This window comes from Nannobrachium achirus, assembly GCF_963921795.1.
Source record: "Nannobrachium achirus genome assembly, chromosome: 23".
In the NCBI taxonomy this organism is placed as follows: domain Eukaryota; kingdom Metazoa; phylum Chordata; class Actinopteri; order Myctophiformes; family Myctophidae; genus Nannobrachium; species Nannobrachium achirus.
Window position 1 is genome coordinate 22,242,412 of NC_137830.1, and position 142,772 is coordinate 22,385,183.

At 42.2% G+C, this 142,772-nt stretch overlaps 4 protein-coding genes across 6 annotated transcripts in view; 1 reads left to right on the forward strand and 3 right to left on the reverse strand.

Annotated features, from left to right (window-relative positions):
- Positions 1-3,070: 3,070 nt before the first annotated feature.
- On the forward strand, positions 3,071-3,871 carry LOC308308798 (C-C chemokine receptor type 4-like; the record flags this gene model as incomplete). The annotated part of the gene is made up of 1 exon (XM_080754250.1): positions 3,071-3,871. The coding sequence occupies one exon, from the start codon at positions 3,071-3,073 to the stop codon at positions 3,869-3,871; it is 801 nt and encodes a 266-aa protein (XP_080610376.1).
- A 26,344-nt stretch (positions 3,872-30,215) lies between these two features.
- LOC308308799 (C-C chemokine receptor type 4-like) lies at positions 30,216-31,316 on the reverse strand (the record flags this gene model as incomplete). Its single annotated transcript, XM_080754251.1, has 2 exons — positions 30,216-30,809; positions 30,918-31,316. 2 exons carry the CDS (start codon positions 31,314-31,316, stop codon positions 30,216-30,218), a joined length of 993 nt encoding a protein of 330 aa, XP_080610377.1.
- A 14,653-nt stretch (positions 31,317-45,969) lies between these two features.
- LOC308308801 (striatin-interacting protein 1 homolog) lies at positions 45,970-120,282 on the reverse strand (the record flags this gene model as incomplete). The annotated part of the gene is made up of 22 exons (XM_080754253.1): positions 45,970-46,223; positions 48,937-49,141; positions 49,815-49,919; positions 51,341-51,407; positions 52,503-52,603; positions 57,585-57,711; positions 60,299-60,396; positions 61,173-61,247; positions 61,979-62,050; positions 64,145-64,208; positions 64,865-64,930; positions 69,769-70,007; positions 74,331-74,381; positions 77,101-77,289; positions 78,418-78,545; positions 80,351-80,457; positions 82,316-82,384; positions 88,748-88,868; positions 91,136-91,270; positions 101,246-101,320; positions 107,418-107,487; positions 120,109-120,282. 22 exons carry the CDS (start codon positions 120,280-120,282, stop codon positions 45,970-45,972), a joined length of 2,592 nt encoding a protein of 863 aa, XP_080610379.1.
- Positions 120,283-125,359: 5,077 nt separating this feature from the next.
- Positions 125,360-142,772, reverse strand: part of LOC308309218 (putative adenosylhomocysteinase 3) — a gene marked incomplete at its 3' end in the record, with an annotated part of 91,570 nt that continues 74,157 nt past the window's right edge. For 2 of the 3 annotated variants that reach the window (XM_080754721.1, XM_080754719.1), the window contains exons 8-17: positions 142,669-142,772; positions 142,493-142,556; positions 140,643-140,731; positions 137,182-137,252; positions 136,086-136,180; positions 135,623-135,721; positions 132,542-132,610; positions 132,091-132,169; positions 130,135-130,255; positions 125,360-129,454 (exon numbers count right to left, since the gene is read on the reverse strand). The exon at positions 142,669-142,772 is cut by the window's right edge and continues 13 nt beyond it. In XM_080754721.1, coding sequence (XP_080610847.1) covers positions 129,448-129,454; positions 130,135-130,255; positions 132,091-132,169; positions 132,542-132,610; positions 135,623-135,721; positions 136,086-136,180; positions 137,182-137,252; positions 140,643-140,731; positions 142,493-142,556; positions 142,669-142,772 — 798 coding nt within the window. Of the gene's footprint in view, positions 129,455-130,130; positions 130,256-132,090; positions 132,170-132,541; positions 132,611-135,622; positions 135,722-136,085; positions 136,181-137,181; positions 137,253-140,642; positions 140,732-142,492; positions 142,557-142,668 lie in introns of those variants that run through there. The other variant, XM_080754720.1, reaches the window with a different exon arrangement.

Here is a 142,772-nt window from a genome sequence, read left to right on the forward strand (position 1 = left end):
ATTGCTCGCCAAACCCTGGATACATGATGATAATAACAAAAGTCTTCTCCCCCCAAAGTGCCCACTCTTCTCCCCCTAAGGGACCACTCTTCCAGGTGCCCACATATACCCAATGCCCACTATTCCAAGGTGCACAGTTCTCCCTATAGTGTCCAAAATGTTTTCATGCCCAACTTTCCTGTTCCTCTATGAGAGCCAGATGGACCAAATTATAGGAGCTTTCCACAGTGATTTTGAGTGCTGTGCGGTTAGGTGCAGCGCTGTGAAGAACCAAAAGTAGAATCAACACTAACTAGCAGGACGGCGCGGGGCAAACAAGGACATCCTCAGAAAAAAAGAGTCCAAGAACCATTGTCCATCTTTCCCGTAAATGCCATGTAATTTCCTGTGAACTTTTGCCTGCAGCTTACTGTGTTTACAATTAAACGCCCACTCCATCCTATCATTATCATCATATCAAGAAAGGATGGGAATTTAGGACAAGCTGAGACTTGAGCAAGGGCCTAGTAGGCGCCAACAATAATTGTTTTTGGAGGTTTTGTTTTTAGGCTGACGAGTGTGGGGTATGTAACTGCTCCCTCGGCCTCGATTGAACCCCCAGATTGCTGTAAGCACAGCTTCCTGCCAGATGCTTCTTATTTAACGGGCTGATCCTTCATTTGTGTATCTGAACGAGCTTTATGCTATGGTTGAGGGGAACTCTGGAAGTAGGCTGATATGGATTTTGCTGTATTGAACGGGTAAGACCGTCTTCTTGTCTTAAACGGTTGAGTTCTTTTGCAGTTGGACTACTGTTTTGTTATTTGGACTAGTAGAGCCTCAATGTAGGATATGGGGAAATTGCAGGTTGTTCAGAATAGAGTGGTACGTTGTGCTTTGAATTGCTCCCACAGAACGAATGTAAAAGACATGCATGACAGGCTGAGATGGTTGACTGTTAGTCAAAGTTCAATCTATTTCTTATTACATTTCATTAGAAGTATAAAATGTACACAGTCACCAACAATATTATATAAAACTTTATTAAAACTTAGTGCTATGAATATCAAACAAGACATGAAATAGAAAGTAGGTTTAACTTTCCAAAAGTGAAAAGCTCTGTTATACACAAAACTGTCATTTATAGATCTATTGTAAGGTGGAATGCATTGCCAGGTTATATTATTGAAGCTAATACTAAAGAGGGTTTTAAGAAGATGGTAAAACAGTGCATTACAATATTTATTCAGTTTGAGTGATCTGTTTTTGCATTGGCTGCTTTGTTTCTGGGCAACTTGTATTTTCCTTGTCTATAATTAGATATTATTATAAAAAAGTAAGAAGAATGGTAACCCTTTATCATGAAATGTACAATATTGTGAAATTAATTTACAAAAATGTACTTCTTAACTTCTGTCAGTGAACTATTGTCTGTCTGTAATATCTGTATGTTGTTGTGTATGATCTGTACTGTATGTGGTGTGACGGACAGCAGGATGAATAGCCATGCTTAGGCAAGTGCTAATGGAGATAATAAAGTAAAGTAAAGTTGTTAAATAAACAAACAACTGTTTTGTTTCAAATTTGCCGTTGCACAACATTAGTGGTTGCTCAAAACTTTTCATTTCGCGGACCCCATCATTCTCAGAGTTACAGACCTGTAAGGGACCATTTGAAACCCCCTCGAGGACCCCCGGTCTGGTGGTCCCCTGACCCCACTTTGAGAACCACTGACTGCCCTAGATCGGATCACAGTACATGCATTATGTATGTGTATGCATGTATGCATGCATGCCTGTCTGTATGTATGCATGTACAGTATTTACAATATGTATGTATGTATGTATGTACAGTATGTATGTATGTATGTATGTATGTATGTATGTATGTATGCATGTACAGTATGTACAGTATGTACAGTATGTGTATGTATGTATGTATGTATGTATGTATATATGTATATATATATATATATATATATATATATATATATATATATATACATTTGTATATGTGCATGCATGCACATGCATTCATGTAGTGGTTGAAGCACTGAGCATGAGATTCTATCCAAGTATCTTGGTGTCCACTTTGATAGACTAGTAAACTGGAATGGAAGATAAACCCAAATTCTGTGTTCAAGAAAGCTCATTCTCGACTCTTTCATTTGAGGAAGCTCAGATCTTTCGATGTCAGTAGGTCACTTCTTAATCATGTTTTTCTACCAAGGTATCCTTGCCAGTGTCCTCTTTTATGCTGTGCTCTGCTGGGGGGGCAGTATCACAGCCATGATTGACAAAAATCCAATCAATAAAATGACTGGCTCAGTGATTGGCCTTCCCCCTGATTCTTTGGAGATCACTATAACCAAATTGAACACTATTCTTTTCTTCTATGGCCATCCCCTGTATGTATGTAAGGCCCTGCGTACCTCGTTTAGTAACAGGTTTTTGATAATTAGTTGAGCGAATGAGGAGGTCCTTTATTCCTGCTGCTGTTAGAAATCGGGTCGCAGGGGTAACAGTTCCAACTGAGATTTCCAGATTTTCTTATCCCAAGCAACTTCCTCCACTCCCTCAGGGAGTATACCAATGCATTCCCAAGCCAGTTTGGAGATATAATCCTTTCATCTGGTCTTTGGTCTGCCACAGGGTCTCCTCCCAGTGGGACGTGCATCGAGGACCTTCCTAGGAAGGCGCTCGGGGGGCATCCGTACTAGATGCCCGAACCATCTAAGCCGACTGAAATGAACACATTTATGCAGAGATTCTTGAAGCACATTCCGTCATATGTTCTACACAGTTGTATATGTTGATAGATATGTTGTTTTCTTTCAAAAGATTACACAATATGCACATTATAAAACCTTGTCTTTTCCAATTACTCTCTTAGATCGTTTACCATGACAACCAATGAATCCTCTCCCGACTATGACTACAACAACTATGAAGAAGGCCTCTACGGTCCATGTGAATATAAAGATTATGGATCCTACTTTCTACCAGTGCTCTATTCTCTCTTCTTTGTCCTGGGATTTCTAGGGAATGTATTTGTCCTCTGGGTCAAAATATTTGGGGAGAGGATCCGTACCATGACTGATGTGGGCCTCGTCAACCTGGCCTTTGCTGACCTTCTCCTAGTGTGCTCCCTTCCCTTCCTAGCCCACCAAGCCCGGGACCAGTGGCTGTTTGGGGATGCTATGTGCAAGGTGGTCCTTGGTGCTTACCTTATAGGCTTTTACTGTGGGATCTTTTTCATCATCCTGATGAGCTTTGACTGGTACTTGGCTATAGTTCACAAATTGGATGCACCAGAAACACGAACATACTCTGTTGAAATGACTGTAGCTGCTGTTGTATGGTTTGCTGGATTTCTCTCCTCTTTTCCGGAACTGCTTTTTCTTCAGGTTCAGGAGTCCCCAAATTCAAACACAACTTTATTCTGTGCTCCCTTATACACTCCTGAGAATGGTACCACACCATACGAAAGGCATTTCTGGGCTATATTCGGCCTTTTCAAAATGAACATTCTAGGCTTACTGATTCCGATGGCCATCATGGGTTTTTGCTACACCAGGATCATTTGTGTGCTCCGATTGAACCAAACACCCATGAAACAAAAGGCAATCCGCTTGGTTATCATTGTTGTAGCTGTGTTTTTCTGCTGCTGGACGCCCTATAATGTTGCTTCCTTCTTCAAAGCCTTGGAGTTGCTTGATGTCTATACAGAATGTGAAAGCAGCAAGGCAATCAGATTGACTTTACAAATCACAGAGGCCATTGCTTACTCTCGCAGCTGTCTCAACCCCCTCCTGTATTTTTGTGTTGGTAGGAAGTTCAGGAGGAATGATAGACCAGTAGAGAATGTAGTTATGACCTCCCTTGTCCTATAAGGACAGCGTCACAGGGCCATGAAGGCCTGGGAAGTTGAAGCATTTATTTTTAAAGCCATGCTAAAATAGATAGATAGATAGATGAAGAAAGAAAACTGTAACCAGATGCTTGATGGAACACATTGAAGTCCATTTAGGCCACATTCTCATAATATAATTCGGTTTAGTCGTGCGAATGGGAGAGGTGAAGTTGCTACATTCTTGCATATTTAATTGATACGTTTGCGCTCGCACTGCACTTTGTCATCCGAAACAAGGAATCGCCCACGTCTGTCCATGGGACATCCAAGCTGCACAATAATGCCTCCTCCATCTCCCTGTGTTTATTAATTCTTCAAGTTCAACTCACAATGTAACCGCAGGACCCCCGCAACATTGCGGCACAGGCGTCGTTAGCCTATTTATCTGTGGTCGGAAAACGGGCAATCAAAAAATAAATCCAGCGGCGGCCAGAGGGACTCCCAAAATCTACCAGCAATAAACCAGACAACAAATACTTTAGCAAGATATGAATATCTACGAAGAGGAGAACGTCAACGTCTCTCCCCCTCTCTCTCTATCTCTCTGCCCCTCATCTTGCCCTCCCTGGCTCCCTCTCTCTGCGCTCCGTGCGTAAAGCGTCTCCATTTGGACATGATTTGGCACAGAGAACGAGAGAGAGAGAGCGCGCGAGCAAGGGCGAGAGACCCACACATCGGCCTATTAGGCCTATATTACTGTATATTAGGCCTGACTGTGAGCAACTCCTCACAAATAATACACTATGCACGATCGAGGGAGCGGTGATCAGAAATTAAAATCAATGAGGGGAGGGGGCGGCCAGCATGGACCTTAAGCTAATGGTCATACATATAATGAGAGCGGACGTCCTGGAGGGGGATTTAACTTTTTATATATAACTATAGATTTAACCCGCACATGGCTCTATAATCTACCACAATGTTTCATTGCCTGTATTTGAGACGGATGGATTCACACCAACAGTGAAGCGTTTGCAGTAGCGAAACGAAACCACTGTTTTTTTGTGGATTTGCATTTGTTTCTTTGATTCGAAAAAGAATACGGATGCGACTTCACACATGCCCAAACGTTGTGTATTTTCCGACAATACGTTACAGGATTAGTTTTAATCGCAATAAAACGTGCCTGTGTGAATGCCGCCTAACAGTCTGGCAATGGTGTGTAAACTGTGAAGTAACAAAGTACCTTTATGCAATTACTGTACTTAAGTAACATTTTGAGGTATTTGTACTTTACGTGATTATTTCCAATTTCCAATACTTTTATTTCTACTACACTACATCTCAGAGGCAAATATTGTACTTTTACTCCAATACAATTATTTGACAACTTTAGTTACTAGTTACATTGTAGATTTTGATTATTATAAAACATACATTAACCACTTCAGCTCTGCTGTGTATACATACATCGGCCATACATACGTGATGCAATGCATTGTGAGCTTGTAGATTAGGGGGGAAAAACTAGATAGAAAAGAACAATAAAAGCAAGTGTTGTTGTAACAAGGTAAGCTTAATTGTAAACAGATGGGTTTTCAGGGTGGTTTTGAAAGTAGGGAGGGAGGGGGCGTCTGATGCGTTTGGGGAGTTAATTCCAGAGGGTGGGGGCGGTCACAGAGAGGCTCTGTCACCCCAGGTTTGGCGCTTAGCCCTGGGGACGTCGAGGAGGCCAGCCTCACTGGACCTGAGGGAACGGATCGGGACATGTGGCTCGAGGAGGGTGGAGAGGTAGGGGGGAGCCAGGTTGTGCGTGCCAAAATCCGCCATTTTAAAAATACTTTTATACATTTAAAAACTTTCTGACATTCTGCATACCGGACACAAGTACTTTTACTTTTGGTACTTAAGTAGTACATTTTGACGCCAATACTTTTGTACTTTTACTCAAGTAAATTTTGAATGACTTATGACTGATTTACTTATAACAGAGTATTTCTACATTGCAGTAACTTAAGGCTAAATGTGAGTAGCCTACTTATTCCACATGCTGTTTGGCATGTCCAAAGATATGGTTTTCTGGGCTTTGTATATAACATATGTGTTTTCAGGCGTGCAGCTGTCTTCTGTGAATATACATTTCATCAGTAGGCCGTAGTAGGCAGTAGTTTCGTTTTTTTATTTTATTTTACTCATTATAAAAGGCCACTTTCATTTTCTCTTCTAATAGCCTACCTGGAACGGATAAGTTCCTTGAACATTTATCCTACCATCAGTGCAGTTTTGTTTTGAGACACTTTCATTTTCAGATTCTCCTTAAGCGAGATTCATGAGGTATTTTATGTTGTAATAATTAATTTAAGGTACTGTTGTATGTTTAAGTGATATTTCAACAGAGCGTCATTAACTGGGACCTCCCTGTCTGTCCAGCTCTTTATTAAACAGAAAATACATTTTCAGGTCAGGTCAGGATAACAATTTCATCCCATCAGGAGAGACGAAAGAGCTACAGACAGGGAGACCCCATGTGAACAAACCTCTAATAGCAATTCTAAACTACACTATACTAGGTATATTTTTCACAATAACCATTCCACATTAAAGGAGTAGTTTCCCCCCCCCCCAATTGATTTTTTTCCTATTGATTACTCCTGCCATGGAGACTTGAGTTCAATAATACTTTTTTGTATTTGTCACTTTCCTAAGACAAAAATGTGATTAGAGTAAATTTACCCACATTGATTCCGGATGGGGACCCAAATGCATGGCACTGGATGGGAAAACCATCAGGGTAAGTTTACTATAATATATTTTTTGTCTTAGGAATGCCACAAAAAACAAAACATGTTATTGAACTCAAGTCTCCATGGCGTGAGTAATCAATAGAAATAAAGTCATTTTGGTCGTGAACTACTCCTCTTTTTTCTTTCCTATCTTTTTTGTTTTTGTCTGGGCCCAACAGTGCCAAAATGATGTAGGCACAGGAATCAGACAAATATTTATCTGTGTGTATAACGTTTAATAAACACCACTTCCGAAAGTTCCGAAGACCTGTTGTTGCTTTCCAAAACATCCTTCCACTGAATCAGAATCTTCTTTATGGTCACATCACACACGTTTACAGGATGAAATTTGTTTTCAGTAGAGCAGCGGTCAGCAACCTTTTTGAAATGAAGTGCCATTTTGTTATTTTCTAGATAGTCAGTGTGCCATGTCAACATGACACCCCTATATCTCCGTGACTCCCTCCCCAGTCAAAATTCAGAATTTTAATGAATGTGGAATTATGTGCAGGATGTAATTTTCTGCAAATTAGATGACTTGATTTAATTGACCACGATTAAAACAAATATTTGATTCTAAAATAAAAATTCTCTCTCTCACACTTCTGCCAGTGTGCCAGTGATCACCCTTCCCCTGTGCCAATGTTGGCACCCGTGCCTATAAGGTTGCCTAGCCCTGAAGTAGAGGATTGGCAAAAAACAAATGCAAAATCAACACATAGCATAATCCAGCTAGTACAGTATTTCCTAAACTGGAGTAAAATTTTGAGGGTGAGATTTCCACGACTGGGGGTGAGATTTCCAAATTTCGAGGTCGGGATTTCCTAGACTGGAGGTCGATATTTCCCGGGTGGGTTTTCCGCGATTGAGGTCGACTTTGAATTAGGTCGACCTTTCCTGCTACCCAGTATGTAGGCCTACATGAGGTTAGACATAGCCTAAGGTGCAAAATTGTTAGACACAAAGTGGTGGCACTTCAGTAGGTCCACATAACAGCAGATAATCAGCCCAGATATGCATAGGAATGGACACACCGGACCTGAGTGAGTTCATATAGTGTTTGAATGACACAGCAACAGCACAACTTGTACTGACATAATAACCAGTGCTTGTACAGCACTCTGGTGCCACCTAGTGCTTTAACGCAGAAATGTGTCACTATAGCAACCATGACTGTTTGGGGAAGTAAAGAGCCATTGCTATGGTTCTTTTAATGCATGTGAGAAATAGAACTATAGAGATCAAACCTATCTAGTAGAACTGTCTTCAGGAAACTCTTTGCCTGTGGTTATATTAACAATGTAAAGTTCACATTCACAGTGATCATTTGCAGGGTGAGCTATTATAGCCTAGCTATCGTTCATCATTGTGTCCAAAATTGTTCACATCTTCAGTTCCATCTGATGAGTGGGTTTATCAAACCCTGAAAGGCGGTGGAACTATAGTTATTCAAGGATGCCAGGTGAGCTGTGGTGGTGATAAGCTTTCTTCATTCACTTATTTACATTTTTTGTTTCAATTTAAATGTTCAATCTGATGTGTCAAGTCAATACTTTCACTGTTGTCAACTTGTAGACAGACAGACAGACAGACAGACAGACAGACACTGACAGACAGACAGACAGACAGACAGACAGACAGACAGACAGACAGACAGACAGACAGACAGACAGACAGACTATAATGTATATTATTTACAGGCTATAAGGCTGGTATAGGTCTATACAGTAGGCTACACTGCCAATCAACCAGATGACAGCGATGAATTAAGATTATTATGTCTTATTCATTTATGTTTGCTTGTTTGTTTATTAGGGGAAGAATTACTGAAAGTATGTTATATTTTCCCAGATGGATCCAGATATGGTGAGTGATTGTAACTGCGTAAGAAATAAGGTTTTTGTTTAGTATTTAGTCATGTGACTCATGTCAATTATGAATGCCCTCTTGTCACTGCTGCCAACCCCTATATAGACTAATAATGATAATAAACTTTATTTATAAAGCGCTTTTAGAAAACAGTGTTACAAAGTGCTAGAAAGTAGAAACCAACTGTCCATAGGGATAAACAACAAAAGTCAACTAAACTTCATAGATAAAATAAAACCAAAACATACACATAAACGTAGCCTACATACACTATACAGTATATTGAAAACACAACTGAGGCAACCCAATTGGTTCACAATCACAAAGTGATAGATATGTCCTTCTCTTACCTGAAGCTTAATTTATGCTCCTTGCCCACAATATCAGTTCTTGTTGGCAAGTGACACCACTGTACTGTAGGCTAAGTATAATCTAAGTCCCAGACTAACTCTCGGGTTCCCAGACTGTTCAGCTAGTTTGTGCCCGGGACCAAACTTACAAAATACATGGCCTATTGTGAGGTCAAATCATATTGTTCTTATTATAATTCTTTCGTTTGTGTCCTGAGGAATATAGCCATGAAAATAGCAGAGCTCACAATATATATTTATATTTTATTGCAAAATATTGTAATTTAATTTGGGGGGCGGGGGAATGCATGATGTGTTATTTTATTTCTATAGGATAAATGGGTTGTGAGAGGCAACAAATAAAATCTGTGAATTGGTCCTCCTGACCCAATTATTTGGGAAGCAGCGATGTAACTGGTGCTGTGCAGGGGTGTCACACCAAATTCTGGGCCCTGGGTACAAGGATTCACTACGGGCCCCCCATGAATGTTCTCCATAGGGGGAGGGGCCCGGGTTTAACCCATTTAGACTGGGAACCCATTATTATGCATTATTTAGTGCTTTAACTATTGACAATTAGCAGATATACAAGCTCACAGCACGGCACTGAGTGCCGTACTGCGAGCTTGTAGATCTGCTACTTTTTTTTTTAATCGTGAAAAGTCTGTCAGTGGTGCTTTTCATGTCAAGGATGCCCAAAATGATATGTATTTGGCCACGGACCCCCATCTCAAATATTTCGTTCTAGGGTCCCCCCAGATGCAAAATTTGAGTTAGAAAAAAATACATATATTCAAAGATTTGCACACATTTTCACGACTTTTCAAAAATAGCAGATCTACATGCTCGCAGCACGGCACTCGGTGCCTCGCTGTGAGCTTGTATATCTCCTATTTTTCAATAGCTAAAGTATAAAATAATTCCAGGCCCCTTCACCCTAGTAACTCAGTCCCACTTTTCCCCCCCTTCTGACGCCCCTGTCTGTGTCCACTCCTCACAGAGGGTGAGTGTAGCATGTCCGAGTCAGGAATGGTGGTGAGGAGTGGATTGGGCCAGCAGATCTCAGCCAGTGGTGCCGTATACAACGGAGAGTGGCATGACGACAAGGTCGGTCCATTGACACCACTAGAGGGTCCATTTAGCCCAGTGGGCCCACATATCTGACCACTTAACTCCACAGCCAAATGATGGCCAGATGGGTGGGCCGGCTGGGCCAGCTGGGCCAGCTGGGCTGTGTGCATTTTTAGGGTAATAGGCTGAAGGTCTCTCCATACTTCGACCGAAATGTTCGGTAAGTTGTGTTTTCCGACGTGCAAATTTCCGAACTCTCGTTCGGTCCAATGCTTTTCAGAAGTCCCGAGGGATATAATTTTATGGTAGAAAAGGACCTTTTGACCGAAAGCGGCGGTTTCGGTCAAAGTATGGACAGGCCTTAAGTTCCTGTTTGTCAGTATCACAATGAAGACACATTTTTCAAGGTAAAATTATTAATTAATTAATTAATAATAATAATCCCACGACCATAATAGACAGCGAACCTCTTCAATTATTTTTAAGCATCCTGCGCGATAGAATCACATTTACACTGCATCTAAAGACTCCACCTTTTGCACAAAAATCGTGCATTTTTACCCCAATGTTCCTAGCAGCTTCTCCTGAAGCTATTGTATTTGCACGATGCACACTTTGTAGAAAAGTAATGTGTGGGTTTAGTATGCAAATCTTTCCCCAGAGGTACTGCCACGCAATTTTCGTCAGCAAAGTATCAGGTTACAGGGACCGAGAGAGAGAGACAGAGAGAGAGAGAGAGAGAGAGAGAGATGAGGGGAGGGAGGAGGGGGGAGCAGCTAGCTAACAGCGTGCAGCAACGGATGCGAGCGAGCGAGAGAAAGAGAGAGAGAGGAGGGGAGAGGGGAGCTGCTAACAGCGTGCCGTGGAGGGACGCGACCAGTGGCGAAACTAGCCCCCGGTGTGCCCCGATGCGAGATTTTCACCAAGTGCCCCACAACAACAACAACAACAACAACAACAACAACAACAACAACAACAACAACCACCACCTTTTTTCTACAGCGCAAATGCAGACAGCGCAAATGCGGGACACCAGGCTCCAACAGAAGACATCTACACACTCGCCATCTAATTCATGACAATATGTAGCCCAACCAAGTAGTGTCTCACTGTCTCCATCTCTCTCTGGTGCTAATGAACTCTTCCCTATGGCACTCCAACACAACAACTCTGACATTAGTCTTCACACTACAAACATCACCACGCCGTTTTTCCAAAACAGCATTATAAATATCATCCATTAAGACAACTAGGCCTACATTAATGACAGCACACAGTTTAATTGACAGTGATGCATCACTGCAAACCAGCATTATTTATATTAATTACTTAACTCACCTGCTAAAGTAAGGTGGATGACAACAACAAGACCAGTTGGGCACGTTTTGTTCCATATTCCACAGTGTCTTGGTTTTAGAGAGCATGGCAAATATTAACTGTTCCCCAAAGTCGTGTGTTGAAACTTTATATTCCATAATGCCCGAGAGTGTTGTTTTTACTTCAGAAGTTCAGAACGTCTCTTCAGCCTGTGTTCCGTCAGCAGCACTAAGGGGCCCTGTCATAGCTTCCTGTCATACCAGTGGACATTTCAAAACAAGAGTCATTGTATTGGATATTTGTAAAGTGATCATTCAACACATGTTTTATTTTGAAATGGTAGCAGCCTACTACAGGAAATGCAACAGATCAGGACAGAAGCGGCTCCGTCTGTATACATTGTTATTATTAGATTATTTATTTTTTCTCCTCCACCTGCGTGTGCCCCTGGACGTCCCGGGCCCTAATGCGCATGCGTCAGCTGCGTCAGCGGTAGTTACGCCCCTGGACGCGACAGAGAGAAGAGAGAGAGAAATGAGGGGAGGGGATGGAGCAGCTAAGCGTTAACACAGCAGACCTCTCTATGAGCAGTACAATATCTAGAACAATATCTTCATTGTTGGTGTCAAAACATGAGGAACACATGCGTTCAGGTACGTCCCCGAACACAGACCAACAAAAGTAACAAGTAAAAGTACTCCAGCCCAGCCTTCTTCACAATGATCAAAGAAAAAGTCGCCAATTCAACAAGTAAAAGTACTCCAGCCTTCTTCACAATGATCAATGGACAATGATCGCCAGCAATAAGGATTGGAAGAAGTGTTGTTTTCTACAGTCACAGCTGCCGTTGGATCCACTTTCATGAAGCAATGTTTTGGTGTGTTGACTCAAAGCCGTGAAAAGGAAACATGTCAGACAGACGCAAGGTTTATATGCTGTTGCACACGCACGCGTGCGTGCACACACAGCGCGTATGGTACGAGTCCATTTGGTACCAGAGTGAAGTTTTTCGCGGAATAGGACTGCACCATGCTAAAAAGTAAAAGATATCCCTGCCGTCTCTCTCTCTCTCCCTGTCTCTCTCTGTCGATGTCAAGCTGTGTTTGTGTGTGTGTGTGTGTGTGTGTGTGTGTGTGTGTGTGTGTGTGTGTGTGTGTGTGTGCGTGCGTGCGTGTGCGTGCGAACGTACTGGGCTGTTACACCGCAAATGTTGACCTATAGAATCTGGTGACAATGATTGCGTTCACTGCATATAATATAAACAGACGTTAATAAAGTATTGGTGAGGCGATGACGTGGTGTAGGCCTATACTGTTCTCTCCAACCCCCCTCCTCCCTCCCATCCTCCCTCCATCCTCCCCCCATCGGTAAAAAAAAAAAAATGTGTAGGAAAGATTTGAGTGACTGTGAAAGAACTTTCTCCCAATGTAAGATTAAGACATCATACTTTATATAAACCCTATTATATTAAGCCTAAACTAGAACTGTTTTTAACAGTTTTTTACTTTAAAAGTAGGACCCCCAAAGGAGGACCATACAGATGTATTTAGATGTATTTCCTTTTGATTTTAAATCACATTTCATTTGTACATTTCCTTCATAAATACAGGGAAATACATATACATTTCACCCCTTTAAGACAGTTTTTCAGTTGCTTGATTCAGATTTAGATATTTGATATTAATTGTATTAGACACACCCCTTACAACACATTGTTACTTCAAACAACTTCACACTTTGGAAACAAATGCCTATTTAACATTGATGGCAACAACATTGGTTACCTGTCCACTGGACCTGTATTCGTCGGCATGGATTACATTGCATATATATATATATACAGTGTGTATATATATACATTTGTTTAAATCTCTGTGGCAAAAAATAGCGGTCGACAGAGATCTCCATATATGGACAAATCAATTTGATTGCTGGTATACGGCGAGGGCCCCCAGAGGGGGCCCGAGCTCTAGATTTGAGGGCCCCCGAAGGGGGCCCGAAATTCTAGTAATTATTATTATTACCCTTATTACACCTAGTAAGACGCCTCAGGGCGACAAGCTCTTGGCCATCTGGCCAGTGATGTATCGGACCAGTTACCCATATATGGAGACCCCTGGTACCCATATATGGAGATCCATGGAGATATGCTGTGAGACCCCAAACATGCTTACTCAGTTATTCGTTATGTTGTGATGTCATGGGAACCACTCTAACAGAATCCCTTTATGCCCATATATGGAGATCCCTAATGTCATTTATATTAAGCCCATATCTAACAGGACTTCATATGGGAAAGCCCATATGGAGGAAGACAGCCCATATCTATGTGGCTGGTTCAGACAGGGATCTCCATGTATGGGCATAAAAGGGATTCTGTTAGAGTGGTTCCCATGACATCAACATACAATCAACATACAATCCCTTTTATGCCCATACATGGAGATCACTATCTGAACCAGCCACACAGATATGGGCCATGTCTTGGCCATCTGGCCAGTGATGTATATCGATGACATCAGGGATCTCCATATATGGGCATAAAAGGGATTCTGGGGAATACCCATACTGTATATGGATGTGTCACGTGATGTCACCTGTGATATCACCTGTGATGTCACAGTGATGTGTCAGGGGAACCACAGTGTCAGGCGTGACAGAGATATGGACAAGATGTGACGGTTTTCATAGTTAACAAAGGCAGGGCTCTTAGCCAATGAGGTGCAATTGAGGTGTGGAAAATCTGGGAGTGGTGTTAGCTGGAAAATTGGTTGAGCTTCACATGACAGTTAGCACACTGCAGAATATAGTCACGAGCGAGCCCACACTGTTTCGTAGGAACAGTATTTCTAGCTGTAGTTAGTGTTTTGCCAATTATTTGGGGGCCCTCTTACATTATCCAGCCCACAGGTTGAGAACCACTGATTGAACCAGTTGAAATGTGGCGTCCATGTCTGTCCCAGATGAACGGCAAGGGGACCCAGAAACACCCCTCTGGAGGGGCCTACGAGGGGGACTTCAAGGACAACATGTACCACGGTACGGGGACCTACACCTTCCCTGATGGCTCCAAGTACACGGGCCAGTTCAGCAAGAACAGGTGAGGGGAAACACAGACAGATTGACATTATTTCCCCATGAGTTTCATATGGTTTCTGGGGACGATCAGATTACATATCGTTGGGATCATTTAAATATTATCTCATGTCTTCAACGGTTGTGGTGCTGGTGCGCTGGGTGCAGCCAGGAGAGATACTTTCAGAGATGCTGGTCATCCCCCCAAAAAAAAGTACAGAGCTGACCCCTGTACGGAGGGTTTAAGTAAATGTGCTTAAAGTTATATTTTCTTTTAAAATGAGTGCTTAACAGTTCTACTGCCAGATTTATTATTTATTTATTGGGGCTAGTGCCAGCAAAAAGCAGCTTACCTTTGCGATGTTATCGAAAAAGATCTATTGATTATTTCCAAACTATTTTTTTTTTCATTGGACCTATTATATGTGTACTGTTTTTAGGGAGCACTAGTTTTTTATTGAAGGGCTTTATAGGAGCAAATGTATAAGCCCTGATATAAAATGCCATGACCATCCCTCTTAATTGGGGGGAAAATCAATGACCCTCCCCAGGCATTAAAAAAAAAGATTGACCCTCCCCTAACAACATGACATTTACCACAGTAAAACTATGCCTAAAACCTTAACTTATAGTTAGGGCTGTCGCGGTTAGGAATTTCTGGAGACGATTAATCGTCATACGAATATATTGTTTTTCCCCCCTTCATTAGGCTATATGTAATGTATACCACTATGATAGTATGAGCTTTGATAATCCACATACTGTACTGCTAATGAAGAAAATGATCAATTTAATTGCTTTTTGAACATCAAGAAAGATTAAAATGTTAGAGGGACAAAGAGATCAACCCAGTTGCGTTCGGGTGTTTAAAATAGCAGATCTACAAGCTCAGAACGTGTCGCAACTGCTGTTGGACTGTCTACTGCTGTTTTATTTCCCAGTTCGGCGTATTGTTGTGGGCGGTGGATCTGTAGATTTGTTGTATCTGCGACTCAGGCCGTTGCCTGCTGCTGCTACGTGTGCGTGCGGCTGTGTGCCAGGGACGTGCAGAGAATGTTAGAGAGGCAGGGTCTGACATTTCTAAAAGAGGGCAATTCTTTCAACCTAAGATGCTGTATTCAAGTTCAGGAGCTGCGTTGAGGTATGGCACGGAAAAGGGCGTTTGCATTTCTTTCACCATTGTAAAAACTGCATTCATGGTCTGGAGAGGGGCACTTTTTACATAAGGATAAAAGGGCAGGGGCTCAAGCCCCCTTTGATGTCTATGTGCGCACATGTATTGTAGTGTGAATGGGTCTCTCGCAGGTCTCTCGCACAGCGGGACACACAACACAACCCAATAATCTTCAAGACTGAGGATTGTGCAGTGTAAATGCTCATACGATCCGATTAAATAATCATGAAATCTGGTCGTGCACAAACTCTTGTCTTCTGTAGAGGCCAGAGGGTCTCTCCGCTCCGTGCTCATTCAAGCACTGACCACTCCTGAAGTTCCGCACTTCTGTGAAGCACGTCAGCGGTAGCTCGGCTGTACCATTGAAGAGAAAGCAGAGTATCATTGACTACTGTATTTTACTACTGCGTTTCTTAATTAAATAATAGTATTATTGAAAGGAACGCTGTAGTAAAATATATATAGGCCTATAAAAACCCGGACTATTTTGAATTCAAAATCGCATGACCCTCCCTGAGACTAAAATTAAAATAGCATCACCCTCCCTGAGACTAAAATCAAAATAGCATCACCCTCCCCTAAAATTCTCCTAGGGGGCCCCTCCCCCTATTAACGATACGTCCCTTACTGAACACGGCGGCGCGAACAGTTATCAGCTTACAGTCATCAAAAGTAAGTAAAGAACGAGCGTTCGTATTGGCAACGAGCTAGGGTCAAAATTGGGGCGAACGGGAACGTCCGAAGCAGTAAGTTATTCTATTAAGCTCACAGAAATCTTATTGGCTATTGCCAAAAGATGTATTGTATAGCAATGAAATGGAAATTGGAACTTCCACTGCCAATTGGATTGTGGCTTACAGTTTTATAGGATATTGCAACCCTTTCTCACTTACCTCGATATTAGTGATGCACCGATAAAGAAATTCTTGGCCGATACCGATACCGATGTTTAAAATAACAATTTAGCCGATAGCCGATATCGATACCGATGTTTGTTTATTTTGTTTTAAGTGTTATAATTTTCCCCTTTTGTGCAAGAGAAACAAATACATCTTCGTTATAAGAAATAACTGTTCAGAAATACAGCTTGGTATGCTGCAAATAACCAACACACCAACATAACCAGCATAAAATGTGTGCTTATCAACAACAGATAAATATCGGCCACTGCCATCGGTTAATGTTAGCTTTATTTGCCGATACCGATATTGACCGATATGGCAAATATCGTCCGATGGGGTGGCCGATACATCTGTGCATCCCTACTCGATATATATATATATATATATATCCTACTCGATATATATATATATATATATATATATATATATATATATATATATATATATATATATATATACAGTATACTTTTAGTTTCTGTTTCCCTCATTTTAAGTTTCTACTGTATGTATAGGTGTACAATGAGTGTATCGTATAGTTTGTTGTCCTTTGTGTTTGTTTGTTTAGTGCTTAATAGTACTATAATGTCGGGATAGCAATTTCATCCAATCAGGAGAGAGAACGCATATAGGACAGAGATAAACAAAACCAAACAAAAAACGACTGTTGATTAACAATCTTTGTGGTGTTCTTTCTCCTGAATGTAATTTCAGTATATTAAAGAGCTGGAGAGACGGGTACAGTAACGTATAGGGCTTCCCAGTTGGGGGGGACATATTTGTACCAGCCCATGTTAGGGACAACGTGCATGCACGCTTCAAATTCGGTTGTGTCCAGGTCTGTTCTGGTGTGTGTAACAATGAGTTATAGCATGCAGCGCAGCACGACACGCACACTACACACACATACATACTACCAGGACAGTGTTCTATTTCACCAACAGCGTGTGTTGGGTTTTACAGTAGAAGAGCCTTGTTATATGCAACACAGCAGCAGCAGCTATAGACTTCAATGACACATGCATACATTTTAAAACACCATAAAGGTCCAATTAAGCCTCAGTTACAAACATCCCGTTTTCACAACACTAATAGAATACAAATATACAAAGACAAATAAATTGCACATGGACGTGGAATGGATAATATGCTTTGCACGGCCAGCGATCTATAGCAACTTTTTTTCCTTTTACTTAAGTAATCCTGTGCTAGTTTTCTAAAGGCCCAGATAAAAAATCTCTTTCTCTAGATAAAAAAATCTCTTCCTCCATTCAAGTGGATGGTAAGATAGTGGGGGAGCCAATCAAGTGATTCTGCTGGTTGTAATTTTGGAATGATAATTGTTGGAGACATGTATATCTTCATTCTTGGGGTTCTCACAATGCCAAAAAAACATGTCTTCAAATTTTCTTTTTGGGTTTAGCATGTGTAATTAGCATAATTAGCCAATTAATTGCCAAAAACGGGAAATGGCAATAACTTTGCTTCTAGGTAACTTATAAAGGTGATCTAAGAGTCTAAGTCCATGTTTGTGAGGTCCAGAAATTCATAATGTTACCATTGTGAAGTCATACAACCTTTCATAATTAGCATAATCAGCTTAAATTATACAAAAACGAGTTGAACATCAGGAAATCACTTCATTTTTCACATTTAGCTGACTTTGGAGAGATAATCTGAGACTCTTATTGACTAATTGAGTATGTTTACATGTCCAGAAATTCCTATCCTCATGTAAGTAAATCATGCAACCTTTTGTCATTAGTACAATCTGCATACATGATGTATTAATTAGTCTGAAAGTAGGAAATTACCTGTTTCCTTTTCTGTTAGTATATCAAACATATAATTTTCGGAATGTCTGTCTGAGTGAGTGTCTGTCTGTCTGTCTGTCTGTCTGTCTGTCTGTCTGTCTGTCTGTCTGTCTGTCTGTCTGTCTGTCTGTCTGAGTGTCTGTCTGTCTGAGTGTCTGTCACAGCGTTTCTCCTCAGTGGCTGGAGCAATTGATCTGAAATCGCATCACCATTAGCATATGAACACACCTGACATAACTGTGAAGCCCGTTTGTCACTTTCACAAATCATATGCTGTATATTAGCATTTTTATGGTGTAACTACTATCTATTCTGCATCTAGCATGAGGCATATCTATTCTGCATCTAGCATGGGGCAACATGTTTAACCAGCTCTGTGTGTGCGTGTGTGTGTGTGTGTGTGTGTGTGTGTGTGTGTGTGTGTGTGTGTGTGTGTGTGTGTGTGTGTGTGTGTGTGTGTGTGTGTGTGTGTGTGTGTGCGTGCGTGTGTGTGTGTGTGGGCGGGGGGGGGGGGGGGTGTTGGCTGGCCCTCTTTCAGATCGGTACACAGTATCTCTGTAGCCTTTAAACGAAACGGGTATTTCTTACATTGATGCTCCTACATATTATCATGCAAGCACCAGAAAGTTACTTTCCATCCCTCATATACTGTGTGCACAGTGCACACCCCATAACCCACACACTGCACATCATTTCGGAGCTCATATCTGAACGGGTAAGGACTAGTCCATAGATTAATTCTTGTCATAATGAGTCAAGCAACTGTGCTTCAGCTGTGAGGGATCACAGGCCCGGTTGGTTCCAGTCTACCTAGCAGAAATGAAGGCCCTGCAGACCACAGATCACACAAACAGCTACACAAAAGGAGCACCATGACGTGTCCATTGCTGTCTGGACAAGGCAGGAAAAGAATGTACTTCGATTGAAGCATGTGATCAAGTCATCTTTGAATCCTCTAACATATGATGGCAAAGACCTACCCAATATCATTACAAAAGTTGTGATGCCACCCTACGTGGAGAAAGATGTATGCAGCCAAGACGAAATTGGCCAGCAGAACTATGTTGCTTTTGTGAAAGCTCGCAATAACAAAAATGAAGTCAGTGTCTGGGCCAGAATGAAAAAGGTTCAACTGAAGATGTGGAAGAGTGCAGGAAAAGTTGTGAAACACAAGCTCGCTGACCAGGTGGTGGAATTGGTCATTGTTTGCTCGAATGCTGATTGTTGCTCGATCACGGTCAGAGATCAACCTCAAAGAAGCCATTGGCCAGCACGAGTTCACTGCCAAACCATGTGCTCTCTTCACAGTGACTGGTGAGCTTCGGCCCTGCACAGACAAGAGCAAGCTTATGACCATTCTCGAGGAGCTGCAGAATGAGAAGAGGACTGGTGACATTGGTGTTGATCAGCAACCACAGAGTGCTGCCACTGACAGTTGTCCCCTGCCATCTAAGAGTGTAACTGTCATAGATGGAATGGCATTGGTACAGGCAATGGGAAAGCCATCATGGATCAAGATATGTTCCCAGTGGGCTTACCACTTCATAGCCATACTGGACAGGAAGACCAAAGAACATAGTGAGACCCATGTAGTATTTGACCGCTATGATATTGCATCTTCACTGAAGGAGGCCACGCGTAAGCGACGCCAGGGTGGCAAGCCCCCTACCACTTATCATGTGGAAGACAACACACTGATAGGGAAGGTGTCTGAAAAACAGTCCTTGTCAGGTATCCACACCAGATACAACCTCCTGTGGAGGTGGTATCTGCATTTGCTACTCTAGGTACTTCAAAAAAGCTCAGTTCTGACACAGAAAAAAAGATTGAAGCATTTGTTTGCCAGCTGTACGAGCCCGGTACAAATCTTGTGGATGTTGGTGAACTCAGGTGGAGGTTATTCACAAAGAAACAATTAGAAGCAGAGAAGCTGCCACCTACACAAGGAGCATTACATCAAGCCATTGCCCGTGCCCATTACCAGGCAATGGTATGGTATCAGGACCACGTACCTAACCCACAGATGCCACCAGCAACTGAATATGGATGGGAGGCTGAGGGAGATCATCTGGTGCCAGTCACAACACGGGATCCCCCAGCTCCAGCCACCATTACTCAACTGATCAAATGTGTCTGCAAGAAATCCCAGTGCATGTCACATTGTTCTTGTCGATCTCAAAATTTGAACTACTCTGAGATGTGCATATGTGGGGCAGATGAATAGGTGTGTTGTAATGTAAGCAAGGCGCAACTATTGGGGATTGACGATGACGACGACGAAGATGGAGACCCTTCTATTTAAATGTGTTTACAGAACTTTCTCTACATATTAGTATAAACGATCTGATAATTCTGTGACCATTTCTCATATTGTTCTTTATTTTATATGAGGGATATATAAAGAAATATAGCTATTTCTGGTTTCGATGTGATTATTACATAATTATTACACAGACAAAAGGTTGCATGATTCATGCATAGGATAATAATAATTCCTGGACTTGTAAACATACATCTTAGAGTCTGTGAGAAGCTTTCAAAGTTGACTAAAACAAAGAAATGCAGCAATTTGCTTATTTCCACCTAGTTTTTGCGTAATTTATGTTAATTATGCTAATTAGGAAAGGTTGCATGACTTCACAATGGTAACAGATGAGTTTCTGGACCTCACAAACATGGACTTAGACTCTTAGATCACCTTTATAAGTTACCCAGAAGCAAAGTTATTGCCATTTACTGTTTTTGGCAATTAATTGGCTAATTATGCTAATTACACATGCTAAACACAAAAAGAAAAATTGAAGACATGTTTTTTTGGCATTGTGAGAACCACAAGAATGAAGATATACATGTCTCCAAAAATTATCATTCCAAAATTACAAAAATCCTCTACTAATAGATAAAAAAAGATATCTGTCACAGATATTGTTTTTATCTGTGATAGATATTTTTTTTATCTGTATTGTTTTTTTCACACCGTCAGAAGTTTGTTTACTCACCTGCTGGCTGCTCCACGGTTACACCCCGCCATTCCGAAACACCGCTATTCCGAACGTTGACTTCTAACCCTAACCCTACCCCTACCCCTACCCCTAACCCTTACCCTAACCCTAACCCTAACCCTAACTAACCCTAACCCTACCCCTAACCCTACCCCTACCCCTAACCCTAACCCTAAACCTAACCCTAACCCTGCTTCGGAATAGCGGTGTTTCGGAATGGCGGACTGTTGCCCTGCTCCACTGCCACTGTGAGCTTTTCCCACCGGACTGTCAACCTCACCCCGGCCGGATACACCTGGACACCCTTCCATCGGTCCTGGCGCGGCTACCAGACCTCAGACTCGTTGACAAACGCCAGGTCGCCTCCCGGGCGATTCCTTGTCCTGGTTAGCCGGCGGCTTCAGAGCTAGCCGGCAGCAAGCCTTATAGTTCCCTGCTGACAGCATAGACATAAAAAGGTAGACGCCTCCTCCGGCTCTGGGGCGTTGGTAAACGAGGACTGGCAAGCTTCCGGAATTCGGAAGGACGCTTCAGACACCGGCCACTGCCTAGGCAGCTAGCAGCTAAAGCCAACAACAACAACACGTAGTCCGCTGCCTGCCTGTCCCATAGCATTTCCACAGACCATTGTTTCTTCACCACACCAACTGGCAGGCTGTGCAATCATGCAATGATGACCTTGTTCACACCGGTACGCGGCCATCTTGGATCACTTGACCACATGGGGTGGCAACGCAGCCAATCAGAAGCTGTTGCTTAAAGGGCCGGTTCACCTCTGGGACAACCAGATCTTATTTTATTGTTGTTTGGAACAAAATCAACACAATCCTTTATGTTATTTTTTGTGTTCAATCTGTGTTTTGAGATATTTTAGTATTTCAGCAAGATAGCGCCGCCCATGGCTGCTGTGGTGACTACGTGTGTTGCGTTCTGTCAGTGTTGTTTTTGTGTTTGTTTGTTTTTGTTTTTGTTTGTTATATGTGAAAATTTTGATTTGAATGCAAAAATTTAGTATGCCAAAGCAAATTCCTATGTGTATTACACTGGTTAATAAAGTAATCTGAATCTGAATGATGCATTTTGCATCATATGAGTCATCATGCTGCAAAATGCATCATCATTCATGCTGAAATACTAAAATATCTCAAAACACAGATTGAACACAAAAAATAACTCAGGATTGTATTGATCTTGTCCCAAACAACAATAAAATAAGATCTGGTTGTCCCAGAGGTGAACTGGCCCTTTAAGGCAATGCCGGCACGCGGAAGCGTCTGATTGTCTGCGTTGCCACCCCATGTGAACATGTGATCCAAGGCCACGGTGTGAATAAGGTCATATTTGAAGCGGTCGACCCTACTGGCCAAAGCTGGAACTGCAGGCGGGGTGAACTACATGCACGAGCATAAGAGCGCGCTGCTGGGGTCTGCCATGGGGTTCAATGGACGCCGTTCAACGTTCGTGACATAATTACGTCTCGACGTAACAAAAATTGGCACACAAGGAGCCAATTCCCCCACAATGCACCTGGATTCACCTACTTCTGCATGCTTCAAAATGCCACTGAGCAACTTGCATTGAAATGCATAGCTGGGGGCAGGGCTGTCCATCCTCTATTTTCATATGTATCCTCTCCAGGTCCTGCGCAGCCTGCCGCATATGTATCCTCTCCAGGTCCTGCGCAGCCTGCCGCGTGGTCCTAGTGCTATTTTTTCCCGTGGACTCGCGGCCCAAATGGTGGTTTGCGGCCCACGGGGAAAAGACCCCCGTCACCCCCGTGGTTCTTACGTCCATGGACGGGTAAACACCTGTTACATGGACAAAACAAGCTACAGCAATGATTGCACCCAGAAGACATGTAACCTTTTTAGTTTTTACATTTACTTAACATGTTAAGTGGTCAGACAGGTGGGCTGTGTGCATTTTCAGAGCAATTAATTTAATGATCAATCAGCCTGATTGTGTTCTGGCTTGGATCAATTGGAACCAACATCCTTTTTAAACATATCACTGTTGTCAGGTGGAAACCTTGTATGTCCAAAACCATTTTTATTCATCATTCATCAAAAAACTATTTAAAATTGTTCAAATAGCCGATCTACAATTAAGCACACAACACCTTGCATAGATCAACACGGAGCTAGAAAGGAACGCCCATAAACGTCACATCCAATGCACTTTCCCCCATGTAGTTATACAGTGTACACAGTACAATATCGTTTTAATCGCGTTCATAGCTATTTTTTGGACGATAGAAACATTGACAGCCAAGAAAAAACCATCAGAAGGACATCTGGAACACAATCGTTCACTCGCCGTCGGAAAGTTCACTTATTAAGATAACAAGCCTATTATGAATGGCTGGCTAGCGCTAGCTGCAGGGAGCTACCTTGCCACCTCATCTAGCCTATCCTGCCTCTTCAAAACCTCTGGAATAAAACGGGACCCAACTTTGCTCTTTACTTTGACCACGTATTCAGTCTACACTACACCAAATCTATTTTTGCCAATCTATGCAGTGCCAAAAATCTACAAGCTCGCAATTGGGTTATGTTCCCCCTGGCATGAATGATAGGATATAGAAGTCCGAGTTCAAGTGGTTTGTAATCAGAGTCAGATTAATGTCCTTATATATTCACGGCAAATTACACAAGCACTGACTGAGATGAGACTGATGAGATCGGAGATCTGTTTTTCTCTCTCTCCATCTACTCAGTGTTACAAAAAACATGTTTGCATATATGCACGTGTTCAATCCTGTAGAGACACTAATATTATGAGATATGATCAATTAAACGTGCCACAATATAAAACCAACAGCCATTAAGTCATCAATATTTGAAACGTGGATAAGGGTTTGCCAGTGCTATTTGTAAATCCATTCCCTAATACACTTCCAAACTATGGTGTCCTCCTCGTGTCTCCTTGGGATTCACTAAAACGTGTTCCATAAACATCATTGATGAATTAATGGCCTTTGTTTTTTGATATTGTTTAATTGATCATGTTCATGTCAATAGAAAATGTTAAAGTGTGTCTCTTACCAGGTGATGTCAGATAACCATGGCATTGATCCGACCAGTCCTATAAGGACAATAATTAATCCCGATGCTAATGCATAGTTTTTTTGTCCATTGGCAACCAAGGAATCAAATGGTTTAATTAAATGGTTTATAATCAGACTCAGATTATCCCCCATGCATGCGTCAAAGTTGCACAATAAGCACCAGTGGTCCCCCTCTTCCCTCTTACAAAACCTGTTTACATTATGTCTTTAATGACCTGGTAGAGACACAATTACAAGATATGATCAATTAAACTTACTATGATATCAAAAACCAACAGTCGTTAAGTCGTCAATGATGTTTATAGAACACGTCATGGTGAATTCAAGTAGTTTTAATAGAGACCTGATCTTTGAATATATGGCAGGATCGACGCCAGTTTGGCAAAATGCCTAGTTAATTAACATGCAGGATTTACACACTAGGCCTACTTTACCTCCGTATTCATTGCCATGTTTTAAAAGTATTTTCTGCAGGTTTTAAACTATGTGTGTTTTGTGTTTTGTTGTGTCGTGTCAGTAAATCCTTGCATGATATTGCTGTTAATGGCTGTAGTCTACTGGAATTCAATTAATGTGCTCTATAACCATCATTGATTAATTAATACTTTTCGTGTTTTTATATGATAAGTTTAATTTATCAAATAGAAAATGGAATAGTCTCTCTTACCAGATGGATATATCAGATAACCCATGGTCTTTGATGATGCGACCAGTAATATAAGACAATATTTATTCCTGATGCTGTTTAATTTTCTAATGCATGATTTTTTTGTCCATTGGCAACCAAGGAATCAATGTAAGACATTGCAATTAATTAAAACATCGCTATAGCCTACCATTAAAAAATCTGATTTGAAAAACACTGAAAAACACAGAAATCCCCATTCTAACCTGTGGGGATAGGTGTAATGTTTTCCCCCACGCTTGACTCCGCCCCCAGCTATGACGCGCTGATGACTGAACGCCGTGTTGATCTATCGCGAGGAGCTGCTTTTGTGCCATATAGTCGGGGGCCTTGGGGAGATAAAATGGTAATTTTGTGCTAATCAGTCTAAAAGTGCCAAATTTTGCACAGATGTAGCCCAGGGCATGCTCTAATGATTTAGCTAGGGCGCCCAAGTCAGCTACCTTCGGGGTCGGGCTCCCATTGACTTTCTATACAGGAAGAAAATACCCAGAAAGAAAATCTTCTTAAGTAGCATCTGAGGGGTCTAACTAGGGGTTTGTCATGATTCTGAATCCATTACAAGCATTTGTTTTGCACAAAAGACTTTCCTTGGGCTAAAAACTGCAAAATTTGAGGCTTTGAGGCCCCCCACTAATACTCTTATATGATGAAGTAGCAGGGCTTTAATTTAAAAGAAAAAAGAAAAAAAAAAACATTTGAAACTTATAAGATTTCTGCCCAACAGTGACGATATATTAATGTTACATTCAAGCATGTGCACACATAGACATCAGAAGGGGCTTCAGCCCCTGCCCTTTTATCCGTCTGTAAAAAGTGCCCTCTCCATACTATGAATGCAGTTTTTACTATGGTGAAAGAAATGCAAATGCCCTCTTTCCATGCCATACCTGAAGGCAGCATTCAAGAGAATTGCCTTGTCCAAACTCTCCTGAACTTGAATGCAGCATCTTATGTTGAAAGAATTAGCCAGTAGCTATGCCCCTCCCCTAAAAGCTTTTGTCCAATGCTAGCTTAGCAAACGGCAGCTTGCCAAGGCTGTTGCCAAGGCAAACCTTGGCAAGCAGGAGGTTATTCTAAGCTAGCATTGGACAAAAGCTTTTTGGGAGGGGCATAGCTACTGGCTAATTGCCCTCTCTGGGTAAAAATCCATGCTGTTACGCCACATCTCCAGTATTGCCTTTTTATGCTTACTTTACTGTGGTAAAGTACTGAAAATAGCCGACCTCCAAGCTCACAACGCGTCACGCTGCGACGCGTTGTAAGCTTGGAGGTCGGCTATTTTCAATATTTTCACCAAAAGGCCTTTAAGAAATGTCAGCCCCTGCCTCGCTAACATTCTCTGCACGTCCCTGGTTACATTTCAGCTTGGAAGGACATGGAGTGTTCACCGACACACAGGGACTGGTCTGGATGGGAGAGTTCCACGGCAAAGCAGCACTTGGCCTCAGGCTGCAGCACAACATGGAGTGATGGAGCACAGGGGTGTCGCACCAAATTCTGGGCCCTGGGTACTTTAACCATTGGAAAATAGCAGATATACAAGCTCACAGCTTGTATATCTGCTATTTTTGAAAAATCTTGAACATTTGGGCAAGCCTTTGAATTTTTCAAAATGTTTTTTTTTTTTTTTTTTTAACCTTCTATGTCAGTGGTGCTCAAACGTTTTCATGTGAAGGACCCCCAAAATGACATGTATTTAGCGACGGACCCCCCATCTCAAAATAGTTCGTTCCAGGGACCCCCAGAAGCAAAACTTTAGTTACAAATGTTCGCTTAAAAAAATTTGAATGTATTCAAAGATTTGCACACATTTTCACGACTTTAAAAAAATAGCAGATCTACAAGCTCGCAGCGCTACACTCGGTGCCGCGCTGTGAGCTTGTATATCTGCTATTTTTCAATAGCTAAAGTAAAATAATTCCAGGCCCATCCACCTTGGGCCCTATTAACTCAGTACCACTTCCCCACTTTTTTGTCAATAAAACATCAATACAAACAGTATTTTTCTTTTTTTTTTATGTATGTATTTTTACCCAAGAAACCTACAGTATGCACATTGAGAAGCAATTGCACTTGTAGATGTTTGGCTTGTGAAGTTACCTTGCCATGATATTCAATAGTTGCTCCATTGATTAAACATTGGTAATCCAAAATAACCTCCTCATTGACTACACTGAATCATGGTCTAATTCTAAAAGTCTCTCTTTTAGCACAAAAGTAGACTGTGCTAATGTGTCACATACGGACACGGTAACTAATTTTCAATTTCCTGTTTACTTTACTATTTGAAGATCCGAAACTGGATCTGCGTAGTCTATATCTTCTTCCTAATTCAAATAGTAAAATCAATGGCAAGTTTACCTTTTTTTTCTTTTTTAAATGCAGGGTCAGGTTTTGTCATGTTATGAGATATACAAGATACCTTTTGTCTACATATTATATAACAGCAATAACAACTGTATTTCCTGTATTTTTGGAATATAGCAGTGGCGACAACATTCAACTGTACAACAGCATACGTTTGTGTTCGTTACATACTAAAAGAGTTACTTCGAAGCCTGTTTCACCATGCAATGCAGCCAATAGAATATTTGAATATCAATTTCTAACTAGAGATACTGTTCCTACGAAACAGTGTAGGCTCGCTTGTAAAAAAAAGTTATTTTTAAAAGAAATAAAATAGAAATACAAAATTGTAATTAAATAAATTGTCGGTTACGTTTGAACATTGTGTAACCTTTTAAATGGAAACGGTCACTAATAAATGATCCTTGTAGATGAGTTTCTGTAAGACATAATACATCTGCTAAACATAGCTCATGATGATATCTTATATTATCGATATGAGGTGCTAGTCCATGTTATGAGGGATTATGGTTAGTGTGTCATGACCGTTGAGAGTTTGTGTCCTCTGAGCAATTGGCATTATGTTTTCAAAGCTAACTTGTGTCATCTTATTAAGGGCTTTAGTGACTTCAGGATTTGAGTGGATTGTATTCTCATCCATATCAAAATATGTAATCCACTGAGAGAGCTAACTCTACTGAGGGTAGCCCTCAGTAGAGTTAGCTCTCTCAGTGGATTACATATTTTAGTGATATTACTTCAGTTGAGGTTGTCATACCCTGAACCTTGTGTATTGTACATGCAAATGCAAGCCTTATGGGAAACTGTCTGCGTATTATTCCTTGTTTCAAACTATCTTCTACTCTCTCTATGTAGACAACATTATCCAGTCCTCCTGAAATATTAGGAATATGTGGCATAAATATACGGCAGAACTCATTATATATTTCTCCCCAAAGGTGACGTGTTAATTGTCATGTAAAGCTCAACCAATACCCCAGCTAACCACTCCCAGATTTTCCACACCTCAATTACACCGCTACGGGCCCTGCATTTATACTGTCTGCGACGGAACTCAAATACAATCATGCCACCTCATTGGCTAGTGGCTCCACAGACATAGAAAGGTAGACGCCTCTTCCGGCTGGGGGGTGCTGGCACAGACATAGAAAGGTAGACGCCTCTTCCGGCTGGGGGGTGCTGGTCCAAGACCGCTGGCAAGCCTCCCAATAACTCTACGCAAGCCTCCAGAATTCTGAGGCGGGGCTCTTGGGAATTCTGAAGGAGGCTTCCTTGTGCGTCACAGAATGGGAAGCCCGGTAGTCCAATCAGATGCAGGACTGGCAGAGTGCCTTCCGCAGTTCCACAGTTATGCACTTCCGCCAGAGGTGTTTGACCAGTCGCGCTAATGAACTGCAGCGGCGGAGGAGGTATCTAGCTTTTTATATCTGTGGGTGCTGGTCCAAGACTCCTGGCAAAAAAAATAAAAAGAATTACGGAATTCTTCCCTATGCGTCACAGAAGCGGAAATTCGGTCGGCCAATCAGAGGCAGATGGGGCGGGTTTTCTCATACGCAACGCTGAGCCGCGCAACATCAGGAACTGGATGAAAACAAAACTGGAGCTGTCACCAAACACTCAGAGATTTGTGAAATAAGTTCCCAGAGAGAAACATGGTCGTTTCATGTACAGCTCCGGGTTGTACAAACAGATGCACATTGGAAAATAGAACGCTGGGAATCACTTTCCACAGGTAAGTAACATGATTCATTAATCTGTCTAATGAATGTAGATGGGAATGTGACCAAATCCTGGATCCAACTCCACGTCTGGTATTGACACTTGCTTTGTAAACGTGCCAATAAAGCTCCTTTGAATTGAATGGGAAAGTCCCGGAAAAGACGCGCTGTGATTGGCCAGCAGATTTTTTGAGTGACAGTATGTCTTCCACACTCCGCCATTTCTGCCAGGACTCCTTGACCAGGCGCGCCAATGAACTGCAGCGGCGGGGGAGGTATCTAGCTTTTTATATCTGTGAGTGGCTCTGCCTTTCTACTGTCTGCGGCGGAAAATGCCAACTGTCTGCGGCGGAAATATGTGTCGGAACTCACTCTATAAATAATGAGGATAACAAATATTTGTAGTACATTATGGCTACACAATCCGAATCACTTCCACATGTAATTTAGCTTTATACAAAATGGTTAGAATTCCCCCCTTATGCCATAGGCGTAGTTTGACATTTGCCCTAGGGTGGGCAGCTTGTGCAGCAACATGTCAACAACATGTCAACTTATCACACAGTCCATGACCACGTTAGTGTACCAAATAAAAAGTACATACACAAGTATCATTTTACAAATTGTGTTCATTATTATTGGTATCACAGTTGCAGCATGAAATATGGTACGAGAGATATTTGTTTAAGAAGTGCCAATAAGAATAAAATAAACCATTTGATAATCTCTGCTATAATTTCTAAATGGCTACAAAACATGTTGTTTGATGCAGGACAACAAATATTTAAATTTTATATTAAGTAATGAACAATAAGGGAATATCAGTGAATAATAATACTTAAAATGTTTTTTACATTTTACACTTTCAAGCCTAATATGTGTAATCTTTGAGTACAGTTCGGATATTGCAGGTATGTTCAGGTATATTCATAGCCAGACAACCAGAGATAGAGACAAGAGAGAGAGAAAGCTGATCACTTAACATTCGAATCAATAAACTCAATTGTCGCCAGCTGGTCTCTGTGTGAGGGGGAGAAACCTAGACTCCAGTGAGCATTAGTTGGTTAATTCTTTAAAAAAATCATAACTCTTGACAGGAATGAGCTAGAGACTTTTTTTTTCTCTAAATGCTCAGAAATGCCAGGGGGGGCAGTGCACCCCCCTGCCCTCCCATAAACTCCGCCCATGCCTTATGCTGTGATTTCAAAGCCTTCATCCACACAGGGGGTTTGTTGTGGATTATCAGACTCTTTGACTCTGTCCTGAGGGATATGGGCGGTCATAACCTGACACAGCTTACATGGAGTACTGTTCATCAACTTAAGGAGGTTTCTCCTGAACCTCCCCCCTACACAAAAATACAGGAGAGGGTTGAGACAGCTGTGAGAGTAAGCAATGACCTCTGTGATTTGTAAAGTCAATCTGATTGCCTTGCTGCTTTCACATTCTGTATAGACATCAAGCAACTCCAATGCTTTGAAGAAGGAAGCAACATTATAGGGCGTCCAGCAGAAGATAAATGCAGCTACAACAATGATAACCAAGCGGATTGCATTTTGTTTAATGGGTGTTTGGTTCAATCGGAGCACACTAATGATCCTGGTGTAGCAAAAACCCATGATGGCCATCGGAATCAGCAAGCCTAAAATGTTCATTTTGAAAAGGCTGAAGATAATCCAGAAGTGCCTTTTGTATGGTGTGGTACCATTCTCATAGCTACCATTCTCAAGTGTGTAGAAAGGAGCACAGAATACATTTTTGCTCCAATTTGGGGACTCCTGTACCTGAAGAAAAAGCAGTTCTGGAAAAGAGGATAACAATCCAGCAAACCATATAACAGCAGCTATAGTCATTCCAACAGAGCCTTTTCTTGTTTCTGGTGCAGAAAATACATGCACTATAGCCAGGTACCAGTCAACGGTCATCATGATGATGAAAAAGATCCCGCTGTAAAAGCCAATACGGTAAGCACCGAGGACCACCTTGCACATAGCATCCCCAAACGGCCACTGGTCCCGGGCTTGGTGGGCTAGGAAGGGAAGGGAGCACACTAGGAGAAGGTCAGCAAAGGCCAGGTTGAGGAGGCCCACATCAGTCATGGTACGAATCCTCTCCCCAAATAGTTTGACCCAGAGGACAAACACATTCCCTAGAAATCCCAGGACAAAGAAGAGAGAATAGAGCACTGGTAGAAAGTAGGATCCATAATCATCATATTCACACGGGCTGGAGTCATAAGTGCCAGTGCCATTATAGTCAGGATAGTCAGTAGAGGATTCACTGGTAGCCATGGTAGGTGTTCTAAAGGAAAAGAGTAGGTATAAGGTGCATTTTATGATGAAAGGCTTCAGCATATTGGGTAATCATACACAATCCCATACAGCAGGGGTCGGCAACCTTTTTAACATGAAGTGCCATATTTTCATTTACTTGATAGTCATCAAAATGTCATATTTCCAATTGATTTGGACAGGACATAAATAATGACCTTTATTTTGGTTCTTCTTTTGAAGATATATAGATATTCTTTTACATTAGGATGTAGACCTAACGATCATTAGACTGCAATAAGAAGCACTAACCCACTTATCTCCCAGACTCTCTCCCCAGTCAAAGGTATCAGTTTGAATGAATGTAGAATTATATGCAGTATGTAAATTGCATATAAGATATGAGTGCACTCTCTCACACTTCTGCCAGTGTGCCAGTGATCACCCACGCCTGTGCCAATGTTGGCACCCCGCCATCCATTTTATTAGGTTTTAGAAGAAAGCGTACTTGCTCTGAAATCGAACTACCGTATATCCATCTCTCAGTCCCTCCTAATTCCTCCAAAAATCGGAAACCTCTGCCTATGACCCAATGCAGTGGTCCTCGAGATTAAAGGAGTAATCCCAAAGGAGTTCAATCCCAAAATGACTTTTTTTCCTATTAATTACTCACGCCATGGAGACTTGAGTTCAATAATATCTTTTGGTTTTGTCGCATTCCTAAAACAATAATTTAAAGGTAATCAATAGAAGAAGAAAAAAACTACTACTCCTTGAACTACTCTTTTAACCGTAGCTTTCTGCGCGCTGCGAGGCGTTGTGAGCTTGTAGAGCTGCTATTTTTGGCTAAAGTTCTCAGAATATGGACGTTAGGGTTCAAGTGGTTAATATAAAAAAGGAGAAAATAAGTTTCTATCAAACAACATTTTTAAGGACCCCCTGTAGTAACTCTGAGGACCCCTAGGGGTCCCGGACCCCCTGTTGAAGACCCCTGCTTTCATTAAAACATTAAAGCACTGGTCACTGACAGTGAATTGAACTCTTAATTTCAAACAAAATGTTATTGCAAGTTGTAGGCCTATGCCTGCATTATAACATAAAGAAAATCTTAAAGAGAAAAAAAAGACTCCATTCTAACCTAAGTCTCACCTAATGCCACAAACAAACACACTGATGGTATATTTAGAACAGAATTCTCAGCTAAATTCATCAGAAGACATTAACCACAAAGGCAAATTAGACACAAGACACATTTTTCGTTAATTTAACAAGAAGACGGACGGACTTACTCGTTAAAATGCATCTTACTTCCCAAAGCGCGTCCAGAGATACACAAACGGAGGGAGAACAAGCTTCAACCACCAAAATAAATAAAACCACACCCTGCAGCTCGCATCCGGCCTGTTTATTCTGGCCTGAAACGATGGAGGTTTTAAGCTGTGGCATATTAATGGTATTCAGAAAATAATGGACCTCTATGAAGACGGAGTTATGTCCTCATTTGAACACTTATGTCGGAGATATCAAATTCCTAATGAACATTTTTTTCAATATTTACAGTTAAGAAGCTTTATGTCAACAAAATGTGACAACGTGATGTGTATTCCACCCCTTTCAATACTTGAGAAAACATTAAGTATAGAAGGGAGTGGTTCCATATCTGTATATTATAATCTGCTAGTTGAAAATCAAACATATAATTTTCCAAATGTCTGTCTGTCTGTCTGTCTGTCTGAGTGTCTGTCACAGCGTTTCTCCTCAGTGGCTGGAGCAATTGATCTGAAATCGCATCACCATTAGCATATGAACACACCTAACATAACTGTGAAGCCCGTTTGTCACTTTCACAAATCGTATGCTGTATATTAGCATTTTTATGGTGTATCTACTATCTATTCTGCATCTAGCATGAGGCTTATCTATTCTGCATCTAGCATGAGGCAACATGTTTAACCAGCTGTGTGTATGTGTGTGTGTGTGTGGTGTGGTGTGGTGTGGTGTGGTGTGGTGTGGTGTGGTGTGGGTGTGTGTGTGTGTGTGTGGGGGGGGGGGGGGGCCTGTTACAGATGTTGTCCAAAAATCATGCAGATCGGTACACAGTATCTCTGTAGCCATTAAACGAAACGGGTATTTCTTAGATTGATGCTCCTACATATTATCATGTAAGCACCAGTTAAAGTTACTTTCCATCCCTCATATACTGTGTGCACAGTGCACACCCCATAACCCACACACTGCACACCATTTCAGAGCTCATATCTTTGAACGGGTAAGGGCTAGTAGTACTGATTTCGGCAACAGATAAATTAAATGCATGGAAATTGGACATTCTGGAAGATATTGATGACGCAGGGTGGAAACAGGCATGTGTAAAAGCACAAAAACAGACAATTAATACAAGGTTTAAATTACTCCAATATAAATGGTTAATGAGAACATACATAACTCCTGTCAAACTCCACCATATGTCCTCCAACATTCCAGATATCTGTACCAAGTGCTCAATTGAGAAAGGTAACTTATTTCACTGTATGTGGGAGTGTCCTCCTAAGATGCAAATATTTTGGAGTGTATGTCAGGAATCTTTAAAATTACCATCCCACTAAGTGCCAAGCTCTGTATACTTGGAATTCACCCAAGGAACTTTATACATCCAGCAAAGCAAATTAAAATGTTTGAGTCTTCTTCAAGCTAGAAGTGCTGTGGCATTATGTTGGAAAAGTGTGGAATCCCCAACATTGAGGATGTGGCACCGAGAACTCATGAATTCCATCGGGCTGGAGAGGTTGACATATATAGTTAGGGGTAGACGGAGTGATTTCGAACAGCTTTTGGGGGATGTATGTGGGTGCCATGGAGACAGCTACGTAAATGTACTGTAATAACAAAATATGGTTAAGAAAGGAAAAAAATGGAAGAAAAAAAGTGATCTATTTTTATGAATGTGAATGTGAGTGAATGTATGTGAGTATATGTATTGTATTGTATGTTTATTGTATGTAAAAAAAAATCAATAAAAAAGTTTAAAAAAAAAACACACCCTGCAGCTCGCATCATTCCCAGCTAGGAGTGCAGGATAACGAACAGTAAAAAATAAATAAAGTACAAATTTACCAGTCACCAAACTCTAAGTATCAGCATGGTACAGAGCCATTCCCCACATATTTTGAACCAGATGAAAACACATTCCCCAGAAATGGTGGGAATAAACCTCTGCCCTGGATGAAGAAGTGCCATCCAAGCTGCAGGACCTGGGCCGGAATGCATCTTCGTGTGACTGGATCCTTACATGATTTCCAAGCGGTTTGGTTTGTTAAAAATATCTTACATTTAGATACATTGATACAGGGAATTGCTGGCTTTTTGTTTACAGCAATAGGCCTACTGTCTGTGAAGTCTGTTGTGAAGATGCCCGATTCTTTTTTACTGCCTATGGCTGCTCCAATGAAAGGAGTATCCAAATGAGAACCTGTGGGATCACCTTCCACAAGTAAGATATGACAATATTATATTATAATTAGGATAATCATTATGTACAATACAAGTTCTGCTGCACAGGAACAACAGGGCTATGAGATAATAAAATTGCAAGAGTGTTGTTGACCCTGGCTTTTAGAAATATTTCTACCACCTGTTTACACAATCCTTGAATCTTTTAGTGTGGTTGTCTTATTCTCAAAGTTTGCATAGGCATGCATGCATGCATGCATGCATGTACATACATACTGTACATACATACTGTACATGCTTAACCTTAATGTTAAAGGAAAGAAGGGGTATCTGGGTACCTTTTCTCTCATTTCTTCTTTTAAAGGTTTCCCAAAAGCCTAGAGAGCAGGAGACAGTGGGAACTTGCCCTAAGAAGGGATGGTTTTGTTGCAAATGACAGGACACTGCTCTGCAGAGAGCACTTCAGAAGTGAAGACTTTAGGGGGCATGGTGGCGCAGTCAGTAGTGCTGTCGCCTCACAGCTAGAAGGTCCTGGGTTCGATTCCCGCCGGGGGACACTGTGGGTGCTGGGGGCGTGTTCCCTCCTCCGCGTCATCAGTGCCCACACCCTAGGTGGGGTTGGCAAAAGGGCCTTTCTGTGTGGAGTTTGCATGTTCTCCCCGTGTCTCCTAGGGTAGATACCCTCACAAAAACATGCAGTAATCCTGGTCTCTATAAAGCCTCCCCCTGGCCAGCCGGGGCGCCTGATGGAGGGGAGTGGAACTGGTTGGAATAACGTGTTCCTTCCACGCGCTACGTCCAACCGGGGAAGCTCCCCCTGTCAGGTGATAAGAAGCGGCCTGCTCACTCCTCATGCATTGAAGGAAGCATGAGCTCAGTTCGGGGCCCGAAAAAAAAAAAAAAAAAAAAAAACAGGACTGGGCAGACTGTCCGGCTTAAAGCTGGTGTTGTGCCCACCATCTTCAACTTCCCTGCTCATCTTCAAAGGGTAGACCTACAGTATGTGTATCATTGGCCAACAACAATTCAAGGTGTATTAGATTGATGCATGATACATGATAGTAAAAAAAGTAAGTCTCCATGCTTATTAAGTATTATAATAATCTGTCTACTGCTAATTTCAGGATTTGTTGTGTGACGCACTTTGAAGAAGCTGTCCTGTGATGTCTGCCAGGCCAGCCTTGTGACCGATGCTGAATCTGCCTGTAAGGACAAGAGCTACCACCTGCTGACCCTGAAAAACAATTGGAGGTCTGGTGATACCATCTGAAGGCACGGTGAAGGCTGCAGAGTGGGTCGTTCGCCAGGCATCTGCAGATTCCAGATGAAAACAGTCCATAGAATTGGAGGATAGGTTCAGAGGATGTGTTTTTGCTCGGGCATTGACAGTCACCAACATACACTGTTGAAGTTAGTTGTGTCCCTGTTTTTTAAGCTGAGGCTGCACCATATTGCTAAAATGACTGCTTAGCTTACAGAAAGACAACGTGAGACAGAAGCTCACCAAAACGGTCCTTTTCAAAGGCCATTAGCTCAAACTCTGTGTGCACATACAGAAGCCAAGGTAATTTTGGCTTCGAGCCAATGTTCCTCAGTGGTTTTCAACCCTTTTCACATCAAGGTCTATTATTTATTCAGCATTTGAGTCACTGAACCACCATTAGGACCATTAGCCTAATATATATTTGGAAACATTTCATCCACAATTCCATGCTGTATTGATCTGGTACCATAGGAGACATAACAGGCAAACAATGATCAAATAAAACATTCTTCTACATTCTATAATTGTGTAGTCTTCTTGTAAAGTAAGTAATGCAGATGTTAAATAATGGGTACATTTTTCCCCAATGGATGTATTTGAGTCTGGTTTACCTCCTTTCAGGCTTTACATTTAAAGTTTACTCCAAGCAAGAAAGTATGAGCCCATGAGTAGTGCACTGAATGCCATCTGAGAAAAGGAACCCACTGTGATTTTGCTATTCAGTTCTAATACTACAGGTTGATATACTTGATGGTAAATCCTATGTCTCTCTACACTGCCACGCCACCGCCCTCTCAACAGCCCCCCAAAGTTCCAGTCTTACCCACAACCTCATTGATCATTGTTGAGCTGTTCAATATAATATTGGTCCATTGAACATTCAAATAGGTGTACTGCATGTTGCCTACTTCAATATCAAGGGCCACCAAAAGCTACCTGTGCAGCATGGGGTTTAAAAAAAGTTTATTATATATCATGATTATTGCTGTTATGACTATAGTTGGTATATATTATGTTTGTACTCATCTAGCTGTTGGTGGTCTGATCTCAGAGGGAGGGGAGGATTGGTCATGTTACTGATTGGGAAATGACTTGCAGTTGCAGTGCTGAAATAAACATAACTACATTTCTTAGGTTTATAACAAACCAATCCGTTTTAAAATAGTTTGAAAATTGAGCAAGCTCTGGTCATTTAAAGGAGCTATAGTCAACTTTTTCTTGAAAAACGGATGCTAAAATAAACATAATGTTTCGAAAATATTTTATAAAAAAATAAGCTTCATATATGGGTTTCTATTCAAAAATGACCACACAAAGCGTAAAATAATGATAAAATAATCATTTTGGCCATTGTCGGACAGACACTTTGTTTACATTCTAGTCTAGACTAGGATGTAAACAAAGTGTCGGTACTTGACATATTTTTCCATCCACCCCAACTCTCTTCACCAAAAATAGCAGATATACAGTACAAGCTCTTTTACGTTCCCCCTAGAATAGGGACACTGGGGTTCAAGTGGTTAAATTTAAACATCAAGTATAACGTTATTTCCAGTCTGTTCTAATGGAAACGGATATTCCTTCGTGACATACTGTATGTTAGGGGTAAAGATTTGCATATTGACGTATAGCGCAACATGTTAATTAACAATGTAATTCAGGGGTGCTGGGATGAAAAAGTTAATTACAGGGGTGCCCTGAGTCAGACATGTTTGAGAGCCTCTGCTGTACACCCAGGGGCGTCACACCAAATTCTGGGCCCTGGGTACAAGGATTCACTGCGGGCCCCCCATGAATGTTAACTATTGAAAAATAGCAGATATACAAGCTCACAGCGCGGCACCGAGTGCCGCGCTGCGAGCTTGTAGATCTGCTATTTTTGAAAAATCGTGAAAATGTGTGCCAAGAAACCTATGTTTTCATGTCAGTGATGCTCAAACTTTTTCATGTGAAGGACCCCCCATCTCAAAATATTTAGTTCCAGGGACCCCCCAGAAGCAAAATTTGAGTTACAAATGTTCACTTAAAAAATACATATTCAAACAAAGATTTGCACACATTTTCACAACTTTTCAAAAATAGCAGATCTACAAGCTCGCAGCGCGGCACTCGGTGCCACGCTGTGAGCTTGTATATCTGCTATTTTTCAATAGCTAAAGTTACTAAGGCCCCTCCACCTTGGGCCCTGGTAACTCAGTCTCACTTTCCTACCCCTTGTGACGCCCCTGTGTACACCTATGACCGCGTGGTGACACAGACATCAAACCACGCTGTGAAGTTTGCTGACAACAACACGCCAGTGAGTGGGACAGACTGATGTGATGGTGCATTTTGATTGACTGAGAGATTTGACTGATCTCTAAGCAGTGACGACTCGGCCTAGAGGGAGGAGGTGGCCACCTTGGAGCAGTGGTGTATGGATGTAGCCTGGTTAATAAACCAGACTGCACAACACCACCCCCAAGTGTGTGATAGAGTCTGACGCTTGCAGTCAGGCTAGTATGGATGAGCACCTCTCCCTGAACGTCAGCAAGACCAAGGAGATTGTTGTGGATCGTTGTACCATCAATGGCTCAGTGGTGGAGAGGTTTAGAGCAGTGGTTCTCAACCTTTTCAAGCCGCGACCCCCAAAATAATCATATTTGAACTGGGGATCCCGCCGCCCTGACAAGCACTGGAGTTGGAGGAGTTGAGGCATTACATTTTGTTTAACACCAGTAAGACTCCCTAATCGCAATCGGGAGATAATCGACCGTCACGTCGCACACACAAACTTTAGAAGGCAATCATAGCCAATCAGGAGGGAATATGGGAAATGAGACAGATCAATGTAGATGACATGACTTTAGAGATACTGTGTATCGCTTTGCGTGATTTTAGGCCAAAATCTGTAGGAGCAGCGTCCAAAAATGTGTATTGCAAAAATCTGCCTGATGCTGGCGCTAGAAGGGGGCTATGTTAGAAATCAGGGCTGGAGGTTGTGATTTGCCATCCAAAGAGTGTGTGTAAAAGGTTTGGCATTGATAGGACCAACGGTGCCAGAGATAGAGTAGGGGAAAAAGTGTGACGTGACAGACAGACGGAAAGACAGACAGCCGGTGGAGCTTTTCATAGTAACTTGCGACCTGCCGGTCACAACTATTCTATTCTGAAAATAGCAGATCTACATGCTCACAATGCGCGTTGCGAGCGTGTAGATGTGCTATTTAATTAGTTTTTTCAGAGGTACAGGTAAGACTCCCTAATCGGGAGATAAGAGACTGCCAGGTCACCCTTGTCACTGGGGGGCCAAGTTACGGCCTTTTAAAGTCCTTCAATATTATTGTCACTTTAGAAATGTACATAATAACCCTATACACGTAAACATTATTATGTTGGTTTATTTACTGTTGAGTGAGAAAACAGTGTTGCACATTAAGTTAATCATCTGGGGACCCGCCCAAAATAATTTGGGGACCCCCTGGGGGTCCCAACCCACAGGTTGAGAACCACTGATTTAGATCACTAGTTCCCAACTTTTTTCTCTTTTTTTTCAGTAATTTCACCAAGAAATAAAAGAAAAATCTAAGAAATTCCATACATTAGAAAACAAATGTTTAAAAAGTAGTGAAAATAGCCCGATCTACAAGCTTGTGAGCTTGTAGATCTGCTATTTGGGTCATGAGCTAATAAACATTTTGTAACCCATTGGTTTAGATATCTTCAAATACCTGGGGGCGAATATTCAGAAGGACCCGACTTGGGACTGCCAGGTCACTGCGGTCGTCAAAAAGGCACCCAAAAGCGCCTGTATGGTCTAGGTGGACCGAGACCCCACAGCATCAGGGACTTCTACAGAGGGAACAGCAGAGAGCATGCTGAGAGGCAGCTCCACACCCAGAGAATGTTAGAGAGGCAGGGGCTGACATTTCTAATGGGGCCTTTTGGTGAAAACATCGAAAATAGCAGACCTCCTGAGCTTGAAAGTCCGCTATTTTCGGTGGTTCGTTGCTTGAGAGTAAGCCTCTCATTCCGTAGGCCAGGGGTCTTCAACGTTTTCAGGCCAAGGATCCCTTATTTGAGAGAGATGAAGCAGGGAGGGACCCCCACAACCTGTTCATAGATTCCATATAGTTTCATTGTTTGACAGCACAATCATCAGTGTATTTTGGATTCATGTCAATTTGTGTTTTCAGATATTTAACCACTTGAACTGTCAATACTTAAACTTGACCTTTCACTCTGTACTTAGTCTGCTCTTTTCCCCACTACAACAAAGCTCCCAAAAATAGCAAAGCTTGTAGATCGGCTATTTTTGGCTAAAGTTCTCAGAATATGGACGCTAGGGTTCAAGTGGTTAATATAAAAAAGGAGAAAAAAAAGTTTCTATCACTCAAAGATTTGGACGACCCCCTGTAGTAACTCTGGGGACCCACTAGGGGTCCCGGACCCCCTGTTGAAGACCCCTGCCATAGGCTGCATAATTGACAATTGATACTTCAAACAATTAAACATAATACAACCCAAAGTCCAAATGTTTTCATATGGTTTATTAAGCAACTCTAATATCCTAATGTGTCACTCTATTGAATAATGCCTCTATGGATCTGTAATTGCACGTATCCCCCCCAAACTCCTTCAACAAGTATTCACCTAGATGTGAAGCACACATACAGTAGTACTAACATCCATACAACACTAAACATGTCTGGTCTACTACCAGATGAATGACAACATAATATACATGTTCCTGCACAGTATAAATTAATGTTTTGTATTGCAAAAAGTCGTACGCTGACCAGAGAATAACATATGACCATGGCCATGGCCCCCAACGAGGCAACGATGAAGAAATTGAATTAAATAGCAAAATCATGGCACTCAACTTTGGCACAAAATGCAATGAAACAAATGTCTGAAACATGACATAATACAACTTCATATTCAGCCATTATTCACCGACTGCATGAATGCAATACTCCTACAGTAGTCTACACAGTAAATGTTCAGTGCGTCAGTTATTTTATAGGTTAAGATTGTGACGACAATTTGTGTATTATTCACACATACAAGTAGTGAGCTAGACATTATAGCAAGGAGACTTCTTTAAAACTTTCACAATATATCATCATCATAAACCTGAGAATCTAGAAGAACGTAACACAATATTCATTTTCAAAGAACTGACCCTCCAGAAAACAGCTTATTCAATGAACAAACGTGGAATAAAATCCAACGTTACTTAGGTAAAAAAAAAAAAAAAAAACTGCACAGCTTTAAGTGTGCCGGAAACATTGCTCGGCATCATGAAGGAGAACCAATCCAAATATTTAAAAAATGCAGCTTTTTGGACAGAAGAATCACTCGATAGATTGTCTTTATAAAGATCTGTCTCGGTCTGTTCGAAGATGATGCACCGAAACTCAACCTTGTTTTCCTTAAGCCGGGGAGATCAAACTACTGATAGTGTTGGCTCTCTTCACCTACAAAACCCTTCCAATCCAGAACCTTGGATGGTCTGATGAAGAGCCGTGAGGCTCAAAACGTCACGTCTATGGTGCCAAAAAAGGAACCAAAAATAAGATTTAAACCTTTGGAGCATGATCCAGTGTGGACCTTGTTTTTCGTATTAATCCAGAACCCTCCAGAAACAGAAACTTTTCAGAAGTAGGCCTACTATAACCGTTTTGCGGGCAGACCTCCATTCAGAAACACCCCCACTTAGAAACATCCCCATTCAGAAATACCCCCACTGAGGTGGAGGTTGCAGTCGAAAAGAGCCAATTGACCCCTCTGGCTTAAGCCAAGCTTCGGGACCAAAACAGTTGTTCGGTAACAACTGCAAAACCAAACCAAAGGATATGGGGGAGAAACATGCACTGTGCTTTTCTGTGTGCTTTAGAGCATTCCAGGATATTTAGGATGATGCGTAGGATTAGTAGTGATGCGTGGGTCTGTTTTATTTTAATATATTTCTGTTTTCTTTTGAGAGGTCTAACCCTACCCAACCTGAAAAAAATATCTGTTCATAGATTACCGCCAAACCATACATTTTTGTTGGGGGCAGGGCTGACCCACCCACCTGCACCCACAACAACTGCATCTGAAGCATATCAGAACCCGCGGGCTATTGCGTTTTTTTTAGCAGACCCGCGCATCACTACTTAGAAGACCAACATATGCTTTGTCACATAACCACGAAGCCCGATGAAAACGACTAATCTTTGAACGATAAACGCGTCGATAAAAACATGCGACCGAGTGTACTGCAAATTAGGCTTCAAAGATCAACCTCGAGGAACTCTGGCGTAGGTAGTTTGGGGTGAGCAAATGACTCGAGGTGCCGAGAGACAGGAAGGAGGAGGAAAATAAACGAAAGCACCTTTTTTTTTTTTTTTGTGCGTGTGTGACGACTCTGTTCTTCACCGGCGAGAGTGGCAGAATGCTCGCCAAGGCCACGTGGAAGCTCAGTGTTTTTATTGTGCCGTTGTCAGGCCGGACGGAAGCGCGAAGCGGGCGAGGGCAGGGACCAAGCTGAGAGCAGCGCTGCTGCCATCTTCTTCCTTCACAGCCAGGGGTGTCGGACCAAATTCTGGGCCCTGGGTACTTTAACTATTGAAAAATAGCAGATATACAAGCTCACAGCGCGGCACCGAGTGCCGCGCTGCGATCTTGTAGATCTGCTATTTTTTAAGAATCGTGAACATTTTTGCAAGTCTTTGAATGCTTCAAATCCTTCAAAGGTTTTTTTGAAAAACCTATGTTTCTATGTCAGTGGTGCTCAAACCTTTTCATGTGAAGGACACCCAACATTATATGTATTTGGCTGTGGACCCCCATCTCAAAATATTTAGTTCCAGGGACCCCCCAGAAGCAAAATTTGAAAAAAGTTTGAATATACGTATATTTCAAGCAAACATTTGCACTTTTCAAAAATAGAAGATCTACATCAAGTGCCGCGCTGTGAGCTTGTATATCTGCTATTTTTCAATAGCTAAAGTATAAAATAATTCCAGGCCCCTCCACCTTGGGCCCTAGTAACTCAGTCCCACTTTCCAACCCCCCTTGTGACGCCCCTGTTCACAGCCGTCATTTGAACTGGTGGTTCTCACAATGGGGACCCCCGGGGGTCCTTGGGGGGGGGGGGGGGTCTGTAACCACGAAAGTGTACAAATGGAAGCCAAATGGACCATTTTGGTTCCATGTACACTGTTATATGGTGTGGGGGTCCGTGGCCTAATGTACTGTATACCAGACTGTCCTGGAAATAAAAGACGTTTTGAGTTTGAGAACCACTGATTTTAACAATCTCGTGGCTATCCCCGGTTAGGATTACCAATCGAACAAAGTCTCTCAGGATGGCATCACAGATAAAGAGTCTCGAGGCTCTGGGTCAAAGCAAGTGCCATCAATCCCCACAGCCCCCCCATTTCAAGCAAACTTCTACTGGTCTTTCCAAGAACCATCACAACGTCCTCACATACACAATCACACGCAACTCGTCACCTATCGCTGGATATTAGGTTTTTGGTGCTACACGCATCATTCACTACCACATTCTAAGGAATTGTCCCCCTGCCCATTAGTATGAACATTATCAAAATTACCCTGGTTTTATTCTCAATCTCAATCAATTGTTTTTTCTTACATACACAAAAAAGAAGAAAAAAAAAGCGGACACTGGCAGATTTACACAAAATAAAGCACAATGTTTGCAATAAAAACGAAAAGACCCCTATCCTCAAACCCCACAAAAAAAAGAAAAAAGAAATTCGATTTTGAACCAAAACTATTAATTTAATATGTCTTTCTCTTTATAAAACAGACATAAAACCGCGTACAAAGACATACATGTTCATCAGTAGATAGGACGCCAACGTAATGGAGCACTTAACCTATTTCCAACCGTGTCTTCATATCATTTGTGCTCACTAATGATCATTATAAGATGGCACAATTTCCATCTACTCACTCCTCGTCTCAGAGGGTCGGCACTCGGCTATGGACTGTTCAAAAACCTGCCTATGCCAGGGGTCTTCCCTGTTTTCAGGCCAAGGACCCCTTAGTTGAGAGAGAGATGTAGCAGGGACCCCCACAACCTGTTAATAGATTCCATATAGTTTCATCTTTTGACAGCACAATTATCAGCGTATTTTGGATTCATGTCAATTTGTGTTTTCAGATATTTAACCACTTGAACCATCAATACTTAATAAACTTGACCTTTCACTCTGTACTTAATGTGCTCTTTTTCCCCCCCTCTACACCAAACCTCTTTGCCGGGAAAAAAAATAGCCGATCTACAAGCTCACAACGCCTCGCAGCGCGAGGCGTTGTGAGCTTGTAGATCTGCTATTTTTGGCTAAAGTTCTTAGAATGTGGACACTGGGTTCACGTGGCTAATATAAAAAAGGGAAAAAAAAGTTTCTATCACACAAAGGATTTGGAGGCCAACCTGTAATAACTCTGGGGACCCCCTGTTGAAGACCTCTGAACTAACCCACAACGGCGCCCGCTGCTCCGCTGTTCTAATTATAGGCGCTGCCGCGCGGTGAAAATGTTTTTCCCCACCAGCCAGGGGATTTTTTTTTTTTTACGTTGGTTTTACGGCACATCATGCGCGTCGATACTGCGACGCTACGCTGCGCAGCCGCCCGCAGCCGGTGTGTGTCCCCCTTTAGTGAGGAGGACCAATAATATGAAGACAGGGTTGAAAATAAAAGTGGTCCTTTGATAATAAAAGGGGCAAAAACACCCTTGTTTGTTTTGCAACAAGGGGTGTGGGTGTTGCTTCTGGATCAGCTCGTCGGGTACATGTAGGCTCACAGTAGTCATAGGCACGTTTGTGTCGTGTTCAGAGGGTGCGTGTGTGTGGCATCTACGTTTGTGCGCGTGGTTGTTTGTGATGCAATGTTCTATCCTCAACCTCGGTCCTTTAACCCCCTCAAGGTCTGGGCGATATGGATGAACGATACTTGTGTCCGGATACCTCAATATCAGTATTGTGACGATAATATAAAAACTGTGACGATAAAATCGCTATTGTGACATTATAATGTCTTCTTTTCTTTTGCATTTGATCTGATAAATAAATACAAAAAAAGAACGACATTTAATTTTCACATTTTCTTAAAACATTCGACAAGTATAAAAGTAGGGCTGACGTGAACACTTAATGTCATGTCACCATATTACGATTTCCAAAATCCAGGGCTCCATCTGCTGTAGCGATAGAGCATCCATAAACTATTGCCCAGGTCTGAATCCATCCATCCATCCCTCCCTCCCTCCCTCAAATCTGCAGCAGCCTCTCAGGGGTGTCACCACCAAATTCTGGGCGACAGAATTTGACACCCAATTTGACCCGCAGTGAATCCTAGATTCACTGCGGGCCCCCCGTTAATGTTCTTCATAGGGGGAGGGGGTTTAACCCATTTAGACTGGGAACGAATTATTATGCATTATTTTGTGCTTTAACTATTGAGAAATAGCAGAAATACAAGCTCATGGCGTGACACCGAGTGCCACGCTGCGAGCTTGTAGATCTGCTATTTTTGAAAAATCATGAACATTTCTGCAAGTCTTTGAATATTTCAAATCCTTCTATGTTTCTATGTCAGTGGTGCTCAAACCTTTTTACGTGAAGAATCCCCAAAATTATGTATTTGGCCGCGGACCCCCATCTCAAAATATCTTGTTCCAGGGACCCCCCCCCCCCCCCAAGAAGCAAATTCTGAGTTACAAATGTTCGCTTAAAAATACATATATTCAAAGATTTGCACACATTGTGAGACTTTTCAAAAATAGCAGATCTACAAGCTCACAGCGCGCCACTCTGTGCAGCGCTGTGAGCTTGTAGATCTGCTACTAACCCTTCAATAGCTAAAGTATAAAATAATTCCAGGCCCCTCCTCCACCTTGGGCCCTAGTAACTTAGTCCCACTTTTCCCCCCCTTGTGACGCCCCTGCCCTCTCCCATCATCAGTGGTCCTGCAGCAGGCCGTCCCACTGGATGGGCTGGGAGAACACCTCCCGCTCCAGCCACATCTCGTAGCTGTAGTGGAAGTCGTCGGGCAGCTCCACGCGCTGGCCCAGCACGCTCTGCAGGCAGTTGTCCACGGGCGCAAACTCGCCGCCATTGCGGTTCTGGTCGTAGCGGCGGCTGTTGAACTTCTCGATGCTCTCCCGCAGCGCGCACTCCTCCGCCTGGAAGTCCCACGGCCGAGCGTCGATGTCTTGGTGGGGGGGGGGGGGGGGGGGGGAATAGTGGAAGAGATAGAGAGAGATTATGTAAGGTCACACGGGCAGTTCTCTAGGGCATACGAGCAGAGCGAGAAGAAATCCCGCTCCCCGCTACAGAGGGCTCATGTCCCGCTGCGCTCACTAATCGCTCTGGTCGGCCACCGGGCTGCTCCGTCGCTCAACCTGATTTGCGCATCTCTCGCTCCGCGCTCCGCTCAGTTCATCGATCACAGGCAAAACAGAAAAATAAATAAAAGCAGGCCTATTTTGCTGCGTGTCTCCTTTGCCACAAGCGTTCCCAATCCCGACACAAAGAGCCCACTGCCAGTGCCTACGGTTAACGTGAGCCACGAGCCTCAGCTCAATGGACAGCTATCCTTCCTATGTGACAAAAGACGCCATCTTTAGATGCCAAGTTAACGCCGCTCCGCTCCCAGCGCGCTCCACTCCCCGCTCGCTCCGCACCGCTTGTATGCCCTCTCTGAGGCAGTGGCTCCCAACCACTACCTCACACAACTGCGAGATCGAAGTAAACAGAGTGAATAAACAAGTTAAATAATCACAACGTAGAGTGCAGAGAGAACAATGTAGTGCCTCATAGGACACCAGGTAAACAATGAACCTAGCATATGTCTAAAACAACATGCTGACATCTAAAGCTGTCTTTTAACTGCACCGATTTTTGGACGACGTCGGCGGCGGAAGGCGGCAGAAAGCGTCTGTTGCCGACCGGGAGCCATCGGCAGCTTGTCGGCAAGAGGCGCTTGCTGTCGAGTGTCGATAGGGCTGGCGGAACCCATCGATGGAAAACCGAGCCTGCTCAGTCTTTTTCAATTGGTCGGTAGACTTGATACTCCTGTAGAGTGGACATTTAGTTTGCTCCCGTAGCACATTTTAAAGGACAACTTTGTTTTTTTACTTTTTTGTTTTTACACTTAAAGGAGTAGTTCACCCCCAAAATGACTTTTTTTCTATTGATTACTCACGCCATGGAGAATAGAGTTCAATAATATTTTTTGTTTTTTGTCACATTCCTAAGACAAAAATGTGATAACAATAAATTTACCCCCATTCATTCCGGATGGTGACCCGTTTCGAAACGGGTCACCATCCGGAATCAATGGGGGTAAATTTACTCTAATTACATTTTTGTCTTAGGAATGTGACAAAAACCAAAAAATATTATTGAACTCTACTCTCCATGGCGTGAGTAATCAATAGAAAAAAAGTCATTTTGGGGGTGAACTACTCCTTTAAGAAACAAGCCCCCAAAAAAAGCAACCCGCGACTAGAGACTTTACAGGAAAGTTAGACCAAAGTCGCTTATAATGAGCAAACCTGGCAACACCCCAGTTTAGCACTGCAGGCTCATGTGTGTCTCGTCTGAATGCAGTCTTCCGTCGTCCGACCTTTAAATGCGAAGTTTGCCACTAAATGTCACCGACTGTCATGTCAGTCTGCCAGGAGTTGGAAAGAGTTTCTTGTCGGCTGTTTGGTGTGGAGACACCTTTTATGACATTCTGTAAAGTTGAAACTAGTAGCTGTTTAAAAAACAAGCTATCTAAATACAATTCTGTACATTTTGACACTATTGCATACCAGCTAGAGCTAGACAATGAACCTAGCATCTGTCTAAACAACATGCTGATATCTAAATGACATTCTGTACATTTGAAACTATCGGATACCAGGTACACAATGAAACTAGCTTATGTCTAAATAGCGTATCTAACTCACATTCTTAACCTTTGTGGTGGAGGAAAAAGAGATCACAAAATAATCAAAAGACATGAGAAGAACCAGTGACCAAGATATACCTGCATGGAAGACATCTTGTACAGTGTCTAGTAGGGCGGTCACAATTATTACATAATCGTCTAATCGCAATTATTTGACATAATCAGTGATTATTTGACATAATCAGTGATTATTTTTCATAATCGTCATAATCGTTTCCATGTTGAAAAATGTTTATATGTATATTTTTTTAAGTCAAAACTAGTGGAAATAGCAGATCTACAAGCTAGATCGGCTATTTCCACTATCAATGTTCTATAAAGTTGTCAAATATGTCTGTAATTTCTTTGTATATTTAGGTTATGTGTCATATCTACCGTGTGCAACTTCAAAGCCTAAAAGCCAAACAGAAATGTAATTGTCAACGACAAAAACACAATTAAATCGTTAATCGCAATTATTTGAGTGACAATTAATCGTCATGTAAAATGTCATATCGTGACAGCCCTAGTGTCTAGCATCAATCGAAAGAGGTTGTCAACAGTCAAGGTCTCTCTCTCTCTCTGCCCTGTTACCATGGAAACACACTCTGCTCCGTTCACCAGCTGTTGAACAGGCCTTGCATTTATCCAGGCCTTGCACTCGGTGCCGTGCTATGAGCTCGTAGATCTGCATTTTTTTTTAAAAACATGGACATTTGTGCAAATCTTTGAATATATATTATTTTTAAAGCGAAGCATTTTTAACTCCAAACTTTGCTTCTGGTGGGTCGCTGCCGCTGGAACAACATATTTTGAGATGGGGGTCCGCGATCAAAATACATATAATTCTAGGGGTCCTTGACATTAAAAACTTTGAGCACCACAGATTTTTTCAGAAAACCATTGGGATTTAGAAGATATTTTTAAGGAAATGTTCAGGTCATAACACATTGGATGCCATTATTTTGTTAATTATTTGGTTCCTCACCGTTGCCGTAGGCCCAGTCGTCGTTGAGGCGGTGTCGGACCTTCTGGTAGATGGCCGACATGGTCTTCATGTTGCTCTTGCGCCACTGGCGGCCCAGGTACTTGGTCTGGATCTTCAGCAGCTTGAGCACGTACAGCTGCATCATGGCCTGCTTCACCTTCAGCGCCCTCTTCAGGATGGGGGCCGACTTGAACACTACCAGCATCTGACGGGAGAGGACAGCTGATGTTACTATGAAAACCTCCACCGGCTGTCCGTCCCCCCGTCAGTCTGTCCGTCACGTCACACTTTTGCCCCTATTCTTATCTCCGCCACCGTTGCCCCTATCCATGCCAAACTTTGCACACACACACTCCTTGGGCTGGCAAACCACAGATATAAAGAGCTAGATGCCTCGTTCGCCTCTGCAGTTAATTGGAGCGATGTGCAAAAGTTCTAGTCCGGACTTCCTGGAAAAACTAAGGGAACGCTGTCAGTCAAAGTGACTACTGGCCAATCACAGCGTGTCTTTTCCGGGACTTATCCAAGGACTACAATTCAATTCAACAGAGCCAGTTTCGATGTTGCGCTGCTCAGCTGTTCTTACAGGCTGCATACGTAAAGACCAGCCCCCACCTGCCTCTGATTGGCTTACCGACTTCCGTATGTGTGACGCACGCGGAAGCAATGAACACGGAAGCGATGAAGATTCCCTTAGTTGCTCAATGCATACGCCCCCTAGCCAAAGGAGGCGTCTACCTTTCTATGTCTATGTGGCAAACCACAACCTCCAGCCTCTGATTTCTCACATGGCCCTCTTCTAGCGCCGATTTTTGCAAAACATTTTTGGTGTGTGTGTGTGTGTGCGTGCGTGCGTGTGCGTGCATGTGTGCGTTTACCATGGTCCTGGAGTGCTTCCATTTGGTCAGTTTGTTGAGAATCCTCAGCAGATTGATACAGGAAAACAGATTCCTCCAACAGAACTGATTACAGTCGCCTGCTTCCTGGAAATGCACATACACACGCAGCACACGACAGGTTAAATGGACACTATCACAGCTGTCAACATTATCTCTGTGGCTGTGTGTAGGGGTGTCACACCAAATTCTGGGCCCTGGGTACTTCAACTATTGAAAAATATCAGATATACAAGCTCACAGGGCAGCACAGAGTGCCACGCTGTGAGCTTGTAGATCTTCTGAAAAATCGTGAAAAACAGTCTCTGAATATTTCAAATCCTTCTAAGATTTTTTGAAAAAACTATGTTTCTATGTCAGTAGTACTCAAACTTTTTCATGTCAAGGACCCCCCCCCCCCCCCCCCCCCCCAAATGATATGTATTTGGCCACGGACCCCCATATCAAAATATTTAGTTCCAGGGACCCCCAGAAGCAACATTTGAGTTACAAATGTTCGCTTTAAAGGGTTCATATTATAGATAGTCATTAGAGAAAAGAAAAGTTGACAGTTACAATGTTTTCATTTACTTCTTTCTATCGTTTCAGTGATTTTAACGGTTTTGATTTGCATGCAATGCCCCCAGGTTGGGGGCAGAAATTCCCAGCTTATTGTGTCTAAAAAGACATATTTAGCCACTTGTAAATAAAAACACTAAAATTACTAAAACAATAGAAAGCAATAAATGAAAACATTTTAACACTCATCTTTTAATTTCTTTAATTACAATCTAAAATATGAACCCTTGTTGTGAAAAACTAAAGTTGTCCTTTAAAAATACATATATTCGTGCCTTTTCAAAAATAGCAGATCTACAAGCTTACAGCACAGCACTCGGTGCCGCGCTGTGAGCTTGTATATCTGCTATTTTTAGCTAAAATATAAAATAATTTCAGGCCTAAATGGGTTAAATGGACACTATCACAACTGTCAACGTTAATCTCTATGGCTGTGTTCAGCAAACCGGTTCTGACACCTAATACTTGGCAGTGAAAACATGAGTCTTAATTTGACTTAATGGGTCCATCAGGGTTCCCACACATTTTAACCAATGAATTTCCAAAACTTTTCCAGAATATTTAACCCAATTTCCAGCTCTATGTAACAACCATTCAGCGCAATAACGAGTCTCTTACTCCTACGTGCAATTCCCAAAGACAGGTGGTGTAGCACAAATAAAGCATAGAATGGTGATAAAATGAGCTTGTAGATCTGGTTTTGTCACATACAGTACATTTAGGCAGCAATCATTACCGTTCTGCAAAAAAATACTTGTTACATATCTTGTGCAAAGTTCTACTTTTACATGTTTTAGATTTTCTTTTTAAAACAATATCAATAGCCCAAATCAATGCACAGCTTTACTGAAAAAAGAAGAAAAAAACACATCTAATTTCTAAATATTTCTGGGAATTTCATGGCCGTGGGGACAGGGTCCATTAATTACAGCACACAGATGTGGGCTCACCAGGCTCTCTGCGGTCAGCTCGGGCATCTCATGGACCACACAGTGAGGGAAGTCCAACACACATATACTGCAAAGACAGCACACACACACACACACACACACACACACACACACACACACACACACACACACACACACACACACACACACACACACACACACACACACACACACACACACACACACACACACACACACACACACACACACACACACACACACACACACGACGGTTTACAAAAAGCAACATTTTAAGTTCATACTCAACCCCAGGATAATCAGTCACTGGATGGGGATGTAAGGCTGTTGTTCTCAACCTGTGGGTCAGGACCCCCAGGGGGGTCCCCAAATTATTTTGGGGGGGTCCCCAGATGATTAACCTAATGTGCAACATTGTTTTTCTCACTCAACAGTAAACAAACCAACACAAAGTTTAAGTGTCTGTATAGGGGGTATATGCACATTTCTAAAGTGACAATTGAAGGACTTTTTAATACTTCTAAAATGACAAATTAAACATTGGCCAAATTGTCAAATATTAAAGGCAGACATTTCGACAATAGAACTGTGATATACAAAATGTAATGCCTCAACTCTTAGTACTCGTCAGGGTGGGGGTGTCCCCAGTTAAAAAATGATTATTTTGGGGGTCGCTGCCTGAAAAGGTTGAGAACCACAAGTGGGGGATTTAAAGGACCGCCCTAAATCACTTCTAGGCTCATTTTCCTACTTGTATTGATCCAAAAAGACTGTCCATTGGGTCTATTTGGCAGAAATCCAAGAAATGATACCCTGTGATTGGCCAGTGCAGTCACTTTGATTGGCACTTGTGCCGAATGATCACCCCAAAACATTATTTATGAGATTGTGGTGGCTTGTGTGGGACAACCAAGGCATGGATGTGTTTGTAATGACAACTAGTACCACATTCATGAAAAAGAAAATCACTTTTGAACACAACAAATAGTGTAAAAGCGATAGGCTTATAGGCTCCACTCTAAGCTATGACAGCTGCTACGTTCTGAAGGGGAAACTGGACAACAAGGGCATTTCTGCCTAATAGACCCCATGGACAGTCTTTGTGGATCAATACAAGTAGGAAAATTAGCCCAGAAGTGATTTAGGGCGGAGTTGTCCTTTAAGTATTCAGAGTCTCCTTTACCTGTTTTTGGCACTAATGTAGGACATGATGTTCTGGTTGAAGAACTTGAGGATGAGTGGGATGCAGTTGGCAAACACCAGGTGCTGGGAGACGATCTCAAACTGCAGGAGCAGAGGAACAAGAGGAAGGTTAATCTATGTGTGCATCGGCGTTAGAGGTGCGCGGATGGCGGTTTTAGCCGCGGTTAACCGCCGGTTGGGCGGATTTGGGTCAATCAAATATAATTATTAATTAATATTGGATAACCGCGGATGAAATGTGTATCGTAACGTCCTTTTTCATGAGGCAATGTCCATGATTAAACTTACAGCAGTGTCCACTTAAAGCCATCAGCCTGCCTTGCGCTGGTTGCACATTGCCAAACCGTGCTAAAAAGTTAAACCGGTAAGAGTTAACTTCTCACTAGCAAGCTGTGTGTGTCCATTTCTCTTTTTCTCTCGCTCTCTCTGCCTCGTGGCACTGTCTCTATCTCTGTGTATGTGTGTGTGCGTGCGTGTGTGTGTGCGTGCGTGCGTGCGTGCGTGCGTGCGTGCGTGCGCGTGCCTGCCTGTGCGCGCCTGCCTTCCACCTCCCGTCGGTGTGAGAAGTTGAACTCATTCATTCATATAATAAAAATGGTTACAGTACAAGTAGCCTATGCTTAGTTGACAACTAGTGTTTACTGCTGCTTATAGAATGCTATTGCATAGGTTAGGACCGGTTCATTCGTTTGTATGTATTAGAGCAACCTCCATATGTTCAACAAAAGTCTAGGTCCTAGACTTTTCCTAGACCGGCTATGCCATTCCTATACCACGCTTTTCACACACATTATCACATGATATTTCATTTACAATGATATTTTTGAATGCTTCAGACTGATTTATACTCTTACTGTAACATTAACATTATTATTTTACTAACTTGTAGCTGCACTTACAACTATTATTGGAAATAGTATTCATTCCTAGATTCTAGGAATGAATTGGCTCATTTGGGCCACGGCAAGAGCCTTTTCTGGTGGTTCTGGAAAACCGCCTATCCGAACGACTCGGCGCTGGTCACTGCACTCCTTCGGGTGGTCTGCGACACGAGTGACGAATTCGAATCCGGTTGGTTAAACGGTTCGCGAGTTACATGTATTACAGACGTACGCATGTTTGTACAGAGATTTGGTGCATTTATTCTAAGACAGGGGTCTTCAACAGGGGGTCCGGGACCCCTAGGGGGTCCTCAGAGTTACTACAGGGGGTCCTCCAAATCTTTGAATGATAGGAACTTTTTTTTTCCTTCTTTTTTATATTAACCATGTGAACCCTAGTGTTCATATTCTGAGAACTTTAGCCAAAAATAGCTATAAGCTCACAAGCTTGTAGATCTGCTATTTTTGGCAACAAGGTTTGGTGTAGAGGGGAAAGTACAGAGTGAAAGGTCAAGTTTGTTGACGGTTCAAGTGGTTAAATATCTGAAAATTTGTCATGAATCCAAAATACACTGATGATTGGGCTGTCAAACAATGAAACGATGGAATCTATGAAAAGGTTGTGGTGGTCCCTGCTTCATCTCTCTCTCAGCTAAGCTGTCCTTGGCCTGAAAACGTTGAAGACCCCTGTTCTAAGATGTGTTAACATTTGTCCCACTCCTTTTCTGCCAGCAGAGGGCACTCCGCTGCTGCCATACTCTCAGGTCATACAGTCCCTGGCACCCAAGGACAGTGGTGTAAAGTAACTAAGTACACAATGTGTACTACACATACAATTCTTTGGTATTTGATACTTTACTGGAGTATTTCCAATACTTTTACTTCTACTCAACTACAGCTCAGATCCAAATATTTTACTTTTACTCCACAACATTTACTTGAAAACTTTAATTACTAGTTAATTTGTAGATTGATTGTTATTACAAAACATACACGAACAACTTCAGCCATATATACATTCCGGCAGTTTGAAAATAGCCGATCTACAAGCTCACAATGCGTCGCAATGCGACACATTGTGAGCTTGTAGATCTGCTATTTTCAAATGATTTCTAAAGATTTGAAAACTTGTGAAATGGGACATTCTGCACAATGAGTACTTTACATTTTGATGCCAATACTTTTGTACTTTTACTCAAGTCAATTTTGAATTCCAGACTTTCACTTGTAACAGAGTACTTCTACATTGCAGTATTGATACTTACAAATGTAAGTACTTTTTCCACCACTGCCCAAGCCATGTTCTGTAAAGAAGGTAAGGCCATGTTCTACGCCATAACATGCGATATATACTGGCAGGACACTGCTGGGAAACAACTGGAAGTTCAATGGAATGCTACTGAAGTCAATGACAGCCGGGTGGACCACAGGGACGCGTGATTATGGATCCCACTGGGAAAGATGGATAACCACGCCCCGGACTCATTTTTGAAGCTTGTGATTGGCTGAACCGGACGTAGGGAGCGCTCCGTTGTAGTCACTTGGACCGCGCGAGGTGCACCAAAACCCAATTATCATGGCGTTTATCGTGCGCTTGCCCAGGCCGTTGCATTCACCACGGCTTCGTAACTCGCGCGGCCGGCCCTGGCCCGCTCTTCGCGGGCACTCGCGCCTGCGGCGCTCGGGCGCGAAGAGCAGGACCAAGGTCCGCTGGCCTTCGCGCCGCTTGCAATGTCGTGGACAATAACTGAAAACGAGCGCTCTATGCCGTTTCCATCCATCTTTCCCAGTGGGATCCATAATCACGCCACAGGGACGTGCTGGCCATTGGGAAAAGTGGGACAACTCCCGAACGGCCGGTTCATTCCCGGCCGGTCCAGGCTGGCCATTAGGAAAAAAATAATAATAAAATGTCGGCTTCGTTCCTTTTGGGGGCTGGGCAACCAACAAAATAAATCGTCATTGTCCTATCTCCAAGTTTCAAATTTGTAAATTTTTTCGCAAAGCAAAGCCCTGCTTCATCATACAAGGCCGTCGCACAAAAGTAGTGAAGACAGCAGATCTACAAGCACACAACGCCTCGCACCGCGAGGCGTTGTGTGCTTGTAGATCTGCTGTTTTCACTAGTATAAATAATTTTTAAAATTATAAATACAAAACAAACGGTTTTTGGACATACAAGGTTTCCACCCGACAACAACGAAATATAACTCATGTAATTGGTCCCACTGGCTTGTCACTTGTCATGATCTGAAATGGCAAATCTTTGAGTAGCAGCAGTGCTATAGAGAGAGATCTCTCTCTATAGTGCGCAATGAGGGCCTCTACAACTCTTTTTCCCGGGCCGAATCAGGGGCCCAGCACGTCCCTGGTGGACCAGCTGGTGAATAAACTATGAATAAACTATATATATTTACTATATATATTTACTAACTGCTACAGTACATAGATTGCCTTGGTCAGGTAATCTATTCAGGAAAATAAAATAAGACTTCTACCACTTTTTGTGGTCACATGTTCAGATACTGGATTCTGATAGGCTTAAAACAGTGGTAAATCAGTCAACAACCTTGAGTTGGCACATGGACCCCGCCCATTGTTGTGTTGCAGTTGTAACATTTGATTGTAACTAAATAACCTTGCAAGTTACAACTGTGTTTTCTTTCATTTATATGGTAGAAGTGTTAGAAAAGCAATTTACCATTCGAGGGTCGTGGGTTGCTGGCTGATTTACCACTGTTTCAGGGTTGTTTGGCACTCGGCTTCGCCTTGTGCCACAACCCTGAAACAGTGGTAAATCAGCCAACAACCCACTCCCTCTCATGGTAAATGGCTTACATACCAGACGCTGCTTTTGGATCTCTTGTTTTTCGATGTGCAATAATACTATACTATCATTTTATTCATTGAGGTATCTATAAAGAGCAATAAGTGCCTGACTGGGCAGTATGGGCTGTCGCTGCGAGAATTGGTTGGCAGGCCACCACAAATTGACAGTCTCACGATGACAGCCCATACTTACGGCACGTTTATGTCCTTTCCTTATTTACAAAGCCTTGTTGGGACCCAGGGAGAAAAGCAACAACGATGTGCCCCAATGCTGCATGTGCGGGCTAACGTGTTGGCTTACGTGTGACTTAGGGATATCCGGTGTATACTGAACGAGTGTAGTTCAACTGATTCTTTTGTGTGTGTCTCTGTGTGTGTGAGAGAGCGAGAGAGAGAGAGAGAGAGAGAGAGAGCGAGCATGGTCGAGGAAAAAGAAATTCCAACAAGAGCAGAATTGTAACAGCATGTCAACTGCTTGAACCATGACAACCGATTTTGGAATGGATGCTCTGTGTACCTCATCTCTCTTTCTCTCTCTCTCTGTCTCTCTCTTTGTCTCTCTCTTTCTCTCTCTCTCTCTCTCTCTAGAGAACTGAGCCAGGGTTTCTGACAGCGGCAGTGAGCCGAGCGCCTATCAGTGTAAAGCAGGACGATTGGGGGATTAAGAGAGGGGGGGGGGGGGGGGGGGTTCCTGAGGAACCTGGTAAGAGCACACAGTAGGTGGAGGATGGCTGAGGTGAACCTGATGGGGGCAGGGAGACATGGGAGAGCAGAATGAAGGAGAGAGAGAGGGGGGGAGGGTAAGGCGTATAGAGAAGACGCCGTTCTCCCTACGACATCGTTGATGTCGGGCATAAACCTTGTATATCCAGATTTCAACTTTTTAGTTTATTTTTGCATAAATGAATACCTTACTCCGAATGCCGTCATCATAGAAGAGTGTCGCACAAAAGTAGTAAAAATAGCCAATCTACAAGCTTACAACGTGACACGCCGTGAGCTTGCGGATCAGCTATTCTCCAATTCTTGTTATACAGGGGCACAGGGGCGTCTCAAGGGGGGGAAAAGTGGGATTGAGTTACTAGGGTTCAAGGTGGAGGGGCGTTAATTATATTGAAAAATAGCAGATCTACAAGCTCGCAGCGCGGCACTCGGTGCCGCGCTGTGAGCTTGTATATCTGCTATTTTTCAATAGTTAAAGCACAAAATGATACATAATAATGCGTTCCCAGTCTAAATGGGTTAAACCCCCTCCCCCTATGAAGAACATTCATGGGGGGCCCACAGTGAATCCTTGTACTCAGGGCCCAGAATGTGGTGCGACACCCCTGTGCGCGCATGTGTGTGTTTACCTGGTATATGTGGTTGAGTTTGAGGTGTTTGAGCAGCAGCAGCAGCAGAGCAGAGATGGCCTTCACGATGATCTCCTTGTGTCTGTTCACGTCAATGCCCAGCTTCATGCTCTGGAGCACCGTGATGCTGCGCACACACACACACACATGCGTGCACACACACACACACACACACACACACGCACACACACACACGCACACACACGCGCGCACACACACACACACACACACACACACACACACACACACACAAGCCATTTAGACCTGTTACACCTATACGTTGTTATTAGGGATGGGACGATAAGCGATATTATCGTTTATCGTGATAAAAAAAACACTCACGATAATCGTATCGTGGAGATTTAATTTATCGTGATATCGTCCTCCGTCAAGCACCGGGTTAAATTCACCTTTTACTCTCCAAGCTGCATATCCGGTACCACTTAAAGGACAACTTTGTTTTTTTACAAAAAGAGTTCATATTTTAGATAAGTCATTAGAGAAAAGAAAAGATGAGTGTTAAAATGTTTTCATTTACTTCTTTCTATTGTTTTAGTGATTTTAAAGATTTTGATTTGCATGCATGCCCCCAGGTTGGGGCATGCATGCAAGTGGCTAAATATGTATTTTTAGACACAATAAGCCTATTCCCAAGATGCACCCCAATGCATCACATCTGTCCATCACATCATGGACAGATGTGACTTATGGGGGCTGGTGTAAATAGTAACAAAGAAATTGCTGGCTTATTGTGTCTAAAAAGACATATTTAGCCACTTGTGGCATGCCCCCAACCACTGACATCAAAATACTAAAATCGCTAAAACAATAGAAAGCAATAAATTAAAACATTTTAACACTCATCTTTTCTTTTCTATAATTACAATCTAAATATGAACCCTTGTTGTAAAAAAACAAAGTTGTCCATTAAACCCTCTATAATTGGTAAAAGGTACTTGTAATATACATACTTGATACAGTCTTTTTGTCACTATCAAATGTCTTTGCCAAAAATAGCCGCTCTACAAGCCGCGTTGCGACGCGTTGTGAGCTTGTAGAGCTGCTATTTTTTGGAAAAATGTTCCGCCCCAGGATATTGGATTTTGATTATTGCGATAATATCATAAATCGCGGTTTCTTTCGTCACAATAATCGTGATGTGACATTTTTATATCGTCCCATCCCTAGTTGTTACACCTTTCAAGCTGGGAACACCTCTGTGTCATTTTAGTTGTTGCTATATATCGCTGTTGTCGGGCAGAAACCTCTTATCTTCATATTCAAACCGTTTGTGTTTTTTCTTTCGTAAATTAACGCCCTACTTGATCATACAAAAGTGTCACACAAAAGCATCAAAAGTGGCAGATATAAGCTCGAAACATTTGTAGATCTGCTATTTATTTTGAGAGGTTTTGTTATCCATCCGACAGGAGACGATACTGTATATATAGCAAAATAAATAGTTTTTCTTTGGACGTTATTTCTTTTTTTTTCTTCTTTTCGAAAATGATTATGTTAGGATTGAAAAGGCCTCATGTCTTAACTCAGTCGGTGCCATATTTAAAGTGGGATGACCTCTTATATTGCCGGTTCGCCAACAAAGGGTTAAAAAAATAGTGTGCACGCTGGTGCACACATTCGTGCACAGATCATGCACTATGCATGTGCATGCTTTTCACAGCTTTCAAACAAAAAAATCCGCTTGGAAATCCGTTCAGGCATTCAGGAGAAAGGAGCCCTTATGTTTTCTTCAAATGTAAACAAACATGGCTGCCATGTTTGAAAGATGGGGTTGGTATGGGGGTTAAACATGCAATTTCGCGATCGCGATCATGCCTAGTACACTGTTGGAGGTACAAAAAAAAAAAATTCAAAATTTTTTTTTTCAATTTTTTTTTTTTTTTTTTTTTTTAATTAAAAAAAAAAAAAAAGACGTTCAGAAGACGTCTGGCAGGGAGGTCCATAGTGAAAAAGACGTTTTAAAGACGTTTTTATCGTAGAAACATATTTTTTGGCAGGGTATGAGTTAATGGGAGGGAAACGTTTAGAATAATTGTGATATTGTATACTTTACTATACTATACTATGCCCTGATGAAGAACAGTAGGTCGAAACATGTTGGCTTTTTAATTTTTCTAATGCATAAAGTACTTCGCCCTCTCTTCTTTTAACTTTTTTGAGTGCTCGGATCGCTCCTCCTCTTTCACGTTTTAGTCTCATAGATCCTAGAAGCACCAAACTTATGATTTTAACTCAACTAACACCTCCTCTGAGCACCTGGTTGTTCTCTTTTTTAATTGTGATGTTGATTTGAAGTCATATCGCCCTAATGCAATATCTGGTCCATTCTCCTTAGTTCAGGGGTCCGGCACCCCTAGGGGGGTTACTACAGGGGGTCCTCCAAATCTTTGAGTGACAGAAACCTTTTTTTCTCCTTTTTTATATTAACCACTTGAACCCTAGCGTCCATATTCTGAGAACTTTAGCCAAAAATAGACGATCTACAAGCTCACAATGCCTCGCGCTGCGAGGCGTTGTGCTGTCAAAACATTGTGATTGTGCTGTCAAACAATGAAACTATATGGAATCTATGAACAGTTTGTGGGGGTCCCTGCTTCATCTCTCTCTCAACTAAGGGGTCCTTGGCCTGATAACGTTGAAGACCCCTGCCTTAGTTTATTTCCCCCCGTCTGAGGACAGTTCTCTGTACTCACGGCATCTCCTCAGGCAGGACGTCAGCCAGGATGTTGATGGAGTCCGTCTTGGCCTTGGAGGTGGGGGCGGCGGCCAGCAGCAGCTTCAGCAGGGCAATCTGACGGCAGAGCATATCGGACATCAGGGTCAACACGTAGGGCTGTCACGATATGACATTTTACATGACGATTAATTGTCACTCAAATAATTGGCGATTAACGATTTAATTGTGTTTTTGTCGTTGATAATTACATTTCTGTTTGGCTTTTAGGCTTTGAAGTTGTACATGGTAGATATGACACATAACCTAAATATTCAAAGAAATTACTGACATATTTGACAACTTACTACTTAAAAAATAACTTTGATAGTGGAAATAGCAGATCTGCTATTTCCACTATTTCTGACATTTTTCAACATTCATGATTATGACGATTATGACAAAATAATTGCGATAATGTCAAATAATCACGATTAGACGGTTATGTAATAATTGTGACAGCCCTATCAACACGCCTGTGACCATCGTTACAGAACCTTCCTGATCGGTGCCTGGGATCAGAAGGCGTGAGCTCTACCGACTGAGCTACCCGGACACACAGGTCTTTCAGAAAAGTATTAGGTAGTTTTTCTTTTTTATTATTTGGACATTTCTCTTTAAAGTGAAAATAATTTTAATCATTTTGATTTTCTTTTAACACAAATCTGCTCCTCTGGGGGTCCCAGGCACACGATATTTTCAGATGGAGGTCCCTGTGACACACTAGCGTCATGTCCAGGGGGTGTACGCGTACGTCAAGCTGCCTCACGCTACAGAATCAGTCATACTGATGACATCGGGGTACTCCATATATGGGGGAGTTATAGAGTGAAGGGTGTTCCGGAGCTACTCACCACATACTGGGAGAGGTTGGGGAGCATGCCCAGATATAACATCTCTGTTGGGGTGTCTTCCACCTCCTCCTGACCCTGTGTGTGACACACACACACACACACACACACACACACACACACACACACACACACACACACACACACACACACACACACACACACACACACACACACACACACACACACACACACACACACACACACACACACACACACACACACACACACACACACACACACACACACACACACACACACACACACACACACACAACTATTTTTCAAGGTTCACATACTACAGTAGTTCTCAACCTTTTCATGCCGCGACCCCCAAAATAATTATATTTTAACTGGAGACCCTTCCACCCTGACGAGCACTAATTGTTGAGGCATTATATTTTGTATAACACGGTTCTATTGTGAAAATAGCAGATCTACATGCTCACAACGCCTCGCGTTGCAAGGCATTGTGAGCATGTAGATCGGCTATTTTCACAATGTCTGCCTCTAATATTTGACAATTTGGCCAATGTTTAATTTGCCATTTTAGAGGTATTACAAAGTCCTTAAATTGTCACTTTAGAAATGTGCAGATACCCTCTATACACTTGAACTTATGTTGGTTTGTTTACTGTTGTGTGAGAAAACAATGTTGCACATTAAGCTAATCATATGTGAGGACCCCCCCTGGGGGTCCTGACCCACAGGTTGAGAACCACTGTCATACTACTGTATATTGAATGGAAATAGTATTTTTCTTTTGCAGGACATTTGTATACAAAATGTATTGGGGGTTGAGAACTGACCAAAGTCATTGGACACTGCTGTAGCTCCTGTTCCCTCTTGATCTGCACCTCTGCGATGGACACGTATTTGTGCTGGAGGGGGGGGCAAAGGTCAAATACACATCACATCCCAAAAACACAAGAGAGCTGCAAGTTGTCATTTCATGAGAAGAATGTTGTCACCCGGAGGATGAGACAAAACTCAAGACAGCTGTGGTCAAATTGTGAAAATCATTGATTGGACTGATGGCGACGTGATGGGACTTTGTGCACTCTGACTGCACTCGGTTTCTGCTTGCAAAGAGGGTTAGGGTGATGAGAGAGGAGATGACCCTGTCGCACTGCGCAGAGTGCAGTTTTGTGTTCAAATAAGTGTTAAATAGCTCTATATTCTGTATCATTGCTACAGTAGTAGTAGGGCATTCCTCTGTGTAAACCGTACGTGTGAGTCGGTTAAATTGCAAGCAAAGCTATGGATTTCTAAAAGGGGTTGCAGCGGTGCCACCCCGGTCGAACTCGGCAGTGACGGGGCATCGATTTTAAGTCACGCACTCGGCCGTAATGAGCCAGAGCTCAGCTCTATAGAGAGAAAGAAGGGAACAGCAACTAAGGAGGAACCGATGTGGCCGATACCAATAATCGATCTCAACATTGCTGTCATGGACGATAACAACATTTGACATCGACATCGGTAAATATTTTATATTTACCGATGTCGAATATTTAAATTTTTACCCCAAAAATACATATGTATACTGTAATATAAACACAGAATTTGAAAAAGCAATGCCTCTTTATTCCAAAACTAGGGATGCACCATTACTGAAATGTTGGCCCATATCCCAACATAAACACAGCTTGAATGTATTTATTTTTATTTAAAGCTTCCCCACAAAACACTGACTGTATCTGCAGAACAGACCATCATCATTCAGCTTCACAACATTCAAACCTAATTATTATAAAATAAAATATCGGCCAAGACCGAAGAAGTTATTTTGATATCTGTTCGTTACCAATATTGCATTTTAAGGCCGACATCGGCCAATTCTGATATGATGACCGATTAATTGTCCATCCCTAACAGAAATATTCCATTCTATTCTATTATTTTCTATTGTTTTTTTTTATGATTAGTATTTTTATTAACTTTTTCAGATTTTTTACACAAAACATACAAATACAAACACAGTACATGAAAATGATAATAAAAATAAAAACAGACAACAACAAGAAATTAAAACAATAATACACGTTTCAAGCACACAGAGGTAGTTGGAGTACCACAGCTAAACCAACACATTATTAAAATTGTATACCAGTAGGTATGTCTCGCCCACAAGCGTAGAACGCTTCAGAGTCCCGAAATATGAAGATGGTAGTGACCCCATTTCAGTTCGTAAAAGTCCATCCTGTCATGTAGTCTATACGACAGTCTCTCGTATGAGGATAGTTGGCCTACTGCATTGACCCAATGAGACAATGCTGGAAGAGATGAAGCTTTCCAGTCCTTGATCAGCAGCCTCCTTCCTGCCATTAAGACAGTTTGTATCCATTCTGCTAAAGGGGGGGCAATGTTTTTCAGAATCTTGGGGTCTCCCAGTATAAACAAACTAGAGGTGAATGAGATCGTAACTCCTGTTATTTCCCTAATTTTCTCACGTATAGCCTGCCAGTAGGCCTGAGCCTGCGGGCAGGACCAGAGCATATGTACTAGAGTTCCATCCTTATCCTGACACCTCCAGCACTCGGAATTCTCCGTGAGACCCACCCTGTGCAGTCTAGATGGAGTCCAGTATATCCTATTAATGATTTTGAATTGGATCAGTCTTGTACGCAATTCCCTTGACATTTTTCTACAGTTCTCAAGAATTTTGACCCAGTCTCTATCAGTAATGGTCATTTCCAGATCCCTTTCCCATGGTATCTTAGCCGCTAACATATTTGAGTCAGAGACTTCCAGTAACATGACATAATATATAGAGGCCTCGTGACCCAACCCCTATTATTTTCTATTGTGTGTGTGTGTGTGTGTGTGTGTGTGTGTGTGTGTGTGTGTACGTCCATGTTGGGGAGGTCTCATGATTTGTCAGACGCGACGCGTTGTGGGCGTGTTGGCCGGCTATTTTTGGGGTGTTTTTTACGTGGAAAAAGTATGGACGGGTCTTTGGGTCTTTCTCCACTCACCTGTTTGAGGGTTTTGACGCTCTCGTGGATGGGCCGGGGCAAGCCTACCAGCGTCTCAGTGTCACTGTGGAAACAAGCAACGATGTTTGTAGAAAACACACGAAACTGACTCACAGCTCGCCTACCCTATACAGTATGTACAGTAAGTAAAAGGTTCCAGGAAACCATACGGCAGTGGTGTGGGAAAGGTACTCACGTTGTTTACTTAAGTACAAGTATCAATACTGCAAAACAGAAATACTCCGTTACAAGAAGTCTTGTAGATCGGATATTTTCAAATGGGCGAAATGTATATAGGACTGAAGTGGCTAATGTATGGGTTGTAATAATAATAATCAAAATCTACAAAGTAACTAAAGTTTTCAAATAAATGTAGTGGAGTAGAAGAACAATATTTGGATCCGATATGTAGTGGAGTAGAAGTAAAAGCATTAGAAATTGGAATGGATATACTCAAGTACAAATAACTCAAAAAATTTACTTACAGTAAGTACTGTACAGTACTTAAGTAAACGTTACTTTTCATCAATTGCCATACAGCTGCTCAAAGCGATTTATTTCTTTACGATTAACAGTACCTATTTTGGTACATGTCATTATAGGAACATTTGTTTTAAATGTTTTCTTTATCGGCTATTTTCACATGACACCCCATCGTATGACAAAGTATAAAATATGGCTTAAAATGTGACAAGAGCATGTTTCAGCTCAAACACCCACTTTCCCAGCGTGAAGCCGATGAACTTGTTCCTGCTGGTCTCCAGGAAGTGCTCGATGTCTTTCTCCCTGCGCACAGACCGAAAGAAAGACAGGACAACACGACAGACATAAATACAGACAGACAGACAGCCATAAATACAGACAGACAGGACAACAAGACAGACGTGCAGGAAGACAATCAGTCAGAGAGTTATAGGACTTGAAAGCTCTCCTGACAGTAATACCCTTTATTTGTACGACAGTGTCCAATCTAGTCACAAATAATGTGCTTTTCAGAGAACAAGACAAATAACAAAAGAAAGATTAAGTAATAATAAATCTCTCTCTGGTCCCTCTCTGCTGTACTCTTCTTTGAGACACATGGGTATTTGGCAGGGCAACCGTAATTACCTTGGGAGGTGCGAACGACACAGGTAATCATTCAGCGCTGAGTTTGTGAGATGGATCGTTTGCAGCGACAGATTTTTAAGTCCTAGTGCAATTATGATAACGAGTACCGGCCGCACAGTAGTTAGAGTGCAGGGACCTGCGACATGAAACATGAATTATTAATTTCTTTCAAACTCCTGATGAACAAAAAAGGAGCCTTTGTTTGCACCTGACCTCTGACACTTTTCCCTTCTTATATTCGTACATAGTTAGTTAGTTACTGTACCTACTTCCTCCCGCGAGGGAAATTCAGTATTTACAGCCCAACCCAGCTGATTTGCTACCCACAAGGAGCGCAAGAGCAATTAGGGGTTAAGAGTATTTTCTTACGGACACACATCGACATTGCTACCCTGGCCTGGAATCGAACCAGGGACAACCAGGGGCTCTGGTTCCCCAGGCGGGATCCCTAACCATTCAGCTATCCCATACTATGGCACTGTTTCCCAAACACATTTTTATGGGCCCCTTTGTTTTTGGTTTCCTACATTTTGTTTTTGAATTATTATTATTATTGAACATATTTTCAAAAGATATTCCCCAAAAAGCTAATATTTTCAAGTTTAAAAAAAGAAAAAAAAAATGTTTCCTGAAGATATCAAAGAAAAATCTATGAAATTCGATGAATTAGAGCATAAATGTTTAAGAAGTAGTGAAAATAGCTGATCTACAAGCTCACATTATGATCTACAAGTTTCCCGCCGCGAGTTTGTAGATCAGCTGTTTTCACTAGTTTGGGTCCCGGGGAAAATGTCTAATCTCTCTTTTGTGTCATGAGCTAAAAAGTTTGGGAACCAATATGCTATTGGTGTGTCGTCACTTGTAGCTGAAAGTGTTATCCGTTGTGTTGCACTGTCTGCTATTACATTCCGCTCTACGATCCCTCTCTGCTTCACCATTATCTGTCTGAAAGAACAACACTATACTCCACTCTCCTCTCCCCGGGAGAAAACTCTCTCTGATGAGTACAGCTGCAGCTAGCAAACCTTTAAAGTCCCATTCAAAGGCCGACTCTCTCTCTCTCACACATGCGCGCGCACACGCACACGCACACACACACACACACACACACACACACACACACAAAACACTCGCGCCTAGAGTCAGCCCTTCAAATCACAGTGTGTTGCCTCGTTCCCTTTGCCAGAGCCAAGCTGAATGGCAGAGGACTGTATGTGAGGGTGAGTGTGTGTCTGTCTGTTTGTGTGTGTGTGTGTGTGTGTGTGTGTGTGTGTGTGTGTGTGTGTGTGTGTGTGTGTGTGTGTGTGTGTGTGTGTGTGTGTGTGTGTGTGTGTGTGTGTGTGTGTGTTATTAGAATCTGATCAGCACTAGATCACAACTAACATTCAAGGACACATACCTCAGCAACACACAAACACACACACGTATCGTCTCTGTCGGGAGGAAAGCTCATATGTCCAAATCTGTTCGTTTTCAGAGTTCAAATCTACAAGCTCAAGTAGATCTGCTACTTTTGATACTTGTGTGTGACGCTGTAGTATGATCAAGTAGGGCGTTGATTTACAAAACAAAAACAAACAAACAAACAAGATAAAAAATGGTATCAAATGGTGGTCTGGGCCTAATTAATGCATATTAAAGTGAGAGTCATTGTGTTAGGGCCCTTCACTAGTGAGACACCAATTTCCAAACATTTCTCCTCTCATGTCACATTCTGGCACTGCTACCTGCATTATTCATTCCTCCAAAGCACACATGCACACACGGAGAGACAGATAGGACACTCTCTCTCTTATATACAGAGCGAGCAGTAGTGAGAGAGAGAGAGAGAGAGAGAGAGAGAGAGAGATGGTGAGAATTGAGGGGGGGGGGGGGGGGGGGGGGGGGGGTTAGATAACCAAATATTATTCTGAAGTAGTAAGTATATACTGTACAAAAAAAAAAAAAAAATGCAGCAGAGTGAAGTGGCAGAACACATTGAACAATGGGATGGCCAACTCAATATTAGGCCTGTAATCACCTGATCGCAACCATTGGAGATCCCCGCTATTATTTTTGGCATGATCAACTGAATCATTAACATGCATCTGCATTTAACCCATTCAAGACCTGAGGGACGATTCCAGAAATGCCTTCAAAATCAGTACGTATTCATGCCAAGGACCCCCAAATGATGATCGCGACTTGTAGATGTGCCATTTTTGAGCAGCCAACGCTAAAAGCTAACAGATGCTGACACGGATGCTTGACCGGTTTTAATGGGTTAAATGATGAATGGAATATCATGGTATGAATCTTTTGAAAAACTTTCACACATTTTCAAATTATGAACGCGTGCAACGTGTTATAAAGTTATTAACTCATATGCTGCCATTTAACAATACCTTCGTACTCTTTAACTGCCATTCGTCTCCATAGACTTCCATGTAATTCATAGTGCACGGATCATGCACACCCATGCCTAGATAATGCACCACGTGTGTCCACATTGCTCACAGCTTTCAAACAAAAAAATCCGAATGGAAATCCGTTCAGGCATTCATGAGATAGCAGCCATTATGTTTTACACTGTTGTGAGCTTGGAGGTCTGCTACCTGAGTTGTATGGGGGTTGTATGGGGGTTAAACAAGCAATTTCGCGATCGCTATCATGCCTACTAACGTTTTTGGGGTCCCAAAACATTTTTTGAAAAAAAAAATTTTTGAAAAAAAAATTTTTTTGAAAAAAAAGTTTTTTTTTTTTCAAAATGGCGGAAATTCTCGGGTTCCTCGGGCGTGGCAGGGAGGGACATCGCGAAATTCTCGGGTTCCTCGGGTTTGGCAGGGTATGAGTTAAGTTATTAGTATAAAATTAATACATCATTTGATTATTGGTACCGTCATTATTAGTCATTTCTTTGTATATTTCAATCATTTGTCATATCTGCCCCGCCGTGCCTTTGATGTTTACAGAGTGTAAAAGGCAAAACTAAAATATAATGTGTATAATTATGATGTAGTCAGGGAAAATTTGCAGAATACCTGTCAAATCTGGGAATAAATTCCTTACCAAATAATTTCTTCACCAATGTGTTCGTAAATGTGTCTAGTAACATATCTAACAAAGATTGAAATTCAACATCCCTAGCAAAATGTTTGACAGCTAGGGTAATTCTGGGTCTCATTCACTTACTATACACTGTACTATAAGGGATAATAATCACTCCCAAAAATATGCTTTAAGTGGGATGTGAGGGGTCTAACTAGGTGTTTTTAATACTTCTGAATCCATTGCAATCATTTGTTTTGCACGAAAAACATTCCTTGGGCCAAAAATGGACCCCATACACCTTGTGAAAAGTGATGACTCATCACTAAACCTTTGTTTTTTTGCGTCTGATTTTGGCCCAATGAATGTTTTTTGTGCAAAACAAATGCTTAGTGTCAATTAAAGCAATGTGTACGGTATAGGTATAGGAGCTGGATTCTAAATGCATTCATCTCTAGACTATAACTAACCCCAAAACACGTTTGCCCCTGATCAAGTCCAGTGACCTTGGAACGGTCGCCACTACAGTAGGTATTCCTAAACTTAACTCATATGCTGCCATTTAACAATACCTTCGTACTCTTTAACTGCCATTCGTCTCCATAGACTTCCATGTAATTCATAGTGCACGGATCATGCACACCCATGCCTAGATAATGCACCACGTGTGTCCACATTGCTCACAGCTTTCAAACAAAAAAATCCGAATGGAAATCCGTTCAGGCATTCATGAGATAGCAGCCATTATGTTTTACACTGTTGTGAGCTTGGAGGTCTGCTACCTGAGTTGTATGGGGGTTGTATGGGGGTTAAACAAGCAATTTCGCGATCGCTATCATGCCTACTAACGTTTTTGGGGTCCAAAAATAATTTTTTGAAAAAAAAAAATTAAATTTTTTTTTTTTTTTTTTTTTTTTTATTCACGGGATTCACGGGCGTGGCAGGGTGGTACAACGGGATTTTTAAGGGATTCACGTTTTTGGCAGTTAATGAGTTAACCTCAGTAAAACTGTGCCTAAACCTAACCTTATTCCTAAACTTAACCTCAGTAAAACTATGCCTAAATCTAACCTCTCAGTAAAACTATGCCTAAACCCTGGCCTTAAGGCCCTTTCCCACTGGGCGCGATAACGATAAAGATAGCGATTAAAAATATTGTTTTCAATTGAAGTGGATGGCAGCGTTCACACCACAACGATAAATCCGTCATAATTGATGTGAACGCCGACATATTGTTATCTTTATCGCGTCCGGTGAGAATGAAGCTTTATTCCTAAACGTAACCTCAGTAAAACTATACCTAAACCTAACCTTATTCCTAACCTCGGTAAAACTATGTCTAAACCTAACCTTATTCCTAATTTAACCTCAGTAAAACTATGCCTAAACCTAACCTTATTCCTAAACGTAACCTCAGTAAAACTATGGCTAATCGTAAACCTATTCCTAACCTCAGTAAAAAGTGGTCCGCGAAAAAAGGGTCTGACCTGACTTTGGGGGCCCAGGGCAGGCCCTTGGGGAGGTTGAGCCTGGTCTCGGTGGGGGGTCGGAGGGGCGGGGGAGGGGGCGGGGGCTGGGGGTCCAGGGGGTCCAGGACCTCGCCGCCGTCCATGCCCACGCCGTCCGGGTCCTCGGGGTCGTCGTCGTCGTCGCCGCCACGCGACTCGTCGTTCTTGAAGGGGTCGCGCTCGTTGTACGTGTCCAGGCTGTCCTGCTTCACCAGCGGCTGAGAGGACAGACAGACAGGACATACAGTCAGACAGATAGACAGACAGACAGGATAGACAGACAAACAGTTAAATGTCCAAAACCGCTCGTTTTTTATTTATCGTTTTAAACATGACTTAAACTAGTGAAAATAGCCAATCTACAAGCACACGACGCCCTGCATCGCGAGGCGGTGTGTGCTCGTAGATCTGTTATTTTCACCAGTTTTGTGCGACAGTCTTGTATGATGAAGCAGGGCTTTACTTTACGGGAAAAAAAAAACATCCACATTTGAAACTTGGAGATACAAGGTTTCTGTCCGACAGTGACAATATCTTACAAGCTCTGCTATTTTCACTGCCTCTTAACTCTTCTTTTTACGAATATTTCTTTTTTCTTTCATTCATGAAATACTTTAATTGATGAAATCTTTTATTTTATTTTATGTATGGTTCTCAATGACAGGTCTGGGGACCACCAGCGGTCCAAATGGACCCCTGGCCTGCGTGTGTGTAACTATATGGGCCGTGTACAAATGGAAACTATTTGTACACTCTCGGAGTCAAATGAGCACTGAGGATTGGACCAGATTAGGGGCTTTAGTATGTTTGGTTCCGTGATCCTCAACCCTATTCATTTCAAGGACCCCCAGTTTGATGTGGATTATTAGGCCACGGACCCCCAATTGATACCTCTACTCCAGAGGTCTTCAATGTTGTCATCCCCCAGGGGCCCCTTAGTGGAGAGAGAGATGAAGCAGGGACCCCCAAAACCTGTTCATAGATTCCATATAGTTTGCGATTAGGCGATTAATAATAATTGTAAAAATAATATCCGTACAATAATTGTGACAGGCCTATTCACGTTATTCCTGGCCCCGCCCCCGGATTCCTGTTCATATCCTGAAAGAGGCGGAGGCTGAAAAAGCTGGCCTGAAAAACATAATTTGGTTTCCTGTTGTCCTTGCATTAAACTGTCAGTAGTTGGCGTTCTGGGCTCTGGATGTACCTGGGTTGCCATGTCTGCTTATAATAAGCAATTAGTGTCTTTTAAAAAAAATAGTATAGTTGCTTATTGGGATTACTTTCTAATACTTTTTTAAACCAGTGGTTCCCAAATCTTTTCATATCAAGGACCCCAGATTAACATATTTGTCCACAGTCGCAGAACCCTATCTGAAAATATGTGGTGCCAGGGACCGCCACACAGATTTATGTTAAAATGTTTCAAAAATATTCAAAATATATTTTTCCCCTCAATAGTTTTTAAATAGCAAATATACAAGCTGACACATTGTGAGCTTGCTGATCTGCTATTTTCAAATGTAAATGTAAAGTAGTATAGCCTAGTTGCTTCTGTTGGGCTTATTTCTTTGGCAAAATCTGGCAACAGACAATTCCGTGTCACTTCCTTACTTGGGAGGAAGTGAAAAGATGTTTTGCCCTCTGTAAAAGAAAATGGCAGCCTCCATAGAGAGGGCCAGGAATAACGTGAATAGTTGTATTGCTCCGTGTCTGAAGAGTCCTTTATCGGTCCATTTGGACCCCTGGTGGGCCCCGGAACCCATGTTGAGAACCAGGGGAGTAAAGCAATTGGACGTGATTGCCATTTTTCACAGCAGACATTTTCACATGATACGCAGGTCGGCTGTTACCAACGACACAAATGATTAAGGCTGTATTTCATTCAGGTCCAGTCAGGGTGTTGCTGTTGTTTTTTGTTTCTTTTTTTTTTGGGGGGGGGGGGGGCTTTCATGCCTTTATGGTTAGCAGTGTAGATTGACAGGAAATGGGGAGAGAGATGGCATGCGGCCAAAGGTCATCCGGATCGGGAATCGAACCGGCGGCGCCGGTATGCGCCTTGACCAGTAGGCCACCGGACGCCCCTGGGTGTTGCTGTTGTACACGTTGGCTCACTGAAAACTCTGCTACGTTGAATGGAACAGAGCCTTATCATCACTGACAGCTGTGCCTACCCTGCTATGTCTGCCATGAAAATGGTTTATCTTTGTTTTATTACCACTCACCCCACTATCACTATCACCGCATTGTCTATGATTGAAATACGTTGTGTAACAGGAGGGTCTGAAATAATTCTGCTAATATATATATATATATATATATATATATATATATATATATTCACTTTTTTAGGTTTTCTTTAAGAAATATAAAGTGAGAAAAGAAATTAGCGATTAACAGAATGTACAATTTCGATTCCACTTACCACTGATCTGCATTCCAAACTATACAGGTACCAAAAAAAAGGCAGTCTTTGGAGCAACAGCACTCCACAACACTTTATATTTGTGTTCTGACAATGTAATTTCAGTTCAAGGGAAAACACCCACGCACAAATATACGCACACACACACACACACACACACACACACACACACACACACACACACACACACACACACACACACACACACACACACACACACACACACACACACACACACACACACACACACACACACACACACACACACACACACACACACACACACACACACACACACACACACACACACACACAGTTCAAACAGACTCTAAAAGCTTAATGAATGACCGTGAAGTGCAAGCATCAGGCATGAGCTACAGCATTGTTGGCATTATAGTTGAGCAGTCCACTAGTGCAGTCAATGCATGGTGGTTCAGAAGGTATACTAACAAACGTTAACATTAGTAGTCGAAGCAAGAGATACGGACGATTTATACTTCGTCGAATGACCGCTGGTTTGTACCACAAACACGGCTTATTTCCAGGTTTTTTTTTTCAGCTGAAAACACTTTATTTTTCATTTTGCCATTCAGTGTGATCGTTCAACGAATTATAAATGACAGTGAGTGTATGGTGGGACAGAGGGAGAGGTGAGACTGCATCGTGAGCCATTCTCTGCTACACAGCTTAGCTGGGCTTGTTCCATCGTTTGGTGCCCTGAAAATGTTCAGGGCACCAAACTGTATGCTGTACGCTCTTATAAAAAAGCTTACAAAATAATTTCACGTATCAACGGGACCAACGCGTAAAAAATAGTCTACGCGTGATGCGACTGTTTTTGGTATGCTTCACCGTCGTACGACAAAGCATAAATCAGGCTTGGGTCCACAGTGAGTGAATGAGTGTTTCGCCGAACCTGCTAGCATGATGCGATGACCGCTAAAAGGGAGAGGGGGGTAGTGTTAAGCCCGATTCATACTTTATCGCGCAACGCCGTCTCACCGCAGAGAATAGCCGACCTACGACAGGACAGCTTGTAGATCGGCTATTCTCTGCCGTTCTCGGCACGCGCGCCACCAACGAGCAACAGAGCATAAATTAGGCTTTTAACCCTCCCCACCCCTCTGGGCACTCATTGACAAACAGCCAGCCAAGTCAGCCGTGTACCTCCATCACACAACCCACCCTGAGCAGGCCACTGTGGGGGGTGGGGGGGAGAATAAAGGGAAGAAGGTGAGAGGTAGAGGAGGAGGAGGAGAGGGAAGATGAGGTAGGGGAATGAGGAGGGTGGGAGAAGGAGCGAGTGGAACAGGATGAGATGAGAAAGAGGGGGAGAGCGACATGAGGACGAGGGAGAGAAGAGGACGAGCAGTAGTTAGGAGGAGCAAGGAATGAGAGAAAAAATAAATAAGTAAAATAAATGGCATTAAACAAAGGTTTATGGCGTTTTGTTCGAGATGAAATCTCCCCAAATGTTTCAAATGTTCTGAAGCAACTGGGGGCTTGCATCTGGACGGTCCGCACCCAGGCGTTGAGCTGTATGCGACCGAATGCCGTTTCAACAGCAATGATTAGCCTATGTGATAAACAAACAGACGGGGCCGTCCCTAAACTGGACAGTGACAGATGGTGACGAGTAGAATCTCTTGCGAAGCAACACATTGGCCTGGACTGGCCTTAAGAACCAACTATAGGAGTTGACAGTGACATGGGGACTAGAATACACAGGGAATCTGTGCACTGGCGGGCGTAACAACTAAACTGGGAGAAGAAAAAGGAAAAAATGACACCATCTTAACAAGATAATTCATGTTCTGCCTAATCCGGGAAAAGAGAATATGGTGAAAGAAAATGTATTGTAAGTCTGATGAGAGGAGAGAAGGGTGGAGGGTAAGAAATGACAGAGGAAAGGGACAGTCAGGGGGGGGGGGGGGGGGGGGGGGGAGAGAGAAGGGGAGAGAAGGGGAGAAGAGAGGGGGGAAACTGAATGGAGAGGAACAGGAGTAAAGGAGGTTGCAGGGGGGAGTGCAATAAGCTCAAGGCAAGAGAGAAGATGCAGAACGGAAATAAATGAAACAAAGTGGTTAAAAAAAGGAGGGAATTTATGGGTAAAGACCTGCTTCTTGGGGAAAGGACTGTCTCCTTCCAAGCTATCAACAAAGGCACTCTGTAGGGACACAAGGGAGAGGGGCAATGAGCAAACCAGAGGGCAGTGGTGTAAAGTAACTAAGTGCAAGTACTGTGCTTAAGTACAATTTTAAGGTGTTTGTACTTTACTTGAGTATTTCCAGTTTCCTATACTTTCACTTCTACTCCACTACATCTCGGATCCAAATATTGTACTTTAACTCCACTACATTTATATGAATATTTTAGTTACTAATTACTTTGCAGATATACATTATAATATTATAAAACACACATAAACCACTTAAGCCCTATAGGCTATTTTATATCAAGGCTATTTGAAAATAGTCCATCGACAAGCTCACAACACATCATGAGCTTTTAGATCTGCTATTTTCAAACATGTTAAACTTTTACTTTTGGTACTTTAAGTGCATTTTGATGCCAACACTTTCATACTTTTACTCAAGTACATTTTGAATTCCGGACTTTTACTTTTACAGAATATTTCTATATTGCAGTATTGATACTTTTACTTAAGTCAAATATGGTAGTACTTTTCCCACCACTGCCAAAGGGTCAACAGATAGAGAGAAAGAATAGAAAAGGAAAAGCGAGAGATCGAGAGAACCCTGACGTGTGTTAATCTAACTCTGCAAGTCTAAAAATGAACCCAATGGACTGAGAGAGTAAGATCAAGACACAGCATTTGACTGTGTAGTGGGGAAAATACGTTTTGAATAATTTATTACAAATATTTGATGCTTTTGGGACAACCAAAACCACCACAACAGCCACATTAGATGTTAGATGATTAAGATGGATGATTATGGAAGAAAATTATTACTTTGTAAGATTTGGGCCGGAAAAAGCCCCTCTCCAAGAAAGATCAAAACTAAAAGTATTGTTAGAGGAATCGATGGCTCCGGGTTAACTGTAAAGAATTCCAGAATGTCACAGGACTACATTTGTTGATAAGAAGTTTGTTATCCACATCCGTGAATGCAGCAGTGGAGTGTACAAAACCACTGTAGCCAGGCTAGTAGCTAAGAAGAGTCAGAGATTAGAAAAGGTAACCGCTACTAGTTAGGAAAACTGCTACGGAGCTGCGTGTTAGAGCACAGGGCAAACAGCTAGCGACCACAGCAACGGCTTATGTGTGTGTTTAGTTGTTGTGTAGATCACATCATGTGTGATATGTATGTTTTTTCCCCATCTGAAAACGTGTGGCTTGCACGTGTACAGAAAATATCATCTGTCAGGTGGAAACCTCACATGACCAAAACTGTTGCTTTTCAGGATTGAAATTCTAAAATTAAAGTAGCAAATCCACATGCTCAAAAAGCATGATCAAGTAGGGCAGTGGTAATCCTGCTCTCTATACTGCCTCCCCCTGGCCGGCCGGGGACACCTGATGGAGGGGAAAGTATCTGGTTGGAATAACGTGTTCCTTCAACGCTCTACGTCCAACCGGGGAAACTCCCCCCTGTCAGGTGAAAAGAAGCAACTTGGACTCCTCATGCATAGAAGGAAGCATGAGGTCAGTCCGTCCTCTCCCCAGGTTGGCAGAGGGAGTATAGCGCCCAGGATTACATTAGATAATTGAAACTGAGTGAAAAATGGGTTACAAAATCGTGGGATAAAGACAAAAAAAAAAGTAGGGCAGTGGTTCTCAAACTTTTTGCGTTTCAGTATCAGTACCCCCTTTTCCTCATTGCTGAATCTAAGTACCCCCTTTAAATCGACAACAACATTTTGATTAAAAATACTGACAAAAAAAGTCCAGTTTTTATGTCAATATGTTGAAAATAAATTCAGTAACAGTTGTGCTAGTCAAAATTCTTACTTAATTTGGTTTAACGCTTTACAGAGCAGCACGTTCACATCCATTCGTCAACGTCTTATCATTAAACATAACAGTATAATAAATGTTTCCATTTTCTCTCAAGTACCCCCTGTAGTACCTCTGCGTATCACCATTTGAGAAACACTGAAGTAGGGCATTCATTTACAAAAAAACGGAAAAATAAATGAACATGGAGATAAGAGGTTTCTGCCCGACAGACATGAAAACAATTGACCTTTATATTTATCGGTTTATGTGGGCAGGAAACCACACGCGTGCATGCCGACATCTACAGATCTACACGTTGTTTAGGTATGCGTGTGTGCATGTGTGTGTGCGTGCGTGCGTGTGTGTGTGTGTGTGTGCGTGTGTGTGTTTGTGTGTGTGTGTGTGTGTGTGTGTGTGTGTGTGTGTGCAGGGGCGTCACAAGGGGGGGGAAAGTGGGACTGAGTTACTGGGGCCCAAGGTGGAGGGGCCTGGAATTATTTTATACATTAACTATTGAAAAATAGCAGACATACAAGCTCAAAGTGCGGCACCGAATGCCGCGCTGTAGATCTGCTATTTTTGAAAAGTCGTGAAAATGTGTGCAAATCTTTGAATATATGTATTTTTTAAGCGAAGATTTGTAACTCAAATTTAGCTTCTGGGGGGTCCCTAGAATTAAATATTTTGAGATGGGGGTCCGTGGCCAAATACATATCATTTTGGGGGTCCTTCACATGAAAAGGTTTGAGCACCACTGACATAGAAACAAAGGTTTTTTTTTCAAATATTCAAATACTTTTTCACGACTTTTCAAAAATAGCAGATCTATATCTGACATTTTTCAATAGTTAAGTACCCAGGGCCCAGAATTTGCTGTGACACCCCTGTGTGTGTGTGCGTGCCCGCGTGTACGTCGCTGCGTTACCCTGCGGCTGCGGCGTCCGCGCTTCTGCTGCTGCTGCTGCTCTATGAGCTCCATGGCGGAGGCCGGGGGGGAGGCGGCCCGCATGGCCCGGACCACCTTGATGCTGTCCTCGGGCAGGGGGGGCAGGTTGAGACGCTCCCTGCCCCGCACCTTCAGCTCCTGGAGCTCCTCGAAGCCCCCCAGGGTGAACTGTAGGATGGAGCCAGGGAACGGGACAGAGTAAACCAAGATTAAAAACCCAGTTTGAAGTGAGCGGTGCATTTGAGCAGTTGATTTCATTAAGGCAAGCTTTTCATGGGTTGCATTTAAACGGCCATGTTGAGGACCAATGCAGGTGTTTCAATTTGTCTGATTGGCGTAGAACTAATGTTCTACGCCAATCAGAATACCTGAGTTGGTCCTCAACATGGCCGGTGAAGGATTCCAATTGCAACCCATACCCTGTGTGTGTGTGTGTGTGTGTGTGTGTGTGCAAAAGGAATGTGTGTGTGTGTGTGTGTGTGTGTGTGTGTGTGTGTGTGTGTGTGTGTACGTCGGCTGCTCAACAGCGCCACTTGGTCACCCAGGCCTGCCACTGGTCACCCAGCGGTATTGCATCTCATGCTCATACATAGTTACTACAGTACATTTACATATTTACACACTCAGTCAAGCCGTAATAGAAGCTGGCATTTCCGTTCATGAAAATATATTTTAAAGTGTCATTACTGATGAGCAGCAAGCTAATATGCTTTGAAGATTTTTATTTATATTAGGATAAATATGCGCGATGTTAAAAGCAAAACAAAAGGGGGGAGGAGGCTTCACTTCCGCTTTAACCAGATACTCATCGTTCTTCTTACGTTACCCCAGACTGTATGACGGGAGCATTTCCAAATCACGGGAGTCAACAGTCTGGCCACGAGAGACTACTCAACCATTAACAAGGATTATTTCTATATATGTAAGGGGGATGTGCGTGGCAAATGTATTGCTTAGGTAGGGCCAGAGAAAGTGGGGCTACTTGATTCAGTCTTTTTTTTCCAACTCACTATCAAATACCTTTGCCAAATAATAGCAGATCAACAAGCTCAAGCGCAAAATGTTCCGCCCCAGGATAATGGATTTTGATTATCGCGATAATATCGTAAATCGTGATTTCTTTTGTCACAATAATCGTGATGTGAAATTTTCATATCGTCCCATCCCTAGTGTGTGTGTGTGTGTGTGTGTGTGTGTGTGTGTGTGTGTGTGTGTGTGTGTGTGTGTGTGTGTGTGTGTGTGTGTGTGTGTGTGTGCGTGCGTGCGTGCGTGCGTGCGTGCGTGTGTCACACCTACCAGCACAGTCTTCCAGAGCAGCAGGAGGACCTTCTTCATGGGGAAGTGAGGGGCGTTCATGCTGCAGAACTTGGTCACCATGGTGAAGAGAAGCAGGGCCAGAGGCTCTCCGTTGTACACGGGAGACGCTGACAGGTCAGAGGTAGGGATGGGACCATACAGTTCACATCACGATTATTGTGACAAAAGAAGAAATCGTGATTTACGATATTATCGCGATAATCAAAATCCATTATCCTGGGGCGGAACATTTGCCAAAAAATAGCAGATCTACCAGCTCACAACGTGTTAACTCATCCAGTGCCAAAACCGAACATGTTCGGTTTTTTAAAACGTATTACATATGCCAAAACCGAACATGTTCGGTTTTTGAAAAAAAAAAAAAAAAAAAAATTGAATTTAAAAAAATATATATATATTTTTTGGACCCCATCAAATCTAGTGAACATGATTTCAATCGCGATTTTGCATGTTCCACCCCCATACAACCCCATCTAACATACAGGGCAGCCATGTTTGTTTACATAACATGTAAAACATAATGGCGATTATCTCAAGAATGCCTGAACGGATTTCCAATCGGATTTTTTTGTTTGAAAGCTGTGAACAAACTGCACAAATCCACTCCAATGCAATCCAGGATTGCATTGGATTTTTTAGAGCTCATTCTTCTCTGTTTTTTTCCCATGCATGAGGTGTGCAAGGTTTAATCATGGCTAAGTTCACGAAAATAAGGCTTCTAAAATGCTTGGTAGCCAATAGCTAACTTCAAGCTAACTTCATCCTCTTCCTGTACATGCACAAAGGAAAGTGTTCAGGCAAGTCATGGCTGCAGGGCTTCTGCATATACCAGCATATCTCTATGGGATTTTCTATGGCACCTGGGGCGCCCTCTAGTGGTGAACGGGTGGCACTAAAAGAGTTAACTTATCAGCAGTTTTTTGGCAAAGACATTTGATAGATCAAAGTGTATCAAGTACGTATATTATAATGACCTTTTACCAATTATAGAGGGTTTAAAGGAGTAGTTCACCCCCAAAACCCACACCACGGAGACTTTCATTCAATAATACATTTAGTTTTTTGTCGCATTCTTAAGACAAAAATGTGATTATAGTAAATTTACCCTGACGGTTTCCCCATCCAGTGCCATGCATTTGGGTCCCCATTCAGGGACATGCATTCGGGTCCCCATCCGGAATCAATGGGAGTAAATTTGCTATAATCACATTTTTGTCTTAGGAATGCGACAAATACAAAAAAAAAAATATATTATTGAACTCAAGTCTCTATGGCATGAGTAATCAATAGAAAGAAAGTCATTGTGGCGGTGAACTACCTTTAAGTGGTACCGGATATGCAGCTCGGCAAATAAAAGGTGAATTGATACCAGTGCATGATGGAGGACGATATCACGACAAATTAACTCTCCACGATACGATTATCAGTGTTTTATTAGTGTTTTTTTGTCACGATAATATCGCTTATCGTATACCATCCCTAGTCAGATGTCAAACAGGGTGGTTACGGTTTGGACTAAAACCCGAGAAATGATGAAACACTGGAATTCTAAAAACATTCTAGTCGACTTAAATAATACAAAAAACTACTGTATGACAAACTGAAACTTTATTGTGCGTTTACTAAGCTAACTGAAACTAACTAGATTCACAGAGAAAATCCAAGATTTTCTGGAAAAAAAAACAGTGAAAATAGCAGCTCTTTAACAACAACGTGAGCTTGTAGATCTGCTAATTTCAAAAACATTCTCAGCTCTTGCCCCTGACTAGTATATATTTAGAAAAACTACAAAAAACATTAAAACAAATGAGAACTAAACTAGTTTTAAGATAAAAACTAAACTAAACCCACTTTAAAAAAGAATTAAAGCTAAATTAAGTCAAAATGAAATAAAAACGATGTGCACACACACCTAGTTCATTCTTGAAGGTCTCTCTGGTTACTCTCCATTCTGGTCTGTCATCTTCTGTCTGGACGCGGATGGTCTCCACCATGAGATACATGATGCTCAGTAACACCCTGCACACACACACACACACACACACACACACACACACACACACACACACACACACACACACACACACACACACACACACACACACACACACACACACACACACACACACACACACACACACACACACACACACACACACACACACAGTAACTTTCCAAAAGTGGGAAAATAGCCTGTTTTCCAATGTATCCAACGTAGTTATTATTTAGTCACTAAATATTTTGAATATTTTTCAACAGGGGGTCCTCAGAGTTACAGGGGGTCATCCAAATCTTTGTGATAGAAACTTCTTTTTTCAATTTTTGTCTCCACCAGCCGAAGGCTGAGGGAGAGTATGTTTTCCCCTCCGTCCGTCCGTCTGTCCGTGCGTCCGTGCGTCCGTGCGTGCGTCCTCGCAGTTTGTGAACAGCTAATCTCAGTCACCGTTGGCCCGATCGCTGCCAAACTGAGCACACACACTCCCTGGATGCCAATCTAGAACCTCTGCCCCACATTTTTCAAATCAGCCTCATGGTGGCGCTATAACAGGCCGATTTGTGTGGCCTGGTTGTTACCAGCTAATCTCCGGCGCCGTTGGCCCGATCGCTGCCAAACTGAGCACACACACTCCCTGGATGCTAATTCAGAACCTCTGCCCCACATTTTTTAAATCAGCCTCATGGTGGCGCTATAACAGGCCGATTTGTGTGGCCTGGTGGAGACCTGTGCTCGGAAGAGCACTGCTTCTAGTTTTATATGAACCACTTGAACCCTATAGCATCCATATTCTGAGAAGTTTAGCCAATAGCAGATCTACAGTAGATCGTTATTTTCAGTAAAGAGGTTTAGTGTAGAGGAGAAAAAGAGCAGACCAAGCACAGAGTGAAAGGTCGAGTTTATTAAGTATTGATGCGGTTCAAGTGGTTAAATATCTGAAAACAAAAATTGACAAGAATCCAAAATACGCTGATGATTGTGCTGTCAAACAAAACTATCTGTTGTGGGGGTCCCTGCTTTATCTCTCTCTCGACTAAGGGGTGCTTGGCCTGAAAACGTTGAAGACCTCTGATGTAGATTGTAGAGAGAGGTATTCTATACTGTCTCTGTTGTTGGCTGAAAACCTCCAAAGCCCAAAACTGTGGCTTTTCAAAAACAGCAAAAGTAGCAGATCTACAAGCTTGAAACCCAGCTTTGGATGCTTTTATGCGCCACTATAAAATGATCAAGTTGGGCGTTAACACTTAGACTGCCATAGTTTTGCTATAACTCATGTAGATTAACTGCCAAGTGAATGGCCGAACAGAAGTGGCTTTCGCGAAAGGAAATTGAAGCAATAAGCCACGCGAGGCATGTGGTTACCTGGTATTTTATAACGGCTGAGAGGGTGGTGAGACACGAGGCGCAGCCAAGTGTCTCCAACCCTCTCAGCCGTTATAAAATACAGGTAACCACATGCCTCGCGTGGCTTATTGCTTTTCTAAAACGGTTACAAAAATCATAGACATGTACCAATTAAAACGGTTCTATTTCACTAAAAATTCACTACAAGTTCCCAGCTACAAGAAAGTAGTTCCCAGCTTTTTTGCCAACAACACAGGTGCAGATAATTGGTGCACTGTGGAACACTGTGGAAAGAAATAACGCACCTGGGTTTATAGGGTTATAGTCTCATATACCACAGCAATTAAGGGAAACCAGCCAATCAGAATCAAGGAATGGAACTAGATGTTTTAGAATGAGGTTTTTCGTTTACCCCCACTCGCAGGAGCGCGGGGGCTGTTGGTTACCATGGTAACTAGCTAAGACGTCATGGACATAAGCGGTTTCTGCCCGACAGCAACAATATGTTGTACTGTACATGTGGTGTTAGCCACTTACCGGAGTTCTGTGCTGTCAGCCAATGAGATGGCTGGTTTCCTCACTGCACTGCTACACGCCTGGTTGTTACTGCACCAGCACACGCACACGCACACACACACACACACACACACACACACACACAAATATTAAAATATTACTTTTTCCCGGTCTACCGTGCACATTAACACCTTCTAAGCCTGGTCGTACTCCCTCGGACTTCCTACTGGGTCCCATCAGCCACACGTCTATTCCCGGACTTTTGATATAAATGATAATAATAAAAAAAAAAAAACATCGGAAATTCTTCTCTGTGTCTTTTTGGAGCTATCTGAAACGGTTAATATGCTCTCACAGTCATTTTCTGGTGCTGGGTGTGATACTCGTAATATCCAGCAGGCCACGCCGTTGACTCACATTCTGGATGGATGGCTGGCCAGGAGTGGCCATGAACTCTCCCCAGTGTTGAAAATCGACAAGAAGGACACACAAGATGGCTACTCTTTGTCTCTGTTCGTGGATCGCGGTTTCAATCACGTTCGGGCGCCGCTTCTCTATCGCTCCTTTCCCTGCTTCGCCGCACGTAAACGAATGGAATTGATCTCCCCTCCGCCTCGCCAAAGTAAGATCGCCGACCTCTGCAGGATGAATATGTACGCTGTATCGAGCACTCCATTACGTGTTGTTATTATGTGGGCTTTGTTTTTTTAAAACATGTTTGTAAATAAATGGCTTATTTCTTCGGCGCTACCTCTGTTCAGAGGGTTCTGCCGCGGCTTGCAACGTGTTAAGGTTGGGGCGGTATGTTTTTTTTTTTTTTTATCGCGGTTATCGTCTTCCCATTACCGGCGGTACTGCGGTAATTCCGGTAAATCTATTAATTAAGGTTTGGCGATAAGCCAAAATATTGCCATCATCTTCCAAAAATGTTCCACTCCACAGCCCGACTGCCCGAGTAATACTTCCCCGTACAGCACAGCGGGTCTGGTTTTGAAAGGAGCAGATCTACAAGCTCACAACACGTTGCATCCGCGACGCGTTCTGAGCTTGTAGATCTGTGTACTGTCGGGTTACTATAGTAATGTAGGCTGGGGCTTTTCAGACACAGTACGCGGTGTGTGAACAACAACCAGATGAGAAACGGGTAGATCGTGTTGTGATTCTGTAAACTCACGTCTCAAATCGCATTGATTGAGTGGTGATATAAACATATAGACAGGTTTTAGTTACAAGACTTGACAGAAAAGGTTGTAAAATCGCAGACGGGGCACAACTCCTGCAATTGAAGTAAAAAAATAGCCCCTTTTTTGTCTTTTTTGACCGCGGTAAGGACCCTGACACCGTGGTAGGCCGCGGTATACCGCGGTACGGCGGTTACCGCCCCCAACCCTAGTGCGCATTCACTTTATTCTCCACCAACAAGCTACTGGTTACATCCATGTCTGTTGACATCACTATGCCTTGCTCATGGGCTGGTTCAGCATGAAGCCTTGCATGTGAGATGTACGTGGATCAACCTGGGATAAATAGATGTCTCAAAGACATTGACCTCTAATGCAGGGGTCTTCAACAGGGGTTCCGGGACCCCTAGGGGGTCCTCAGAGTTACTACAGGGGGTCCTCCAAATCTTCGTGTGATAGAAACGTATTTTTTCCCCTTTTTTTATATTAACCACTTGAACCCTTGCCTCCATATTCGGAGAACTTTAGCCAAAAAATATTTTCGGCAAAGAGCTTAGGTGTAGAGGGGAAAAAGAGCAGACTAAGTACAGAGTGAAATGTCAAGTTTTTTAAGTAATGACGGTTCAAGTGGTTAAATATCTGAAAACACAAATTGACACGAATCCAAAATAAACTGATGATTGTGCTGTCAAACGATGAAACTATATGGAATCTATTAACAGGTTGTCCCTGCTTCATCTCTCTCTCAACTAAGGGGTCCTTGGCCTGAAAACGTCGAAGACCCCTGATCTAATGACATTCCTAGGTTTTTTTTCCCCCTGCTGTGAGTATACTGTCTCTCTCTCTCTCTCTCTCGCTCTCTCTCTCTCTCTCTCTCTCGCTCTCTCTCGCTCCCTCTCTCTCTCTCTCTCTCTCTCTCTCTCTCTCTCTCGCTCCCTCTCTCTATCTCCCTCCATGTGTGTCTGTGTTTTCCCTGCTCTCTCTCTCCCCCTTCCATCTCTCATCATCTCTCTCCATCGCTGTCAAACTCTGTCACATCCAATCTGTTGTTCATTGGTTTGCCCTGCTCTCCCCGTCTCCCTCCAATCTCACTCTCTGCCTCCTAATGTAACTCTGTCCTTTTTTTTTGCCATCCTCTTTGTCGCAGTCTCTCTCCATCTCTATCGCGTTCATACTTGCCTCATGAACATCAATTTCCAATTCAAAACGTAAGTAATAGAGCATCGCAGCGGAAGTGGTTTACTGGTCCCACCAACAAAAATCTCCCATTAATTTTCCCCATAGACTTTTACAAAAATATTTATAGCAATTATGTTAAGCCTAGAACCAAGCCATCCAGGAACTCAGTGAATCATGACCATAAAACATTTGATCCTATATAAAAACATATTTTAATATTTAACTCAGTCGGTGCCATATTTAAAGTGGGATGACCTCTTATATTGCCGGTTCGCCAACAAAGGGTTAAAAAAATAGTGTGCACGCTGGTGCACACATTCGTGCACAGATCATGCACTATGCATGTGCATGCTTTTCACAGCTTTCAAACAAAAAAATCCGCTTGGAAATCCGTTCAGGCATTCAGGAGAAAGGAGCCCTTATCTTTTCTTCAAATGTAAACAAACATGGCTGCCATGTTTGAAAGATGGGGTTGGTATGGGGGTTAAACATGCAATTTCGCGATCGCGATCATGCCTAGTACACTGTTGGAGGTCCAAAATTTTTTTTTTCAAAAAAAACTTTCAATTTTTTTTTTTTTTTAAAAAGACGTTCAGAAGACGTCTGGCAGGGAGGTCCATAGTGAAAAAGACGTTTTAAAGACGTTTTTATTATAGAAACATATTTTTTGGCAGGGTATGAGTTAATTGTTTGATATACTACATTTAACAAATACCCTTTAGTTAGCGATTTTCTATATGTTCTTTTCATAGAAACAAAGGTTTCATGTTCATGATTCACTGCCATCCAGGATGGCTTGGTTCTAGGCTTAACATAATTGTTATAAATATTTTCGTTAAAGTCTATGAGGAAATGAACGGGAGATTTTTTTGTGGGACCAGTAAACCACGCCCACTGCGATGCTCTAAAGAACATGTATTTTATTGCTAGTTTGACACATTACAATACCCTCTAAACTAAAGACTGAATTCGGTCTTGGCGACAGAGAACTTTAATCCATGAGTCCCTGTCTATCTCTCTCTCTCTCTTTCAAACATGCATCTCTTAAGCGGAGATGGTGGTTTGTTAGGAAAAAAAGCGTCTCTTGAACTAAAATTGGGTACAGAAGATCAGAGGGTTTCTGACAAGAAACGTGGCAGCAAGTGAGAAACGCGTCTTTGCATTGGTTCGTGTCTGCGTGAGACACATGCTCCGTGCGTGTGTTTGTAATTTCAAGCCACCTGAGGACTCAGCTGCCACCAGTCTTGGGAGAAGATCTCATTTTAGAGAATGAGATGAAATTGCTATGTTAGACATGGTGCAATTACCAATTATCTAACCGTCTCCCTGATGCCCGATTTATACTTGGTTGTGTGCGGGTGTCACAGACTGTATATAGTTTGTCGGGTGTAAACCTCATATGTTCAAAATGAGCAAAAGCAGCATTATCTAACAGTGGTTCTTAAACTTGGGGTCCCTGAAATTATTTTGTGGGGTTCCCAAATGATTAGCTTAATGTAAAAAAATGCCTTACTCAGTAAACAAACCTACTGTACATACAGTAAGTTTATACAGGGTATCTACACATTTATAAAGTGACAATTTAAGGACTTCCAAGACCGTTGTGACTATGTAGATCTGCTATTTTCACAATATTTATCTGTGGAAGCGAATCACATTAAATGTAATACCTACAATTCCAAGTGCTTGTCAGGGTGGGGGTCCCCAGTTAAAATATGATTATTTTGGGGGTCGCGGCCTGAAAAGGTTGAGAACCATTGATCCACAAGCTCGAAACGTTTTGAGCTGGTGGATCTGCTGCTTTTGACTTCATGATGCTTGCGGAACTCGGCTCTGCCTCGTTCCCAGTGGTGTAAAGTATTTCCAATAGGCCTACTTTGACTTCTACTCTACTACATCTTGGATCCAAATATTGTACTTTTAGCCACTACATTTAGTCGAAAACTTAAAGCTGTACTGTGGAAGCTGCTCAACTAGTGGTCAGTAGCGGTATTGCTTTTTTCGGCCGGAGTCGCCGCGCACCACCGGAACGGACCACCGCGACCACCGCGACCACCTCCGCCTCGCCGATATGCATCCGTAGAGCCGTCTCCCGTCATTTTTAGACCCGAATTGAGGGAGTAGCAGGCAAGATTCCTTCACCAATGTAAACACAGTTGCTGAGGGAAGCTACTTCCTGAAGAGACAGCAAGACTCGCTGTGATTGGCCGGTGGTGTATGATCTGCGCTGTGATTGGCCGGTAGTGTATCATGTGGGAGATGACATCATTTTGCCGGGAAATACAGCCCCAGTCAAGGCTATGTGGAAAACATATAAAGAAAAGGCTTTTGGGGCCAAAATTAACGGAGTGGGTGTTCTAAAACTTTAGCGATTTAACTCTTCCCACGCTTGGAACGTTAACGTTCGCCCCATTTTTTACAGAACCTCGATGCCAATACGGCGCTCGTTCGGTTCGTTCGTCTGATGACTGTAAGCTGATGAGGGGTCGCGCGGCCGTCTACTGTAAACACATTTTCCGCGGTGATGGTGTAAAAAATCCATTATGCGTTAGATCAACGGAGAACAATTCACTTCCTTGTTGATTTCCTCCGGCTGTAAGGCTCTGTGGCCAGTGACTGGTCTTCTTCTTCTTCAACACATAACAGGCAAATTCACATTCATTCTCGCATGACGCCGCCCTCTGCTGCCTGGCAGACCAAAGTGCACTATTGCACAACCAAAAAAAATAAAAATAAATAAATAAATGTCTGTCTGTCTATCTACTATAACGTCGCCAAGGTAAGCCGCTTTTTGATGGCGCCAGACCCAATAAATAAATAAATAATCTGGCAGTAGGAGAGTTAATAGTTAGGACAATTTTAAGATTTGTTTTATTAAAAAAGTTACATAGTATAACTTTAAGTTACTTCTAGATTTTGATTATTACAAAACATACATTAACCAATGACTACTTCAGCTCTATTATACAGTACGTTTCTGCCATTTGAAAATAGCAGAATGTGGGGGCGCCCGCTGGCCTACTGGTCCAGGCGCATGCCAAATAGGCATGGATGCCTGACGGCGTCGCCGGTTCGATTCCCGATCCAGACGACCTTTGCCTCAAGTCACTCTCCATCTCTCCCCCCATTTCCTGTCAGTCTACTGTCCTATCGAATAAAGGCATAAAAAGCCCCAACATATATATATAACTATATATAACTATATATATATAACTATATATAACTATATATACCTGTATATATATAGTTTGGAAACTTTCTACTTTTGGTACTTTAAGTACATTTTGATGACAACATTTCTTTACTTTTACTCAAGTAAATTTTGAATTACAATACTACAACTTGTAACAGAGTATTTATATATTGCAGTATTGATACTTATACTTAAAGAAATAAAGAAATTCCACCACTGCTCGTTCCTGACTGCATCCCAATAATCACGATAACGCACACACCCTCTCGTGTAATATTGCTTAAATAAAATGTGCGTGCCGTGCGCCTGACGTCATTAAAATAGCGTTCTGACAGTAAAAAGAACATCACCAGTGCAGCCCTGCTCCTCAGCACCAGGGAGACAGGCTGTCTTCCTCCCCCAGTAACAACACGTCCTTCCAGAGGAGAAGCCAAGCCGGGTAAAAATAGACCCAAAGTACACACTTCACACCTCTCTGAGAAGCAGACCCACTTGTTTACTTCCAACACCTTCCTGTCTCCCACTCTATCACTATTTATTCCCCTTCCATGATCTGTCTGTCTGTCTGTCTGTCTGTCTGTCTGTCGTGTCTTCCCTCGCTTATCTTCAGGCTGAGTGGAATGGAATTGCTTCCATTTACAATCCCGAACAGCACAGAAGCTATTGACACCTTCTAGTGGTTGCTGCAGTGACAATGACACACATTACCATAATCCAGACATATCTACACATAGTCATATCTATATTTGGGAAAATATTTTGTCCACATTTTGTCCAACTTAAACAACCTGACGCAACTCGAATCACTCTTACAAATGAATTCTGTCCTGAGCGACCTCGCCCTAAAGGTGTCTTACTGGTAGTATACTTTTCAGAGAGTGTTGTGTGTGTGGTACTCACTCTATCTCCATGCTGAGGAGCTCCAGCAGGGCAGTGAAGATGCCCATGTCGTACAGCAGGAAGACATTATGTCTGGACCAGTGAAGGACGTCCACATCCGTGTCACACTCATCGAACACCCCTAGAGGGGAAAAAAGCGCGCACACACACACACACACACACACACACACACACACACACACACACACACACACACACACACACACACACACACACACACACACACACACACACACACACACACACACACACACACACACACACAGGGAAGTTGTATTAGTTGATGGCAGAGTGGTAAACCCTCCTGGAACACATTATTACTTGAACCATTATGTTATGCTTTGACTATTAAAAAATATCACACCAGTGTGAACCGAGCGGTGGTGTTAATTTCAAGGCTGTGTGTGTGTGTGTGTGTGTGTGTGTGTGTGTGTGTGTGTGTGTGTGTGTGTGTAGGCTGTGTGTGTGTGTGTGTGTGTGTGTGTGTGTGTGTGTGTGTGTGTGTGTGTGTGTGTGTGTGTGTGTGTATGCATGCTAGGGGTGCCACGGTTTACGGTATAAAACCGAACCGTACGGTACGCCCTGCACGGTACCAGGTTCAATACGCCTTTCAGAAACCGCGGTCTTTTTGTGTTTGCAAATTAATTAATTTCTTACAGCTGGACAGCCACTGTGCATCGTGCACAAGACAATCTCCACTAAACCCCGCTCCGCAAGTAAACACGCACTAATGTCCCATCACCGTAGCCCTCACCCCCACCTACTCTGTAACAAGAGCCGACATTCACACTCGCAGCAGAGCAAAGCAGTTGAGAGTCCTCACAGAGACAGAAAAACAAAACGAAGCAGCTAGTCGCTAAGCTGTGCAGTGCGGAGCGCACGCATTGTAGTTGTTGTAACATGGAGAACAAGTCCAGGAGAAATCTGCTTGTTGTTGTTAGTCCCAAACATCATTACAGTCTGTTTTTAGACTGACCATAGCAGGCAGCGTTAGCAAGCAACAAAGCCAAACGTAGCGTAGCCCCCAGCCAGAGTGTCAGACACCCGCTAGTCTCACTCACTGACTGACTGGAGGAACAACGCATGGTGAGTGTTGTTGCCATGTCTGATTATTATAAGCCACGTTGAGCTTGTTTTTATGTAAAGTTGTTTGTAGGCTAAATAATGGTGGATGCGGTGGTGAGCTTGTAGATCGGCTCGGCCACTTTCAAATAGCCAACGTGTGTAGGTTTAAAGACCTCACGTGGCCTATATTCACTTATTTAAGCCTTGTTTTCATAGATCTGGTTGCTTATTCCTCTCGCAAAGTTTGGCAACACAGTGAACACACCCGTCTATTTTGGTTATAGTAATGAAAACTTACAGAGGCTATTTGCTCAAGCTTGTAGCCTACTATAGTATCTCTTGTTGTGTGCAAAACAATTTGTTCATAAATAAAGCACTTTGAAACTGATGACGATGGCCAATATTGATGATAATGATAATAGAAAAGAAAATAATTTTCCCCCTTTTTATTTAAATTTTATATTATTATTAATTTTTTAACCCACCTTAAGGCTAAGAGGCACTGTCATAATTCAATTCGCTTAGAAGCAAAATAAAAATAGATTTTTGGAAAGTCTTTTTTTTTTTTTTATGCAAAACGCGTACCGAACCGTACCGAAACCGTGACCCCAAAACCGAGGTACGAACCGAACCGTGGGACCCCTAATGCATGCATGTACATTTCAAGGCTGCTCAACAGCATCTCTCTGGTCACTCAACGGTATTGCAGGCCTGGCTCAGGCTACATACAGACAGACACACACGGACGGAAACGCACACGGCCACGCTATGGAGACGGTGTGACCACCACTCAAAAATAGCAGATATACAAGCTCACAGCTTGATCGAACCCTACAACCCCACCCATTCACTCAGATCAGCTGACGCAGGGAGGCTCACAGAACCCTTGCTAAAAACCCCAAGACAGCGATCCACCCGCCCTAGACTCTTTGCCCTCCTGGCCCCCAAACTGTGGAATAGTTGCACTTAGAACAGCAGACTCAATCCCCAGCTTCCGCCGTGGTCTGAAGACACACCTCTTCAGACGCCACCTTAGCCCATAGCACTTAACGTATCACTTGCCTACGCTCAATGACCATACATGTTTTTATATAGCATTTTTTATCTGGTTCTTGTAACTTTTTTTATTGAATAGGTGCTTGGTCTACCTACTGTATGTACTTCTTAGATTACTAGAGACAGCATGTTGCAACATTACAGTTTGTGATAAGAAATGCATTGCATCTTGCGCCTGGAGGAAGTTGAGGTTTTGTCACATGGCGAATCGTTGACGCCATTAGCATACAGTACATAATATACCCTGTGTGTTAGCAGTATACCTACCCTGGGCCAGGTAGAGGATGGCTCGGGCCACCTTGAGCCTCTTGTCCCTGTCCGTCACCTCCAGGGCGTCCAGGAGTCTCATCACGTAGGCCCTCTGTTGCTCCAGAGACAGCTCTGTCCACCTCCTGCCTCGCACTGTGTGGAGGAGGACAAGGAGAACGTCGTCAGAGCATAGCATAAGAGCTGAAAAATACCTAAAAAATATCTTCTAAATCCTAATGGTTTTCTGAAAAATGTATGTTTCTATGATCAGTGGTGCTCAACCGTTTCAATGTCAAGGATCCCTAGAATTGTATGTATTTGACGTCTCAATGTTGTTCCACAAAAAAGAAAGATTTGAGTTACAAATGTCTGCGTTAAAATGATATACATTCAAAGATTTGCAGACATTTTCACGATTAAAAAAAAATAGCAGATCTTCAAGCTGCGCTGTGAGCTTGTATATCTGTTGTTTTTTAATAGTTAAAGCATAAAATAATGATTAAAGCGGCTCAAATTGAACGTGACACAGATGCGTTCCAGGTCTAAATGGGTTAATAACCATCCGGATGTCTTATTTGTTGTTGCAGCCAAGTAGAGTTGTTTCCATACCAATACCAGCATTTGGATAAGCCGATACTGCCTAAAATGCTGGTATCGGCGAGTACAGTATGGTCTACAGAATGTCAACACCACGCAATTCATCACATGGTGATATGTCATTTACAGTAATCAATTATTTTGTATTCTGAATGCTTCAGTGTAGCTTCATGTTGTACAACTGTTTTTGCCACCGTAGGTCACAGTTTACTGTCAGAACCGGTACAGCTTGTCCGTATAAAGGTAACCCCCGACACTGTGGTTCCCCTGGCCTGACACATCACTGTGACATCACAGGTGACATCACAAGTGACATCACAGTGATGTCTGATACCAAGAGCAGGGATAACACTGACACTGTGGTTCCCCTGACAAATAACTGTGACATCACAGTGATGTCAGATACTCAGAGCAGGGATCTCCATATATGGACATAAACAGCTAGGTGACATCACAGTGGTGTGGCTGGTTCAGACAAGGATCTCCAAGTATGGGCATAAAAGGGGTTGTATGTTGTGATGTCATTGGAAACAAAATAATCCCTTTATGCCCATATATGGAGATCCCTGATGTCATCCATATTAAGCCCATATCTAGCCTCGGAAACCCAGGCTTTTATTTTGGCGATAGACCTAGTATACTCTTACTGTACTATTTAGCATACCATTTCAAATAGTTTAATATTTTAGAAATGTTTGCATGGCATCATGTTTGGTGGGGCAGACAGGGCATTTAGGGGGGTTTCTGGTCCACGTTACACTGATAAGAACTAGATGCGTGCGCAGGTCGGTACCAACATTAGCCAATGAAACCAGCGCTCCCCAAAACAACAGGTTTGGGGATTGGTGGAATTGATTACATGATACAGTCACCTGTGCATTTAGTCTCAATGTTTGTAAACAAGAAACCCATCTATACATCTCAAGAGTTACAGAACTGTAAAGGAGGTTGCATATTGGTGAGTTTTTATGTTGCGTTTTCGAAATCTGAAATCCGCTAAAACGTTTTTCAGGCCATGGACCCCTCGCTGAGAAAGAGGAAGCAGGGACCCAATGGCAACAGCTGCGAAAAACAATCCTGGTCGGAAAAATAATAATACAGACAAAATAACGGGCGGCAGTGTGCAAATGTGATTGACATAACGTGAGGTTGTTTTTTTCTTTTGTGCTCCGAAATTCGTCAGAAAAAATGCACCATTGTGCATTGTGCAAGGACCCTAAGGGTTCATTTGGAACCCCCCTAAGTAACCACTTTGAGAACCACTGTCCTAGATTATTTTTTAAATACACACAGATAGGTAGCCTACTCTGTATCGACCGATACGCAAGATTTTTTAAATTAATTATACTAGCCCTTACCCGTTCAAAGATATGAGCTCTGAAATGATGTGCAGTGTGTGGGTTATGGGGTGTGCACTGTGCACACAGTATATGAGGGATGGAAAGTAACTTTAACTGGTGCTTACATGATAAAATGTAGGAGCATCAATGTAAGAAATACCCGTTTCGTTTAATGGCTACAGAGATACTGTGATCTGCATGATTTTTGGACAACATCTGTAACAGGGCTTCACAGTTATGTCAGGTGTGTTCATATGCTAATGGTGATGCGATTTCAGATCAATTGCTCCAGCCATTGAGGAGAAACGCTGTTACAGACACTCAGACAGACAGAAAATGCTAATATACAGCATACGATACCATAAAAATGCTAATATACAGCATACGATTTGTGAAAGTGACAAACGGGCTTCACAGTTATGTCAGGTGTGTTCATATGCTAATGGTGATGCGATTTCAGATCAATTGCTCCAGCCATTGAGGAGAAACGCTGTTACAGACACTCAGACAGACAGAAAATGCTAATATACAGCATACGATTTGTGAAAGTGACAAACGGGCTTCACAGTTATGTCAGGTGTGTTCATATTCTAATGGTGATGCGATTTCAGATCAATTGCTCCAGCCATTGAGGAGAAACGCTGTACAGACACTCAGACAGACAGACTTTTGGATAATTATATGTTAGATATATAGATAGAGAGAGAGAGAGAGAGAGAGAGAGAGAGAGAGAGAGAGAGAGAGAGAGAGAGAGAGAGAGAGAGAGAGGGGGGGGGGGGGGGGAGGGGGGGGGGGGGGGGAGAATCAGAATCGGGGAGGAAAAATGGTATTGGTACATATCTATTTGCAAGCACTTGATTCGAACCCCCGAAACATAAAAAGATATCACAATCTGTTTTGTCTGAAGCTGTACTTGAGCTGAACAACTCAAAAGACTATGACGTCAGATTTTCGGGCAGCTTTTAATCAATGTGCTTCTCCTGTTCCACAGCAAGATCATTCCATATTCTTTTAGATATTTAATATTTCTTCTAATGCTCATGGGTATGTGTGGGTATGCAGAGTTATTTCGGACTGTGAGCTGTGTGAGAATAATTGCATTCACACAGTTTCCCTGTATAGGACATTTGTGTGAAAATAATGGCATTCAAAATGTCTCTTCCAACCATAGGTCATTGTTTTATCTTTAATGCTTTATTTGAGTTGAGTATGTATCATCTATTTTTGGTGGCATTCAAACCTGAGATGACAATTTGTGAGAACATATGCTGAAACTCAGTCTAAGGTATAATGACTTATCCAATTACCACTTAAAGGAAGTCTTACCATCAGTTTCTGAGATATTCTGAGATAATGCCCAGGAACGATGACATGGGCTACTTTTAGGAAAGTATAATCCTTGTTTTTTCCTTAACTACACCGAACATTTGTGTTCTGGAAATAAGTAAGAGTGACAGAATGGGGCAGAAGCACGAACAGTGTACCACAATTAGACAATCAACAGACAGCACGAAAGCACGCACGCGTGCACAACTGCACATACTATTATTGTGATGACATTTTTGGCATGGTGAATTTATGATATGAAAAATAGCAGCTGCGAGCTTGTAGATCTGCTATGTTGGAAAGTCGTGAAAATGTGTGCAACTCTTTGAATATATTTATTTTTGGGGGTCCCTGGAACCAAATATTTTGAGACAGACAGACAGACAGACAGACAGACAGACAGACAGACAGACACATTATATATATATATATATATATATATATATATATATATATATATATATATATATATATATATATATATATATATTATATTTTTTTTTTTTCCCCCACAAAGATGAAGACAAAACCACAGAAATTCCCATGAAAAGCTCCAATAGACACAAATATTGACTGTACTGTACACAATGCCACACACAAAATCCCACTAACAGGCAGACTATGGTTGTCCCCCGTGCTTTATACCTGTAAAACTGTGATGTTAAAAAATAAAACTGATTCTGATCATGTGATTCGTGACATGAGAGTGAGAACAGATATCGCCTGTGACTTTGGAGATCATAATATGGCGTAATAAGTGTTGTATTTTAGTATAGTTCCGGTCACGATGCACTGTGAACTTAGAAAGTAGTAGTAGAAAGTCTACTTTAGCATTTTTTGGCCCTTGTTGTAAAATAAATAAATGATAATTTGATATTATAAAATTACATTATTATCGTCACAATATGAATAGCAAGGTGAAAGGGAGCCCAGTGGGTGAACTCCAAGCACACTCTCGTCAAGCATGGGCAAATCAATAGTGAGGTATTTGGTAAGAAATGTAATGATATTTGATATTGTCCATATTTCTCGAGGCCTAGGACATCCAGTACTCCCAGTCATTGCTACAGTAGAAGTCCCTGTTGAGGAAACAGTGTAAGCCTTCCATTCTCTCAGACATGTGATCTTGTTAAGCAGGCAGCATGGAGCACTGGATCGCATTGTGATCAGACAGCATGCATGCTCTGTCAATTATAGCAGTAGTTCTCCTTTTCAGGCCGCGACCCCTGAAATAATCATATTTTAACTGGGGACCCCCCCCCCCACCCTGATGAGCACTAAGAGTTGAGGCATTACATATATTTGACAATTTGACCAATGTTTAATTTGTCATTTTAGAGGTATTAAAAAGTCCTCTGCAGATACCCTCTATACAGTTTGTTTACTGTTGAGTGAGAAAACAATGTTGCACATTACGTTAATCATCTGGGGACCCTCCAAAATAATTTGGTCCCACCACTGAATTATAGCAGTGGTTATCAAACATTTTCATGTCGACCCCCAAATTGATATATAGTTGGCCGCGGACCCCCATCTGGAAAGATTTTGCTGAAATAAAAATATGACAGTAAATGATGCATCATGCAATAAATGACGTGGTCATCGGAAAAGGCATAATTGACTGGCATACTCAGAGATACCGATATCAGCATTTTAGGCAGTATCAGCAGCTTTTCCGATAATGGTATTGGAACAACTCTAAAACAGTTTGGTTCTCAACCTTTTTTAGGCCACGACCCCCCAAAATAATCATATTTGAACTGGGGATCCCCCGCTCTGATAAGCACTTGGAGTTGTAGGAGTTGAGGGGTTATATTTGTTTGACTTGGTTCTACAGATAAATAGTGAAAATAGCGGATGTACAAGCTCACAATGCCTCGTGTTGCGATTCGTCGTACTCGAAGTACTCATTATACAGAACGTTTCACTTTTGCTACTGATTACTGAAACTACATCATTACGCCGGTTCTGCCGTTTGACTTGATTAATCAATAGAATATGTCTGGAAGCCATCATCATAATTACATAAATAATTGTGTTTGATTTAGATTGAAATGTCCGTACACGCATCACATCGTCGCTGTCAGGGGGAAACCAACCAGGTATGTACACCAAAAGACCACCTGCAACCACTGCACTGCAAATTGAGTTGTATTCATTTAACGCAGGGGTCTTCAACAGGGGGTCCGCGACCCCTAGGGGGTCCACGGAGGTACTGCAGGGGGTCCACGAAATTATTGCTTAAAAAAAATAAAAAAAAAGATTTCAAAAAATGTTTTATTTTGTTTTTTCACATTTATGTTAAAAAATAAATCATATGATTCTATCCATTTTGAATAGCTTGAATACATGATTACTATGCAATTGACAGATTGTTGATATTATTGACATTGGTTCTCAGTTAATAAGTAGTATGTTTTAGAAATGGTAGTGGTATGGCCCACCCTGCTCGCTGTAACTTGTACATGTTTAAAATAAAAAATATGTCGTAGCCCCGACCCCCCCATACGAGGTGGTAGGGGGTCCCTGCTCCATCTCCCCATCAGTTTGGGCGTCCCCGGCCTGAAAACGTTGAAGACCCCTGATTTAACGTACTGTAAGTCCCAGATTGTAGCTTTTAAATCGACACAACATTAACATAACCAGCTTGTAGATCTGCCATTTTGTGCAAAGGTTTTCCTCCACAGCGTGGAATGCTGGGGTTTAAGTGGTTATGTACAAAATCAGAATACCTCGCATAATTATGTCTTTTTTTTTGGCTGGGATGGGATTTGTCTTATTGTGCCAGGGGGAGAAGTGTGCTGATTGGCTGCACCTGCTCACCTGGCAGCCGGCACAGGAGCATGGCAGCTCATGTGAGCTGCAGTTCTGTGGGAGGAATCAGCGGATATGGCTGAAAGCTCTTATATCAGGGGTCTTCAACGTTTTCAGGGCAAGGACCCCTTAGCTGAGAGAGAGATGAAGCCCCCACAGGACTACATATTGTATAAAATTGTGTTGCCGATTAAAAATGTTCATAGATTTCTTAGACAGCTTAGACTCGTTTGACAGCACTGTCATCATGTTGGAGTAATGGGTATTTTCAGACATTTAACCACTACTGTTGAAACGTCAAATAATCTGCTCTTCTTTTCCCTCTACAAACCTCTTTCACTGCGAGGCGTTGTAAGCTTGTAGATTGGCAATTTTTGGCTAGTGTTTCACCCAGAATAGGAACGCTAGGGTTTATTTATTTATTTATTTATTTATTTGTCAGGGACAAAGCACATTGATCAACATGTCAGTTTTTCAACATCAATGTAAATATGCCAGATTTAGCCATGAGCTAATTTTCATCTGTAGTCCCTGGGCAGGCTGTACAAAAGTGATGGTAAGGCTATCCTTACAAAACATACAATACATACAATATAGTACAAAACAAAACAAAACAGTACAGTACAACATTAAGGGGACATACTTATAGCAAGTTGAGTGACTCCAGTGCCAGATGGAGCCGATAGTTACCCATGATTGTAAGTTTGACTTGCTCTAAGCCACCTCTTACGGCCAGAGCCGATAACAGTAAAATTTTAGAAATAGTAATAGTAAATAGTAATAGTAAATAGTAATAGTAAATAGTAATAGTAAATAGTAATAGTAAAATAGTAAATTGTTAAATTGTTAAAGGGACTAATACTAGCCAATTATGAGCAACTCCAGTAACAGATGGAGCAGATAATTACTCATGATTACAAATTTGATTTGATTTAAGCCACCTCTTGAGGTTGAACTTGAAGGTCAGATAGTTGGAGGACTGTCTTACTTCAGTCGGGAGACTGTTCCATATATTGGAGGCTCTAACAGAGAGAACTGTGTTACCAAACACGCTCTGCCTGGATGGTACCTCACAGTCCCCCCTGGTTGTAGCCCTTGTTGTTCTGCCACCACTTTCACAACGTTTTATGAACTGTTTCAGTGGTGGAGGTGCAAGCCCATTGAGAACCTTGAACACAAGACAGGAATCCATAAAATGTCTAAAACTTTTTTCAAGTGGTTAATGTAAAAACATGATCCTATCACACAAAGATTTGGCGGTCCCCCTGTAGTAACTCTGAGGACCCCCTGTTGAAGACCCCTGTCTTATATGCATATTATAACTTTTCATTTTAAAATCAAGGCGCTAGCTTCATTTGCTGGGAATCAAGCCACTTCCAGGCTCTCCCTGAATCTGCTGTTCCGATTAACACAGGGGTGGGCAACTAATGATAGAGAGGGCCATTATTTCCATATTGCATTGCATTGCATATTGTTACAGACGAGCAAAAACGTCTTATCTCCAGTAAGAGTAGCAAAAATAGCGCCGCGCTGAGACACGTTTTGAGCTTGTAGATCTGCTATTTTTGCTACTTTTGAATTGGAATCCTCATCCTGAATTGTCGTTATGTTATTTTTTACACTTTGATTTGATTTCAAATATATTTAGTTTTACTTATGTTAACATTATGAACTTAACGCGGATCATGTTTGCATGGTTGGAATTTTAACAGCTGAAATCAATAATATATCAGTATTCCGATATGAACCTGCGGGCCACATTAAGTGAAGGTGGGGGCCGCATGTGGCCCCTGGGCCACCAGTTCCCCATTTGCATCTCGATGCATCTCTACATTACACTTGTTTTTTTTTTCAAACACATTTTTGGACACTGCTCCTACAGATTTTGGCCTAAAATTACTCAAAGCGGTACACAGTATATCTGTCCCATTTCCCATATTCCCTCCTGATTGGCTGCGATTGCCTTCTAAAGTTTGAGTATGCGACGTGACGGTCACTTATCTCCTGATTAGGGAGTCTTAAGCCCATATCATAGTAGGCACCGCGGTGATAAGCTATCCACCGCGCTGTAGTCTTAAGTCATAAAACTACAACATTACGTCATTACTCGCGGTGAACAGCTATCCACGCGAACCCCGACACATCTCTCTGTTTTTACTATCAGACAGATCGGCCCATCACCCCTTTCACTGATTGGTCGATCTAGACCAGTCGGTCACAGTGATAGGACTTCACCGTGACTGACTATGATGGCCTCCACTTGTTTTCTCACTTTAGGTGGATAGCTTATCACCTAAAATTTGTGGTGAATAGCTCTTCACCCTGGACTCTGATAGAGACTTTACTGGTAAAGTAGGCTATCTTTCTAGGCTTTCACTCTGGTTCCACAGAGTGAAGGCCCGCCCTCCAGCAAATAGCATAATAATTAGATTCCTTTCCGTTTTCATTTCTGGAGCAGATATAGAAAGATGGTGGATTTGCAATCGCTGAAAAATAGGCTTCATTTACGGTCTGTAGAAACCAATGGCGTGACGCGCTGTCCATTCATTCTTGCGGTCTGTGGTTAAAACATGATCTATCTCTGCTTGTAGTTTTCTGACAGATGCTTTTTCAGGCCAGTTTCGAAAGAAGTCAGTGATACCACCATCTATTTTATACTTTAGCGCTATTGAAAAATAGCAGCTGCGAGCTTGTAGATCTGCTATTTTGGAAAAGTCGTGAAAATGTGTGCAACTCTTTGAATATATTTATTTTTAAAAGCGAACATCTGTAACTGACATTCTGCTTCTGGGGTCCCTGGAACTAATATATATAAACTAATAAACTAATATATATATATATATATATATACACACATATATACACACATATATATACACAGGTATACACGCGCACACACACACACACACATATATAAATTATTTTCCCTCCATACATTTCGGGGACCCCCTGCAGTATCCTGCGGACCCCCTAGGGGTAGTGGCCCCCCTGTTGAATACCCCTGTGCTAGAGAAACTCACTTCTTGCGTGTTGCTTTCAACGTGGCGTGCTCTATTTTAGCCATGACATCAGATAGGTGAATTATTTTCAAAAATAAATCACCCATGATTTAAAAAGAATTATAAAAATATATACATTATATTTATACATTTGTTTTTTAAATAGGAAACACAGGAGATTTAAAACCTCACAATGCACTGTGATTACTTGTCGTATGATTAATTCACGGGAAAAAACACACAAAGAGTAGAATAAATAGCCGATGTACAAGCTCACGATGCGTGGCAATGTGGCGCTCCTATTCTCTCAGTCAATATGAGCTCCATTACGTTAGGAAATAGCCAGAGCTGTGTGATTAATAACACACCATGACACAGCTGATATGAATAGAAGCTGCAATGGAAAAGAAAAAACTGACTGTTTGCTATTGAACAGCCAACCAGCGACTGCAGAGCACAACTTGGCAAGGGGTGTGTGTGTGTGTGTGTATTTTTATGTAACTGAGAATGCATTGCTTTGAGTGCATGTGTGAGTGAGTGTACACATGCAGTCAGTGTTTTCACACACACACACACACACACACACACACACACACACACACACACACACACACACACACACACACACACACACACACACACACACACACACACACACACACACACACACACACACACACACACACACACACACACACACACACACACACACACACACACACACACACACACACACACACACACACACACACCCCTTTCCTCCACTTGCCCCTGTGAGCCAGTGACACAATAAAACCTGGCAGCCTTCTGCTAACATGTGTACTTCTCTCTCTCACTCTCTTACTCTCACCGTCTCCTCCCCCCCATTTCTCTTTCCCTCTGAAACACATCTAAACATAATGCAAACAAACATTATCCAAGGACATTCAGTACACCTACACTCTATCACATTCAGTATGCACGTGTGCGCGCGCACACACCCCCCTTCATAATGTACAGCATGTGAAAATACATAATTGCAGCACACGCACGCACACGCACACACACATTACCATGGCTCTTGAAGTCCTCTTCAAAGTAGTCTCTGTTGAGAGCAAATTCTGGCTCCTCTGTGTAACTGTAGAGCTCTGTGGACAGACAGACAGACAGACAGACAGACAGACAGACAGACAGACAGACAGACAGACAGACAGACAGACAGCACTGTAAGAGAGCCAGTAGAAGCAGAATATAATTATAAAGACTAGCTGCAATAAAATCTATCTATATCTGTAGCAAGAGGAGAGGAGAGGCCCCTGTGTATCTCTGATCTGTATCATAACCTGTCATCAGCACACAGGGGTGTCGCTCCAAACGCTGGGCCCTGGGTACAATGATTCACTGCGGGCCCCCCATGAATGTTCTTCATAGGGGGAGGGGGTTTAACCCATTTAGACTGGGAACGCATTATTACGCGTTATTTTGTGCTTTAACTATTGAAAAATAGCGCTGCGCTGCGAGCTTGTACATCTGTTCATTTAGAAAAATCATGAAAATCTTTAAATATTTCAAATCCTTCTAAGGTTTTTGTCAAGGACCCCCAACATGATATGTATTTGGCCACGGACCCCCATCTCAAAATATTTAGTTCCAGGGACCCACCCAGAAGCAAATATTTGAGTTACAAATGTTCGCTTAAAAAATACACACATTACACATTAAAATACACACATTTTCACTTTTTTTCAATAGCTAAAGTATAAAAATTATAACGAAGGCCCCTCCACCTTGGGCCCTAGTTACTCAGTCCCACTTTCCCCCCCCTTGTGACGCCCCTGTCAGCACAGCCTCCACTATAACTCTACTGTCATTAGCCATCAGCAGAAGCTGCAGCTTTACGGCCTCTGCTGCCATCAAGGACACTGATCTTGACACTAAGTGAATGCCATTAGTCATTATGCCTCAATGTTCTCTCACAGACTATTGGAAAATGATGTCAAGTCCACCACAGTGCAACCCAATTCTCCCCTTTGCAAATCCCGCCCCATTCTGCCCTGTTACTATGGTGGTACAGATGACCCTGGGCAGATTGTTTTTATAGTGGCAGTGAATGGGGGGAGAGGGTATTTTCATTGCCTCATTATTGCAATTTAAAGTACCAAAGGAAAAACATCTAGGTGATATTAATAAAAAGGGAAGACAAAGGTACAGTAGTTACATTGCAAAACAGGGGGTTTCCCCGAAAATATATGTTTTAATTTGTTTAATCCCAGTGGGACAGAATCACCATTGCAGATTATTTTATAGTGGAAGTGGATGGGATTTTTCTTTTTTTCATAGCCTCATTACAGCTATATAAAGTACCCAAAAAAACACATCTATGTGATATTAATAAAAAGGGAAGAAAAAGGTACAGTAATTACATAGCAAAACAGTAGTTTTCCCCCGAAAATATATGTTTTAATTCGTTTAATCCTCTGGATCAGAGAGAGAATAGAAATAGAAAGAGAAAGCGCAGTGCATCTTGGGTAGGAAGATGACAGCCAGATTATAGTTCTCCTCACATAATAGGCTGGCTTTCGTAATTCTGCCCATTTAAAATATATGTACCCAATCGTAAATCTCAGTTACATTGATAAGGTCCATGTGAACTAGTTTGTTGAAGCTTATTCATTATATTGAGCGCGATCACCTCGCACGGCCGTACTAGACGCACGCCGTGTCGCGCAGTGCGGACCGTTCTTGAAAGCCTGAAGCAACATTCTCCACTGCACAAACTCCACCCCCGATAGCAAAAAGTGAATGGTTTTTTCTGGTTGGCCAGTCAGGGAGTCTCAGGGACCAATCAGAAGGCTGACAAACGGTGGATTACAGTTCTGTCCACTGTAAATTACTGAATGTACTGTAGCGGTGACAAGCACGAGTGGGTCGGACTCCGGCCACTTGCGCTTGTCATCCCTCTGCTGGAGTGTAAGCTGTTAAAGTGATATTTCACCTTCAAACATGTTTGGGGCACCCCAGACAGTTGCTTGATTCAGTATTTAGGGCGATATCAGTCACCAGATAGAACCAAGGACGGGTATTTTTGATGAATCTGTCATGGTTAAAATGGAGTTTGAAGTTACAATGGGTTTGTATAGGAATGCATCTCATAAAATGAATATAAAATATCGAAATACTGACTCAAGCAACTTAAAAAACTGTCGGGGTGCTCACAAAAGTTAAAATGACCCCAAAATATGTTGGGGTCATATCTCTTTAATTATCTGTGCCAGGCGGAAGGCAAAGGAGTAGATGATGTTTTCGACTCCGTCAGTTTGTGTTTGTCCTGGGCTAATCTCAAAGTGTCAAATTTCTTGTGCGCGCCAGCAGTGGGCCAAGGAAGAACCTCTGTGATACGCAAAAGGTATTCGAAAATATTTCCATCAAAGGTGGTTGGATTGGGCTGAAAACGTGCCCAAACTTTCAGTCATAAATCACAGAATGTCACAGAAAGCCGACGTCACAGGCTGGTCTTATGAAGTCCAAGTTCCCCATCGAAGCCACGCCGTTACCATATCGTCTCTGTCGGGTGGAAACCTCATTATGTCTTTTAACTTTATTTATTATTATTTATTGCGACCGTCAGGGAGCAGTTTACTATGAAAACCTCCACCGGCCGTCCGTCCGTCCGTCCGTCCGTCCGTCACACGTCACACCTTTGCCCTGCTCATATCTCCGCATCAGTATGACATCACACCACATGTGTCCACAAACCTTTGTGTACGTTGCTGTGGCAACAGTCTGTTGTTGCGGGTCTGTTAGTGTACGTTAGCAACCACCTTAGCAACCATGGTTTTACCCTAGCAACCAACTGTTTACCCTAGCAACCAACTGTTTACCATAGCAACCATGTTTTTTTACCCTAGCAACCAACTGTTTACCATAGCAACCAGATACGCAGAGCAGGGATCTCCATATATGGGCATAAACAGGTGACATCACACTGATGTCAGATACTCAGAGCAGGGATTTCTCCATAATATATGGGCATAAAAGGGATTCTGTTAGGGATCTCCATATATGGGCATACAAGGGATTCTGTTAGGGATCTCCATATATGGGCATAAAAGGGATTCTGTTAGGGATCTCCATATATGGGCATAAAAGGGATTCTGTTAGGGATCTCCATATATGGGCATAAAAGGGATTCTGTTAGGGATCTCCATATATGGGCATAAAAGGGATTCTGTTAGGGATCTCCATATATGGGCATAAAAGGGATTCTGTTAGCTGTTAGTGATCTCCATATATGGGCATAAAAGGGATGCTGTTAGGGATCTCCATATATGGGCATAAAAGGGATTCTGTTAGGGATCTCCATATATGGGCATGAAAGGGATTCTGTTAGGGATCTCCATATATGGGCATAAAAGGGATTGTATCCCAGATGATGCCCTGTTAGGAGATCCACACTAACAGAATCCATATATGGTCCTACCGACAGCTGCTATAAGCCAACCCTGGCGATAAGGTCTGAGTCGAAGAAATGCTTCTTTCCTGGCAAGAATTGCCCCTTTATACTGTAGGGCTCGTTTGTGTATTGTATGACATCACGCCACATCATCGGCTGAGGACTGTGTGATGTCATCATATCTCCATATATGGAGACATAAGTTGCTCATGCCCAAATATGGGCTGGTGAGGTCAGACTTAGTGTGATGCGTAGGTTATCTCCATATATGGAGATTCAACTTCAATGAGTAACCATGGCAAACTGTCAACTGCCCGTATGTCTTGATAATTGGTAAAACAAACTTTTGGCCTATTTGTGGAGATAAGCGACCAACGGTCGCTTATCTCCCGATTAGGGAGTCTTACTGGTTTTATTACTGCAACTAAAAGGTCACAAGTTAAATTCCCATGCAGCAACCAGGGGCGTCCATCAAAAGCTATTTTTAGGGTGAAGGTGTCCTTATAGGACTGAACAGCAGCTGACCATGAAACACACCTGTCTTTAATTAGTCCTCACTAATGCTTATCACAATATGGTACCATTGCTGTCTTTTCCCCAAGGGCAAAGTATCCGGCTTGCAGGTTATGGCAATATAGGAAGAGACTTGAAGAGAAAGTTCACATGAATGGCCGCTAGTTTTTAGCGTTTTTGCCAAACTTTACACTTGATTGCGACCGTAGGTCGCAGTTTACTATCAGAACCGTCACAACTTGTCCGTAGACGTCCGCCCGTCGGACACTGTGGTTCTCCTGACACAACACTGTGACATCACAGTGATGTCAGATAGTCAGAGCAGGCTAGGGATCTCCATATATGGGCATAATAGGGATTCTGTTAGGGATCTCTATATATGGGGATAAAAGGGATTGTATCCCAGATGATGCCCTGTTAGGAGAACCACAATAACAGAATCCATAAGACAGATGGCCAAGACAGATGGTGCGACCTCGCCTTTCGCCCTTAGGCGTCTTACTGGTTTTATTTAGGGCTGTCCTCGTCTCAGGATTTATCAAGTCGACTCGAGTCGCGGGGGTTAATCCGACGCGTCGACGAATCGTTTATGTAAAAAAAATAATAATAAAAAAAGTGGTGCTTTAAGCCTTTAAACCACGTCAACATAATACAATAAAACAGTAATACGAACATTGTTTTAAGCCTTTAAAGTGAATTAGATCCATGAACTACCGTGCATATTTGAGACATGGTAGCGGTGGACATTAATGACAATAAGATTGCGTCCAGCCGTGCGTAATTGTGAATTGTGGAGCAGAGTAGGCTAGAACGACGGAGACGAGAATAATGCATCTCTTTGACAGCATGTCGTTTATTATTTCCACAAGTTGTATTTTCTCAGAGCACAGCGCTGCTCTATCAAAAGAGCTATGTTGCCGATCTGGTGCGAGATAATAAAAATAAAACAGTTCGCCCGTCGCTATTCCTCAGCCTGAGACCACCACACACCCACGGCAGTGACAGTGAAAGCGCGTCGCGCTGCTGCTTCTTTGGCCAGCTCTAGCTGCAAGTAGAATAACAACACGTCAACGCATTTCCTCTCAAAGCGGTTAACTTCAAAATAAGAGCTCCCTGTAATTATGATCAAGGCAACTTTCAAGTCACGTGAACTGATTTTATTTTTAAGTCTAGTTACAAGTAGTAGGAAGTATGATCTCAATAAGAAGTACATGACAGTCACAGACCAGCGCTCTCATACCGCTCCACAGTAACTGGTGTGATAAAAAATATATATATTTTCGACGGCTCGACTCAAACAATTGGCGTCGATTCCGGGGGCTTAAAACGATGCAGTCGATTCGTCGATGTTTAGAGGACAGCTCTAGTTTTATTACCTTAATAAACATTGTCATAAATACTTTATGCTTCCAGTCACTATGGTCCCATTTATTTAAAATGGATGATAGAACAGTGTGTACCGTAGGGGGGCGTGGCTAACTTGATTGACATGCTCCCAACCAATAGCATGTATTGACCCAACCCCCACTCGTTCCCAACCAATAGAATCCTGGTACCATTTCCATTTTCAGGACAGGATGTAGAAAGATGGTGGCATGCACACACTTGCTAAATAGGCTTCATTTACCGTCTGGTGAGTAATATGGGCATAGCTTTGTTACAGTCTATGCTTTTCACTCATTGTCTCAGTGAAGGGTTGTGGACAGTTCCGAAAGTGACATCACCGGTAGGCAGGTTGGGTCAATTCAAACAAAAAACTTTCTTTTTTATTCATGCAAGAATGATGGCTTTTATTTCAGCATGCTAACTTTCCAGGAATAGAAAATCTACGGTTTTTATTAGCTCTGATTCCCCAATGATGATGTCACTGGTAGACAGGTTTCTGAACTGTCCACACCCTTCGTATGAGTAGCGAAAAATGGTACCATATTATGATGAACATTAGTGAGGAGGACCAATTATATGAGGATGAAGTGGCGAAGGCGAAGTGGTCCGTAAAATGTTAAAAGACCTAGACTAGACTGGTGTCCAGTATGTAAAACAATATTTATGTGCTGTGTTGGGCTGTGCTCAGGCCAGGGTAATCATGTGTTTAGTTTTAGGTAATCGAGTGCCTTACGCGCACCAAGGCCCGCCCCACTTGATCATGATTGGAGGAAGGCCCCCGCCTGTCACTTACATGAAAACTGAAACTCACTTAACCGACCTTTAAACGTGGACAAAACAAAGGGTAAACATGTGGGGGAGGCCAGGTGTAAAGGGGTCAACAGGGAGTTTACCTGAGAGCTCTGCAGTCAGGCTGTCTGTGTCTCCATACTCAAACTCCAGGTTAGGAGACTCCATAGAGCTCTGTGGACCAGAAGTAAAACACAGCAGTGAGGGAGGAATAGAAAAACGCTCAGTTCATCCACACTCTACTCATAGTACTAAAGGTGCTGTTATATATATATATAGGCTATATACTGTATATATATATATATATATATATATATATATATTTTTTTTTTATTTTTTTTTATTTTTTTTTTTTTTTATTCAAGATGTATCTATTCTCGAAATTACAACTGAGTGATTTACAGTGTCATTATAGAAACAATTCAACATCACTACTGTGGAAAACACACAAAACAGAAAACATTACATCTAGAAATTGAAAAATAGTAAAAGCACATATTATGTGGCATATAGAAACTAAGACCAAATTAGGGGTTTGGTCACCAGAGATCTAAAACGATTTAAAGGTACAAGAGTGGTCAGTTTCAATGTACTCTGCAGATCATTCCATGTGGTAGGGCTACAGAAGCTGAACCAAAGTCTGAGTTAACCGTGGGCACCTTAGGATCTGATATATATATATATATATATTTTTTTTTTTGTGAACACGATTTTATTAGGGGTGTTCCAAACACGTTTTTTTGGGGCCGATCCCGATCCCGATTTTTACGATCTGCCGATACAGCTACTGATTTGGAAACGGAAAATATTTAACCTTTGCTACTATAGCATGTCTTGTTTGAATGGAACAAAATATGTTGAGATGGGGGTCCGCGGTCAAATAGATATAATTCTAGACAGAATCCTTGACATTAAAAACTTTGAGCACCACAGGTAAAGAAACATGTTTTTTTTTAGAAAACCATTTAGAAGACATGTTTTTGTATTTTTTCAGGTTTAACCTTAAACAAATTACTTTTTTCTTTAGATTACTCACCCCAAGGAGACTTGAGTTCAATGATAGTTTTTTTGTTTTTGTTGCATTCCTAAGCCAATTACAATAAATGTACACCCTTTGATTCTGGATGGAGACCTAAATGCATTTGGGTCTCCATCCGGAATCAATGAGCCTACAAAGAGTCTCCTCAAATTATTGGCTTTGGAATGCGACAAAAACAAAAATATGATTGAACTCAAGTCTCCATGGGGTGAGTAATCTATAGAAAAAAAGCCATTTTGGGGTGAACTACTCCTTTAATGGGTTAACTCGGGCTTTACGGTTATGGTTAAAAATTATGTCCTCACAAGTACAGTACTGAAATAAAACTGTGCGTGCGTGTGTGTGTGTGTGTGTGTGTGTGTGTGTGTGTGTGTAAAGTCACCCCCAAGGCTTTACTGTAATGAATTCTGTGGTTTGATAAGATTATGTTTAGCCTAGCGTGCCAGTGCAGCTATTTGCATAATGATCTAATACATAGGGAAATGCAAATAACTGCAAGCAAGCTAGCTGCTGCAAGTTCACGTAGGAGAGAGATTTAGAGATTTTTTTAAATATTCTCAAGGTGCTTACTGTATAAATCATTTAACCTGCAAAACACCAAACGGAAAGCAACCTAATCCAAACAGTCAAGATGACAAGCAAAGACACGTGAGTTGGCTAACAGAATCCAACTGAAAACAGATTCTTTTTTTTTTTCAATTCAATGAGATAGCGAGATGGGTAAAAAATGACTGGCGAGGGATGTAACAAACTATTATAGCCCTCAATCATGATGAATTAATGTACAACTCCTGCAGCTCTGTGTGCACGGCTCACTACTAGCACATCATCACTTTTCAGGAAATGGAAAGAAACATAAGCTACCGGCGTCTCCCAATGATAGTTATAATTTAGTCACAGGATCTTGTTGATGCTTTTCATTTATTCAATATTTATAAAAACTCACATTGATTCAATATTTATAAAAACCAACAGAGAGACCAGCTTTTCCACTTTCATTTTTGAACACTCTCAAAAGTAGCAAAAAGAAAATAGTAGGTCTAATAGGCCAACAAAGCGTCACATCCTCATACTGTAGCTCGGCTGTTTCTTCTACTTTTGTGCTGCACTCTTTTAGGGCATTAATATTACAGGACACACACACACACACACACACACACACACACACACACACACACACACACACACACACACACACACACACACACACACACACACACACACACACACACACACACACACACACACACACACACACACACACACACACACACACACACACACACACACACACACACACACACACACACACACACACACACACACACACACACACACACACACACACACACACACACACACACACACACACACACCCCGAAGGAGGCGACTACCTTTCTATGTCCAAAACTGTTACTTTTCAGGATTAAAAAAAAAAGAAAAAAAAACATGTCAAAAGTTGCAGATCTACAGTGCAAGCTCTAAATGGGTCGCTTCTTCACGCCGCGTTTCGAGCAGATCTGCTAATTTTGGTGCTTTTGTGTGACACTGTATGGTCAAGTAGGGCATTCATTAATGTATGAAGAAAAAAATAAATGAAAAAGGTTAGAATATAATGGATGTAGGAGGTTTCTTCCCGACAGCAACGATAACCTCAGGCCAACTGGAACCATTCAACCAGGTCCAATTTGTACCATGGCTTGGGAAGAGCAATGGGGCTTAAACCAATTGGACTCTTATCTCATCATCTCATCTGTGCAATTATAATAATAATAAAACAACAACAGGACCCTCTAGGCTAGGGAGAACAGATGACCCATGCGATGAGCCCAGGACGCAGATGGAGGGAGAGACCTGTTGCTACATCAGAGCAGGTGCTGTCATTTAACAATTTGTTGCTGTCAGACAGAAAACTCTTATCTCCATAATAACTTTTTTGTTCTTTTCATAAATGAACACCAAAGGCTACTTGATCACACACCAGCGTCACACAAAAGCATCAAAAGTAGCACATTCGAAACGTGGCATGAAGCGACGCGTTTCAAGTGTGTAGATCTGCTTTGCAATATTTGAACTTGAATCCTGAAAAGTAAGAGTTTTGGATATATTAGGTTTCCAGATAACCCTAACCCTAAAGGCCTGCCCATAGTACCTCCGAAATGTTCGTTGAGTTGGACTAATTGTGGGCTCGCCTGAAAGGCGAGCACACTTTAGATATTGTCATTATTTATCTATCAGGCAGGCAGGCATATAAGTTCTCCTCAAAAACTTCGGTATCTTACTACTCCTACATACTTAGACAGAAAATGAAAATAAAGACATCAATGTGTTCAGCTTACTGTGGCGACATGTGCTATTATTTTTTACAGCAATCGGCCAAATGGTGGCGCTGTAGGAAGCCTTCGAAAGTGCAAACTTTGAACAGGTAGAGCTCATGCTCTGTTTGAGGTACAGCCATGAAACATGTATACACGTATGCGTCTCCTCATGCCGAACAGCTTTTATGCTCTGACTTTTGACCTCTGACCTTTAGATCCCCCAGAATTTTGAATAATATGAAAAACTGTAAAAATCTATCTCCTCCTGGGATTTTTGCGTTACGCGCACAAAACCTTTTTCACATGAACTTTGGACCAATACGGTCAAACTGTCTGGTCGGATTTCTTTTAAAGTGAAATATATTTTTTAAATAATTCAATCAATATTGCGGTTTTGTGCAAATTATTCTTCTGCCTCTAAATCATACATGCAAAGTTACACGTTCATGGCATTTGGCAAAGATGTAGGGGGTTAGTCAAAGTATCTCTGAAACCAATTTTATTCCAATCGGCCAAAGGGGGGGCGCTATACCAAGCGTTTGAATATTCAAACTTAAAACGGGCATAAGTCATGACTCGTTTTGTTTGAAGACATGCAACTTGCTTACACGCGTGCTTTGACTCAAGCGGAAGACATCTGTGTCTTTGTTAAGTAAGCTCCGCCCTTAGATTTTCCGCCATTTTGAGCAGTTTGTAAAACGCTTAAACACGTTTTTATTCTGGAATTTTTGCGTCACATGCACAAAACTTTTTTTTACATGAACTTTGGTCTGATATCTAAAGATCTGTCTGATCGGATTTGTTTTAAATTGAAACATTATTTTTTAATAATTCAATTAATAATGTTTTTTGTATAATTTTTTTTATGCAAATTATCCTTCTGCCTCTAAAACATACACACAAAGTCACATTTTCATGACGAAATAGTGTAGAAGGTTAGTTCAAATATAACTGAAACCAATCCTACCCCAAATGGCCAAAGGGGGGCGCTATATCATTTTGAGCAGTTTGTGAAATGCATAAAACCGTTTTTATTCTGAGATCTTTTTGCAATTTGCATGGAACATTCTACACACAATCTAAGGACCTTTATCTAACATGCCGATGAAGTGCACACAAAACATATATAAAATAATAATAATAAATATAGCTGCAAGCAGCGATAAAGTGGCCAAAAACACCTCAAATCATGAACACAGCCTGTGATTTGCGTGAAATCTTGCAAGCACATTCCCACTAAGTCAAGGAACAGATGCCACCCTTCTCACATTGACCTGTTATAGCGCCACCAGCGGGTCAACTTTTGCATAGTCTCGCGTGGCCAGACTGTTGCCTCCGCGATTTGGTCAAATGCTCCCGGCATACAGTCTGGCAGACGGAAATAGAAACGGTGAGTGCGAGATAAAGCGGATGTGACGCAACCGCTCCCTTAGTGCAGTAGCAATAACATGTCCTACTGGAAGCGTTATGTCTCCTTTCAACATTTCTGGGGGCTTTATTTTGTCTTTCTCTGGTGTTATTGGTGTCACCTTCATGATGTTTTCAAACGTTTCATAAACTATACACTCATAACAATAATAGGCAGCTCGAATGACTTTGTCTGAGCTATTGTGTTTCTGTTATGTTTCCAGTGGGACTACAGTTCAGTGCAGCAGTGGCTACTTCCGATACTCGCCGTTCGGGAGCTGCTCTTCCAGACTCTATATAGCATTCGGAGATTGTGGAATAGTTGTCTGGCTACGCGAGACTAACTTTTGCATAACACATTTTTGATCATGCATGCAGCGTCCAATTGCGTCAGTAACATCAAAGAGAGCACTGGCTGCGATCTTGACATTTTGTACTTTTATAGCCATTGTTTTTTGGCTTGAAGCGAGCCCACAATTGTTTCGAAGGAACAATATTTTCTAGTTCGGTCTAATGCTTTTCAGAAGTCGCGAGTCACGTCATTTTGTAGTCGAACCGGACCTTTTGACCAAAAAGTTCAGTTTCGGTCAAATTATGGACAGGCCTTAAGTCTGAGAAGTCGGATTTATGGGCAGTCCCCAGGTTTCCACCCGACAGAGACGACTTACAACAAGCGTTTCATTCTGAAGTGCAGCGCTCGACTCTCCAGTTATTTCTGACTGCATGTTTATTAACACATCTACTGCCCTTTAATCTGAAGGGATGCTTGGTGCCTTGGTGTCGCGCCGCTTTCTCCGTAGGCCGCCGCTATTATTTTGAAGGGCCGGAAGGGGGTTGTTTTTGTTTTTTTGGATTATCACTTGACGGCAACGATTACGTCACCTAGTCACATGACAGTGTGAGCCCAGAAGAGAAACATGGCTGCGCCCAGCCCGAGTCTATTGTGTACAGTATGCACTATGCAGACCACCCTTTGTATAAAACTGTCTCTTTTGAGTAAATGAAGTCTCTTTATGGGCCTCTCAATGGATTTACTATGGAGGACGTTCACTTCGCGTGCACGCCCAATGCGCGTTGTAAACAAATCGCGGACATTACCGATGCTGGCGGGACCGGAGCGATGTACACTAAGTAATTATACCTTTACTGTAAATACAGTAAGATTCACAGTCCTCACCGTCAATGGCACCATGATTTTAACCCTTTCAATGACGGTGAGGATTGTCAACGGCAGCAGCCAGGCCCGAGTTTCCCCGAGTTATTTCAGTACCCCCAGGATGCCACGGCCCGAGTTTCCCGAGTTGGCAGCCATTTTGAAAAAAAAAAAGAAAAAAAAAACGTTCTTTCCCCAAAAAATGCCTAAAATGTATTAGGCATGATCGCAATCACGAAATTGCATGTTTAGCCCCATAACAAACACATCTTTCAAAATGGCAGCAATGTTTGTTTGTTTTGATTCACTTTAAAGGCTTCCATCTCATGAATGCCTGAACGGATTTCCAAGCGGAAATTGTTTGAAAGCTGTGAAAAAGTACTACACATATGGTGCATGATCTAGGCATGGGCATGCACGATCCGTGCACTAAAAATGTATCCGTGCACTAGAAATTTAGGAATGTGGCATCCTGGTACTTGGCGGCCATCTTGAAAAGGCAATGAATGAGTTAACAATATTATCACAATATTCAAAATTATGCTCAAACCTTAAAATGACACTTTTGTTAACCACTTGAACCCCCAGCATCCCTATTCTGGGACAAACGTTCGCCAAAAATATCCACATCTACAAGCTCGCAACTCACTGTGAGCTTGTAGATCTGCTATTTTTGGTGAATCGGTTTGTGTGGAGTGAAATAAGAGCGCAGTGAATGTGCCATCTACAGATCTGTTTAACCAGTAAGACTCCCTAATCAGGAGATAAGCGACCGTCAGGGTCGCATGTATACACAAATTGGCCTGTAAGTGGCATTGGTTCCGAGGTTAGAGATACTGTGTAGCGCTTTGTGTTATTTGTGTGCAAAAATGGCAAAATATGTGTTTTGCAAAAATTGCCCAGATGGTGGGGCTAGAAGAGGCCCATGTGCAGGTAGATGTGAAGATTTTAAGTGGCATGTATGCCTATGTGTAGGGGGAATGTGCATGGCTAATTGCAAAGAAAAGGCATACATGTTCATGATTTGTGGATTTTTTTTTTAAAAGGGAGCAATCCAGCAAACTTTAGAAGGCAATCGTAGCCTATCAGGAGGGAATATGGGGAATGGTACAGATGCATGTTGCTGACATGAGTTGCGAGATAGTGTGTACCACTTTGTGTGATTTTTAGCCAAGATCAGTAGGAGCAGTGTCCATTAATGTTGTCAGCAAAAAGCAGCCTCATGGTAGCGCTAAAACAGTGGCATGTGAGAAATCAGGGGCGGAAGTATAGAGGATTTAAGTGGTATTGAATTTGCAACTCCACAAAAGCGAATTCATCCTGGAGTATTTAATCATTAAATTAATAATCCGTGATAGGACTATTGTGAGTGTTTGTTATCATCCCATCCCTAGACCTCTGCCTCAGACATGGGTGATATTGTTCAAACTGATGTGGCTATCGAGAGGCATGAGAAGATGACGTTAGACATCTCAACCCAGTCCCTTGTCTCACTTGATCACTGGTCGCTGTAACAACCCCCTCCTCTCCCTCTCCATTTTGCTGTCTCTCTCATATTCACCGTCTCCGTCTGACTATCTGTCCTGGTTTTCCCTCTATTTCTCTCCCGCTTTCATTAAATCTCCTGCCACCCCCTGTCCTGTTCCTTTCGCTCTCTCTGCCTTGGAGGGATTGTTGGGGACGTGTCATAGTTTATATGCAATCTGAGGGGCCGGTGTGCTCGCATAAACATGTGTGTGTGTGTGTGTGAGAGTGTGTGCGCGCGCATGTGTGTGTGTGTGTGTGTGTGTGTGTGTGTGTGTGTGTGTGTGTGTGTGTGTGTGTGTGTGTGTGTGTAAAAGCATAGCACAGCAAGAAAAGGACCTTCACTGTGCAGCAGAAGCAAAGAGGCAACAAAGGAAGAAAAGATGCACCACTAAAACACCTCCTCGAACTACAAACCATCCACAAATGCCCAAATAGCAATAGCATTTGTGGATCAGGGATAACCGGACCCACCAACCGAAGGACAATCATATGTTGGACTTATAGTGATCGTCGACGATGATGATGGAGTGTCATGGGAAGCCCAACACAAGAGTCAATAGCAAGAGCAGAAGTAATGCCAACCACGTAGGACTGACAGGCTTATGGCATTTCACTAATAATTGTTTAATTTGATTGAATTGTGTTTCTGTCATTGAAAATTAATCATCATGGAAATGCACATTTCCGGTTGGCTTTTAGGCTTCGAATGCAAAAGTTGCACGGGGCACTCATATGGCAAATAATATATTTAATTTAACTTTACACTGGAAAATATTAAAAAAACATTAATAGTGGAAATAGCGTTGTGATGCATTTTGAGCTTGTAAATCTGCCATTTCTACTATTTTAGAAAATGTTAGAAAAGATGGGATTATTTTTTACCATGGAAATGATTATGGCAATTATGACAGTTATGCAAAATATTATTGCAATTATCCCAACTAATTGCTACTTGGCGGTTATGTATTAATTGAGACTGTGCTCATCCAACAAAATTAATGTATGTTCCTACTCCTTACAAATGAGGCACCATTTAAAAGGCAAATAAACAGGCTTTCCTATGGTAATAAAAGCCATTGCCAAAAAGCCTTGTTACAACAGGGAAATAAACTACCAAGACAAATTTGGAACTTTACTGTAATCTCTCTCTCTCTCTCTCTCTCTCTGGGCTGTGAGATATGGCCATACCTCAATATTTATGCCAAATATCTCAATAGCTATACAATATGACATTTCAAATTCCACAGACATCTTGTGTTGTGTTTATGGCGAACTACAGACAGTTGCTTCCCCACTCAAATGCCCTTTCCTGTCGGGCAACCTGAAAGCAAACTCCACTCTGCCCGAACGTTCTATTTACTTGCCACAGGCGTGTTTACTGTAGACTTGAGTAACCTAATTAATTTGGCCCAACAGACTTTCCAGCAAGTGGGTGAATCTGCAGTATACGTGAAGTGACACGGATAAAGCTTGACAAGGTTGGGAACGTGAGTAGCCTACAAGGCTGTAACGGTAGTAAAAGTGCTACATGTCATAGCTAGTACTATGCCCCCACCCACCAGCCACCATACTCCCCTAAAGACAACCCTCCCCCACAGCGAGCAGGCCATGCCCCCAACCCACCGTCGCTGTACAGTTAGCTACGGGGTCAGTATGCTCCAGTTCCCTGGAAAACATATTATACTGTAGCACACACTGACACATACAATGTTCACCTCATCTGCTCTGAGGGTGAATATAGTGCAGTGGTTCTCAACCTGTGGGTCTGGACCCCCAGGGGGGTTTTTGCTTAGTGTGCAACATTGTTTTCTCAGTGTGACAGTAAACAAACCAACGTACAGTATTAAAGGGATATTTCACTTTCGAATAAAATAAACATTAAAGAATATACCGTATATACAGTATATAATATATACCAGTAAGACGCCTAAAGGCGAAAAGTGACCTCGCCCTAAAGGGGGAGGTCGCGCCAAAGAGATTTGGTTCCCCTGGCATCACAGGGATCTCCATATATGGCGATAAAAGGGATTTGGTTCCCCTGACATCACAGTGATTATATATTGGCATTCACAGAATGATATGGACTCACATCAGGGATCTCCATATATGGGCATAAAAGGGATTTGATTCCCCTGGCATCACAGGGATCTCCATATCTCCATATATGGGCTTAAAAGGGATTTGGTTCCGCTGGCATCACAGGATCTCCATATATGGCAATAAATGGATTTGGTTCCCATGACATCACAGTGATGTCAAAGCATGATGTCAGATTGTGAGAGTCAATCAACACAAAAGACAAGCGTTACCCATACAGACAGACAGCTAAGGTCAAGATGTGACGGTTCTGATAGTAAACTGTGACCCACGGTCGCAATAAAATAAAATGCGGCCCCCTTGCGCATTATAGAAGGACATTCTAATGCCGCCGTTGTGGTGGTCCCGGGCACCCTAGGCTGCAATGCCAGCCTGACAGCGCGCTGTGGGTTTGTGGGCTTCGAACTTGTAGATCTGCTATTTTTGAAAAGTTGTGAAAATGGGTGCAAATCTTTGAATATATCTATTTTTTAAGCGAACATTTGCAACTCAAACTTTGCTTCTGGGGGGTCCCTGGAAATGTTGGGGTTCCTTCACATGAAAAGGTTTGAGCACCACTGACATAGAAACATAGGTTTTTCAAAAAACCTTAGAAGGATTTGAAATATTCAATATAGCAGATAATTTGGTGCGACACCCCTGGTTATATAAACACAACAGATTTTACAGTGCTGGCTGTCAATTCTTCCTGGTGTCCTGGTGTCTTCCTGACTCCCCACCATCACAACAACAACTAGAAATGCACTCTGTCAAGGTGCCAACTTGCTCATTGTGCACACATAGGCCACGTATGGCCTACTTGTGTGCCAGCAGAGCGCAAATGACGTGTGCTCACCACTGACATAGCCAGTGGACATCACCATAGAGCATCGCAGTTGAAGCCCCACCCCGTCCTCACTCTGGTGTCGGAAGTGTTTTCCGCATTCATTTCTTCCATAGACATTTCATAAAGTATTTATTTAAACGTTTTTAAGCCTTGGACAAAGCCACCTCGGCTGGACAATATTCTCATTTTTTTGAATGCAAAGATTAATTACAAAGCTGAAAAAAAGGGCAGGGTACAAGACTGTGTACATCATTATTTTTAAAATTGCGGAAACTACACTCCCAGAATGCATTGCGAATGACACTTGTTTCCTGAAATATAGCCCTTAAATCACGCTCAGTTTAGTTATCCAGGCCAGCATATGACCTGAAATGTAGGGATTGTCATCCTTAACATAGTGCATCATATTTGTAAAAGAAAGACACTCGCTCACGGAGTTCTGCTGAAGTACAATAATCTGCCAGGCAGACAGGGGGCAGTAGCTACTTCCGCGGTAACCGCAAGATATGTGAAAGAAGAAGAAGCTAGACCAATCACAGACGTCGATCTCACGGGATGTACATGTTTAGCAGTATGGGAAATGCAGTTCTTCTCCGTGCGAACATGATTAAAACGTGTTTTTACTAAAATTAGAGTGATTGCATACATACTTATAGAACCATTTTACAACCACCAGCCTAGTGGTAAGTGTACATTGAATTGCTACGACTTTGTGGCTGATAATGAAAAACCCTATGGTGAAAATGAATGGAAAATGGACTTCCGACACCTCACTGCGATGCTCTATAGGCATTACCAGGAATGCTGAACCCTCATTGGCTGTTAATGATGACCTTGCCAGCAATGCTGGTCCCCGATTGGGCTACGGGGCTTAAACACACACAGCTACCTACCTACTTACTGTACCTACGCAGCCGAACGCAGTACTTGCGTGCTCTGCTGGCGGCGCAAGTAATAATCACCACTTCTCGTCCTCCTTGTTGAGAGCATACCTGCCAACACCCAACACTCCTGGATTCAGCACAAGACTCTTGTGGATTTTTACCCTTTCTCCTGCTGTGCTACTGAATTGTACTTTCTCCTGAAAATAGCCTCAATTTTGGACAACTCAACCCAGACTCTATGGTAAAAGGGCTTGCCCATGGCCATTACACACCTCACACTGATACACCTGTGTGTAACGCCCGGGATTCGTACCTGGGTCTCCCGCATGGAAGTCCAGCGTCTTAACCACTAGACCAGAGGGAGACCATGCATTTATTAAAGTCACTGATTTCTAAGTGAACACTAGTGAATACCAATTTAGGTTTAGTGAATGATAACTAAGGGAATACTAAATCAGTGATGCTATATATAGTGAATACTAACTCAGGGAATACTATAAGTGAGCCAATGAATAGGCTATATTGAATAGGCCTACTAAGTCAGTGAGAGTGAATTCTAAGTCTTGCAGTGAATAATAGTGAATACAAAGTCAGTGAATATGGCTAGATAGTGAATACTAATTCACAATACTTTAAAGGAGCTATAGTCAACGTTTTCATTGTAGGGCCGACACTTTGTTTACATCCTAGTCTATAGACTAGAATGTAAACAAAGCGTCGGTCTGACAATGGCCAAAATGATTATTTTATCATTATTTTACACTTTTTGTGGTCATTTTTGAATAGAAACACATATATGAAGCTTATTTTTTTATAAAATATTTTCGAAAAATTATTTTTATTTTAGCATCCGTTTTTCAAGAAAAAGTTGACTATAGCTCCTTTAAGTAAATAATTGGCTAGTAATTGGGGCACCCCATCCATCCCCACCAGAAAATCTCCTTGATTTCCACAGTCCTAGGTATAATGTTATACGGTTGATAATCAGGGGAGCTTATAAAAGGCTACTAGTAGTGCGTTTATTTATACTGCTGGTACTGCTGCTGGTACGTTTATTTATAGCAGCAGCCGCTCAACACTTGGCGCTGACGCCAAAATAAGCTCGTCCTTTCTGTTTGTGGCGGCCGGTGTTGAGCTGCCTGCATGCTGTGAGTGACCGAGGACTGACTGCTGGTGCGGTGTTAGCTCGGAACCACTCACTCCACGGAAAGGAGCTATTGCGGTGTATACAACCGGCCATGCATGCGGCTCAATCCTGAAAGCTACCCAGCAACACACACACACACACACACACACACACACACACACACACACACACACACACACACACACACACACACACACACACACACACACACACACACACACACACACACACACACACACACACACACACACACACACACACACACACACACCCCTCCTCGCTCCTGTCCTGTACCCTGCGCGCACACACACTGCCACGATAACCATTATGGTAGCGATAGTAGTATTTATTTTATTTGTATTCTTATTTAATATAATGTTTTTGTTTTGTTTTTTACCTCAGAGTCTCTCTGCTGCTGTTCCTTGGCCGCATCTTTATTCCCTCTCGAAAGCAGAGGTCTCTGGCCGTTGTTGCCGTTAATGTTCAGATCATTAATGATGGAAGCAGGTACCTCCATGATCATATCTTCATCTTCTCCTCCTCCTCCGCCTCCTCCCCCTCCAACCTGCATCGTGTTTGCTGTGGTTTCGGTTTGGAGTCTCGGTCAGTCAGTCAGGGGAGCATTCCGTTGAAGAAGCAGCGACCTGGACTCCACACACTGACACACACATACACACACACTCTCACGGTGGCTGTCAGACTGAAGTGGAAGCAATCGGCTCAGCTGTCCACTGACTCTCTCTGTTAGGTCTCCATGCAACTTGAGAGACAATCTCCGCCTCGGTGCGTTGGATTGGCTGCCTGGCCGCCGCTGCAGCCAGGGAGGGCGGCCGGGGGCGGGGTTAGGAGTGGGCTGGATTGGCTGCAAGGTGAACTGGTCATGACCTACACTTCTACTACAGCAAGCAAATAACTCCAGGCACCAGGGCCGGTTCTAAGGATTCAGGTGAGGCTGGCTACATACATTAAGGTGAGGCTGGCTACAGTTAAGAACTTTTGTTCTTTCAGAGTTCTTGGGGGAGGCGGGGGGCAGAGACAGCACAATTAATTCCCGATGGAAGTCACATGGTTTGAAGTCCTTTGCAAGTCCTTTGGTGTTCTAATGACTTGCATAGAACAAGCACAGAGCAAGTTGTAGGCGAGCAGTAGGGGGCAGACAAGCTGCACTTGATAAGACAGAAGGGCAGGGTTCAACTGCCAACCAATGGGACAGAAAGGCCATGATGCAATCCTACACAGCTATGTTCACTTGTAGTCTAAACTCCACAGCAGCAGAGCCTGTCTGCACTGCAGTGACATGAAACCTCCATTTCAGAACAAAAAATATTATAAATAAATTAAAGTTAAGTGTGTGTCACAGTAAACATTCGACAATAACAATGAATATTACAAATATTTCTTTACATGTCATACATAGTGACAGTGATGCCTACACAGATGCAATTGATTAAATGTGCTATTCATAAGAAAATGTAAGCTTTTTGTCATTTACAGTGGTGGAAAAAATACTCAAATTCATTGCTTAAATAAAAGCATCAATACTAAAACATACAAATACTTTGTTACAAGTAAAAGCCTGGAATTCAAAATGTATTGAGTAAAAGTATTAGCGTTGGCATCAGAATGTACTTCAGAATGTACTTCAATGTACAAGCTCACAACGTGTCGCATGGCGGCACGCTGTGAGCTTGTAGATCCATTTTACGTGTCACCAAAAAGCAGCAGACTGTACTCTGCCTTCACCCGATGACAACTCGCGTGCGTGTGTGTGTGTGTGTGTGTGCGTGTGACATGTGTGTTTTCTTTCGGGCAGATAGGCTTACAGGCGGATACGGGCATCGGCATCGTTAAATGACAGGTGTCACAATGTTACAGTAGCCCTGATTGCCTGATTTATTACTGACAGTGAATGGAGCAGCGTGTGACTGGCAGGTCACAACACCTGAAAAAATCCACCTGGCCAGCACAGTATTCAACTGGCATTAATTATTCTGTTGCGTCTTGTGTGAGATCTTCATTTTATTAATATTAAAATAATAAAGCTAGTTTTTGGATAGGGAATAGGCTACATGACATAATGTAATACAAAAAAATAATAAATTAATTAATAAATACCCCCTTAGTGGTTGTGGCCCTAAGCGGCCTCTTTATATTGTTTATAGCAGGAACCAGCGCTGAATAACTCCCCATCTAATAATGTTGGTGTTGTCCAAAAGTTCCTTTGATTATCATTAATCTGCTATTTTAATTTGTTCTGTCCCTGCTAATTTTCTTTTTTAGCTTTTAGTCTTTTAACATTTCTCTTAATAAAGTTGTTTATTACTTTTTTTTTTTTTTTTTTTCAGTTTAGTAAAGCAACTTTGGGTACCTCGAAAAGCGCTATACAAGTCTGATGAATTATTATTAAAATTATTTATTAAAGTGTAAAGTGAAAATAGCCGATCTACAAGCTCACAACACTGTGAGCTTGTTGAGCTTGTAGATCTGACATTTGCACTACTTTTGTCTCATGTGACACTCATGTATGATGAAGCAGGGCATTCATTTAATAAAGAAAAAAAAACATGAAATATGAACATATGATGATAGCCTGCATGGCTCCAGCCTCGGAATCGCTGTAGAGCAGGGGTCTTCAACAGCGGGTCCTCAGAGTTTCTACAGGGGGTCCTCCAAATCTTTGTGATAGAAACGTTTTTTCTCCTTGTTTATAATAACCATTTGAACCTGTCCATATTGTGAGAACTTTAGCCAAAAATAGCCAATCTACAAGCTCGGCTATTTTCGGCAAAGATGTTTGGTGCAAGAGGGGAAAAAGAGCAGACTAAGTACAGAGTGGTTAAATATCTAAAAACACACATTGAATCCAAAATACACAGATGATTGTGTTGTTGTCAAACAATAAAACTACAGTATATGGAATCTATGAAAAGGTTGTGGGGGTCCCTGCTTCAGCGCTCTCTCAACTATGGGGTCCTTGGGCTGAAAACATTGAAGAACCCTGCTATAGAGTGAAACGTAATGAAAATTCAGGCTGAGTGTCAGGCTAGAGATATTTCTGCCTGCTCGGCTGCTCCCCATCTGTTTGGGGTGAATGTAAAGGAACACTTTATATGAATTATTTAACTTAATGAATGCAAGGCAAAGCTCAACCATAAACAATTTAATGCTCTGAAAACAATGTGAAGGAATAGGCCAACGAAAGTGAGAAAGAGACTAAGGCACATGCAGCAAAACCTAATTTGGTTGTTTACCACAGTGGTTCTCAAAGTGGGGTCCAGGGACCCCCAGGTGTCCTTGAGTGAGTTCCAGGGGGTTCCCAGCTAAATGATAGTTAGGAACCAAATGAGTGTACAAATGTGTACAAATGAAACCAAAAGGACCCTATAACGGGTCCATTTGTGCACTCTGAGGAGGGTTGTGTGCATTTGCCACAACAAAGATCTGGGCCTTATTTGTATTTTGTCATAATATGGAAGCAGTGATGGAAGAAGTACTCAAACCTCGGTTCGAAGTGGAGCGGTGAATCTGAGCAGCAGTGTGTGTGTGTGTGTGTGTGTGTGTGTGTTGCGTGCGTGTGTGAGTGAGTGGTGAGTGTGCCTGGCCTGCACAAAACAGCGCCCCTCCTTTAACTAGTGTGTTGTGTGTGGCCACTCAAGGTATTGCCAGGCTACGGACACGGCCACCCAGCCAGCCACCCACCCACCCACATACCCACGGACATACCTGTCTATTGGGAGCGCTTTCACCGCTCCAAAAATACCTAAAAATGGTACTGAATAGTACTCGAGTAAATGTATACCGAGTTACTTTACACCAATGTATGCCAGTGTTATGTTATGTGGTGGTTCACTGAAAACCAAGTTGTGAATGTGGCAGTATTATGAGTAATGAGGGCTTGGGGCTTGAGCCCAAGTCATGTTTTGATGACACAATGGTTATGATTAGAGTGTGGTTACACTAATACCACGGTGTGTCATCAGGTCTGATTTCAACCCTGCCCCCCAACATCATAACTCTGATATGGTTGGGAAAAAGCAAAAAAAATAAAACAGTTTGTGGTCTTACTCTTTCACAATTCAGTAGAATAATAAAATGGTTCCTAAAGCTTGAAGTACTGTTGCTAGTTTGGGGCTTGCTTCCTAATGTTTAAATCAGTGGTTCTCAAACATTTTCATGTAAAGGACCCCCAAATGATTATGTATTTGTCCACGGACCCCCATCTCAAAATATTTTGTGCTAGGGACCCCATACCGCTCTCGTGAGCTTGTAGTTCTTATATGTAAAAAAAAAAAGAAGAAAAAAGTGACTATTCTTGAAACATTTTACCACACAAATCTGACACAAAATATTTTCAGATCGTCATCTTCAAATAGCCAAAGTCTATTTTAAAGTGCTTGTGTGGCCTTGTCACTTCTTTTGAGCTTGTTTTAATAGACCTGATTGCTCATTTTGCTTGCAAAATCTGGCAACTGCAGTCTCTGGGCATGTAGTAGTGCAGGGATGATTTCTCCATTCTGCCCAAGGCACCCTCAAATAGCTGAACCTGTGGGACACATTACAAAAAGGGCAAGAGGGCCAGTTGATGAAATGACAACATAAATGATACTTGATAACGTCTGTCTTTCATTGGCGCCTTATGTTGTCTATCTAGACAGCTGACACCGTTTTCTGTCAAATTAAACATAGTGGTATTGAATTTGCATGAGATGGTAAAGTGAAAGCATCCGTCCATTTTGGGTTAAAGTGATTTTTCTCTGCATCAACTTTTCAGCGCTTGCTGAGGATCTGTGCTGCTGCTCTGACTGAGTGCAGTTTTCCCTTCCTGGATTATTATTCATGTAATACTAATGTAACTAGGCTAAAGATAAGATAATAACTTAATTCTGTCTTTAAAAAATGTTTTTTTATTTTATTATTGTGATGAGCCTGTCAAAATTGTGCCACAGGCCGAAGTGGCCTGCGGGCCTGAGTTTGAGTATCACTGGTGTAGTGAGTGTGCTCGACAGTGGCTTGTTTTACCTGAACACATGCAGCTCATCTTAAAAATATTGTGCGCCAGCAGATGTTTCAAAAGCTGTAGGGCCTGAACAATAAAGATAAAGTGACAGACCGCAAACAGTATTTTTAATACATCTTTATTCATTAAGATTACAGATAGTTTTTTTCTTTTATTATTATTGCTCATCATCTACCATTATCACTTGCAATATTTAAACAGTAATTTTTCTTAGACAACTTAAACATGTTTTTTTGAGAATTTTGCCAGCTTGTACTGAGGATTTACAACAATAAATACAGGAGTTGATTCGGCTCGGGTTCCCAGACGACTTTTTTTTTCTTTCTTTTTAGATTTTTTTTAAAGAGGTTGTTATACATCTGTATACAGTATATATATATATATATATATATATTATATGATGCTGGTGTTATCCCCCTCCCACCCCATGTGACGGTCGGCCCTTTTACTTGTCCCCGAAAGAGGCCAACGAAATGTAAATCTCCCCCTAACGCACAGGCTAGGATCCTGAGCTGAGGCAGCCGTTAAATGAAGCAACCGAGGGCTACAAAACAGAAGACTAACCCACAGATAAAACATTTGCACACCCCTAAATTCACCCACACCCACCCATGTACTCATTAAAGCCTGATTTAATGTGTCCAAAGAAAGCAGCTTTTATGTATCTGCCACGTCCTTTCTTTCATTCATTTCTGTTATGGTAAAGATTCCAGCTCCGAGCATCATGCTTCAGATGCTCTTGGCGACCAGCATTCTTTTAGCCGAGTTTTAAAAGAGTAGTTCACCAAAAGATGACTTATTTTCCATAAATTGCAAAAAAAAAAAAAAAAAAAAAAAGAAGTGAGTGAGTGAACTACTCTAGAAAACGGTTCAACTTTTGGAGAGGAGGAGCGCCGGTCTGACAACCCAAACCTGGTCGTTTACAAACTGACGTTGAATCTTTATCACGGCCAAGAGAACAAGTCCTAATCCATTTGTGCCAATAACTCAGATAACACGATGTTCGAGCACAGCGATGGTTGATTTGAACGTCGCGGGCATCAATACACACTGTGTGCGAGTGCTCTTGACACGTGGTGGACTTCTTGGTCTTGTCCTATGTTATCTTTCTTTGGAATGGGCCCCGGGCCAGCGTAACTGGATGAGGGACGCAATACAAATACAGAAGCTATCCAAGGCGTTCCTCCACTCATAAAATGCCTTAGTGTGGACACAGTCCATTTTACTTGGTTGTTGTGAGCTTCTAGATTGGCAATTTTCACCACACAATGCTGGCACATAATCAATTACAGAATAAGAAGAATTACCATTCACCCAAGCACGCAAAGGTAAGAGTTAAGACTGCAAACCACAGAGCATTGTTAACTAAATGTACTTCGGGAGGCAAGGAGGAGACAGTAAAGCGCTATGGAGGTCGATGAGAGGGCTGAGACGGGGAAAGAATTTACGAACAGCAGCGTTGGAGCAGTACAATGTGACATACTGAATATTGTTTTAGGGAGGGGGGGGGGGGGGGGGGGGGGGTTAGACACAGTAGGGCCTTGTGATTTCACGGTAGCATACGGGCACGCAGCAGTTGGGCTATATACTGTATACAGGATTCTTTCCAGTTTGCCCCATAAAATAAAATAAAAAAACGGTGAGTACAACAATAGGCGTGATGCTATGGCTGTCAACTAGGATTTCATCACTGTGATTCACAAGAACAAGAAAGACACAACATTTTGAATTTAGGCATGTATATCGGCACTGACGGGGGGAACAAAATAAAATAAAATAGCTGTTAGGTCTACGGAGAATTTTGTGCAATTCACACATTTCAAGTGTCACATTAGCCCCTTTCCAGATACTTCCCAGACTCCCTTCTGCAAACAGAGTAGATCAGTGGTTCTCAAGGCGGGGTTCGGGGACCACCAGGGGTCCTTGAGAGAGGGTTCCAGGGAGTCTAAATCTAAAGCTAGGAACCAAATGGACCCTTACGGGTCTAACTCTTGAGAGTGTACAAAACGGAACCAATTTGGAACCATCCGATTATTATTTTTTAAATCTTCTGCCAGGGACTCCCACAAGTCATACAAGATTGGCATTTTTAAAAGGTTTAAAAAATATTCCAAATGTTTTAAAAGACTTTCAAGCTTCTTTTGAAAACAGCAGATCTACAAGCCAACAACACAGCGACTTTATATTGGATTAAAGCGGTTGAACAAATTTAGCTGGAAGCCCCCATAAAGTGGAAACCAACCACTAATCCCCCTCTAGGACTCAGGGGGTCTCCCCGGAGCCCACTTTGAGAACCACTGGCTTGTGGTAGCAGACAAATTGGGCTTCACTTAACCACTTAAAACCCCAGCATCCGTACTCTGGGAAAACCGTACCGTACTCTAAGAAAATGCGAACTCACAACGCATCGCGCAGCAGTGCGTTTTTAACTCGTCTGTCAGCTATTTTCAGAAAATATATTTAATGTAGAGCGAAAACAGAAAATACACTAGTATAGAGCCCTGAGGGACTCCGCTCAACGTGTGGGTTATCGCAGCGCCAACCATGGCCAGAAGGAGGGAAAACAACAACGCTTCACAGTTCAGGACATTGAACTTGTAAATGTTCAAGACAAAAGTTCCCTTTTACCGCAAACACACAACTCTGCAAGGCTCAAGTCATGACTCTTGTGTGGATATCCGAAAAATGAATGTTTGGGTCCCGATGCTTAGTTGAGTTATGCCTGTGAGATTTTTGGTTTTGCTTGTGAAGCCTCCTTATCTTTCTTCGAAGTCAAAAACAGCGGTTCCAAACCATCTTCTTATTTATTTCCAGGACCCTCAATAACTATTGAGAGTGAACAGACCTGTAAGGGTCCATTTAGAACCCACCTCAAGGAACCCAAAGGGTCCCCGGACCTCTCTCTGAAAACTACTGATCCACGTCAACACCCCCCCCACCCCCCTCCCCCCGGAAAAGGAAATAAAGTTTTGACTTCTTGTTACAGTATTCCACAACCGCAACATACTTTTGAGTGAGGACCTGGTAGGATCAAGTACCCGACTGGCCGCCGCCAACTACTGTACATTTGGTTTGTCTTTCTGTATAGTCTCTGTCACAGTATTCAAAGAATGTTTTTTTTTTTTTCAAAGTACATTTATTACACTTAGCATCATCATAGAACATTTAAATTGCTTATTCTTTATAATGACATTAAAGTTTGATTATTATTATTTTTTACTCACTCTCTCTCTCTCCTAAAGGTAACGCAGACAACAGATGGCAGAGGAAAAAGGAAACAAAAGAGAAAAAGATAGAAAAATCTTAATTTCTAGTATAAATATCTAAATACAGTATATATATCCCCCGTAATGATTTCACGATCCGCCATGCTTCTAATACATTATAGTAAGTAATGCTTGATGGGAACGAACAGAAACTAAAACCAACACTTGAACATTCTGCAAAAATAGCTGATCTACAATGCATCGCGAGGAAAGCTAGTAGATCTGCTATTTTTGGTGATTTGAGATTTGGTGTAGACTTAAAAAAAAGTACAGTGTAACCCAAGTCCGGTTCCCTAAGAGGGTTTAAGTGGTTAAACGCTGGGCTGGCTAAAAGCAACAATTACTTCAACACCGAAAAATAGTCGAAGGAGATGATTTTACTGTGGCTTTTGTGTTAAGATGGCTGGGGAAAAACAGGGGGTCCCTGGCAAATTAAACCGTTTCCGTCCAGTCATACTATGAAGAAGACAAAAAGACAAGAAAAAAAGAGGAGCCGACTAAATACAATCTTACTGGAGGATAACATGTAGAAAAAATAGGGGGGGAAGAAAATGCACACACAAAAAAAGATTACGATTTAGAAATGGAACGACAGACGGAGTGTCTCTGTGAAAAAAACAGACACAAAACAAAAAGCAGATTGGATGAAAGGAAAGCCAAGATATGATTGGACCCTGAGATCCCACCCCCTGTCCCCTCTCGGCTACACGAAACCCAGCCCCGCCCTCTTGCGGCAGGAAATAGAAAGAAAATGAAAAAAACTAAAACAAATCAAAACATAAAAACATAATCACAAGTAGAAAAAGACAACAAAAATGCAGAACAGGAGAACCCGTCCGTCAATAGATCTGCAGAGGTCATCTTCATTCACAACACGTTTTTTTTTTTTTTTTTAAATCAGGTTTCTCTCTTTTTTTCGTATTTTCTTTTCTCAGTATCATTAAATTCATAGTTAAACAAGAAATGAAAGATCAGCCGACGGAGGAAGGGGCGAGGGGGGGGTATTTTATGGCGAATAGAGATGAGACGGTGGTGACAAAAGATGACAGGTGAAAAAAATCGATCAAAAATGAAGTCTTTGGGGGGGAAAAGAACACCGGCGATGTTTAGGGGAAAAGCTAAGCTAGCGGGAGGCGAACGGCGGGAGTAGTTAGGTTACAGTTTTAAGTTGTTGCAACCCCCCCCCCCCCCCCCCCCCTCCCTATCCAAGAAATCGTCATCTCATCGTAAATAAATTAAAAAATGACTGCCGGAAAATGTGGGCGAAAAAGCCACGCCCCTTCCAGTCAGCAGGTCCTCTTCTCCGGTGTATGAAGCAGAGGGTGGTACGATTCTGTCCGTCCGTCCGTCCGTCCCTCCTTCCTTCCTTCCTCTCGTCCTTCTGTGGGTCTGTGCGATTCGTGATAATAATTGGTGATTTCTTCATTTTTCACCTTGACGTCTTGGTTTTTCCTTAATACCTAGAAAAAAAAGGAGGAAAAAAAAAAAACACCTAGTCAATGTCCATGTCGCTGCGGTCCGAATCCATTGTCCAGTTCGTTAAATGTTTACAAGTTTGTAATTGCTTTCAATCTGGCGTAGTTAGAAGAGAATTTCTTCTCAACACACTCCTAAAAATCGTCAAAAATAGCTCAAATAGCAGCAACACGACAGCTCACAATGCATCTTGAAGCTTATATTAAATTATATAATATTTATTTTGTTTTAACGAAATCCGGTGGCCATTATCCATACTGTAACTGTACCGACAAAGTTATATTGTAGTATAAGCTGTATCATACAACGAGTAGTTCTGACGAACCAATCTGATTGGTTGAAATAGCTTTCTACCCGTGTGAATAATGAGCATTACCACACAGGTCTAATCAACATCAGCTGTGCCAGGTCCTGTCCCAGCACTCTAAGTTCAGGAACATAGTGGTGAAATCAGGCATTAAAAATGTATGAATTTCAATCGAATATCTTAATTACAATGAAATTAAGTTGACGTGTTTTTTTAAAGGGCAACTGTTGCATGAACGCAATATTACACCTGCCTATGGAACTCGGCTGTCGCCTCGTTCCCGCAGAAAGGCTGGCGTGCCAATAACCACGATAATGCAGACCCTCGCCCAAACTGACATGTAACACGCAAACCTACCTGTAGTAGTTTGGCTTGAAGGGCCCGTTCTTGTTTAAGCCCAGGTACTTGGCCTGCTCGTCTGTCAGCTCTGTGAGATGAGCATCAAACGTGGGGAGATGGAGACTGGCCACATACTCATCTGGACGCACACGCGTGCACACACACACACACACACACACACACACACACACACACACACACACACACACACACACACACACACACACAGAGAGGCCAGGCCGTTAGAGAGAGTAAATATAATGCTTCCCATACTGGGGGTCCCCAAAAGATTTTGGGGGGTCCCCAGATGATTAGCTTGACCCGTTTAGACCTGGAAAGCATCTGTGTCACTTTGGATTTTCGCCACTTTAATCATTATTTTATACTTTAGATCATGAAAATCTGTGCAAATCTTTGAACATATATATCTTTAAAGCGAACTTTTTTTTAACTCAAATCTTTGCTTTGGGGTTCCCTGAAACAACATATTTTGAGATGGGGATCCGCGGCCGAGAAATACACATTATTTTGGAGGTCCTCGACATGAAAAGGTTTGAGCCACCACTGATGATAAAAACAATCATTTTTCAAAAACCTTCGAAAGATTTAGAAGACATTTGTAGAATGGTTGTGGCAGTTAAGGTTAAGTGTCTTGCGTCTTGCTCATCAGGGACACATTGCCGGGGCTCGAACCTGGGACCTTCCGTTTCCCAGGCGGCCTCTCAACCCATTCAGCTTGGGGGAATTGGGAATAGGCATATTTATATGCAATGAAATTACAAAACAGGAATAAATAAAGTAAGAGATGACAGAGAAAGAGAGAGACAGATAATTGTAGATAATGTTAGGACTGCTATTAGCCATCTCTCTTCTTACGCTGTTTCTAATCAAACAACCTCTCATCTAATTTCCCCTCCTCGCCCTCCTACAACTCCCTCTATCTGCACCCCTCTCCCATTCCTTCTTTCACCCAGTCCACCTCTCTTTTTCCTCATCTCTCCATTGCAGAGGGAGGGAGAGGAGAGACATCTTTGACAGGGCGACCTATTTTTGGCATTGTGTGTGTGTGTGTGTGTGTGTGTGTGTGTGTGTGTGTGTATCTCCATGAATACAAAGGGGGTGCAGTGATAGGCAGAGCAATTGCCAACCTGCTGGCACGCACGCACACACGCGCACACACACACACACACACACACACACACACACACACACACAGTAAACAATGCAGGATCTGGGGAGATGGCTCCATGTGGAACGGAGCAAAGTGATGCCATTGTGTAGATCACTGGTTCCCAAACAATGGGTCGGGACCCATTTGTGGGTTGTGGACAATTTTTTTTATGGGAAAATAGCAGATCTATGCCATTAGCTCTGCTATTTTCACCAGTTTGGGTCCCGTGGAGACATCAAATCTTTCTTTTGAGTCTGGAGGTAAAGGGTTTGGGAACCAATGGTGTAGATGAAATGACCATAAACGCACGCACGAACACGCACACACATTTGTATTACTATCCTTTTTTCAACATTTCAGGACGAAAACCTTACGAATGCCATTTTGTATAATAAAACCAGGTCCCTCTTTACACTCAAAGTAAAACGAACACCCAGGATTTTACCTTTTACTGACTAGAATGTCAACAGAGGGAAATAAAACGAGGGATGACCGAGAGACGGACAGGTGTAGCGATAGACGGACGATTTCATTGGATGAAACTGGTGTGCCACCTGAAAAATAATTTTCTGTTTATCAAACCATTTAGACCTGATGCTGATTAAATGCCTTCTAAATCCTGACCTAAGTTTTTTGAACAACTTATTTATTCAAAGATTATTACAAAAAAGTGTGTCCATATTCTGAGAAATTTAGCCAAAAATAGAAGATGCACAAGCTCACAACGCCTCGCACTGCAAGGCGTTAACCTGGGTTAAAGAAATTGAGAGAGGGGGTAGTAGTAGACAGACAAAGACACTCACCCATCTTCTTGGGCAGCAGGTAAACATCCTGCTTGTAGCGTCCTTCAGGAGCGTTGTATAGCTCTATCAGAGCCAGGGCCTGACCACGCACACGCACACGCATACACACACACACACACACACACACACACACACACACTCTGTAACTATCACCAAAAACATACAATGTTTTTCTTTTTCTTTTACACAAAGATAATTGGTTCATTTGTATCCTCACGTAACCAGACGAATCTGCCATTGCAAATGAATATTGCCCTTGGCAGATTAGGTCTGGCCCCGCTCAGTTATTCAAATATTTCACAGACTAATATCCAGGCAGTGACGTTGTCTGGCCATGCGAGGCTAGTTCATTTGGTGGGGACACAGTGGTTATTGAATGTGGACATTAGGAGCATGCAGAAGGTGGAGTTTGAAGGTGGACGCACGCAGAAGGTGGAGTTATCGGTGTTACCTGGGTGGTGGCGGTGATGGACAGAACAAACGTGGGCACGGTGGAACAGCTGAGGTTCAGCAGACGACCCTGGACGGAAAAAGACATTGAAAGCGAGTCAAAACGAGACCTTAACTCATTCCCCGCCAAAGACGTATGTCCTTACTGTACATAACCAGCTGTTGACAGCCAAAGATGTACCTGTATGTCCTACCGTTTTCGGCCACTAGATGGGGCTGTTCACTAATCTATAAGACACCAGTGTATTGTCTGCTCTCTGGGCTGTCTGTGGCTACAGAGGACCTGTCAGATGCTCCCTTTGCACCAGGAGGAGGATTATTTTCAAAATGAGTCCATCCACGTGCCGTTTGTGTTTGTGTGAATCTTCAAATGGATTACTACTGGGGTTGATTATATTTTTCTCCCAACTGCAAGAGGGCCATGGACATGTTCTAAGACTTTTAGACTGCCAGTAACACAGTACAGTAAGTACAGTAACCAGTAAGACTCCCTAATCGGGAGATAAGCGACTATCTCCACAATTACACCAAATATGTGTTTTTCCAAAATAGTCCTGATGGTGGCGCTAGATGGGACAGATGCGTTTTGATTACATGACTGTAGAGATACTGTGTACCGGTTTGCGTTAAGGGCAAAATCTGTAGGAGCAGGGTCTAAAAAATGTTGGTGCAAGAATCGCCCTCATGGTGACGCAATATGGGACAGATTCATGTTGATGACATGAGTGTAGACATACTGTGTACCGATTTGCGTGATTGTAGGGCAAAATCTGTAGGAGTAGTGCCCAAAAATGTGTTTTAAAAAATCGGCCTGAAGGTGGCGCTATATGGGACAGATCCATGTTGATGAGATGAGTGTAGACATACTGTGTACCGATTTGTGTGATTTTAGGGCAAAATCTGTAGGAGCAGTGTCCAAAAATGTGTTTGAAAAAATCGGCCTGATGGTGGCGCTATATGGGACAGGTTCATGTTGATGACATGAGTGTAGACATACTGTGTACCGATTTGTGTGATTTGAGGGCAAAATCTGTAGGAGCAGTGTCCAAAAATGTGTTTAAAAAATTCGGCCTGAATGTGGTCATTTTTTACACCTGGGGGTCCCCCAGGGACCTGGGGGTCCCTGGAGCTCCGGGGGTCCTTGGAGGTTGTAGTTTGGCAGGCAAGGAGTTTGTGTGGAAATTTTGGCATGGATCGGGCCAACGGTGGCGGAGATATGAGTAGGGGAAATGTGTGACGTGTGACGAGTGACGTGACGTGACGGAGAGCCAGACGGAGAGCCAGACGGACGGCCGGTGGAGGTTTGGATAGTATAGGAGTGCAAATAACTGCGACCTACGGTCGCAATTACAGACTTTTATATAAAAACCTCTGGCGGGGGATGTCTGCGAGGAGGACAGCAAACAGGTTTAAACCCCTTTTAACCTGGCGTTGTTATTATAGAGTGATTCTTTTTTTTAAGACTTTGGTTAGGTTAGTGTTCTAGCGTGCATAGCCTGAGGCATTGTGAGAAGAGCATCTATGTTTACTCTGTTTGGGGTCATTTTAATGTATACTCTCTGGCGTATGTGTGCACTGTGCACCTCCGACAGTTTTTAAGTTGCTTGATTCAAAATGGCTTTCTAACCATGTTAGATTCATTGGAAATATCCGTCCTAGGTTTCTGGAGACTGATATTGCCACACACACACACACACACACACACACCCAGCCACCCACACCCACACCGGACAATACCAGTCACCAACACCAAGAACACATGTTTTCAATTCATCCAACATGGTTAAAATGGAGTTTGAAGTTATGATGGGTTTATATAGGAAGGGCGAGTGTCTGATAAAATGAACATCAAATATCTAAGTACTCAATCTAGCAACTTAAAAACGGTCTGGATTGACACAAAAGCCTGAGCTGATAATACAATGACCCCAAATGTGTTATCCCTTAATATCCCTTTAAGAGCACGATGCAAAATAATAAAAAGCATTGCACCGACTCTGCCACATTATGGTTCATTTAATTTGCCTTGTTATGATATGCATCCTGAATCAAACCATTTCCCACATGACATATTTAGCTGGGTTTATCTCATAGGCAAATTTTACTCATCCCCTCTAATCTGTTTCCTGGTCAGTGTGAGTCAGACTATTTGACTTGTTTAAGCCAGAGTTAATGCAGTGTATTAGATGATTAAGTACGGTCGATGAGATTAAGCCTGCATTAAGTGCATTAAAACAATTAAATAAAAAAACAGGAGAGACAGAGCTCCTAACTGAGGTTTAGTATATAAACAGTTGCAGGATTCCTTCTAGTTTGTCTTAGATTTGGGATGGACAATTAATCGGTCATCACATCTGTACCGGCCAATGTTGGCCTTAAAATGCAATATCGGTATCGAACCGACATCAGAATAATATATCGTTTTAGCCGATTATTTATAATTATGTTTGAATGTGAAGCTGAAAAGGCCTTTTGTGACGATAAAGGCTGCAGATTCTATCAGTGTTTTCTGGAGAAACTTTCAAAAACATTTTTTAAATAAAAGCACTACATTCAAGCTGTTTATGTTGGGATATGGGCCAACATTTCAATAACGGTGCATCCCTAGTTTTAATAAAGAAGCATTGCTTTTTCAAATTCAGTGTACAAAGTTATTTATTTAAAAGAATGAGATCATAGCGACATTGGTTTATATCGGTTAGGGCAGGGGTCTTCAACGTTTTCAGGCCAAGGACCCCTTAGTTGAGAGAGAGATGAAGCAGGGACCCCCACAACTTTCTCATAGATTCCATATGGTTTAATTGTTTGACAGCACAATCATTTGGATTTTGGATACATGTTAATGTGGGTTTTCAGATATATAACCACTTGAACCATCAATACTTAATAAACTTGACCTTTCACTGTACTTGGTCTGCATGTTAATGTGGGTTTTCAGATATATAACCACTTGAACCATCAATACTTAATAAACTTGACCTTTCACTGTACTTGGTCTGTGTGTGTGTGTGTGTGTGTGCGCGCGCGTGCGTGCGTGTGTGGGTGCGTGTGTGTGCGTGCGTGCGTGCGTGTGTGTGTGTACCTCAGCCAGCAGTACTATCCTCTTGCCGTCTGGCCAGATGACGTGATCCACCTGAGAGCGAACTCTCTCCCAGGTCAGTTCTGGAGTCCTTAAACTGGCCTAAACATCAGTAACATCACTATCATCATCACAATATGAACATTCTCATCATAAAACTATAACAGTGTGTGGAGACTGTGGACCCTGTGTGCATCTTAGTCTCCACGTGGCCAGTCTGTGACATTACTAGTCATCTACAGTATGACAAATCTATGACATACTGTACTACTCCAAAGCTGCTCTACTAGAGATACAGTAGCATGTTGTCAAAATGTTTTGAGGATCGAGAATCGTCAATATATTTACCGGTAGTCATAGTCAAAAAGGCAGTGGACAAACATTTTTCGCCATGTTTTAGATTTAGTTGACAGGATTAACATCTGTGCATCTGTACTCATCTAAGTATGACAGCGTGTAAACTGACCACGTCAATCTCGGTGTTGGAGTGTCCCATGTTGCACACGATGCAGCCGTTCTTCATGCGGTCCAGGTAGTCCCTCACGACCACGTTCTTATTACCTACACACACGCGCGCACACGCACACACACACACACACACACACACACACACACACACACACACACACACAGAGTGGTGGAAGAAATGCTCACATTGTTTAGCTCGAGTAACATTAGCAACACCAAAGTATAGAAATACTCTGTTAAAAGTAAAGTTCTCCCAGATTATTAACTTAAAGTGAAACATTGTTTTCTCACTCAACAGTAAACGGGGTTAGGGTTAACAACAGTAAACTAACCCTAACCAAGTGTATAGAGGGTATCTGCACATTTCTAAAGTAACAATTTAAGGACTTTTTAATAAATCTAAAATGACAAATTAAACATTGGCCAAATTGTCAAATATCAGAGGCTGAAATTGTGAAAATAGCCGAGCATGTAGATCTGCTATTTTCACAATAGAACTGTGTTATACAAAATGTAATTCCTCAACTCTAAAGCTGGGTTCAAACCTGAAGCTATTTCTTCTATTCTAGTCACTTCTATCGCTTCACTTTGGTCGTGCAGGTCCGCGTTGGTAAAAACATCATGTCCCTTAGGCTCCCGTTGGAATCAAGGCGAAAAACCCAGAAAAAAGGGAGTCCTGTGTCTGTGTCTCCGGACAACATCAACGCTGATTGGCTGTCAGGACGCGATGGGTGGAGTGGGGGTGAAGCGAAGGTCTCTTCAGTTGGATTTTTCCAAGTGGGGCGAAGATACCGAAGCGACCGTTCGCACCGCACCTTTCGGATCGTTCGCACCGCCCCCGTTCGCGTCGCACTCAGTCGCTCGTCGTCTCGTCTTTGCATTAACTTTGTATGTAATCGCGTCGCTCGAACCATCCAAGTTTGGACGTAGCTTTAGTGCTTGTCAGGGTGGGGGGGGGGGGGTCCCCAGTTAAAATATGATTATTTTGGGGGTTGCGGCCTGAAAAGGTTGAGAACCACTGCCCTATGGCAGAGGGAACTATGAGAGGACCTAGCATAGAGCCCTGAAACAGACATTCAGGTGAAGAATTGTACCTGTGCAGGTGATGACAATATCAACTTGTCTGATAACTTCACTCAACTTCACCATCCTGAAGCCGTCCATGCTGGGAGAGAGAGAGACACACACACACACACACACACACACACACACACACACACACACACCCGTGTTACGTGAGGTCGCGCTGATGGTCTGAATGAATGAATGCAGTCTCAGATCATAATACAATAATAGAAATTTCCGGCTAGTCCACAGACAAGCCATTCTGGCCAGGCTCGGAAAGTGTTAATCATAAGCATATCGTTACTGTCGGGCTGTATATTACGTTTTTTTATTTTTTATAAATGAGACATGCTATAATGTATGTAGGGCTGTCACCGATATGACATTTTACATGATGATTAGTCACTCAAATAATTGTGATTAACGATTTAATTGCGTTTTTGTCGTTGACAGTTACATTTCTGTTTGGCTTTTAGGCTTTGAATTCGCACATGGCAAAGACGACACATAACCTAAATACACAAAGACATGACTGACACATTTGACAACTTTATACTTTAAAAAGAACATTGATAGTGAAGACGTTGTGAGCTTGTAGATCTGCTATTTCCACTATTTTTGAAAATGATTGAAACTACAGTATACTGTATGAACATTTTTTCAACATTGAAACGATTATGACGATTATAAAAATAAATAATTGCTATATAGTCCTTAGGCTCATACTCAACATTTGACATATCGGTACCACCTGGGTGGGCAAATTCTAGTTGTGATTTTTATATTCCTATACATCTCTAGATTAAGTTTTGATATGATAGACCTTGCAGACAGGTAGCTTAAGTGGTGTTATCAGCTGCTAAAGTTACCATCCCCCTTTGAAAATTTGCATTTTAGACACAGGTACATATATTTCTATTAGCTTATGTTCAGGACATACTGTAATGTTTTATATTATATGGTTGGTATCATTTTTAAGGGGACACCTTGAGCTTTCATTCAAGCCCTTTTGTGAATATGTATGATAATTAATTAATGTCAAAACTAGGAAACACTTTTGGAAGCATGTATAATATGTATTAGTATTTTAATCACTTAAATAACCACAAAGTAGTCAAGTTATCCTGTAAGCCAGATCTACTAGCCCTATAGGCACTTGTTGTCTTTATGCACTGTTCGTTGCCATATTCTGACTCCTCTGGAAGAAACTTATACGGATTGTCACATTCCTTAAGAAGTTGACATGGTCCACAGACAGTAATACATTTACATACAGAGAGCAGCAGATATGAATGACCTTCATGAGACCGTCTAGGCTAGAGAAACATTCATTCAGGTTTCAGCCCCAGCTCATGGCTACCATACCCTCTTCTTTTCCCATCCAGACCATAATGGTATTATCCACAAGTTTCCAACGCCCCATAGTGCATTGCGCAGATGCTGTACCGAGCTTCCGGCGCCGCAGCCGAGTGTGATTTAGAGGCCCCCCAGACGAGATGCGTGGTCCAAACAGGTCCAAATAATCTCCAGTAAACTCCCGCGGAAACAGGTGGATAGCGCTTTACAATGTACTTAACATTCAAACATTTACTCTCACACTGATGGAAACCATGGCAAGGCACCAACCTGCTCATCGGGTGCAATTAGGGGTTCAGTGTCTTGCTCAAGGACACTTTGATACCAACTCCGGGGGAACCCGGGTTTTGAACTAGGAACGTTCCATTTCCCAAGCTGCCCTCTACCTCCTGAGCCACTGCTGCCCAATGATATGTTAGTATGCTCTAAGACAGTGGTTGTCAAACATTTTAATTTCAATAACCTCCATAACTCTGAGAGGGTACAATGTAACCACATTATGTTTCCATTAGGTTCTATGTGCACACTTCCAGAGTTACAGACATAGAAGGGTCCATTTAGACTCCCTCTGTGGACCCCAATTTTGATAACCAGTGCTCTAAGAAAGTTGGTCATTTGGGGCAGATGTTCTTTTAAATGGTTGCTGTCATACAGTACACTTTAAAACTGCCATCTACAATGGACAAGACTTCTCAGATTTTGGTCTTGGCAAAAAGACTACTTTCCATAAGCTTGTAAATGGAGACCCTGTTCTCCATCCATAAGGCAATGGATGGCCGTAACTGAGAGACCACCTGGGACACTGAAGGTCCCATGTCCGATTACTGGCCTATGTGGTGTGAATGAGCAGGGGTGTAGCTGTGGAGTTAACCAGGTCTCCTCTTTGTGCCAACACATTCACTGTCCCAAACCAGACTGGTGATTGATCACCTTGGGTGCCAAAGTAATGGCTCATATATTCAAACAATCATGCAATATAACTCCTTCTGTAACTCTGGGAGTGTGAAAATGTAACCTAATGTGGTTACATTTGTACCCTCTCAGAGTTATAGAGGTTCTTGAAACTACACATTTTGAGAACCACTAGTTTATTTAGAGCCTACTATCAGGGAAGGAATACATTTCAGGGAGGCCAAGAAGGCCATGGCTTTCGTTGCACCTCGGTTTGGCCTTGTGCCCCTCCAAAAACTGGCATTCCCTGAGGCCCCAGCTGACTGTACCACTTTCTCCTCAGTCTCTTTCTTGTCATGTAGACACCAGTGTCTTTTGTCTACATTTTTAAAACCAATCCAGTATCTTTGCTTGGTGCAGAGCTGAGCATGGATCAAATTGTAAATAGCATAATGTATTTCTTTCATAGCAGATAGTCTACATATAAAATGTTTTATTTACCTCACAACAGGCTCAAAACGGATACGTTTCGACCATCTAGGTCTTCAAACGCTGATGAAGACCTAGATGGTCGAAACGCGTCCGTTTTGAGCTTGTTGTAAGGTAAATAAAACTTTAAAAAAAAAAAGAAAAGGAGATTCCTTGAGTGCTGGCAACTTCTTCACCTTGCATGTTCTTTTGAGCCGTGCACCGAAAAGACTGTATCTAATTTGGATGAAAATAACCACCTCAGAATGAAATACTGTGGGTAAATTAGACATTTCCTGAATCCTTGGGGTCATGTCTGTATTCTAGTTGTTGTGTTTTGTGTCTCTGATGTTTCTTGATGCCACAGAACTAAAATAAAATATATGGTTTAGGCGGAAATTGTGGGAAAATCTGACTTATTAAAGTTTTGAAGAGCTCCAGTGACCACTGTACTTATCATACATATTCACAAAAGGGCTTGAATTAAAGCTCAAAGTGTCCCCTTAAAAATAATACCAAACATATAATATAAAACCTTGCAATATGTCCTGAACATGAGCCAATAACAAGATATGCATGAATGAAAATCCGCCTATAGAGGAAAATAACAAAATGGCAAAAAATATAAAAAGCTACTCCTATGGAAAGTCTATCATATTTTAATTTACTTATATTGACCCTAAAAACTATTTAGTATAGGTAAGGTTTTGCCCCCTCAGCGGTACCGATATCTCGTCCAGCCCAAGGACTAATATGAGGTTTGTTCATGTCTTACCAGGCCTGCAGGGCACAGATGGGATCGATCTCTGTGACGTAGACAATGGAGCCCATGGCCTTCAGGGCAGCACAGCATCCCTTCCCCACCTGAGGAGCATATACATATACATCAGTGGTTCTCAACCTTTTTCATATCAAGTTCCATCATTTATTCAGCATTTGAGCCACCATTTGATGAGATTTAGCCTCTCAGACAAAAAGACAAAATTTTATCTTTGGATAAGACCGCACCTGGGGGGATAGGGCCTTCTCTGTCTCTGCCCCCACCCTCTGGAACGCTCTCCCCAACCACCTCAGAAGCGCTCCCTCCCTCCCCCCTCCTTCAAAACCTCACTCAAAACCCACCTCTTCAGGATAGCCTATCCCAGCTGAGGTCTGGAATTTATGCCCAGAGTCCCCGACTGACTTTTATCTTTTTAATTGTTGAATTTACTGTTTTTATTCTAATAAAGTTGTTTTTTCCTTTGTTGTTAAGCGCTTTGGGTACTTAGAAAAGCGCTATATAAATTATTATTATTATTAAGATTGTGTCCAGTTCCATGCTGTATTGATGTTGGTACAATAGGAGATAACAGGCAAACGTTGACCAAAACAACACTTCTTCGACATTCTCTAATTGTGTAGACTTCTTGTAAATGAAGTAATGCAGATGTTTAACAATATTTTTACTCTTGGGGAGCGTAAAATGAAACTTTTGGTTTCAAAAGAGTTAAAGTAAATAAGGGTCCATTTGGTTACTAACGCTCCATCTTTTAGCTGGGGACCACCAGGGACCCTGGACCACTGGTCGCACTTTGAGCTCGCGGATCTGCTACCTTTGTGTGACACTATACCATAGTATGATCAACTAGGGCATTCATTTAGGAAAAATTAATGCCCTACAGGTTTCTGCCTGACAATTATATATATATATATATATATATATATATATATATATATATATATATATATATATGCTGCAGTGTCAATTCTGTGTCAATGACGCCCTCTAGTGGCCATTCTGTGTTCATTAAAAAGCCAGACACTGAGAAAAGGGTTACATTTATTTTTATATATATACAAAAATGGCATATAATATATGTCATAAAATGTTTGATGTCCTATGTATGGTAATCATCTGGGTGGGGACCCCCCAAAATAATGTGGAGACCCCCCCAGGTTGAGAACGACTGATCTAATGAGGCAGATTCAGATTGCAGGATGAGCCCTACTGATGTGATTGACCCCACACTCGACCACTGGTTAATGTCACTGCTGCTGTCACTCAACTCACTCACTCTGTAACATACTAACTGCCCTTACGTCACTCTGGTTAATGCTTAATTTATTGTGACCGTAGGTCGCAGTTTAGTATGAATACGGTCACATTTTGTCTCCGTCTGTCCACTCTCGGTTTGACGCTCTGACATCACTTAGATGTCAGGGGAACCACATTAACAGAATCCCTTTCATGCCCTTATATGGAGATCCCTGATGTCATCAACATTAAATGTACCCGATTAGATATGGGCTAAATTTGATATGGGCTAAATTTTAGCCCATATCTAATCTCTCGAGACAGCTTCAGAGTCGCTCCGATAGGTGTCACCCTTTCTTTGACGATGGGTTCCCAGATTGGCCCATATCTAACAATATACAGTATATCTAACGAATAACTGAGTAAGCATGTTTGGGGTATCTTCTTATATAATACATGGATCTCCATATATGGGTATCAGGGGTCTCCATACATGGGTAACTGGTCCGATATACATCACTGGCCAGATGGCCAAGACATGGCACGACCTGTGTGTGTGTGTGTGTGTGTGTGTGTGTGTGTGTGTGTGTTAGAGAGAGAGAGAGTCCTACCTCTCCGTATCCACACACCACAACCTGTTTGCCTCCGAACATCACGTCGGTGGTTCTCTTCAGTCTGTGGAAGGAGAACACAAAACGTCACAATAAGGAGATAAAAGATTTCTGCGACAACAGCGATTTGTTTGATGGCATCAGGGTTGTTGTGGTGTTGTGGAGACGTGAGTTACCCGTCCAGGATGGACTCTCTACAGCAGTACAGGTTGTCAAACTTCTGCTTGGTCACAGAGTCGTTGACGTTCATCGCTGGGACACACAGTTTGCCTGCCTTGGA